Here is a 120,715-nt window from a genome sequence, read left to right on the forward strand (position 1 = left end):
GCTCCGGTGGGTCCCACCTTGGATATGCGAGGGTAATATTGGGCACAGCGCGGGCATGCCCAACTTGGGCTGCCCATGTAATACCCGCGTGGGTCCCACCTCGGCTACGCGAGGGTACGCCCAATTTGGGCTGCCGACGCAATACCGACGTAGATTGCACTTAGGCTATGCGGGGGCACTGTTAGCCCAGATGTGGGCTTCAAGGTGGCAAAGCAGGGGCATGCCCAACTTAAGCCGCCCATGCAATAGCTCCGTGGGTCCCACATCGGCAATGCGGGGGCCGAGTTAGCGAAGATAGGGGCAAAGCGTGGCACGTTCAAGTTGGGCTGCCCATGTAAAACACCCGTGGGTCCCACCTCGGCACTGCGGGGGCCAAGTTTACTGCGATGGGGGCTCCATGGCGGGAAAGCGGGGGCATAAATAACTTGGGAAGCTTACATAGAGTCCCCGTGGGACCCCGCTCTGCTCTACGGGGGCCAACAACAATGATGTGGGCTCCAGGGCGGCTAAGCGAGACGTGCCAGAGATTGGCTGCTCATTTAAAACCCCCGTCGGTCCCACGTCTACACTGCGAGGGCCAAGTTTAAGGGGTGGGGAGGCGGCAAAGCATGGGCATGCCCAACTTGGACAGCTTATTTAAAACCCCCGTTGGACCCACACCTCTGCTCCACGGGGGCCGAAGGCACTGGTGTGGGCTCCATGGCGGCAAAGCGCGGGAGTGCCCTAGTTAAGCTGCCCATGTAACACCCCCGTGGGTGCCACCTCGGTATTGTGGAGGCCAAGTTTGCGGAGATGGGGGCTCCATGGCGGCAAAGCGTGGGCATGCCCAACTTGGGCACCATATATAAAACTCCCGTGGGACCCACCTCTGCTCTACGGGGCAAAAAGCAGTGATGTGGGCTCAGGCCGGTTAAGCGCGGGAGTGCCCGAGTGGGGTCGCCCTATGTAAAGCCCCTGTGGGACCCACTTCTGCTCTACGGGGGTCAAAGACAATGATGTGGCCCGTTTGCTCGAAGCCGGTTAACTTTAACCGCGGTTAAGAATTCACTGCCCTTCCCTACTAGGTACCTACAAGTACCTAGCCAAGTTGACGAGGGCTGGATGAGCGATAGCTCCGTGTTTTATTATGGGATGGTAGCTGGTGTCACCTACTGGTTGTAGCGAATATAAGTGACTTCCGTGGAAAAAGTTCCCAAAAAGGGGGGACCCAAAAACGCGCGCTACCGGGTTTTCGCGAAGCAGAGCGGCATACATTTGAGCTTAAAGGGGCACTGACACCCCAAAGGTCGTATTTATTTTTATTGTCTAAAACGATGCAAGTTGCAGTCATAGACACGCAAAAAAAACCGCACCGCGAAAAAAAATTTTCCCGCGCGCGCGCGCGCCTTTTTATTTTTGGCGTTTGATTTTCCCGCCTCTCGCCTCCTCGCTTCTTTTGATCGGTGACGTCAAAAATCAGGAAATTTAGAAGCTTTGTAGGCGACATCTCTATAACATTTAATTACGGCAATCCTAAAACATGTTTTTTAACGCAATTGCGAACGCACTACGGCCCTTCTTTTTGAAATACCAAAAATCGGGAGGTCGTTGTGGTGCCGTCTCCTGGATTTGTGTCCTCCAACGGAAAACAGGCGACACCGCTCAAAACCGGTCCGCCGCAACGCCGCCGCTATCTCCTTTCCTCCTCGCTTTGGGTCGCCATGGCAACAGCAGGGAGTGGTGAAAGGAAGTCCACTCTCAGGTCTCCGCAATTTTTGACGTCAAGGCACCGGCGCCGATCGCGCGGGAACTTCGAATTCGGCATTTGGAAATTGTTTTTTTACTTCACAAATACTGAATTCCCAAATTTCAAATTTTGAGGGTAATGTCCCGGCATCGTTTTCAATCGTTTCGGATAATAAAAAAAAATATGATTTTGATGTGTCAGTGCCCCTTTAAGAAACATTTTTTGTTGCTTGTGGTACAGATATTGGGTAAGGTAAAACTAAATTAACTCTTGTTCGGAACATTTCTAAATACTTGGATGTCCGAATTAAAGACAAGACTCATTAAAATTTCCTTCCTATAGTTTGAAGGAGGACGACGAAGTTCAGTCCTAGAAATGATAAGGAAGAAGTGAGCAGTGAAAGGCGGGCGGTACACCGACAGCATGGTTGGTTGGCCAGCATGTAAGAACTGTATATAACACCATCATAAATTGAAAAACCTTTTTTTTTTCGGCTCCAGTGAAAATATACCTATTGGTAAATTACCCAAGCATCGAGGAGAACGCTGGAAGTATAATTCTACAATCCGCGCGCGCTGGCCTTCCCATTATAAAAGATTCGAAGTAAAAATCATAATAAGGTTTGACGAACGCGCGTGCAAGGCAAAATTTGTTTTAGGCTTTTTGCTTTAGAATGATGTGGGCTCCAGGGCGGCTAAGCGCGGCAGTGCCTGAGTTGGGCAGCCCTTGTAAAACCCCCGTGGGACCCACCTCTGCTCTACGGGGGCCAAAGGCAATGATGTGGTATCCAGGGCGGCTAAGCGCGGGAGTGCCCGAGTGCGGCTACCCACGTAAAACCCCCGTGGGACCCACCTCTGCTCTACGGGGGCCAAAGGCATTGATGGCTCCAGGGCGGCTAAGCGCCGGAGTGCCTGAGTTGGGCTGCCGATGTAAAACCCCCGTGGGACCCACCTCTTCTCTACGGGGGCCAAAGGCAATGATGTGATCTCCAGGGCGGCTAAGCGCGGCAGTGCCTGAGTTGGGCAGCCCTTGTAAAACCCCCGTGGGACCCACCTCTGCTCTACGGGGGCCAAAGGCAATGATGTGGTATCCAGGGCGGCTAAGCGCGGGAGTGCCCGAGTGCGGCTACCCACGTAAAACCCCCGTGGGACCCACCTCTGCTCTACGGGGGCCAAAGGCATTGATGGCTCCAGGGCGGCTAAGCGCCGGAGTGCCTGAGTTGGGCTGCCGATGTAAAACCCCCGTGGGACCCACCTCTTCTCTACGGGGGCCAAAGGCAATGATGTGATCTCCAGGGCGGCTAAGCGCGGCAGTGCCTGAGTTGGGCAGCCCTTGTAAAACCCCCGTGGGACCCACCTCTGCTCTACGGGGGCCAAAGGCAATGATGTGGTATCCAGGGCGGCTAAGCGCGGGAGTGCCCGAGTGCGGCTTCCCACGTAAAACCCCCGTGGGACCCACCTCTGCTCTACGGGGGCCAAAGGCATTGATGGCTCCAGGGCGGCTAAGCGCCGGAGTGCCTGAGTTGGGCTGCCGATGTAAAACCCCCGTGGAACCCACCTCTTCTCTACGGGGGCCAAAGGCAATGATGTGATCTCCAGGGCGGCTAAGCGCGGCAGTGCCTGAGTTGGGCAGCCCTTGTAAAACCCCCGTGGGACCCACCTCTGCTCTACGGGGGCCAAAGGCAATGATGTGGTATCCAGGGCGGCTAAGCGCGGGAGTGCCCGAGTGCGGCTACCCACGTAAAACCCCCGTGGGACCCACCTCTGCTCTACGGGGGCCAAAGGCATTGATGGCTCCAGGGCGGCTAAGCGCCGGAGTGCCTGAGTTGGGCTGCCGATGTAAAACCCCCGTGGGACCCACCTCTTCTCTACGGGGGCCAAAGGCAATGATGTGATCTCCAGGGCGGCTAAGCGCGGCAGTGCCTGAGTTGGGCAGCCCTTGTAAAACCCCCGTGGGACCCACCTCTGCTCTACGGGGGCCAAAGGCAATGATGTGGTATCCAGGGCGGCTAAGCGCGGGAGTGCCCGAGTGCGGCTACCCACGTAAAACCCCCGTGGGACCCACCTCTGCTCTACGGGGGCCAAAGGCATTGATGGCTCCAGGGCGGCTAAGCGCCGGAGTGCCTGAGTTGGGCTGCCGATGTAAAACCCCCGTGGAACCCACCTCTTCTCTACGGGGGCCAAAGGCAATGATGTGATCTCCAGGGCGGCTAAGCGTGGCAGTGCCTGAGTTGGGCAGCCCTTGTAAAACCCCCGTGGGACCCACCTCTGCTCTACGGGGGCCAAAGGCAATGATGTGGTATCCTGGGCGGCTAAGCGCGGGAGTGCCCGAGTGCGGCTACCCACGTAAAACCCCCGTGGGACCCACCTCTGCTCTACGGGGGCCAAAGGCATTGATGGCTCCAGGGCGGCTAAGCGCCGGAGTGCCTGAGTTGGGCTGCCGATGTAAAACCCCCGTGGGACCCACCTCTTCTCTACGGGGGCCAAAGGCAATGATGTGATCTCCAGGGCGGCTAAGCGCGGCAGTGCCTGAGTTGGGCAGCCCTTGTAAAACCCCCGTGGGACCCACCTCTGCTCTACGGGGGCCAAAGGCAATGATGTGGTATCCAGGGCGGCTAAGCGCGGGAGTGCCCGAGTGCGGCTACCCACGTAAAACCCCCGTGGGACCCACCTCTGCTCTACGGGGGCCAAAGGCATTGATGGCTCCAGGGCGGCTAAGCGCCGGAGTGCCTGAGTTGGGCTGCCGATGTAAAACCCCCGTGGGACCCACCTCTTCTCTACGGGGGCCAAAGGCAATGATGTGATCTCCAGGGCGGCTAAGCGCGGCAGTGCCTGAGTTGGGCAGCCCTTGTAAAACCCCCGTGGGACCCACCTCTGCTCTACGGGGGCCAAAGGCAATGATGTGGTATCCAGGGCGGCTAAGCGCGGGAGTGCCCGAGTGCGGCTTCCCACGTAAAACCCCCGTGGGACCCACCTCTGCTCTACGGGGGCCAAAGGCATTGATGGCTCCAGGGCGGCTAAGCGCCGGAGTGCCTGAGTTGGGCTGCCGATGTAAAACCCCCGTGGAACCCACCTCTTCTCTACGGGGGCCAAAGGCAATGATGTGATCTCCAGGGCGGCTAAGCGCGGCAGTGCCTGAGTTGGGCAGCCCTTGTAAAACCCCCGTGGGACCCACCTCTGCTCTACGGGGGCCAAAGGCAATGATGTGGTATCCAGGGCGGCTAAGCGCGGGAGTGCCCGAGTGCGGCTACCCACGTAAAACCCCCGTGGGACCCACCTCTGCTCTACGGGGGCCAAAGGCATTGATGGCTCCAGGGCGGCTAAGCGCCGGAGTGCCTGAGTTGGGCTGCCGATGTAAAACCCCCGTGGGACCCACCTCTTCTCTACGGGGGCCAAAGGCAATGATGTGATCTCCAGGGCGGCTAAGCGCGGCAGTGCCTGAGTTGGGCAGCCCTTGTAAAACCCCCGTGGGACCCACCTCTGCTCTACGGGGGCCAAAGGCAATGATGTGGTATCCAGGGCGGCTAAGCGCGGGAGTGCCCGAGTACGGCTTCCCACGTAAAACCCCCGTGGGACCCACCTCTGCTCTACGGGGGCCAAAGGCATTGATGGCTCCAGGGCGGCTAAGCGCCGGAGTGCCTGAGTTGGGCTGCCGATGTAAAACCCCCGTGGAACCCACCTCTTCTCTACGGGGGCCAAAGGCAATGATGTGATCTCCAGGGCGGCTAAGCGCGGCAGTGCCTGAGTTGGGCAGCCCTTGTAAAACCCCCGTGGGACCCACCTCTGCTCTACGGGGGCCAAAGGCAATGATGTGGTATCCAGGGCGGCTAAGCGCGGGAGTGCCCGAGTGCGGCTACCCACGTAAAACCCCCGTGGGACCCACCTCTGCTCTACGGGGGCCAAAGGCAATGATGTGGTATCCAGGGCGGCTAAGCGCGGGAGTGCCCGAGTGCGGCTTCCCACGTAAAACCCCCGTGGGACCCACCTCCGCTCTACGGGGGCCAAAGGCATTGATGGCTCCAGGGCGGCTAAGCGCCGGAGTGCCTGAGTTGGGCTGCCGATGTAAAACCCCCGTGGGACCCACCTCTTCTCTACGGGGGCCAAAGGCAATGATGTGATCTCCAGGGCGGCTAAGCGCGGCAGTGCCTGAGTTGGGCAGCCCTTGTAAAACCCCCGTGGGACCCACCTCTGCTCTACGGGGGCCAAAGGCAATGATGTGGTATCCAGGGCGGCTAAGCGCGGGAGTGCCCGAGTGCGGCTACCCACGTAAAACCCCCGTGGGACCCACCTCTGCTCTACGGGGGCCAAAGGCATTGATGGCTCCAGGGCGGCTAAGCGCCGGAGTGCCTGAGTTGGGCTGCCGATGTAAAACCCCCGTGGGACCCACCTCTTCTCTACGGGGGCCAAAGGCAATGATGTGATCTCCAGGGCGGCTAAGCGCGGCAGTGCCTGAGTTGGGCAGCCCTTGTAAAACCCCCGTGGGACCCACCTCTGCTCTACGGGGGCCAAAGGCAATGATGTGGTATCCAGGGCGGCTAAGCGCGGGAGTGCCCGAGTGCGGCTACCCACGTAAAACCCCCGTGGGACCCACCTCTGCTCTACGGGGGCCAAAGGCATTGATGGCTCCAGGGCGGCTAAGCGCCGGAGTGCCTGAGTTGGGCTGCCGATGTAAAACCCCCGTGGGACCCACCTCTTCTCTACGGGGGCCAAAGGCAATGATGTGATCTCCAGGGCGGCTAAGCGCGGCAGTGCCTGAGTTGGGCAGCCCTTGTAAAACCCCCGTGGGACCCACCTCTGCTCTACGGGGGCCAAAGGCAATGATGTGGTATCCAGGGCGGCTAAGCGCGGGAGTGCCCGAGTGCGGCTACCCACGTAAAACCCCCGTGGGACCCACCTCTGCTCTACGGGGGCCAAAGGCATTGATGGCTCCAGGGCGGCTAAGCGCCGGAGTGCCTGAGTTGGGCTGCCGATGTAAAACCCCCGTGGGACCCACCTCTTCTCTACGGGGGCCAAAGGCAATGATGTGATCTCCAGGGCGGCTAAGCGCGGCAGTGCCTGAGTTGGGCAGCCCTTGTAAAACCCCCGTGGGACCCACCTCTGCTCTACGGGGGCCAAAGGCAATGATGTGGTATCCAGGGCGGCTAAGCGCGGGAGTGCCCGAGTGCGGCTTCCCACGTAAAACCCCCGTGGGACCCACCTCTGCTCTACGGGGGCCAAAGGCATTGATGGCTCCAGGGCGGCTAAGCGCCGGAGTGCCTGAGTTGGGCTGCCGATGTAAAACCCCCGTGGAACCCACCTCTTCTCTACGGGGGCCAAAGGCAATGATGTGATCTCCAGGGCGGCTAAGCGCGGCAGTGCCTGAGTTGGGCAGCCCTTGTAAAACCCCCGTGGGACCCACCTCTGCTCTACGGGGGCCAAAGGCAATGATGTGGTATCCAGGGCGGCTAAGCGCGGGAGTGCCCGAGTGCGGCTACCCACGTAAAACCCCCGTGGGACCCACCTCTGCTCTACGGGGGCCAAAGGCATTGATGGCTCCAGGGCGGCTAAGCGCCGGAGTGCCTGAGTTGGGCTGCCGATGTAAAACCCCCGTGGGACCCACCTCTTCTCTACGGGGGCCAAAGGCAATGATGTGATCTCCAGGGCGGCTAAGCGCGGCAGTGCCTGAGTTGGGCAGCCCTTGTAAAACCCCCGTGGGACCCACCTCTGCTCTACGGGGGCCAAAGGCAATGATGTGGTATCCAGGGCGGCTAAGCGCGGGAGTGCCCGAGTGCGGCTTCCCACGTAAAACCCCCGTGGGACCCACCTCTGCTCTACGGGGGCCAAAGGCATTGATGGCTCCAGGGCGGCTAAGCGCCGGAGTGCCTGAGTTGGGCTGCCGATGTAAAACCCCCGTGGAACCCACCTCTTCTCTACGGGGGCCAAAGGCAATGATGTGATCTCCAGGGCGGCTAAGCGCGGCAGTGCCTGAGTTGGGCAGCCCTTGTAAAACCCCCGTGGGACCCACCTCTGCTCTACGGGGGCCAAAGGCAATGATGTGGTATCCAGGGCGGCTAAGCGCGGGAGTGCCCGAGTGCGGCTACCCACGTAAAACCCCCGTGGGACCCACCTCTGCTCTACGGGGGCCAAAGGCATTGATGGCTCCAGGGCGGCTAAGCGCCGGAGTGCCTGAGTTGGGCTGCCGATGTAAAACCCCCGTGGGACCCACCTCTGCTCTACGGGGGCCAAAGGCAATGATGTGGTCTCCAGGGCGGCCAAGCGCGGGAGTGCCCGAGTGCGGCTACCCACGTAAAACCCCCGTGGAACCCACCTCTGGTCTACGGGGGCCAAAGGCATTGATGGCTCCAGGGCGGCTAAGCGCCGGAGTGCCTGAGTTGGGCTGCCGATGTAAAACTCCCGTGGAACCCACCTCTGCTCTACGGGGGCCAAAGGCAATGATGTGGCCTCCAGGGCGGCTAAGCGCGGGAGTGCCCGAGTGCGGCTACCCACGTAAAACCCCCGTGGAACCCACCTCTGCTCTACGGGGGCCAAAGGCATTGATGGCTCCAGGGCGGCTAAGCGCCGGAGTGCCTGAGTTGGGCTGCCGATGTAAAACCCCCGTGGAACCCACCTCTGCTCTACGGGGGCCAAAGGCAATGATGTGGTCTCCAGGGCGGCTAAGCGCGGGAGTGCCCGAGTGCGGCTACCCACGTAAAACCCCCGTGGGACCCACCTCTTCTCTACGGGGGCCAAAGGCAATGATGTGGTCTCTAGGGCGGCTAAGCGCGGGAGTGCCCGAGTGCGGCTACCCACGTAAAACCCCCATGGAACCCACCTCTGCTCTACGGGGGCCAAAGGCATTGATGGCTCCAGGGCGGCTAAGCGCCGGAGTGCCTGAGTTGGGCTGCCGATGTAAAACCCCCGTGGGACCCACCTCTTCTCTACGGGGGCCAAAGGCAATGATGTGGTATCCAGGGCGGCTAAGCGCGGGAGTGCCCGAGTGCGGCTACCCACGTAAAACCCCCGTGGAACCCACCTCTGCTCTACGGGGGCCAAAGGCATTGATGGCTCCAGGGCGGCTAAGCGCCGGAGTGCCTGAGTTGGGCTGCCGATGTAAAACCCCCGTGGGACCCACCTCTTCTCTACGGGGGCCAAAGGCAATGATGTGGTCTCCAGGGCGGCTAAGCGCGGGAGTGCCCGAGTGCGGCTACCCACGTAAAACCCCCGTGGGACCCACCTCTGCTCTACGGGGGCCAAATGCATTGATGGCTCCAGGGCGGCTAAGCGCCGGAGTGCCTGAGTTGGGCTGCCGATGTAAAACCCCCGTGGGACCCACCTCTTCTCTACGGGGGCCAAAGGCAATGATGTGGTATCCAGGGCGGCTAAGCGCGGGAGCGCCCGAGTGCGGCTACCCACGTAAAACCCCCGTGGAACCCACCTCTGCTCTACGGGGGCCAAAGGCATTGATGGCTCCAGGGCGGCTAAGCGCCGGAGTGCCTGAGTTGGGCTGCCGATGTAAAACCCCCGTGGGACCCACCTCTTCTCTACGGGGGCCAAAGGCAATGATGTGGTATCCAGGGCGGCTAAGCGCGGGAGTGCCCGAGTGCGGCTACCCACGTAAAACCCCCGTGGAACCCACCTCTGCTCTACGGGGGCCAAAGGCATTGATGGCTCCAGGGCGGCTAAGCGCCGGAGTGCCTGAGTTGGGCTGCCGATGTAAAACCCCCGTGGGACCCACCTCTTCTCTACGGGGGCCAAAGGCAATGATGTGGTCTCCAGGGCGGCTAAGCGCGGGAGTGCCCGAGTGCGGCTACCCACGTAAAACCCCCGTGGGACCCACCTCTGCTCTACGGGGGCCAAAGGCATTGATGGCTCCAGGGCGGCTAAGCGCCGGAGTGCCTGAGTTGGGCTGCCGATGTAAAACCCCCGTGGGACCCACCTCTTCTCTACGGGGGCCAAAGGCAATGATGTGGTCTCCAGGGCGGCTAAGCGCGGGAGTGCCCGAGTGCGGCTACCCACGTAAAACCCCCGTGGGACCCACCTCTGCTCTACGGGGGCCAAATGCATTGATGGCTCCAGGGCGGCTAAGCGCCGGAGTGCCTGAGTTGGGCTGCCGATGTAAAACCCCCGTGGGACCCACCTCTTCTCTACGGGGGCCAAAGGCAATGATGTGGTATCCAGGGCGGCTAAGCGCGGGAGCGCCCGAGTGCGGCTACCCACGTAAAACCCCCGTGGGACCCACCTCTGCTCTACGGGGGCCAAAGGCATTGATGGCTCCAGGGCGGCTAAGTGCCGGAGTGCCTGAGTTGGGCTGCCGATGTAAAACCCCCGTGGGACCCACCTCTTCTCTACGGGGGCCAAAGGCAATGATGTGGTCTCCAGGGCGGCTAAGCGCGGGAGTGCCCGAGTGCGGCTACCCACGTAAAACCCCCGTGGGACCCACCTCTGCTCTACGGGGGCCAAAGGCATTGATGGCTCCAGGGCGGCTAAGCGCCGGAGTGCCTGAGTTGGGCTGCCGATGTAAAACCCCCGTGGGACCCACCTCTTCTCTACGGGGGCCAAAGGCAATGATGTGGGCTCCAGGGCGGCTAGGCGCGGGAGTGCCCGAGTGGGGCTGCCCATGTAAAACCCCCGTGGGACCCACCTCTGTTCTACGCGGGCCAAGGGCAATTATGTGAGCTCCAGGGCGGTTAAAGCACGGGAGTGCCCTAGTGGGGCTGCCCATGTAAAACCCTCGTGGGACCCACTTCTGCTCTACGCGGGCCAAATGCAATGATTTGGGCTCCAGGGCGGCTAAGCACGGAAGTGCCCGAGTGGAACTGCCCATGTAAAGCCCCAGTGGGACCCACCTCTACTCTACGGGGGCCAAAGGCAATGATTTGGGCTCCAGGGCGGCTAAGCACGGGAGTGCCCGAGTGGGGCTGCCCATGTAAAACCCCTGTGGGACCCACCTCTGTTCTACGCGGGCCAAAGGCAATTATGTGAGCTCCAGGGCGGTTAAAGCACGGGAGTGCCCTAGTGGGGCTGCCCATGTAAAACCCCCGTGGGACCCACCTCTGTTCTACGCGGGCCAAATGCAATGATTTGGGCTCCAGGGCGGCTAAGCACGGAAGTGCCCGAGTGGAACTGCCCATGTAAAGCCCCAGTGGGACCCACCTCTACTCTACGGGGGCCAAAGGCAATGATTTGGGCTCCAGGGCGGCTAAGCACGGGAGTGCCCGAGTGGGGCTGCCCATGTAAAACCCCTGTGGGACCCACCTCTGTTCTACGCGGGCCAAAGGCAATTATGTGAGCTCCAGGGCGGTTAAAGCACGGGAGTGCCCTAGTGGGGCTGCCCATGTAAAACCCTCGTGGGACCCACTTCTGCTCTACGCGGGCCAAATGCAATGATTTGGGCTCCAGGGCGGCTAAGCACGGAAGTGCCCGAGTGGAACTGCCCATGTAAAGCCCCAGTGGGACCCACCTCTACTCTACGGGGGCCAAAGGCAATGATTTGGGCTCCAGGGCGGCTAAGCACGGGAGTGCCCGAGTGGGGCTGCCCATGTAAAACCCCCGTGGGACCCACCTCTGTTCTACGCGGGCCAAAGGCAATTATGTGAGCTCCAGGGCGGTTAAAGCACGGGAGTGCCCTAGTGGGGCTGCCCATGTAAAACCCCCGTGGGACCCACTTCTGCTCTACGCGGGCCAAATGCAATGATTTGGGCTCCAGGGCGGCTAAGCACGGAAGTGCCCGAGTGGAACTGCCCATGTAAAGCCCCAGTGGGACCCACCTCTACTCTACGGGGGCCAAAGGCAATGATTTGGGCTCCAGGGCGGCTAAGCACGGGAGTGCCCGAGTGGGGCTGCCCATGTAAAACCCCTGTGGGACCCACCTCTGTTCTACGCGGGCCAAAGGCAATTATGTGAGCTCCAGGGCGGTTAAAGCACGGGAGTGCCCTAGTGGGGCTGCCCATGTAAAACCCCCGTGGGACCCACTTCTGCTCTACGCGGGCCAAATGCAATGATTTGGGCTCCAGGGCGGCTAAGCACGGAAGTGCCCGAGTGGAACTGCCCATGTAAAGCCCCAGTGGGACCCACCTCTACTCTACGGGGGCCAAAGGCAATGATTTGGGCTCCAGGGCGGCTAAGCACGGGAGTGCCCGAGTGGGGCTGCCCATGTAAAACCCCTGTGGGACCCACCTCTGTTCTACGCGGGCCAAAGGCAATTATGTGAGCTCCAGGGCGGTTAAAGCACGGGAGTGCCCTAGTGGGGCTGCCCATGTAAAACCCTCGTGGGACCCACTTCTGCTCTACGCGGGCCAAATGCAATGATTTGGGCTCCAGGGCGGCTAAGCACGGAAGTGCCCGAGTGGAACTGCCCATGTAAAGCCCCAGTGGGACCCACCTCTACTCTACGGGGGCCAAAGGCAATGATTTGGGCTCCAGGGCGGCTAAGCACGGGAGTGCCCGAGTGGGGCTGCCCATGTAAAACCCCCGTGGGACCCACCTCTGTTCTACGCGGGCCAAAGGCAATTATGTGAGCTCCAGGGCGGTTAAAGCACGGGAGTGCCCTAGTGGGGCTGCCCATGTAAAACCCTCGTGGGACCCACTTCTGCTCTACGCGGGCCAAATGCAATGATTTGGGCTCCAGGGCGGCTAAGCATGGAAGTGCCCGAGTGGAACTGCCCATGTAAAGCCCCAGTGGGACCCACCTCTACTCTACGGGGGCCAAAGGCAATGATTTGGGCTCCAGGGCGGCTAAGCACGGAAGTGCCCGAGTGGAACTGCCCATGTAAAGCCCCAGTGGGACCCACCTCTACTCTACGGGGGCCAAAGGCAATGATTTGGGCTCCAGGGCGGCTAAGCACGGGAGTGCCCGAGTGGGGCTGCCCATGTAAAACCCCTGTGGGACCCACCTCTGTTCTACGCGGGCCAAAGGCAATTATGTGAGCTCCAGGGCGGTTAAAGCACGGGAGTGCCCTAGTGGGGCTGCCCATGTAAAACCCTCGTGGGACCCACTTCTGCTCTACGCGGGCCAAATGCAATGATTTGGGCTCCAGGGCGGCTAAGCATGGAAGTGCCCGAGTGGAACTGCCGATGTAAAGCCCCAGTGGGACCCACCTCTACTCTACGGGGGCCAAAGGCAATGATTTGGGCTCCAGGGCGGCTAAGCACGGAAGTGCCCGACTGGAACTGCCCATGTAAAGCCCCAGTGGGACCCACCTCTACTCTACGGGGGCCAAAGGCAATGATTTGGGCTCCAGGGCGGCTAAGCACGGAAGTGCCCGAGTGGAACTGCCCATGTAAAGCCCCAGTGGGACCCACCTCTACTCTACGGGGGCCAAAGGCAATGATTTGGGCTCCAGGGCGGCTAAGCACGGGAGTGCCCGAGTGGGGCTGCCCATGTAAAACCCTCGTGGGACCCACTTCTGCTCTACGCGGGCCAAATGCAATGATTTGGGCTCCAGGGCGGCTAAGCATGGAAGTGCCCGAGTGGAACTGCCGATGTAAAGCCCCAGTGGGACCCACCTCTACTCTACGGGGGCCAAAGGCAATGATTTGGGCTCCAGGGCGGCTAAGCACGGAAGTGCCCTAGTGGGGCTGCCCATGTAAAACCCTCGTGGGACCCACTTCTGCTCTACGCGGGCCAAATGCAATGATTTGGGCTCCAGGGCGGCTAAGCATGGAAGTGCCCGAGTGGAACTGCCCATGTAAAGCCCCAGTGGGACCCACCTCTACTCTACGGGGGCCAAAGGCAATGATTTGGGCTCCAGGGCGGCTAAGCACGGGAGTGCCCTAGTGGGGCTGCCCATGTAAAACCCTCGTGGGACCCACTTCTGCTCTACGCGGGCCAAATGCAATGATTTGGGCTCCAGGGCGGCTAAGCATGGAAGTGCCCGAGTGGAACTGCCGATGTAAAGCCCCAGTGGGACCCACCTCTACTCTACGGGGGCCAAAGGCAATGATTTGGGCTCCAGGGCGGCTAAGCACGGAAGTGCCCGACTGGAACTGCCCATGTAAAGCCCCAGTGGGACCCACCTCTACTCTACGGGGGCCAAAGGCAATGATTTGGGCTCCAGGGCGGCTAAGCACGGAAGTGCCCGAGTGGAACTGCCCATGTAAAGCCCCAGTGGGACCCACCTCTACTCTACGGGGGCCAAAGGCAATGATTTGGGCTCCAGGGCGGCTAAGCACGGGAGTGCCCGAGTGGGGCTGCCCATGTAAAACCCCCGTGGGTCCCACCTCCGCTCTGCGGGGGCCAAAGGCAATCATGCGGGCTCCAGGCCGCTGGAGTATCCGAGTTGGCCTGCAAATGTAAAACCTCCTTGGGTCCCACCTCCGCTCTGCGGGGGCCAAAGGCAATCATGTGGGCTCCTCAGCTGCTAAGCGTGACGTGCGAGAGATGGGCTGCTCATGTCGAACCCCCATGGGTCCCACCTCCGCATTGCGGGGGCCAAGTTTATGGAGATGGGGGCTCCATGGCGGCAAAGCGTGAGCATGCCCAACTGGGGCAGCTTATTTAAAACCCCGTGGGACCCACCTTTGCTCTACGTGGGCCAAAGGCACTGATGTGGGCTCTACGGCGGCTAAGCGCGACGTGCGCGAGTTGGGCTGCCCATGTGAAACCCCCGTGGGTCTCACCTCGGCTCTACCCGGCCCAACTTTTCAAAAATTTGGGCTCTATGGCGGAAAAGCGTGGATATGCCCGACTTAGGCTGCGCATGTAGAACTCCCATGGGTCCCAGGTCGGTTCTGCTGTGCAAAACTAGCAACGGTGTGGGTTTTCCGTCGGCAAAACGTGGGCATGCCCAACTCGGCCTGGATAAGTAAAACCCCCGTGCGTCCCCCCTCAGCCTTGCGTGAGCCACGTTAGCGACGGTTCGGCCTCCACATTGGCAAAGCGTGAGCATGCCCGACTGGGGCTGACTATGCAAAACCCCCTTTCGTCCCAGGTCGGTTCCGCGGGGGCCAGGTTAACAGCGGCTTGGGCTTCACGGTAGCAAAGCGGGGGCAGGCCCGATATGGGCTGCCTAACTAAAACCTTCGTAAGCATGGATCCTGGAACCGGGGCAACGGGGGCTCGAGCACCTGCTAACATTTTCCAGGGGGTGCTGGGCAATAGGCTGAGCCCCCGTGCGATTGACTCAAGGCCTACTGAGCAATGCCTGCACCCCTCCTCCCCCCCCCCCCCGCCCCCTCCCCTCCATGTTTCCATGAAATTCATGAAAAAAATTATAAAGTAAATCGAAGTGTCAGTAAACCGCGGACGAGGCAGATGCTCCAAAATTTGGGGAGAAGAAAAAACGGCGTTTGGGGCTTGCAAAGCACGGTCAGGGAGATCTCTTCCCCTGCTTGGTCGTTCTGATCATGTGGGGGAACACGCAGCGCACTGTTTCTGCCCACCCAGCCAGCCGGCTTCTTCGTTATGCTTCTATTTTGAGCAGTGACGTTTCCCCAAAACACACACACACACACACAAAAAGTTCTTCCAGCTGTTTTTATTTTTTTTTTATTGCAGCTGCGCTTTTCTTTCTTTTTTTTTTTGTTTGTTCTTGTTGTTGTTTTGGGGGCCTGAGCAACCACGAAAGTTGCGTAATTGCTTCGGTAGGCATGTTAACTTCTGGTCTTCGTTCAGATCAGAAGGTAGAAAAAGGATACTCGCATTGGTAGAAAGAAGATAAAAGTAACGTCTTAATACTTAAGCGGTTGGAGTGGCCACACAGGCTGTGGTTTCGTTCACGATCGCCGCACAGGAATTCCAGTCTCACACGTGCTCGTGCACACACAGTGCTCCGGCTCACGAGGTCTCGTCGCCGTCTTTTTTTTCTTTAAGGGGTCGCTTACTTGTGGGAAGTCTACACTCGGCCGTCCTGGAGCCTTAACGTCCTCGTTAAGTTTGAAGACACACGTAAATATTAAAGTAATAGATGAGCACACACGGAAGGAAAATTTAGTGAACGACTTCACATTAAACAGTCTCGCAGTCTAGCAGGCAGCGTGCGTTTTCTTGAAGGTCTTCTAGCTGCTGGGAGCCTCTCTTGCTCGTCTCCCGAATCTTGGGAGGCGACATCGTCGTCGAGGTAGGACGCTGCCGACGTCGTTGACCATCCTTTTAACTGGAAGACGTGTGCCGTCGTTGCGAACCGGCTCCCAGAACTTTGATCGAGCTCTGCCACTCGATAGGTATCTGCGGGCAGCACCCGGGTGACAACCAGGGGTCCTCGGTACTTGGGTTGTGTCTTCGTTGGGTTTCCGGTGTGTTGTGTTGCTCTTCTGACAAATACAACTTCTCCCACATCGTACAGCTTTGCTGGGTAGTGCCGACGATCATACGTCTGCTTCCTTCTTTCCTGTTCTTCCAGCAACCGTTGTCTTACACGTACTCGCAGCTCGCTAGGATTTTTCCATGTGGCCTTATCATCCAATGCTAGCTCCTGTAGCGCATTTCCGTAGAAGCTTGGCTTGTATCCATGAAGGAGTTCGAATGGTGTCTTCCCTGTGGTATTGTTCACAGCATTGTTCAGGCTGCACTTTGCGTGTTTGAGTTTAACGTCCCAGTCTCGGTGGTCGGGATCTTTCATGGCTGTTGTGATGACAGGCAGCACTGTTCGGTTTACTCGTTCGACTTGACCGTTGGCCTGGGGGTGACGCGAGGAGTTGAACACGTGTTGCATGGTGCGTGTTGTGCAAAACTCTTCGAACGCTCTCGATGTAAAACAGCTTCCTCTGTCTGTGATGCTGGTTTTAGGCAGACCTCTCTCAAGTATGAATTCCTCCATCGCACACAGCACATGTTTGGCTGACGTGTCTCCGGTAGCAAAAAGTCGCACAAACTTTGTTAAGTTGTCGACCATAACCAGGAGGTGCTGGTTGCGCTTCTTGCTTTGAACAAACGGTCCCATATGGTCAAGGTGCACTGTCTCGAAGGGACGCTTGCCAGGAGTGATTTGAGGAGTCCTTCCTTTCTTCCACCAGGGACCTTGTTGAAAATGCATTCAAAGCATTGCGAGATTAGCTTGTGCACATATTTGCGCATCCGAGGAAACCAAAAAGTTTCCTGAAGCTTTGCGACCGTTCTGTCCACCGAAAAATGCCCTAAAAGATCGTGGCACTGTACCACTACCGCTTTACGCATTGCCTTGGGCAGCACAAACTTCATTGATCGCTGTTTGTCCTGATCAATGGTGTGCACGAGCTTGCCATCCCTGAGGGCATAGTCCTTAGCTTTACTCTTGTCCTCCTTAGTACGGAGGTCTTCCGGTTTTTCCAGTATCTCAAACAGCTGGCGAAACTCCTCGTCTCCTCTTTGCATGGCTAGTATCTGATCCTCCAGACTGCAAGTCAGGCACACTTCGAAGCGCCCTTCCAGAAGATCATCCATGGTGTCGCTCGAGCCTTCCACGGGCTGCCGACTCAGTGAGTCAACATGCAACATCTGGGTACCAGGTCGGTGCCTTATCGTGAAGTCAAATTCCTGTATGAGGTCATACCAACGCGCGATTTGAGGCTTCTGAGTTCGCTGGGCATTCAAGTAGACGAGCGCTTGACAGTCCGTAACTACCGTGAAGTGAATGCCCAAGAGGAGGGATCTCAGTCGATCCACTGACCAAACAATGCCCATGAGTTCAAGTCTTGTTGAATGATACTTGCTCTCAGCCTCAGTTGTCTTTTTGCTCACACAGTAGACAAGATGCCACTTATTGTCCTTTCGTTGGAGCAACATTCCTGCCAGCCCCTTTGAACTAGCGTCTGTATGCAATTCACTCTCTGCCTTAGGGTCAAAAAGCTGCAGCACAGGCTTCGACGTGAGGCGTCCTTTCAGGGCTTAGAAGGTGTTTTCTTGTTCTGTTTCCCACTCGAAAACAGCATCTTTCTTTGTGAGTTTGTCAATGGTTCGGAGGTCAGAGCATATTTAGGGACGAATTTCCGAAAAAACCAACTCAGTCCCAAGAATCCCCTTACGTCATGCACATCCCGAGGGATCGGAAACTGGGCGATTGCATTCATCTTGGCCTCTCCTGGCTGCATCTGCCCTCCACTCAAGCGGGACCCCAGAAAGTCCACGCTATCTTTGGCGAACGCGCACTTGCTGAGGCGCAGGGTCAGATTTGCATCCTTAATAGCTTGCAAAACTTGTAGCCGGTGGATCATATCGTTCCAGTCTCGCGCTGGTATGAGAACATCATCTAAGTAGCACATAACCACTCGTCCTTTTAGCGGCCCAAAGACACGGTTCATAAGGCGTTGGAAGACAGCTGGTGCATTCGTGAGGCCAAACATCATTCTTTCGAACTGGCCTGTTTCATCTGGCATGATGAATGCAGTCTTACGCTTAGCCTCTTCCGTTAGAGGCACTTGCAGGTATCCATGTGCAAGATCCAAGACCGTGTAGAGCGTCGCTAAAGCAAGCCCTTCGAACTGGTCATCGATGTTGGGTAAAGGGTAGTTCTCCTTCACTGTCTGGGAGTTCAGTCTCCTGTAGTCGACCACCATCCGCTTTTCTCCATTTTTCTTGTCAACTACTAGCACAGGGCAAGCATAATCGGATGTTATTTCGGTAGCCACACCGAGATCTTTCCACTCCTTAACAATCTTCCGTATTGTTTCCCGTCCTTCGGCGTTTGTACGATATGGCCGCACAGCAAAAGGGGTGCTACCCGGAGTCTCCACAATGTCCATTTCCACGACTGATGTGCAACCCAATTCGCTTGGCGTCATTGCAAAGCACTCTCTGAATTCGTTCAACAGTTCTACTAGTTCAGACTGTTGCACCTTGGTTATTGCAGGTCCAATGTTAGCTTCTCTCCCCTGGATGGGTCGTCGCTCGATCTCGCTAGCCTTGTCTTGCTCGCCACCGGTGTGGACTTCAGAAGTGTCCTTGATGTCAACCTGCAAGATTTCAACTTGCTTGGCTCGCCCAAGTGGTTGTCTTTTCCTGATGACGATATCACCATTACTTGCAGGATACATAGGTATCGTCACCTCACCGAGAGTCATGTCAATTAGAACGTCCTTCCCGCAGTGTCTGAAAATGGCAGGGCCTGTGCCCCTTTCGTCTGCCGTCAGAGTTATCCAGTTGACCGAGTCTTCCTGGAGAATGACCTCCTCCCTTGCTTTCAGTTGTAGTTTTTGGTGGTGCTCCAGTGATTCTAAGTGCGCAAACGGGCAGTCGCTAAGGTGCCAGAATCGAAAACAGCCTCCTACTCTTGCATATGTCAAGTAGGGCAGTTCAGTAAACGTTCGTCCAACCAATAGGTCCGCCGCCTGGGCTTCATCCGGGACAACAAGAATTGGAACATCCTTCGCTAGGATACCATCGATCTTTATGTCAGCCTTTCATCCTCCAATGCTCCTGGACACAGGCACGATGCTGTTTCCAAAACCATACACGGGTGTTGACTCCTGAACAAGCTCTGTGCCACATCGAGCTGCCGCTGACGCACGAAGTAAACAGCCGGAGCTGCATGTGTCAATGAGTCCAATGAGGGAGAACTTGTCATTTAGTATGACTTGCTTCAGCAAAACACCAACTCTCACTGTTTCATTCGATGGTTCACTCACTGTGTTTGCCTCGTTACGCTCTGGTTGTGCCACCTCTCTGCAATGACGTTGGGTATGGTCAGTTCCGTTGCAGCGCAGGCACTTCAAGGGTCGCTTAGGCTGGGGGCAGTCCCGTGCCAAGTGGCCGTACTGGTTGCAGTTGTAACATTTCCGTTCTCCTCTTTCATTCGAGAGTGGCGGCCGTTTGTCAGTGGTGTTCCTTGCATCGCCAGTTTTTCTTGCGAATTTCGTACCTGGGTCTTAGACACTGGCCGCATCGGTCATGCTCTTCTTGTCACGGGGACCACCAAAACGTTCTTGCCTTTCGCGTTCGTTCCTCTCAAATTCTTGGATATCGTGCAGGAGGTCGTCATCGTCGTCATGGGTTTTTCCCAACAGCATCGTACTTAATTGTCTTGAACGCAGGCCCATGATAACTTGCTCCCACGTATCGCAAAAGTCAAGTCCCGCCTCCTTGCACAAACGAACTTTAGAGTGTAAGTAGGCCGTTGTACTTTCGCTCCGTTGCTGGACGCGATCCTGCATCCTTCTCCAGCGTTCCGCTGCACGCGTCTGTCTGACAAAGGTTCGGCGAAATTGGTCCTCGAACTCTTAACACGAGGTGATGTCAGCGCTGCGTGAGCGTAGCCAATCCTTGGCGGCTCCCGTGATGTGGGACTTGGCGCTCTCGAGCAGAAATGATGATCGCCGTTTATGAAGCGTCGCCGTTCGCCGCAGGTTCTCCACCCATTCACGAGCTGATGCCGCGTCCTCACTGCCGTCAAACTTTGAAATGCTCTTACTCAGATCGGGCACTACTTGGAATGTCGTCACGCCTTGCGATTCCACCGCCGCTGATGATGTCGTTGCTGTAGTCGAAATCAGGCGTTCCAATAAGTCCTTCAGCAGACGATCTTTTCCACGATCACGTTAAGGAGTTCACGCACGGAGACTCCTTCGCCTTGATCGGTGGCTTCGGCTGAGTTGGTCGTGTGTGGAAGCTTGTCCTTGTCTATCTTCGATTTAGTCAAGCAGCGTGAAGCTCGTGGTACTTCCGGGTAGCCATCGATCCATATCCCACTTCTGAGATGTTAACTTCTGGTCTTCGTTCAGATCAGAAGGTAGAAAAAGGGTACTCGCATTGGCAGAAAGAAGATAAAAGTAACGTCTTAATACTTAAGCGGTTGGAGTGGCCACACAAGCTGTGGTTTCGTTCACGATCGCCGCACAGGAATTCCAGTCTCACACGTGTTCGTGCACACACAGTGCTCCGGCTCACGAGGTCTCCTCGCCGTCTTTTTTTTTTTTTAAGGGGTCGCTTACTTGTGGGAAGTCTACAGGGAGAGCCGAAGCTCGAGGGGGGATCGGTGGCCGAGTGGTCTAGCGCACACCAGCTCGGAGCACGTGGAGCGAAAGCTCGCGCTGCAGAACCCAGGGATCCTGGGTTCAATCCCCACCCCTGCCCGTTTCGATCTGGATGAGCATCGTACCGGCGTGCGGTCGTGTATCACTACTGCGTGGTGCACGTTAAAGATACCAGGCTAGCGGTTGTACCGCACTGGCTAAATTGCTTATCTACAGTGGGTAACAATGTCGCCATGTTCTGGCAGACTAAACTCCTGCTGTATAAAGAACTAACGACTAATTTGTTTTTTGTTTAGCCGAAGCTCGAGGAGGGGAGATGGTCTGCGCGAGAAGAAAACCCTTCTTGAACGAGTGCCTACAGATGTAGCAAGTTGAGTGAATAAAGTATCCCAAATCTCAAGGCAAGAGGAGGACGTAGCAGACGACACAGGTTGTCAAGGGAAAGATCGCACTGCAGTCTGTGTTAAAGCACCGCTATCAGGGTGGCCGTCGGAGACATCAAAGAATCGCGGCATTCTCGTTTGTATTACTGTGTCTGGTTTTCGAAACACCTTTTGGTGCTTGGCGAGTCAGCGTGCTATGTTCAGGCGGGCACCCTATTATACACCCAGACTGTGTTACTTTCTTTTCAAAGACGATCATAAACATAGAAAACATGCTGAAATATAAAAGGGCATCGCCAATAAGTGGGCGCGTTAAGTCCGCGCTCCTTTACTTCTACTCCGAGCGCACCAACTAAACGGGGCATGGCGTACAAGAGCGGAATGAGCGAGCAATCAAAGTATCTTCATTCGCTGGACTAAGCACTATAAAAGGGGCAACGGTCTGAATGTCTCCTCATCACGACAACTCTTCTGTCGCCGTGCTGTCGGCACGCTACCGTTTGATATGTAGATTCGTTTTCAGGCGAGATGCACGAACCAACCTTTTCCAGAACGCTAATTGCTGTCTTGGCTTTCAAATCGTTTTTACCGGCTGGATTAGGCTATAATCAACTGAAAAGGGGCAGCGTTCCGGCTGCGCCTTTCGTCTTGATGATCTCGGCAACAGCGCAGCCATATTGTGTGTGGACGTGACGTCAGTGTGAGCTTTCTACCTGCAGACGGCCGATTTTCCAGTGCATTTTACATCAACACCGTAGATCGAAGCCACCGTATAGCTACTACTATTGGGTCAGAAATTTGTCAACAACTCATTGCTTCGTGACAGGAATTTCGGATGAATGTATAGACACAGGGTATAGGTAGTGATAATAAGCCCTCTATAAACCGTAAAATCCTTGTAATGTTTTTGTTTTGTTTCCACCCCTCCCCCTTTATTTCGACCGCTAGCCACCCCCCCCCCCCTCCCTCCCCCACGTTAAGTGCACTTCTGGGGTCGCTGCCCGTAGGTCCTACCTGGGCTGTGCGTGGGCCATGTTAGCAATGGTGCGGCCTCCACCGTCTCCAAGCCGTGGGCATGCCGGACTTGGTCTGCCCATATAAAACCTCCGTAAACCCACCTCGGCTCTCCAAGTTATCAACGGCGTGGGCTTCAAGGCGGCAAAGCGTGGGCATGCCCAACTTGGACTACCTGTGCCACTCACAAAACGGCTCTTTCTGCTAAAATTCAGAATATTTACTGCATGTTCTGGAAATTCCACTGAAGAGAGCGACTTAATTTGATACCGAATCAAGGAGGGCTGTAACCCTTTGTTGCATACTTCAAAAGCGTCCATGCAAATCATGAAATTTTGCGTTTTTGCAACTATTGCTATTGAGTTGAGACCCACGAAGTTTTCCACAGCTTTCAGGAATGTATTTTATTAATTACAGAACGTCCACTACAGTGAACAGCATGCACTGAGGGCACAAGATCCGTTTCGTCCCATGACCTGAACTTTGGCTTTTTTTTTGTTTTTGAACTCGACGTATTTTTTGGGGAGGTGGAGCCTGGTGTCTTGTGTCGCGATCCTCTTCATCACTATTATAACTTTGGCTGGCATCTTCCCAGCTATCATCACACCTGCCTTGATCATCCTCTATGGCACAATCGATGTCATCATCCTCACTCTCTAAAATATCATCATCACTTCCTGACGGCAGGCCCTCTTTAAGTAGGACACTGATTTCTGAGTCAGATAGTGGAATATCCAATAAAGCATCCACGTCTGCTTCTCTCAAAGGTGATTTGGTAGCGGATAATTTGTCGCTAAAACAAAAAAAGAACAAATTATAGTATTTTTTCTCAGAATATGTAGAATTATGGCGCATTATTCATTACAGCAGAAATTGGACCATTCCAGCATATTTACAGCACTGCTGACCAAATACAATTGTGCATAGCACATGCCCCCGTAATGCTGCTGTTCATGGTGTCCACCAGAGTGGACAAGCCGCAAATAGATCCCTTAGGGAACATTGAAGACTTATTGGACACTCATATTTATAAAGATTACACCTCAAGACCTACTCGAAGGCATGAAAATGTTTAACAGAGGAGTAATAAGTTTTTGCAACTGTTTACGACGCTTTTGCGAGGATGCTCGTGCTTTACCTGGGAATTGTGGAAGCTGCCATCTTGGAGGCTAAATATGTCAACACCAGTGGAATTGCGGCGCCATCTATGAGTGGCAATCGAAAACACATATGTCCACTGAAGTGGACGCGTACGGGTATTATGTCGCCTGGCAATTTATGTAAAAAATAATTAACTTTGTCTACTGTAGTGGCTACTATGCAACCAAGGGGTGATTCTAAGCGTGAGCGAGAAAATGTATGCTTGCTAAACTTCATTACTAACTTACTACTCAGCGTGTATGTGAGAAGGCCGTTTTACTTGGGGTGGAGTTTTTAACGCAGAGTATTGAATTTGAGAATGAATTCGAAACAGGCTTGTCAGATCAGCGACCGGCGAGTTTCTTGAAGTTTTCACGTGCGTCCCCGGGACCCCGTTTGTTGCGAAGTCCCCGGGGTTTCTTCTTGCAAGTCATGGCGACGCCTGCCGTGCCGACGAAGGTACAGTGTTTTTTTTTCTTCAACGCTCCAAGTGACACTGCAATCGACACGATAATGGGCGCGTTCCAAGTAGCCGCTGGCCCCGGAGGCTCAAAGTATCTCCAGCACCAGGTCGGGGTGAGCTTTAGGGCGGCCGTCAGCAGCATGGCTGCTGCCAACCGTTTAGTGGCTCAAGGACACTTGATGCTTGGCAACGTAGGGCACGTAGAGGAGTCGCGCGCCAACGGGCTCCAGAGGAACCCGTTGGCGCACGACTCCTCTACGTGTTTGTCTACAGTCTGCCCCCTTACGTGACTGAGGAAACTGTCGTCCAAGCCCTCAGCACGTTTGGAAAAGTGAAGGGCATTTTCTATGTGACCTTCCGTGACCGCCCAGACATCATGTCCAGGGCGGTGAAGGTGGAGATGACGAAACCAGAGTTATGAACCGAAATTTTTATCGATTCAATTCGGATTTATGGCGTTCGGTTCAGTTCCGGGAAGCAAAATTAACGGCTCGAATAGGTTCGAACCGCTAAATTGAGAACATATTTTCCATGTTGTTTTGGCAATCAGCACTATTGCAACCCTGAAACAAGAAGCTTTATAGCTTTCTTATCAGTTGTGCACTCCACTTTTCTTTTCAGGTACTAAAAATAAGAAATTGTGTTATTTAATTTCGACAGAACAGTAAACGAAAACCTAGATTATCATAAAACATGTCGTATTTATATGACTCAACATCTACTTGCTTACCTCAGTCCTATATATTTGTCCCGAATAAAAAGGTTATCAGCCTGCTAGGTAGCCAAAAATACTCGTGATTTTGCGTCGCAGTAATAAAAGTTGAATCCTAGTTGTGCTCTTGAACTTAGTATTTAATTACAGTGCTTAAAATCATGGAAGGGGCACCTCCTCGCCATATATATTGTGAAATTTAGTTCACAAAATACGTTTTATAATATATATGATGACGACGGCAACTAAGCTAAAAGCAATCATATTTTCAAAATGTCACGAAAGTTTTGGGACAAGCAGTTGCAGTCTACCTTTTATAGAATAACTGAGCGGCAATCACAACGTTTGTTTTCCTGAGCAACATTGTTTATATTCGGCACCGTGATGCAGGCAAATAATCATAAAAAAAAGAGTGATCAAAATTGTTCATTCTACTATGCGTGCACCTCCGTACGTCGAATCTGACCTAAAATAGCATGTACCCAAGTGAACATTTTCGGCATAATTTGGCGTTTCAGGTTCGTTCTTGACAAAATGCCGGTCAATTCAATTTCCAGATAAGCATCACCCTTGCTAATTGGTGATTTGGTGTTAAAATGAAGTAGTATTTTATACTCTACTCGACATTGCAACTATTAATTGGTCACTTTCTGACGGTCTACGTGCGCAATCATCATAGTTCCGCCACGCTCTCCCTGTGTACTTTGTTTTTGTCCTGATACATACACATAAAATTGTCGTTTATCACTTAAAAGATGAAATAACCGAGTTATATATGTTTGAGAAGTTGAATATGCGTCAGGGACAGATAGGTTTCTAAAGCAGCTTCAAAATACAAAAAATAAAAAAAATTATTTAAGGCTCTTTCAAATCTCTTAAGACGTGCCTATTGAGGATAAAAACATCGGAAAAGATTTGCAGACCATATTTCAGATAATTTGGGGATGCATTTAATTATTATGTATATCTGTAAGGTGGTCGGCCTTTTATTTATTTATGTTGTCAAATCTTCAGTCAGTAATAAAATATATTTTATTGTTGTCAATACATTTGACTGTATGAAGTTCACATAACCGCTTGAGACCGACACGGGAGGGCGATACTCGGAAACGCCAGCTGTTGAGTCTGCGGAAACATGCTTTTTTGTTCACTGATTGGCAGTGTGAAACACCGGGTCGTAGGGTATGCCAAAAATGACTGTGTGCTGTTATGATCGGTCACCCAGAGGGCAGGCTCGGCTTCCTGGCAGCGCCATCGACCACCCATCGAGTGACCAAAGACTCGGGCTCGGCATTCTGGCGCCGCCGAACATGCCGACCGACGCGGCGTGGGTGGGGTGCGGCTTCCGGGCGACACCGAGCGGGCCACCCGGCACAGCGGGAGCTGACCCCCCTGACACCCCGCTGAGAAACGGGGGCCCGCCTCCTCGGCCCTCGGACCGGGTGCTAATGAACGACGTAGACAAGTGGAGACGTTTGGGTCTCGGCGTGTGATCGGGAGAGCTGCCTGTTCCCGCGATCTTCTGGGAGACGGGACGAGAGGGATGCTTGGACCGGGGTGTGACCACGTGGGAGGTCCGCGTCCCGGGAGACCTGCAGAGACGTCCCGTGGTGACGAAAGTGCCCTTTCTCCTCGCGGGACCTTGGACAGGGACCCCCTCGCCACCTCAAGGAGGCCACATTAGCCGGTGCTCGGACTCGTCAAGAGTCTTCCCTTCTCAGACGCCAAAGCTGAAAGATGATGATGTAAATATTCCTGTATATAAACGTCTTCTCCTCTCAGTGAACGCTCCTCAGTATCTTCGAAGTCCACGACGCTTGGAAGTGGGAGCATGCTCGGCCCGGAATCGTAACAACTGGATGGCAGCGGTGGGATGGTCTGTGCAGAGTCCTGGTTGCTGTGTTGGTGAGTGTTCAACTTTCTCTTGGGATTTGCCAGGTTTGAGTAGATGGTGAAGTTTGCTTAAACTTGGTGATATAGCTGCCGGGGTAGTTGGCTTTATTTGGGCATTCCCCGGCAGAGAGTAAGGTGAAAGATTGTCACTCGAAACAACCATGGACTTGAACAAGTTGCGCAGACCAGATCTGATTCTTTTGAGTAAAGAATTGGGGCTCGATTTGGGGGGAGTCCAGAGAAAACCTCTCATAATCGAGGCGATTCGGGCGAGTGGTGCCGACGACGTGGAGCTTCGGGAGTGCTGGGAGCTAATCGAGGAAAGGATTAAGAAAGAGGAGGAAAGAGTTAAGAAAGAGGAGGAAAGACAAGAAAGGGAGATCGCAGAAAGAGAGAGAGAGCGTCTTTATTGCAGAGAATCGGAGGAAAGAGAGCTCATGGAAAAAGAGAAGGAGCGTCTCTATCGCAGGGAGTCAGAGGAAAGGGAGCTCATGGAAAAAGAGAAGGAGCGTCTTTATCGCAGGGAGTCAGAGGAGAGGGAGCTGGAACGGAAAAAGTTAGAGCTTCAGATAGCCCAGGTGGAGGCAGAGCGGGCAGGCCGAGAGACACCGAGTTCTAGGGTTGGTCAGGCTACACCGCGGTTAAAAATGAAAGACCTCCTACAGCCCTTTAAAATTAAGGAAGATATTGGCTTGTTTCTTGTAAATTTCGAAAGAACATGTGAGAAGATGGACTATTCGCGCGACACATGGCCGCAATGGCTTTTGACAGTTCTGCCGTGCGAGGCCGCCGACGTGGTGGCTCGGATGGAGAGAGCGGAGGCAGACGATTATGACAAGGTCAAATCGGCTCTCCTGAAGAAGTACCGCCTCTCCGCCGACGCCCTCCGTCGCCGATTTCGCACTGAGAGAAAGAAGTCGGATGAGTCCTTCTCCGAATTCGCTTACAACCTGAAATCCAATCTCGTAGAGTGGCTGAAAGGAGAGGAAGCCCTGGGAGACCACGACAAGGTGGTCGAGTGTATCGGTCTCGAACAGTTCTATAACTGCTTGACGGAGGAAACCCGCCTGTGGGTGCAGGACAGACCGGGGGTTAAAACGTTGGAGCGAGCCGCCGATCTGGCAGAAGAATTTGCTTTAAGGCGCGATGCTGAGAAAAGCCGGGTTCGTCTCGGGGCAAACGCAGGCGGGGAGCCTTCCAAGAAAGTTGGTGCGCACGGAAAAGAAAATGCCGGGTTGCAAGGACAAAAGAGTGAGAAAAGTGGGGAGATGTCCGATAAGAAAGAGAGCGAAGGGAGGACAGACTTTGGGAAAAAGAGGGCGTTCGAAGCAAGAAAACCTTTAGTCTGTTTTCGCTGTCAGGAGCCCGGACATATCAGTGCGGGTTGCCGAAAACCGAAGGTGGTTTTTTCCTTCGTTGATGACGATGACGAGAACGCGCGCCCTCTCGAGCCCTACCTCCATGACTTGCTTGTTAATGGAAAAGCATGCAGAGTTCTCAGAGATTCTGCGGCGACGATGGATATCATTAGACCTGAGTACGTCGGAGAGAATGATTTCACTGGAGAGTGCGCCTGGATTAGGCAGGTCGTGGAGGAGAGCAGTGTCTGCCTGCCTATCGCGCGTGTCAAGGTAGAGGGGCCGTTCGGGATGTTGTGCACAGAGGCAGCGGTGTCGCAAAACCTTTCCAAGAGGTATCCCTATTTGTTTTCCAACCGCTCAGATCGAATGCTGAGAGACAAGGGTTTGAAATTTTGCGAGGGAACCGTCCATGCACTTACCCGGTCCAAGGTTCGTGAACTCGCAGCGCAAAAGACGTGCACGGACGGAAGTGTTTGTAACGATTCAAAAGATACAGGCACAGTTGGGGCGCAGGACATGGGGGAGCCGGCTGCGCCGGAGCCGCAGTTAGATCTGTGTGCTGTTGGCGAGGCAGAAGAGACTATGCCTAATTGTCCAGATGAAGCGCTTGAATCAATGACATCTCTGGTTCCGCCGCACTCCTCTGGTCTTTCAGGCCTGCTGAACGTGGATGTAGAAACGCTGTTGGCGGAACAGGCAGGTGACCCATCGCTTAAGATTTTGAACAGTCATATTAAAGAGGGCATTTCTAAGAGAAATGTAACATTTCAGTGTCGCGCGGGAGTCCTGTATCGGCGGTACAGAGACTCATGGGGGGTGCACTTTGATCAGCTGGTAGTGCCGAGCAAGTACCGGGACGAACTGCTTTCTTTGACTCACGGAGGCGGGTGGTCGTGCCATCTGGGCATCAAGAAGACAAAGGACAGGCTTTTGCGCGAGTTTTACTGGCCCGGCTGTTTCAGGGATGTCGAGCGATTCGTGCGGACCTGCGACACGTGTCAGAGAGTTGGAAAGAATGGGGATCAAAGGAAGGCCCCTATGAGGCTGGTGCCGCTGATAAGTGAGCCCCTCCGCCGCCTGGCTGTGGACGCTGTGGGACCGCTCCCGGTGACCCAGTCTGGGTATCGGTATATCCTGACAATGATTTGTCCGGCGACAAAATTTCCTGAAGCGGTGCCATTGAAGGAATTGAACTCCGTTGGAATCGTGGACGGATTGTTGTCAGTGTTTTCCCGCGTTGGATTCCCTGCTGAGTTGCAGAGTGACCAGGGAAGTGTTTTTACCAGCGCCTTGACCACGACGTTCCTTCAGAAGTGCGGCATTCGTATCGTACACAGCTCCGTTCGTCACCCACAGAGCAACAGCGTCGAGGCGTGGCACTCAGTCCTAAAGCGAGTGCTGCGGGCCTTGTGCTACGAGCATAGCAGAGATTGGGAAGCTTGCCTGCCCGCAACTATGTTTGCTTTGCGCTCCGTGCCGCACGAAACCACTGGGTTCAGCCCTGCCGAGCTTGTGTACGGGAGGTCCCTGAGGTCCCCACTTCGAATGTTGCGAGAGGCTTGGGAAAGGCGCGGCGAGGATCCGACTGTTGTCGAGTACGTCTTGGGCTTGCTTGAACGGCTTCAGTGCTGTAGGGGACTTGTGGAGAGAAGTATGCAGGCAGCTCAGACCCGAGCTAAGTTGTACTATGACCGGACGGCCCGTCAGCGCACGTTTTCGGCAGGGGACAAGGTAATGCTGCTAGCAGCCTCGAAGAAAAACAAATTGGATGTTCAGTGGGAGGGGCCTGCAGAGGTTCTCGAGAAGTTGTCTGACACCAACTACGCTCTTAAAATGCAGGGGAAGCGCAAGGAGGTGCGAATTTATCATTCCAACTTAATGAAGCCGTATCACGAACGCCAGGCCGTGGTTCATCTCACGTTAAATGCACCCGAGGAAGCTGATGTCGAGTTCGTTTTTCCGACAAACAATCAGGGCAATGGTTCATTGGAGAACGCCCTTGTGCGAATCAGGGCTGACTCGGAACTAAGTCCACAACAAAGACAAGACCTCGAGGCGCCTCTGCAGGAGTTTCATGAGAGCTTCGCTGACCGACCGGGCCGAACCAGCCTAGTTGAGCACGATATTGAGTTGACTTCAGACGAACCGATCCGTTCCAGGCCGTATCGAGTGTCGCCAAGGCAGAAGGAGATCTTAACCTTCGAGATTAATCGCATGTTAGAGTTGGGTGTCATCGTGCCCACAGAAAGCGAGTACACTTCACCTTTGATTCTGGTTGAAGTTCCGGGCAAGGACCCGAGGCCTTGCATCGACTATCGGAGACTTAATGCAGTTACCCGTGATCAGGCCTACCCTATTCCTAATCTCGAGAAAAGGGTTGAGACAGTGAGTCGTGCGGAGTATGTGTCCACGCTTGACTTGACTCGCGGATATTGGCAAGTCCCACTGACAGAACAGGCGAGCCAATACTCCGCATTTATTTCTCCGCTGGGCACTTTTCGCCCGCTAGTTCTCAGTTTTGGCTTGAAGAACGCGCCCTTTTGTTTTCTCGCTTAATGGATCGCGTGTTGCGTGGAGTGGATCACTTCGCGTTACCCTACTTGGATGACATTGCCATTTTCTCGGACAGTTGGGAAGAGCATCTCAACCATATAAGAGAGGTGTTGACGCACTTGCGGCACGCGGGGCTGACGGTGAGAGCGGAAAAGTGCCAATTCGGGAAGGCAGAAATAGATCACCTCGGGCACACGCTCGGCCGAGGATGTAGGCGCCCATTGGAGGTAAAGCTCGCAGCGATATCGGAGTACCCTAGGCCGGTCACGAAGACGGACGTTCGCTCATTTCTCGGGCTCACGGGATACTACCAACACTACATTCGGAACTACTCTGAGATTGCTAGTGCGCTAACCGATAGCTTGCGAAAAGGTGAACCAGTTAAACTGGTTTGGGATGAACCGAAGGAAAGGTCGTTTCGCACTCTTAAGGCGGCCCTCACTTCTCAACCAGTTTTGCGTGCGCCTGATTACGCCCGGCCGTTCGTTGTCCAGTGCGACGCCAGCGACCGTGGCCTTGGTGCAGTGTTGAGCCAGGTGGACGAGGGTGGCAATGAGCACCCGGTAGTATTTATCAGCCGAAAGTTAACTACCCGGGAACAGGCCCACAGTGTATCCGAAAAGGAGTGCGCTTGCTTGGTCTGGGCAACCCAGAAGCTGCAGTGCTATTTGGCAGGGTCGCACTTTTTGATCGAGACCGATCACTGCCCCCTCACATGGCTTCGCAATATGTCTTCCAAGAATGGACGACTGCTACGTTGGAGCTTAGCACTCCAGCAGTACAATTTTGAAGTCAGATATAAGAAGGGACAGCTCCATGGGAATGCGGATGGTCTCAGCCGAGGGTTTTCAGCCTAAATGAGCCAAAGGGAGGTCTATTTTATTATTTGTATATTTCTTTTCGGCTTCAGCAGTTTCCGCTGTTTGTGCGTGGTCGCGCACACACTTTGGCCGTTTCGTTGGTTGTGAGAGATTTCCTGAACCAAAATTAGAAGCCGGGCGCTTCATAAGCAAAGGGTTATGTTTGTGTTCTGTAGAAATTCGATTTGTGTAAAATGTATTCATTAATTCAGGGTTCTCTTGAGTGACAATGTTTATATTTTTGTTGTCTACTTTAAAAGGACAAAGTTTGGGTCAGTTTTATAGCAATCTGGCAGATCCCAAGGTTGGCTGCGCACTTGCGGACCTGCGACCTTGGGCAATGTGCGGCCAGACCGTTGTTTGTTTCATCTGGTGCACTGACGAGCTCCCTTGAGAATGTGACTGCTGCAGTCCCCGAGAGACACTCGGCGAGCGACTACGGGTTCTTCGGGATGCAACGTGGGCTGCAACCCCTTCGACCCCTCTTCCCCGGCGGCGGAGGAGCTGTTATGATCGGTCACCCAGAGGGCAGGCTCGGCTTCCTGGCAGCGCCATCGACCACCCATCCAGTGACCAAAGACTCGGGCTCGGCATTCTGGCGCCGCCGAACATGCCGACCGACGCGGCGTGGGTGGGGTGCGGCTTCCGGGCGACACCGAGCGGGCCACCCGGCACAGCGGGAGCTGACCCCCCTGACACCCCGCTGAGAAACGGGGGCCCGCCTCCTCGGCCCTCGGACCGGGTGCTAATGAACGACGTAGACAAGTGGAGACGTTTGGGTCTCGGCGTGTGATCGGGAGAGCTGCCTGTTCCCGCGATCTTCTGGGAGACGGGACGAGAGGGATGCTTGGACCGGGGTGTGACCACGTGGGAGGTCCGCGTCCCGGGAGACCTGCAGAGACGTCCCGTGGTGACGAAAGTGCCCTTTCCCCTCGCGGGACCTTGGACAGGGACCCCCTCGCCACCTCAAGGAGGCCACATTAGCCGGTGCTCGGACTCGTCAAGAGTCTTCCCTTCTCAGACGCCAAAGCTGAAAGATGATGATGTAAATATTCCTGTATATAAACGTCTTCTCCTCTCAGTGAACGCTCCTCAGTATCTTCGAAGTCCACGACGCTTGGAAGTGGGAGCATGCTCGGCCCGGAATCGTAACAGTGCTCACATAATATATAGGAAGGCAAATACAAGAAATGTGCAGCAATATAAATAATAAATGGTCTTCTATATAATCCCCACAACGCCTTACTGCGTAAAGAAATACATAGATATTCATGCAATTATATTCCCGATTACACATAAATAGCGCGAAGAACAGACAATATATTTCTAATATAAATCACATTTCAATATCGACTTGCTCGAGCTCTAAACTTTACAAAATACTGTTTCGGCAGGTATAGTGATATATTCGGTTTTTACGTGTACTTGTTTTGGGCCCTCTCTTTACAACTCTTTGCTTTATCAGTCATGCGCGCTCTAACATTTTATTAGGCTGCCGCATACCATCACCGCTATCTATACTGCACAACGTCACAATTTGGATATCTACTTTTGCTAGTGTTGAGAACATCGTATTTCACCACTGTTTAACGTGGTTTGCACGCGACGTCATCTCACTGCATGCTGGTGGTCATTGGGATTTGTTCTTACTGAGAAAATCAAATCCAGTTGTGAAAAGTGCACGCTGCAAACGGTTCGCTCTTAGTGCAGGTGATGTATTCCAGAGATACAAATTATTCTTGCTTGGTGCAACGTCATGAGGAACGGCGCGGGCGTCTGGCACCACGAAAACGCGCTTTCTGGTAGCAGCGTTTTTGCAAACAAAGTGGTTTCCGGGACCACGCTTTTCTGGTTTGTGCCGAAGATGCAGAGCAGAGGAACCTTTACATCTGAGTATGTTTTTACCGCCCCCCCCCCCCCTTTTATTTTGTTTTTATTTCTTCGATGCTCCCCCACAGAATACCTATTATTCCTGAAGGACTCCCTCCTCTGTTTTGGGGTGCGATTTCGACAAATATATTTGTGTCATTTGTTAACAGTAATCCTCCATTTTTTTTTCACCCAAAACCTGTGAAGTTTAAGCAAAATACGGATCTGGTGAAAGTTTGGGAAAGAACTTGAGAACGACACTCCTGTGAGATTTAGAGCAACCGCCAACGTTCGGCTGTCCCTTTGAGGCTCTTTTTTTTTTTTTTTCAGGTATCCCTCCAGTACACACTTGTAGTTCTATTTATCGTCGGATTAATAAGTCAGATTTAGTAATTTCAATGCTTCTATTCTCGGGGAGAACTTTCCGACACAGTTCAGTAACAACGAAAACATGCTTGGGTGCCTCAATAATGTGTACATGTAAACTGGGTCGTGCAGCAATTTTTGTACTTTCAGTAAATACTGTTAAGAGCTAATCCCTGACATTGACAACTTCCAAAAACACACATTAGTTTTCCTCTCCGCTCAATGGCAAACGAAAAAAAATAAATAAAGGAAATAAGCAGCTTTCCCCTTCTCAACTCGATATTAGAACAAGCGGCCACACACACACCAGGAACCGAGGCTCTGTTAACGCATTTAATAGCCTGTGCTGTTGATAGACTTGCTAATTGTATTGCAGCAATTAAGCTCAGTTAATTTTCACTCCTAGTGATATATTTGTTTTTGCCAAATGTGTTATTAAATGTGTTGAAGTTGAAAACATAAAAATTGGCTGTAGCAGAATTCAATGCATCAAATAAAAATATGAAACAGTAAATCTTTTTCGGGTTATTGTTTTTTGTCAACGCTTGCTTTTATCAACATGGTCCTACACATACTTTTAATTTTAACATTATGTTCTTTTTCAACCGTTGCGAGTTGCAGGCTTTTTGTCTTGTGTGGCTGTCTTCACTAAAACAAAAATCTACAGCTACCTTTAGTATTGGCACAGCGATTTGAAGATAATTACAATCTTTTATATTGAAACTTTTGGCGAGCAATTTTTCTTAAAATATTTTGCCGCCAAGGGGAGAGGCACAACGGTGCATGCGCGTCGGTTCTTCTGCAAGAACGATGGTCGCTTCCCGCAATGCTTGGATAGAAAATGGTGTACCATTGCGATTCACACGATTGCCAGCGACCTCCGCGCTTCCCCGTGCCCTGTTGTTCGGCAGTGCCATGAGTTGCAGAGTGAATTGTACTATACAGTATGAAATGCGGGACATTTCGAAGATTTGGGAATTTCTTGCGGGACGTGGGACACGAGCTCTCAATGCGGGACAGTCCCGCGAGTCGCGGGACGGGTGGTCATCCTACTTGTCTTGGTCGAGGACGATGAAGTGACGCCCTGCCAAGGACACCCCCCGCCCTCACCCGTCTCCCCTCCTGTTTCGGCGGCTTCCGGCAGCAGGCATACCAGCCATCGCGGCCAAGGCCTCGTCTGCTGGTATGCCTGCTGGAGCGCCATCCGCCGTCGACGCGACGATGGAGTGCGACCGCCATGAGGCCCAAGCGCGGATTCCTACCAAGTACCAGCAGCTGCAGACGCGCCGAGCTCCGCGGCGGACAAGAAGCGCCTGGTGCCCGAAGACAACTCGGGGGACTCCGACATGTAGGACTCCGGTGACCTTGAATTCTAGGTGCCCCTATGCATCGTTTTTTTTCCTCACCCTGAATGTTTTTAAGTTTTTTACAACACGGACAAACAGCGTGAGATTGTGCATTTTGCGCGGTCGCTTTAGGGGAAACACTTTTTTTTTTCAATGCATGACGTTGCAGCTTTTCGAGATCGTTTCGACCTTGACTGTTTTGTTTTCCTTTGGCAATGCTCGCTGCCGAAGCGTAAGCGTGCTGATTCTTTGCCACTCGCTGTGTCGCGGGTGTTCTTGTATATTCGATTACGCATGGTCACGTGCTCGCGTTTGATTTGTTTGTTGGGCAGCAACGCTTGCGCAGTGTGAATGTGTACAGGGGCGCCCAGATGTCTTTGTCGAATAGATTTTACAGCGAAGCTGTTTATGACTAGGGTCCCGTGGATTTTTCGTGTGCGTGACCAAAAACTCTACGCTCGCACCGCCGCATAAAAGGTTGGAAGTAAATAACCGAAATAAAGCGTTGACGAACGCGCGTGCAAAACGGCATTTGTTTTATACTTTTGCTTTAGAACATTTACTGCTGGAGACGCTGGCACGTGGGGCGTGTGGAACACCATTCCCTGCATTCTCCTTGATGCTTGGGTAATTTGGCAATAGTTCTATTAAGTAGATTAGTTATCAATAGGCCCCATAAATTTCAAGATCAGTAGACTCTCAGGTAGATAATAAAGGTTTCTCAAAAATTTGCCGCTGTGCGACCCGCGTCGGCCATGTCTACACTCGCACTGCCCTTTCTTTGTCGTCGTTCCAAGCATTTGTGTGCCTAGTTTCCTTTCCTTCCGCTCTCCTGGGGTGGCGGTCCCGTCGCGCGTGTCTAGTTTCCTCCGGCTCCTCGGGGTGGGTCTGTGTCGTCTGCTAAAGAGCTTCGCTCGTCATCCACTCTCACAAAGTGGAATGGCTCATGATTTTGTTTTCGAGAGTTAGATGTTTTCCTGCTAGGATCCCACCCTTTTTTACTTTATGGGAATTTCAACTGTGTCCTGAACGCTTACCGCGATGTGCGCGGGCGGGGACAGGGCCGGGGAAACTGGAACACTCGCGAGCTCCAGCGCCTTGTAGGGCAGTATGATCTACGAGATGTGTGGCTTCACCTTTGCCCCTACGTGGTCTTGCGCTGGCTCGAGTAGTCGCTTGGATCGCGCATACTTCCCGGTCACCCTCGCGCCGTGTGTTTCGCGGTGCGAGGCACTCTCGTTTCCGTGGACAGCACGATAGGTTTCGGACCACCCCCTCTTGCTTTCGTTGGCCATCCCTGGCGCTGACAACGCTCGTTGCGTGCTCTGGCGCCTGGTAGTGCGGCTCCTTCGCGATCGGGACGCGGTACCGTCGCTCCGCCAGGCCCTTGTCGAGGCGCTCCAGGTCATGGGCCCATACCCTCTGCGCTGGGATAGCCTGAAAAAAACTTTGGCGCACCTTGTGTGTGCGCGAGGGTAGGTGGAGCAGGCGCCAGCTCTCTAACAGTCTTGCTGAGGTCTTCCGCCGTATACGCGCAGTTCAGCGAGGTGGCTCCACGACACCTCTCATGCGAGAAAATGTAGACGCGTTACGGACTCGGTACTCGCGCATCTTGCGCGAGCATTCAGGCGCCGTGGTGCTGAATCCCGTCGACTACCGCCCGGTGTCCGATTTGCAGGTTCTCCGTTACCTCCATATGTCTCGCTCGGACGGTGACATGCCGTGCCACATTCCGTCTGTCACTCTGGCCTATGCGTTGTCGTTGTCCGGAGATATCGACCGACGAGCGGTTCTTTTATGAGCATTTTTCGGCTTTGTCCGAGCCTGATAAGGACCCCGTCGACGGCTCGTTTTATTCCCGCGTCCTTTCTTTTTGCGGCGCGCTTCACCTTGAACCTGAACCTAAGCGAGACTCCCTTGCTCCTCCAATCACGCTACAGGAGGCATCCGAGGCCCTGAGGTGCATGAAGCCTGGCTCTTCACCGGGCACGGACGGCCTGCCCACGGAAGTTTATTGAGAGTTCTGGCCTCAAATAGGTACGGCGCTTGTCACTGCTTTCAACGTGTTTCTCCGCGGCCGCGGCAGCATCGTCCTGCTTTCCAAGGAGGGTGAGAGACGCCCAACGCTTGGCGCAATATCACGCTTCTTAATACGGATTACAAGATCTTGGCCGCCGTCCTCGCCCGGCGTCTCCGAGACATCAGGGCTCGTCAGTCCGTACCAGACTTTCTCCGTCCCTGGGCGGACTATCTTTTCGCCACTATCCCTCCTTCGCGACGTGCCCCAGTACGCCACATCGCGCGGCCTACTAGGAGCCTTCGTTTCACTCGACCAGGACAAGACGTTTGATCGCCTGGAATACCATTTTCTTGTTTCAGGGTTGAAATAGTGGCTATTGCCAAAACAACGCGGAAAATATGTTCTCAATTTAGCGGTTTAAACCGGTTCGAAATGTTATTTTTGCTCCCCCTAACTGAATCGGAACTAAATAGAAAGCATAAACCCGAACCCGAACCAAACCGATAAACATTGCGGGTCGGCACTCTGGTCGGAATGCTGCCCCACTTTCGTGGGAGTGTCCGGTGCATTAACCAAATCGAGTTCGGACATTTCCATGGCGTCGTGAAGGGCATTGTTTCTGGGTCTGCTCTGCGGTAGCCCCATGTGGGGTGTTGGGAGTTAAAATCACCCCCAATTATGATGTGGCGGGAACCCGCTCGTTGCTAGATGTCTCATACCCATGGAAAGGCATCCTGTCGTGCTCTCCCTGTGTTTGGCCTGTAGTAGACGCAAACAGCAACGAATGGTTGCTGCTCAGGGGGTCGGATTTTGGCGGCGATCACTGGGCGGTAGTCGTTGCTGATATTGGGAAGTGGGAGTTCAATCGAAGTACAGTCCCGTCTGACCCTGAGCTCTCGGTTGTTGTGTGACAGGATCTAAGTGTAAGATCGTATTGCGTTTGATCGTGCACTTTAAGAAATATGGGGTGTATGGGGGTACACCCTTTGTCCCATATGTAACACCCCCAAACAACAACTCGACGTTCAGTCCACAGACGCCGGATCGTCGATACTAACTTTCAAGAGCGGCTTGATAGTCGACCGATACACCTTATTAAAATAGCTAATGTATGCAGTAAAGGCTACAGTAAAGCCGGGAACACATTTGCGACAAAAAGGCGATTTTTGTGCCGAAACCGCACACAAAAAGAGCACGGCAGCTAGGCTCCTTCCCTTGCTCCTCCCCTTTTCCGAAAATCGGGAGCGGTTCGAAAGATCTGCAGCGCCAGATATTTTCGCACGGCGCCTCCAAATTCGGGGCGGAGGAGCTCGGTGAGGGAAAGCCCGGAGCAGGACGGAACGAAACGTTACGATCGGCTCGCAACATGGCGGCTCACGCAGCTTCGGAAGCGGCGCAGGCAACATCGTAGGCCATCCCTGCGTTCTCATCTCAACCTTCGTACAAAAACCCTTCTGTCTCTATGAAAGGGTGGTGGTACAAAGGCTCGCGTGGCATCCAACGAGGTTTTAATAGCTGAAGCTTTTAAGAGGCGCGAAATATGGGACGTCAGTTTGCCAGACTACCGAACAGCCTCCTGAAGTCGGAGCGCGAAAACCGCAGTGCATTGCGATTTCCGCGCCCCGCATTCCACCTCATGTGGCTCGTTTTCCGAAATTCGCAAGCTACGATTCTCGCAGCCTCCGATTTCTCTCCGATTTTCAGTTCGTTTTTTCGCAAATGTGTTCCCGGCTTAAGACAATCAAGGTTTTTTTGGCCCTGCTGCGAAACCTCAGTGTCTTTTTTTATATTCTAGTCGTTGATACGCACATTGGCTATTTAGTACGTCATATCCAACAGCCCTCAACCGCTCGTAGAAGTTGGCATCGCCAGCTCGACGTCAGTGGACTGAACGTTCAAATGTAGTTTTGGTTACATATGGGACAACTGGCGTACCCCTATACACCCCCTATTTCTAAGAGTGTGTTGGATCCTTGAATAGGGCATGGGCCTCGCGTTTCTTGTATAAAATCACAATCAGTTGTAGGTGGGCTACACGTTCCCCGAGTATTGTTCCGGTCTGGATGTAACTTCTGCATTTACACTGAAGGCAGGTAAGCGTCTTGCTCATTTCCCCTCAGTAGCTGGCTTGCGTCAATTCATGTCGTCCCTCTGCGTAATACGACGGAGTTCTGTCATTAGTGCTTCTAGATGTCCATGGAAGGTACTGGTTAATGTCGTGAGTTCCTCTCTGAAACTGCTCTCAAGTTTGCGCGCTTATGTGTGCCTCTCTTGCCGGAGAATGCCTAGAATATGTGCACATGAATTGGGCGGTACCTAGCGCCATCTAACCTAGCTACACTCTAAAAAAAAAGTCCGTGAGTCTGCTTTCCCGCACAACACCCGGAGAGCCAATCACCGCAACTTACGGAGGTGGCTCAGCGAATGACAATGCCGAAACATATGTTTAGACCAAAGAACGCAGTCTGAGTTGTGACATTAAGCAATGCAAGCGTGACGTTTTGCATTGCTTAATTAATGTCACAACTGAGACTGCGTTTTTCGGTCTAAACATATGTTTCGACATTGTCATTCGCTGAGCAGCCTCCGTAAGTTGCGGTGATTGGTTCTCCGAGTGTTGTGCGTGAAAGTAGACGCACAAATATTTTTTAGAGTGTACTTGCAATTACTCTGCTTGACCCTGCCATCTGGTGGCAACCGATTTAGCCTTCTTTCACGCTTCGCGAAAATTTCTGGTTACCGTGTAGCAATGAGCCAAGTAGGCTGCTTCGAATTTGCTGTTCTGAGAGCGGCTTTCGTTTTCGCGAATGGTGTACTACTCCTCCGTGATGTGCTGTGCAGACGAAGGAATTCTGGCGGGAGGAATAATAAAGGTAACACGTAAATTGTGTGAAGTAACTGGGTATCGGTTGTCTCCGTTTAACGTCGCAGTGGTGACGACGTGAAGACTGGGTGACTGCTTTCGAAACGCAAGTTTACTGGCCGGGGGAAGCTGGCTTCGGAAATAAATAGAGTTGGTGGAAAGCTCGTGTTACTACACTTTCATTTGCTGCTCCTCTCGTCCCGTACAAGAGACGTAGCGTCCTCGTTAAGCCTTATTGAGCTCGATTTACTCGATTCGGGGCCGGCATGATGCGATGCCGGCGACGGAGGAACTTTGCTCCCCTGCTTTCAGGGACGAAAGTTTCTCTCATTCTGAAGGAACGTAGGTTACAAGAGCGCTCCCTTCAAAGAGCACTATATAGACCCTTTTTTCTAAGAGTGTATGGGCGTGCCTCGCCAGTGGGAAGAGTGACGCTGCGTATGCGCGGCGAAACTTCAGCCGCGCAGCCCCATATATGGCGTTTCACCTAGTCTACCATGGCCTCCGAGATCCCGAAGTGCGCGCGCGAAGACTCTACGTGCAGAGTTCGGCAACGGCAATCTAGATGGCGCTTCAAACGACGGGAGGTGGACTGAAGTGAGTAAAAGAGGGGGGGGGGGGGGTACCACCTGCTGCAGGAGTTCCACAACTGACCTAATCTAGTAACGTTGATCATAACGCTCAAAAATATAGTGCAGCGGGCGTATGATGTCATGACTTAGCACAGCAGCCAATAGATAAACTGGTGCAATAAACCCCCACCCTTCGCGACTACTTCAGTTACCACAAGGGGCTCTTCGCAATCCAAGAACACTACAGCCCAAGGCGCTACACGCACCCTCGGGAAAAGCAGAACCCAACTACTGCTAGGAGAATGCATTCTGTTTCGCTCATTGGCATTAGACAGCGCGCCTTCAGCGCCAAATTCTCCCGTAGCGATTTGGAGACTCCCGTTTGCGATAACGCATGCGCATCCTGATGTCGACACTGTCGCGCTGCGCCGAGGGAGGGAGCTGCCGCCGACGGTCCGAGATTCCGCGGATTCTCCAAGAGAGCAGATGGCTGTCTTCGTTGTCTCGACGGGTTTAAGCGACGATGGTGGCCGGCAGCCGCCCCTCCCAATTCAAGGAGGACAACCGTGAGGCCGCGCGCGTCCAGCTGTTCCAATTACACATAAGCTGTCAACGCCAAGGCCATTGACTTTTCACGACTCCTTCGTAAAGTATTTGCAGGACCTGTAGAAACTCCTAATTAAAGCGTACTCCTCACATACTCCAGGCCAGAATAAATTTAAAGTTTTCTGATTCATCCTGATCAACCCGGTGAGCACAAGAGTGTGTTTTGTGTGCAAGGCATCCAAACCATCCAAAGCTCCACGTAACCAAGCATCAGGGCCGGCCCTACAGCATCAAGCGCCCTGGGCGAACTCCGGCCGTGCCCCCCCCCCCCCCCCTTTTTTTTTTATACGCTATTTACTAGGTACAAATTCACGTTGTTAGTAAACATGTGCGTAATGGCCCAACACCGGTATTTTGTCAGACGAGAACCGCATTCCAAAAACGAACGGCGATCGAACATATAGCGTCGTGTTAAGCGCCGTGTACAAAAAAAAAAAAAAAAGTAAACACATGTTTAATGGGGGGCGCGGTGGCGCCCCCTGTTGATGATGCCTTGGGCGACTGCCCAGGTCACCCACCCTTGGGGCCGGCCTTGTCAAGCATAACTGTCCACAACGCACGCATAATGCACACACGACGGATTTTGTGCTCCCTGGCTTTACCAGAACAATCAAGACAAGTTAAATTTTCGTGACTTTATAACTCTTGTTATAACGTCACAATATAACAGCGGTAGTATCTGCAGTATATACTCACCCATACAAGGGGAATACTACAGTAAGAACAGGGAACTTAAAATGAGTCACCACAAAAAGGCTTCTAATATTCTTTTATTTTCGTTCAAAGCGCCCGTCTATTCAGCAAAAGCCAGGAAATACAGTTGTAATCGAAAACGAACTAGAAAAAATCAAGGAGGCAAGTGTTTAAGAGTACTCTTTCTACGAGTGATGTGAGTAGAATATATAAAATCAGGGCACCTCAATCAAAGGTACACATGAATACTACAAAGTTAGGATACGCCAAGAACACGAAGCAACTGTTTGACTTCAGTACTGTTGAAGACAAAATGGGCTCTATCACAAATATCAGACGGATAGATTATGTTGACATAAATACATACACAGGTACGAGAATACATAAACACCCACAACTAGAGTAGCAAACAGCAAAGCGAATATTGCCCCGAAAAAACAAAAAAAAAACAAAAAAACAACAACAACTACGGAGGTTGCTTACAAGGCCCGCATCTCTCCACATGGGTGACATGAAGAGGTCACGGGATACATGCCTACCTACTTGCCGCCTCCTGTGTCACAGACTTCGTAAGCTTTGAACCCTGGAACGCTGTCTGTGTTTAGAGGACCAGGAAATAGGATCCTTGCTCCTCGGAGGCTCTGTCCTTTCGCCTGGGCGCTGAATCTCTGCATTATCGACTCTTGCCGCACATAATTCGCTTATCCAGCAAAACCTGGGGCCGCGTATCACGAAGAGTGATTGCGAAGAAATTAAGGTCATGATATCGCAGATTATCTTATCCACAACGCTCTTCTGTGCTTTCAAACGGCTCAATCCGAAATAGGCGAATTTGATATAGTACAGTAGAAACAACTGAATGCATCCGGGGCTCTGTATAGATAAGTTTCAATACATCAACTTGCTCATTTTACTTACTGGCCCCAGTTTCTCGCCCCCCGATGTGTTCGATGTATTCCTAATACCCCCTGAACGGTTGCGACAATACTCCAAACTGCTAGTTTATTTGGCGGCGCAGAAAGTGCCCGATTTATTTCGCTTCAACACTTGGCAGCTCCTAAATGTTTAACATAAAAAGTTCACGACGCAGGGGCAATCGTGTGAAATGTGACGCGTTAACGCGCTCATTTTGCCTGCACTCTAAAAGAAGCCCATGCGTCTACTTTCCCGCACAAGACCTCGGAGAGCCAATCACCGCAGCTTACGGAGGCAGCTCAGCGAATAACGATGTCGAAACCTATGTTTAGACCAAAAAACGCAGCCTGAGTTGTGACATTAAGCAATGCAAAATGTCACAATTACATTGCTTAATGTCACAACTCAGACTGCGTTTTTTGGTCAAAACATATGTTTCGGCGTCGCCATTCGCTGAGCTGCCTCACTCTAAAAATCCCGTGCGGCTACTTTCCCGCACAACACTCGGAGAGCCAGTCACCGCAACTTACGGAGGCAGCTCAGCGAATGACGATGCCGAAACCTATGTTTAGACAAAAAAAAAAAAAAAAAAAAAAAAAACGCGGTCTAAGTTGTGACATTAGGCAATGCAAGCGTGACGTTTTCCATTGCTCAATGTCACAACTCAGACTGCGTTTTTTGGTCTAAACATGTTTTGGCATCGCCATTCGCTGAGCTGCCTCCGTAAGTTGCGGTGACTGGCTCTCCGAGTGTTGTGCGATAAAGTCGATGCACGGGCTTTTTTTTTAGAGTGCTCCGTAAGTTGTGGCGATTGGCTCTCCAAGTGTTGAGCGGGAAAGTCGATGCACGGGCTTTTTCTAGAGTGTAGATGATATGTTTTGTGTCCAAGCTACGCATACCACTTGCAAACAAAAGCAGCGTTAAACTAGAAACAGCACATGCGTTAGTCATGTGCCTTTATCCTAATGCGTCTTTGTGGTTCCCATTGGCTTGGAAGAAATCCAATTGCTCAGCACAGCGTTCTGCAGATTCGTGACATTAATTGTGGCGAGAACGGTCTACTCGATCGGCCCTGCGAATTCCGGGGTGCAAGAACATTGTTCTTCTACTTGAGTGAACTTGGGTTCATTTATCGGGACTGTGGGCTGACGTATACCGACCTCGAGATAGGTCGTGTTTACGGCCAGTAGTTTTTAACATTCTTTTATTTATAACAGACAACTGCTGCGTCGCTTTTTTACGTGCAAGTGGAATGGAATAAGACATTCAACACGATTATTTGCAACTGCACATAACAATGTCATAGGAGTTTCAGAAACGGCTAAAAAAAAAAAAAAAAAAAAAAAAAACATCCCAAATGCAAAAAAAAAAAAAAAAAACGCATTGGAAGGTTGATTAGTTAAGAAAAAAAGCTGCGAGAAAATTTACCACATGGTCCTTAAAACGCTTTTTTTCTTCCCCCGGTCCCGTTTGGCCAATGAAGGTCCCTCCTGGTCTTGTCACTATACCACTCTGATCGGCACAAAGCTGAAGAGCCACGTGACTCTGAAAGCAGAAAAGCTCGGCTTTCCGCTCGCCTTCCTGCACAACTTTCCTCTCGCCGCGGTGTTCACTTGTCGCGATGTGCTGTAAGTGATTTTAATAGTACGATCTGCGGCGCCCGAACAAGCTCCCAACTTTCGGTGTCAGAAGTATGGACAGCGCTGTCCGGAGTCTCTGACACCCTGACGTATGACCTAGAACACAAGGCCTCTCGTACCCAAACGTTGTCACGATAGCGAAACCACGCAGCGCCCTCTCGATCTCTTCCAGGTGAAGGTCCTCATGTTCTACATCGTCAGCAACTGCCATTTTGACGACACACTATCCGCACTGGCCACATGCAGTACAGAGAATAAGCCTTCGCTCGGGCAAAAATTGACCGGTACACGCCCAGAGTCGGCGTCGATATCGGGCGTTCGCTATGCCCCCACTGCAGCGCAAGGGTTGCGAGGGAAACCAGACCACAACTCGGAATTCGACAGCGCCTCGCAAAGGACGAAACATGAAGGCGGCAGCGGTTGCAAGCGCCTCCGGACAACACACAGGGGTCAGAGACACGCCAAGATGTCCAGTGATATCTGCATCTACACTGAAAGTGAAGACAGCGAGGACTGACTAGTGTCACATAAAGCCTTTGAGTATACCACTGGCCGCACAACGTTACAGTTCAAGGAGCGCAAGCTGGGGACACTTGCGAGCGAGATAATAATGCGCACACAGAATTCACAACTGTGGCGTGGCACTGACTGAACATATTGAGGTTTGTGGAGATGTTGTATGTGGCTTGGTTAACTGTCAGATGGTACATTGTGGAGACACCTCCCCCCCGAATACGTGTCTCGTCTCATTTCTAATTTCCTGGCAGTTGAAGATTCCAACTCCGAGAATAAGAACGACACGTCATTCATATCCACAAAGTTCATATGAACGACACTATCTTATATCGACAACTAATGTAGAAAATTGTCTGCCCAAGCGCGGGAGTAGCAAATAGTAGGCCAGTAAATCTTAAAAGATGATAGACGGGTTCTGCTTTCGATACCATTTCGTTTTTAATACATTTATTATGTCTCAGCACCCCTCTGTAACAGCGGTGACATTTATCGAGAAAACAATACTGGGAGACAAGGATGGCACTTGGAGGCCAGAAAAAATAAAACGAGCGTGGTTTTACGTTGTAACGTTTCTTGTCAGAACTGCGACATATTGAATTGGTTTGGTAATCTATAATTGCAGTTATACAGCCAACTTGAAAACGAGTCGGTGGAATAATGAGTATGTCGCGCTCTCGTGAGTCTTACTCTTCAGCTCTGAAAGTCATGTAAAAAAGTGTATACATTCAATGCTCTGGACGCTCCATAACAATGAAAAACAGTATCCCTATCATTCTACGACACCGCATGAAAAGAAGCCCGTTTTGAGGTACTCGAACGAATGTTTTCCTAGCTGTAGTTTTACCATTTATATATTCAAACAGTTCATGACGGCACCCTTTTAAGACTTCCTCACAACGTTCTGGGAGACACCAATTCAAGCGCGTAATTTTTAAAATGATCTTTATTTGCGGGGGTATCTGTGTTAGCAAAACATTTCTGAGAGCTGGGCTCTGGCGCATGTATGTTTCATAGTGCTCTATTCCACCAGTGAGATGGTTAAGAGAAAGCATCTGGAGAGTTTGGGGACCCAGTGCTGTGGAACACCGTAGCTGGGAGCACGCTGGACGAAATTTTGTGCCGAGGATTCCGGGCCCACGGGTTCCGCCAGCTTCGTTTAAAACCGCCCAGTTTCTAGCTGGACGCGAAAAAGAAAGCCAAGTTTCGTGCGCAGTTGCATTCTGCGTGGTCGACGAACTCTTCCGAGGCGTCACACCCTATTTCTATGGCATGGAAAGGACGACTACACATGGACAAAACGAGCTAGAAATCATTAAAATCGTCCGTGCCAAGTTGGTGCAGAAATATTTAACTGCTGGCAAACTTGGAGATAAGTCACTGCTCACACTGTAGACATATTCGACATTTTGCATCCTGCATAACTCAATTGAAGTCAAAACCGCTCCAAATGCCTTCGTACAGGGAGGTACTGATACGTTTTTCAGGTATAAATTGAACATGATTTTGACTCGGGGAGAGACCCCATCGAACACTGACTTTTTGTACTAGTGTGAGCTCAGGGTTGTTACCCTAACATAGCATAGGCTGAAACTAGAATTTATAAAAAGTTTGAAAATTTCAGAATAGCAAAGCTTTTGAATAAATAATTCACTGCTAACTACGAAAATGGCACTACAATGCATTGTGCAGATTACAGCTGTAAAATATCTAATAAAAAGAGCGAAAAATTCAGGAAACTTAAAGCTGCATACGAAAATAAGTGGGCTATTCTAAAACATTCGAAACTCCAGTCACGGGAAATATTATACATTACTATCATTAATAATTTTAAACACATCATGCAATAGTACAAAATTACGTGAAAGGTTGAACGAAACTTGTACAAATCTCCCTTCCTCCAAAAGTAGTAAAACCAACTTGACTGAAAATTCAAGATTACCAGAAACCAGGGAAACGATAATCAAACTAGCGAAAATGTTTCCAAAAACGTTCCACCAACAGCAAGACCAAACTATTAGTTAAAAACTACCTGAAACTGTCTAAAACCTATCAATAAAAAGAAGCGTATTACATAGAAAATAAAAGATAGCAAAACCAAAGGAAACTATTGCAAACTATGGGAAACATTCTTGACAATTCTCTGAGCTCGACAATGCATAGTTTTGCCAAACTTCTACAACGACAAGAGAAGAACATGTTCATGCACTTACCATGCATATGAAGAGTTTTCATATGCATGCTGAGCACATGTGAGCCCATGTGAACTCATGTGATGTTTTGTAGGAACCGCTTCACACTCCCCATGAGCTTAACTAGTACCCTTATCCGTTGAATTAATTGGAGAGTCCCTGTGCTTGGCAAAGCTTCTTCATGAAATGTCTGTAACAACTGTCGTATCCTATGGCTTCTGTCGCTTTGTATAAAATTATATTGAATCAAAGACAGACATCTTATTTGAATTCCACTGAATGTCGGTATTCAAGCTTGTAATTTAAGAGTCACGTCTTTTAAAGCAAATTAATTAGTAAAATAAACATGTCCCGAACACCTTGTTTCCATATGTGAGATTTCTTTGTTGCGTGAGTAGTTTTACTATTGTTTTAATCTAACTTTTGGGCAAGTCGTCTGATTGTCTGTGTTCAAATGAGAATTTTTCGACTACGCAGCCTTAAATATCTCTATAGGGAATCTGGCGAGTGTGGGCTGTTCACCGGTTTGACAAAAAGTATCGATAGCAGAACCCTTACTTCTGCGCCACCCTCAAGTTTCTTGGGGGGCACAGGAGTGAATTTCGACCTCATGCTGGAGACACGCCTTGGGAACATTCAACCAAGCACCGTTCCAGAAGGCTCCTGAAAGCATCGCAAACTCGAGAAAAAAAGCCGGCAGTGTTGGCACTGACTAGACGCAAGCTTGCCATGAACGTGGCATGGATTGCGCGCGATACTGCCGAACCCACTAATCTCTAGGATGGAGCGCTCTGGGATGAGATAAATGGGCCAAGCGCAGCGCAGTGATGAATTCTTTTTGCCCCAGGTTCCCGTCGAAAATCCAACTGAGATGGCATACATGAACAGGCGCACGAATAAAATTGCCGTATGGCTCGCGGTGTTTGTATGTACAACCCCCCCCCCCCCCCTCCCACATTGTATAGTGAGACCTTTATACATTGGCAGGGCAGTTTGCCTCATGATATGGAACCTACTTCTTCGAGCAAATAAGGGACACATTTTTATGCCGATCAGCAAGACAACATGTGCTCTGCCAAAATAATTCACGGTGGATGGTATTTGGAAAACGAGCGTCCGGGATGAAGTATCCAAGTAAAAATGCCGAAATACCGATTCGAAAATATCTCTTGCATGTTATTTTCCTGGAAGCAGAGGAAACAAGTAACGATGCTGTGAAAACAAGTTAATTGTCCCTGAGCTTAAGACGAAGGTTTCAATATCCTCCATGAAGTGTCAATTTAAGAAAACAAGGCTCCATCTGCCCAAGACCCCCAGGCTAGTTGTCGGAGCATAAAAATCGCTTGAACCCCGACATCAGGCGGGCGCTGTGAACTGTGGAGTTTGGCGAGCAACGGCAAGAAGAACGAGTTGATTCGCTGCTCGGTCTGTTTGAGTGGCTCATTCAACCGTTTCTCAGAATGCCGGCATAGGATGGGGGCAACAAGCACGAATGCAGACAGACTCAATGGAATGATTGAATATGTGCCGGAAACGCAGGTGTACTGTCCCGACAAAAAAAAAAGCAAAAAAAAGGGTAATGCGACAAGGACCGCGTTGATGGGATAAAAGAGGCGGCGTTCAAAGCGGTACCATGATGCTATTAATAAGCTACGGCCTGTCATTCCAACATAAGGGTCACCCTCCCTCTCCTCTCTACAAGCACGCAAGAAATTAGAGTTCATTTGTGCATGTCACCAGATTGAAACAAGCTTGAGACGCTAGCCCTTTGGCTAGCGTATCAAGCTTGGTGCGATCCGTGTCAGCAGAGATGTCTAACAACATGCCACTGAGCATTGTCTATGCACATCAGCTCTACGGATAAACCAGTAAGTTCAGCCGAGTCAATCATAGAGGCAATAAACACAACGATGCCGAAAACAACCGGAGCTAACTCAACATCCGGCGTAGGTGTATGCTAATTTCTGAACACATCTAGGATTGAAGAAAACTTGATGAGAAATCTCAAAACACTAAAAGATTTTTTTTTTAACTTTTTTTATGCAGATTTTTAATAGACATTTGTGTACCAAGTGCTTTACTTTCTGCTGCAGCAAGCACTCAAATACACCAGGCATGGAGCACATTTTCGACTTCTTGGGGTCCGATACTGGGAGATATTACTGATTTGGATGATATACTTATGTATTCTAAGGGACGACGAAAACATTACTGAGGTAAAAAATATGACTATCTGTCTCGTAAAACTGCAGCCAAACATACGAGCTCTGAAGGCTGCGGAAAGAAAAGAAAAAAAGGTGATCAAGAACTGTTCTTGTTATTTGTCCCCATTTCTTCGGTAGACTTCTTTTCGCCCCTAAACGATTATCGGTCTCAATTTAGTCAATTAAGTTGTTTTATTCTAGAACGATTTGGTTTGTATGTAGCCCTTCATAAAAGACAGATGTCCAAAAGACAGAGCTCCTATTAGCTTACTATGAAAGTAAGGCAAATCTTCAAAGCTAAAAACAAACAGAATTGACTGTTTCCAGGGGGCTGTAAAGCTTAGAGGGCTAGATATAAGCGCGTGTTATCATGAACAGGCACGGCTGCCCTCACCTACAAGGTGGAACTGAAGCCTGATATCGATAGCGAACACAGAACACATCAAAGGCTATAAGGTGAGGGTTACCAGGGAGGTGGCGCTAGAGCCAAGTAACGAGGACAGGGAACAATTTGCTGGTTACTCCTGAAGTAAGGGCGCGAATCCTCTGCCACTGGTCGTCTTAATCGTCCGCAAAATTCACTATTAAGACTGACGCTTAAACAAACAGATCTTATGAAGAGTGTACCGCGAATCCTGATCAGTTGAATAACTTAAATTTTACAGTTGAAAAAAAAAAAAAAAATTACACCACACAAATCATTTAGTCTCATCAATGAGGGTAGAAAATAGTTATGAGTAAAATTAGATGGACACGGTTACTCAAAGGCGAGAAGCCGTGAGTTCGTAAAGGAGGCAATTTGTCCCATCTGCTTTGCTTTGACGATGAGCGCCCCTTAGACCGCGAACGTATCGGATTGATGACGAATGAAAATGAGAAAACCTGCCTGTAGGCTGTTGTGTATCATTATGGTGTTTCACGTTTCAACCAAAATTGGAGACCAAGCTAACAGACTCTCTTAAAATTATGTAAATTGGCACATCTGTGTCGCGCTTCCAACGTGCCCGGTTGGTGATGAGTGATTTGGAGGGCCAGTGAAGAACGCCTCAATTGAAACTTTTTTTTCTCAAAGTAGCCCGTGGCTCTTTGAATATCAATGAATAAAGTACACCTAAGAGCGCTCGGCAAGTAATAAGCTGGGTTCATCATACACTCCTGCAGGCAAATATCTAAAACTATGAATCCGCGGCACTAATTTTATTGTGGGAGACGCTATACCAGCGCACAAACTGCTTAACCAGGGAGCGTTATCTGGTGGGAGTTGAATTTGGACTGCGCTTTCTGAATATATGTGTTTATATAATAAAGCGAGGTAATATGCGTCTTTTCTACGCACTGCGAATATAGTCTGAAGGCTCGATAACAGAGGTATTAAGCACAAAACGAGGGCTGACGAAAGAAATAAGGCTACTAGATCGACGTCTACTTGTGGTGTGAGCTACCGGTCGAGCTATGTGCGCCCCGATCGCAAGGAAAGAGCAGGCAAAGCCTATTTCTGCACAGCAGTAAGGGATGTCCTTCTCGTCCGAGGGAGGTCGTACTCTTCCATCGACAGGGTGTGACGGCGACCCACGGCGCCCAGCATTTTGTGGTCGCCTCCGGAGAAGGTTCTCTGTCTTTCCACACCAGGCAAGGTGATAGAGGTCACTGTAAAAATAAAACAGTGCATTAGCCTTCTTTCCTCGCTAAATATCTACGATGCAATGCGAGCGCCGTTCAAATAACGCTACCGCAAAATCGGAGGCCTTCCCCGTAAAGATTGCCCACGTCCTATTTTCCGTTTCTACCTCTCCTCCCCCGTGGGTGGGCGTTCATTCGGGTTTCTGTGGTAGAGAGTCCGGGGACCGGGGTTCCGAACACTCGCCATCGCATTATCGTCGGTTCGCCATTGCGACCACGCGGTGCACCAGTGAGGGGACATATGGGAAGGCCCTGCATCTCTCCCTGCGGGTGGACATCTTCGGATCGATAAGACAAAACTTCACTCCTGATTGGCCACTTGGTCTTGGTTTCCAAATAAAACCAAAGGGAGCCGGGCAGGCGGAGGGTTGCAGGCTGGTTCACACATTGGGGACTGGTTACGACCGGGGCTTAAAAACCGGTTGTAGCGTAGTCGATCGTAGTCAAACGCAAGTGTGTGAACCAGCCTTTCGCCTTTGGCTCTGCCACTGGTGCACGACGAGCGCGCGACCCTGCGACTCGGTCGGTTTTGCGGCGAGTGTCACACAGTCGCTTTATGCCATTATGGCCGACCGTGCTAACGCCTGACGGCAGTCGTCAGCTTATAGAGCTGTTATTAGCTAATAAATGCTCTTTCTGTTACTAACATATGGCTGCGGCATCTGAATTGCGCTCTCAGAGAATAGCACGCTGCGCCATGACAAACCCGCTTCCGCGGTCAGAGCCGTTATACTAGGAGCTTTTGACATTCTTTTGAACATGCCGAACGTCTAGCAACCGGAAATTAAATCCGCCATCTTGTGCTACTGACGCATGACAAACTCCAAATGAGCCATGCCACAAGACTGCAAGTCACTCTTTATCGCTTGAGAAAGCACATTTTCGTTTGCAAGCAAACAAAAAAAAGAAAAAAAAACTTTTCCTTTGAAAGTTTTGTTATTGGAGATGAATAAAGAATGAGCGGTGGTTGAATATAATAATCAATTAGAGGTGTAACAAAGCGCCGAAGTACGAGAAATTGTTTTACAACGCTACTTGTAACCGCGAATTTAAGTTATCTCGCTCAGAGTGGAGGGGCCAAACGAGAATAAATTTTATGTCATCGCGAATTCGGCTTGTTATATCTAGCTAGATTTAGCGGGTCACAAGCTCCTCCCATTCGCCAAGCTCTCTCAGTAGAAGCGGCTCTGTCCGGGGTAGGAACGTCACGTCGCGGAGTGGGACCCGAGCAAACGGATGTTAACAGTTGCCAGCAGACTTCATCGTACACACCGCAAGGAGATATAGATTCCTGGAAATTGAATATCTCTAAAACGGCAAATAAAAAAAAAAAAAAGGCACCGGAAATAGATAACTGATTCCTTCGGGACAACGTTAACCACCGCGGCGAATGTCAGGTAGAGAAAGGAAAGTGATAATTAACAAATTAATTACTTAAAATGAGCTAACTTTCAAAAATTTGTTCCAGCTGGCATATTCCAATTAGAAATTTGTTGCCCGTTGTCAAAATATGCGCAGCGTTCGTGTCGTCCAGACTTTCTTCGTCCGTGTGAATAATCGCTCTGTTTCAAGATGAATACGCGCCCATCTCGCTCAATTCTTCATTCTGTTAATAGTATTTTAGCGCAATATCTACGACGCGAGAGACAGTTTGATTTAGGAGCGATTTCAAAACATGTTTCTTTTTTGAGACGTCGACCCCAAAATAGAAGCATCTTTCAAATGAGTGTCGGGGAAAAAAATGTAATATATTTTTTTTTTCTTTTTTTCGGGGAAAGTTTAGTTTTGGGACAGAGTGTCTTATTTAAGCACTTAAGAAATGTGTTCTTTTTACTTGAGTATTCCTTTAAGTCTAAGAAAAGTGACGTGAAGGCACAAGATGATAAAGTTTAGTAAACTCCTACAAGACATCAGAGGTGATATGAAATAATGTTGAGACTTAAAGCGAGAACATTCAAAACACGGAATAAAGAGCTGGCGTGAAAGCTTCAGCTAGTCCCAAAGGTTTGGCAAATCACACGAGAATATATACCAGAATCCCGTTCGACGTTCTGGCGTCGTACAAAGTACAGTGTCACTGCTTTTGCGTCGTCGCGCACGCTCAGATTACAGTGTGTATACGAAGGCTTGCAGCCACGTTGGCCCTCTTTTTAAAACACTCCGAAGGGTACCTTGTATGATGTAACATTCAACCCGCAGGGGTCCGCATAACAGATCATTATACAATACTCATAGAGCCACTTCACTATTTAGAAATGAAGTAATCGCTCAATAATTTCAAGTAATATGTACCTCTCTAAATAGATCTTTCGGCGAAAAACAATAATAACGGGTTATTTTTTTTTTTTTTTTCACATTTGCAGTTTTTACACGAATCTTTTAGCATGGGTCTCGTGAAACACGCTATATGATACGGTCTCATATTATGAGCTCACATGTGACATAATGTCTAATAATAATAATAATAATAATAATAATAATAATAATAATAATAATAATACCAGATATGATCTTGTTCACCGGAGCTACTCTAGGAGTATGCCTGTTGGCTTCCAAGGCAGGAAAGTTTTGCGAATAGCGCAAACTACGAAGATACCAACAAATCATAAGGATGCAACGGAGCGTGTGACAGTACCCGAGACTGGAAATGCTCAGGGGACCACGCAAAGGCAAGTGTTTGCCTTTGCGTGGTCCCCTGAATCCTAAATAACTCTAGACACGGGTGCCTTACAATATGTATACAAACGTTAATTGGCACGAGGCCAAAAAACAAAACAAAAAACAAACAACAACACCAACAAAAGGGCCCACTTACGGAATCCCAATCCTTTGACACACAACAACAAGCTTTGGGCGAGCTTTTCAGGCTGTAAGTAAAGACAAACGAGAGCGAAATAAGCGTAACATAGGTGAAATAACTACGAGAAAGCAAGTAGCGGTACCTCTACACCAGGCTTTTTTCACGGGTATATTTTTTTTTTCTCACGAGACGCACAGCGTACTTCTGTGAAAAATATGTTATTGCTTAGGACACAAACATCCAGTTGACGGAGCCAACAAAAAGTAGAAAAAACTATTTCGCCGATGATGCAAGAAAAAAAAAAGACTTAAGAAACGCGCAAATTAATGCTGTAGATCATTAAGAAATTCCAAAAAAAAAAAACCGAAACGTGTCAACATTCAATACAGCTAACAATGGACATTAAAATGAACTAACCACAGATGACCTGCACGGCGATACAATGCTTAAGAACAATACTGTGTAACATGATACTCCCCACTTTACGGAATACCATTCAAGCACAGCATGTAGACTCTAAAAAAAGCCCGTGCTTCTGTTTTCCCGCACAACACTCGGAGAGCCAGTCACCGCAACTTTACGGAGGCAGCTCAGCGATAGACGATGCCGAAACCTATTTTTAGACCAAAAAACGCAGTCTGAGTTGAGACATTAGGCAATGCAAGCGTGACGTTTTCCACTGTTTAATGTCACAACTCAGACTGTGTTTTTTTTGTCTAAAAATAGGTTTCGGCATCGTCTATCGCTGAGCTGCCTCCGTAAAGTTGCGGTGATTGGCTCTCCGAGTGTTGTGTGGGAAAGTAGACGCACGGGCTTTTTTGGAGTGATATATAAGTACATATAGACCATTTGCTATATCCCCCAAGTGCCCGGCCCGCGCTAAAAGAATCATGGGAACGCTGTTCCTTCAGCCCCTTAGTGATCGATAATTTTGACCCTATTCCTGGTTACACAGCTTTTGAGCGTAATTTGGAGTCACCTTGAACGAGCGCCTGATATAGCCCAATGACCTGTCATATCGCTTTTCAAATTTCTCCTCAATGTCAGCGTTTTTGATACTGTGCATGCTGTCCACCCTTCATCCATGGATGGGCTGCAGAAATCTCCTACATTATTACCATGCTGATATTAAGTTAGAAACGCTAAAAAGGTTATAAACAGCCCCGCGGACTGGTTTTTGTTGTTGTGAATTATCGGCTTTTTAAGCAATTCCTGCTCAAACAACAATCACGAGAATGATAATATTGTAAGAGATTTCTGCAGCTCAGGGGGCCAGTTTGCCCATACAAAAATGGTCTATGGACGTCTATGGAAAATCCTATGGTGAGCTATCACCTTCTATGGCCCTCTATGGTCAGCCATAAGAAACCATAAAACACGCTATAGCCACCTATAAAAAAATGTATGTCTTCAAAGCTTTAGAATCTCGACCATTCCGATTTCTATACCTGGCTATAGAATAATTTATGACTACGCAGCTATAGACTCGCAGCTATTGAATATTCTTTAGCAAGCTATAGACATATGTATGTCCTTGATGCTATAGATTCGCGACTATTGAATGTGCTTTAGCCGGCTATAGAGTGGTGTATGTCCCTAAATCTATAGAATCGCGACCATTGAATTTTCTTTAGCCGACTCTATAGCATTTTATGTCACCGAAGCTATAGGCCTCTGACCTTTCAATGCTCTTTAGCCGGCTATAGAGTGGTGTATGTCCCTAAATCTATAGAATCGCGACCATTGAATTTTCTTTAGCCGACTCAATAGTGTTCTATGTCACCAAAGCTATAGCCTCCGACCTTACAATGTGCTTTAGCCTGCTATAGAGGGGTGTATGTCTCCCGAGCTATAGACTCGCGACCATCCAATTTTTTTAGTCGGCTCAATGGTTTGCTTAGGCTATAGGCCCGCGACCCTTTTTTTTTTTTTTTTTTTTTTTTTTTTTTTACTGCAGATGTACGAAAGTGGAAGAGAATCATTCATGTGCTCGATCGGGGCGAGAATTTTCTTCAGCCAGGTTAACGGGGCGTACGTCGCCGCGGCTATACGCCCGCGATCACAAAAGCGTCCTTAGCTGCCTATAGGACTATTGCAGTTTTGCCGTCTGCTTTCCCTGCGCATTGCCTTATTTCGGCGTTGACGTCATCTCAATCTTCCGTTTTTAGCTCTAATTATCCGTCGTTTCCAGTGTATTTTGTAAGTATATGTATTTCGTAGCGCGCCTTCTACTTTGTCCGTGTCCCTGCCATGTTTTTATTTCTTTCTGCCTGCTGTGTTAAATATATTTAATGTTTTTTGTGTATATTTCGTCGTTCTTGATGCGGCGTCAAGAACGCTGCTTACGCCACTACAGAGGTGAGCTTTACTCTTGTCACGACGGTTTATCGCGCTATAAAGTCGTCTATTGGACACGTACAAAGTCTCGAGAGGGCGGTTTCGAATGCCGGTGCACATGTCATCGGTGTAGGTAGAGCAACGACGTAGCAATCGCGACGCGAGTGCTGACTGCGCCTCGATCTGGCCGGCCGCGCTCGCTTTGTGGAAATGTAAGCTTGGGACTCTCGAGCCCTGTTAGCTTACTGAAGATGCAAGACACTACTTGGTCGTCGCGAATCCTTTGCCCATCGAATGGCTTCGAAGCCGTTCCAGCGCCCGGCGTATACCCTACGCAGTCTCCTCCAACAACCGTTCGCACAGCATCGGAACCCTCCGTCTGCGAGCCCCGGCGGTTCGCCGTCGCGGGGATTATGTTCGAGGAAGTTCGTGTTCGCGGTGTTTCATGTTCGCCGCAGGAGTTCATAAAATGCTCCCATTGAAGTCGCGACGATAAATCGTCGGCGCTCGCAGACTGCCAGTAGGCTCCGGGCGGTCGCTGACAGGCGCTGCTGCCTAGGGTACGCCGAGCACTGGAACGTTTTCGCCGGCGTTCGCAGGACAAAGATTCTCAACGACAAAGCAGCGCCCTGCATCATCAGCAAGTTAATGCTGCTCGAGAATCCCACGCTCACATTTTATCAGAGTGAGGCGCAGTCGTCTCTCACTTCGCGATTGCTGCGTCGTTGCTCTGACTAAACAATTGACAGTTCTCTCGAGACTTCATGAGCGTTAAATCGACGCGTCTATAGCGCGATAGAGTGTCGTGACAACAAAAAAAGCTTACCCCGGCAGGGGCGTGAGCAGCGGTGCAATGTCCGTCAACGCCCATGTCGAGAACGGCGAAATATACACATATAACAGCCGAAACAAAAATTAATATCATTAGGCACGCCCTACCCTAGGTGCGTCCTATTATCTCTCTGTTCTGCGAATTCAACAAATCAGCAAGCGCTGTGGCTAATTTCTCTTCTTTTTCTTTAAATTATGAGACATTAAAGTCATTAGAGCTTCTTGGAGCACACATCCCCACCATGTGTCATCATGGTGCTCAGAGATTGTAATTGATGGCAGTGATATAGACTGAACTCACGGATGAAAAACGTATTACGGCACAAATTTCTTCAACCACGCAATCATAGATGCCACAACGATGCAAAGATTCCCAAAATTTAAGTGTAAAAATGCAAACCTAACAGTGTACACATAACACAAAAGTGCTTGGTAAAAAAAAAAATTATATATATATATATAAATATATATATATATATTTATTTATTTATTTATTTGTTTGTGGACATCCTGCGCAAAGAAAAAGTATTCGCCATTAATTATTCACTTTAAATTATAATGTGGGCTACAAGGCGTAAAATATGATATCTTCAAACTGCCTCGTTTTGGGTCACTTCTGGGAAGTGCAGCTTTAGAAAAAAGTCCAAAAGCTGGGGGGCCTTCATGGAGCTGTCCTGCTCACTCGGTAGTGACAGCAGAGTAGACGCTATGCGTGTTTGAGGCCAATCATGTCTCCGGTTAGGGTCCCGTGACAACTGTCTCGAAGCTGGTGATAACGCTAAACACGGCACCTGCCTTAAGCCCAAGGCCACACATAGCATCCACTGCACTATCAACCTTGGCTCGAACTGTCAACAGGATATAAGTGACACATTCTCTCGCTGTGTTCATTGTTGGTATGCCCCTGAAGATTAGTCTTTGTGATCGCACCCCCGTTCTGGCCTTGAAGGAGCTCTGCTTTTCAATTTTTCTGTTTTCTCTCTTTCCCTAAGCTAAAAGCATTGTAGAAGGTGCAGACTCGGCGGACCAATCAACCGTAGACTTTTTATCGCTTCACTCCGCTCTCTGTGCGCATGTAACGGAAGGAGCGTGATCACGTGGTTTGAGGGATGACGCATTAGCCACTGCCAATCCCGGAATGAGGCTGCTTGCGGACCTAGTTTCGCGTGTCGTGCGGCCCGCGGGGCTGCTGTGGATTTCGCTTCTATGGTAAAAGGTATCCCGATCGAAAAGTCCTACCCGTATGTCGGCAACAAGCGATTTCTTCAAAGAAGCCCAAGACATTCTTGTGATGCGTTCAGTGTTCGGTTCGGCAAATGACAGCTTGTGCTACATCGTGGTGAATCTTCACGGATCCCTTCCTTTTCGGTTTTGTGTTTGAGTGGTTGGTCTGCAGTGCCCGTGTCGACGTATATTTCGGATTACATCTTTCAAGTCCGGTATTTTGAACGTAAGTGCGCTGCAACCTACTCGGCGACAATTGACCGTTCTGTAGTGTCTATCTCCTGGCAGTGCCTATCTTCTGACAGCTGGGAGAATAATTTCCCCGTAATTCTAACGCAGTCGCCTGCCATTAGCGATCTGAAATCATGTGAAAGTTGTAGTTAGAATACTGACATTCTTATTCTCCCAGCGTTTTGTGAAAAGACGTTTCATGGACACCTTTACGTGGAAAGACGTTTCATGGACACACGTTTAGTCGGCACTCGTTACGCGAATTGCACGCTGCAGGGACATTTCGTCGCGCCTGTATTCCTGAAGCGCGTGCTCACCGACTCAGCCCACCCGTTCACGCCACTTCTTGGCAAATTATTACAAAAAAAATATATATATTTTGAGTTGTTAATAAACGTCACGTGTTGATGAAACGATCTCGATGAAACGTCTTTTGATAAACTGATTGCAGCGCCAATGAGTGGCGACTGGCATTAAAATTTCGGGGGGAAGGGGGGGGGGAGAATTCGGCCGGCTGCCGGGGGACTAGACACTACCCAGGAATTGCCTTTGGTTCTTGTTTGCTTTGCAATATTCTCAGTTGTATAACAGCTCAGTAGAACCTCTTCACATAGTAGAGATTGCTTAGTTTGTGCTTGTCTACAGAATGGGCTGTGTGTAATAAACTTCTCGGAGATTTGAAAACAATACATTGTGTCTGTTTACCTGTGCTTTTGCAAACACCTGAGTGAGTGCATTTGTTTTTTGTTGTTGTTTTGTTGAAATGTTAGCTCTTTGTTTTAAATGGGGCTATGAAGTTCGGCACGTCTCATAAGGTTTTTTTTTTAAAGATGTCCAGGGACAACAAATAATTTGTTTCACATTTCATACGATTGCGGTAAAAAGAAAAACTACAGGCAGCTATGGCACGATGGTAAAGAGACTCATAAGACGAGCTATAGAATGAGCTATAGCGGACCATGCAAAGAGCCATAGGCGGCTAAAGAAACTATAGGAAAAGCCATAAGCAGCTACAGCACGGTGTCTAAAAAGATCCATAAAGTAAGCCATAGAGATCTCTATAGCAGACCATACAAGAAGCTATAGGCGGCCGTAGCACGATGGGTAGAAAGAATCATAGGAGGAACTATAGAATGAGCTATAGCGAACCATACAAAGAGCAATAGGCGGCTAAAGAAACCACAGGAAAAGCCATAGGCAGCTATAGCACGGTGTCTAAAGCGAACCATAAAGTAAGCTATAGAGATCTCTATAGAAGACCTTACAAGAAGCTATAGACGGCCAAAGGAACCAAAAGAAAAGCCATAGGCAGCTATAGCACGGTGTCTAAAGCGAACCATAAAGTAAGCCATAGAGATCTCTATAGAAGACCTTACAAGAAGCTATAGACGGCCAAAGGAACCAAAAGAAAATCCATAGGCAGCTATAGCACGGTGTCTAAAGCAAACCATAAAGTAAGCCATAGAGATTTCTATAGAAGACCTTACAAGAAGCTATAGACGGCCAAAGGAACCAAAAGAAAAGCCATAGGCGGCTATAGCATCTTTTCTAAAGAGACCCATAGAGTAAATTATACAAAATTCGATAGCCAAATTTCTATTGAAAAAGCTATAGACAACCATAGGGTAGACCATAGGAAAAGCTATAGACAGCCATAGAAGCGGCTATAGCTAATTGGGCCAATTTTCTATAGCCGGCCATACAAAGGATTTTCTATAGCCGACCATAGACCATTTTTGTATGGGTGAAAGGTGGATCGCATGCGCAGTGTCAAAATTGCTGCCATTGACGAGCAATTTTAAACTTGATATGACAGGTCCTTGGGGTATATCAGGCGCTTGTTCAGGGCGACTCCGAATTACGCTCAAAAACTGTGTAACCATGGAGTTGGTCGAAAATTAGCGATCAATCGGCAGCTGAAGGAACACCGTTCCCATGATTCCTTGAGTGCGGACCGGGGCGCTTGGGAATACTGCAAATGGTCTATTCATCAGGTCGGAGTTAAGTGAGTTGCTTGTAACAGCAAATAACCAAAGAGTCTTATGTTTATACAGAGCACGATAAAGGCTTGCTAATGAGAAAATTCCAACTGTTTTTCGACTAGAGTACCTTAAAAAACAAGGTCCTCCTGAAAAAAAAAAGAAAAACGAAAAACAACTGCGGTTTGCGTTTTATTTTTTAATTAATGTGCGTGCATTTTTGAACATGTGTGTCTGATTCGGCGTCGCCTTCCCTTTGGTATCTTTAATGCCCAGTCTCTGCAGATCTATCCGTGAGAAAAAAACGAGGTCTAATTTGCGTGGTACACTCATTGCACTGCACCTGAACAGCCCGTTTTTGTGATTCCCTGCTTTCCTTCTCTCTTTTCATACCCCGTCCTGAAACACCGCGGGGCATGACGGCAAACACGATAAGCTGCGGATCTTAAAAATAATATATGATCAACTTCAAGTCAATATAAAATTGTGATTTTATGCTGTTATGGGACATTTTTAGCAGCTTCCGTTATCAACCTGATTAAGTCGGCGGAAACCGCCTTTCGCCTATCTGATACGAGAGCATTGTAACTGGTGCTGTAGTGGCAATGTTAGAAATGACTCCTGTAAGCATAGAATTGAAATAGCATGCATTTCGATCTGCTCCGCTTTAATATCAAACGAAAAAAGCAGAACATCAATTCTCCAACTTAAAAAGTTTTTGCTATACTACCACGTTCAACTGGTTATAGCATTGCACGCTTTGCTTACAAACAATTGCAGTTCTCTGACGCCAGGGGAGCTACCCACAAGTGACGGCAGAATGGCCGACCCGTTGATCTGCCAAGTGGGGCAGATCAACCGATCGGCCGGGGGATCAAACTCAAATCGCTAGTTTGTCTCGGAGATGTACGCTCGTCCTCCGATGGTACGAATACGTGCACATATTGATTGTGCTTGGTGAGTAGTGAAGCTCAAGTTTTTGTTTTAGAGGATACTTCGGTTGTTACCAAAAACACAACGGTTGAAGTCCAATTTATCGTTGTCAGAGTATTGTGGCGTACGGAAGGGAATAAGAGCGTGTTTAAAGGGGTATTCACACGAGGGACAAATCCCGAGGATTTCTCCCCGGCACGCGCGTATCACGAGACGAAAACGCGAGGCTTTTGCACATCGCAAAGCCTGACGTTTTCGTCGCGGTATGCGCGTGCCGTGGAGAAATCCCTGGGATTTCTCCCTTGTGTGAATACCCCTTTAGAAGTGAAGTTCAAAGGGGGAGAATAATTTAAAAAAACTGCCCCTTCTGTGTTTTCGTCCCTTCGCTTTGAAACGTTACGAATAAAATCAGACTTGACAGTACTCGGTTAATTTGTTAAGAAAAGGCAGGAAAACTGAATAATGATCGCGGCTCAAAGCTCCCCTTACCTTTTATTCTTTGCGGCTAGGACTGGCACAAGCAGAATATCTTCTCTCACATGAATGGAAACTTTAATGTCAAAATCTAAACTGCACGCATTTGAAAGTATTCCTTTCAAACTGTTTTCTCACTGTGAACAACGCTCCAATGAGCCCGTCACTCGGAGGCTGCAGTGGGCTGGCCGTCCACACCTTCCTATCTTCGCACTGTCCCGAAGTCAGTGGATCTTTTAGTAGTGTTTGACGTTGCTTTAATATCACGAAGTTGGCACGGCATACGACGCATGCACTAGCAGCGCTTCACTTTTGTCATGCGTGTTGTTTGGTCGCACATTGTGATCGTAAAATACACAATTCTTTTACTAGTAATTGTATATAGGTTTGTGCAAACATGCGCTGCTTATGAGAGCGGCAATAGAAATTATCTAACGACGGATGAAAAACAGCGCAACGGCGCCGGGGCCATGCGACAGCGGGTGACAGCGTAGAGCACTGCACGGGCCCGGGCCAGCCCCAAGGCCCGAGCCCGGCTCGGCCCGCGAGCCGGACTCGGGCCGGGCAGCACGCATTTTTTTCTCGGGCCCGGGCCGGGCTCGGGCTTGAACAAAACATTTTTCGGGGCGTGGCTGGGCAGTCGTGTGCCGCAAATTATAAATTCTTGATAACAAAAAGCGTGCTCATTGATCTTTTAGGTTCAATGAAAACACTACAGCGCCGTTAAAAAAAAGTTTTACATTTGGAATGCGTTTACGTCGATAAAGAGAAACGTGTGGATTGTACCAGCACATGCAACCTGCAATGCGGTTTGGTTTGGCGCTATCTTGCGACTGAAGTAAGAAATATTGGGTATGCCTGGGAGTGGCAGCCGCATTCTTCTAACGTGAGCTTTTACTATGGTGGCGCCGCTTAGCCTAGTGTCTGAAGCAAGAAATACTGGGTATCCCAGGAAGCCATGATCGTGTAACATGCCAGTACGGCGGAAGCTACGCGCCCTGACGGGTCAATTGGAACGTGACTATGTATCACCGGAGTGCGCTTTTGCTGCGAAGAAGTATCAGGCTTTTCGCTGCGTCATGCTCCAATATGTGTGCGTTGCGCTCGTATACGTCGCGCATTTCGAAGCCTTCGGCACGCAATGTGGGGCTTATCGTTCACCCTTTGCCAAGTTACAGCGAGACACGGTATAACCTTGTGCTCTCACTCTGCTGGCGCCGCGGTGAAGAAAACGAGGGCACTCCAGTCGCAGGGTACAACATGAGTGTCTTTTTCCTCTGCCTTGCGAACTAAAAAGAGGAAAACACGTGAGCTTGACTTTGTAATTTATGCGGGGGGCCTTACTATGCCACCAAAGATAAGCTAACTACCCTAGATAATTTTATGCTTATACAGCCTTTTGAAGATGCACTAGCGTGATTCTGATTGTTTCTTCACAAAAACGTATAGAGAGGAAAGTTCTATGTGAAATGAATTAAACAACGAAAAGTCCAATATCTCTTCAAGAAATGCATAAATAAAATATTGCCCACTCTTTTTTTTCCTTCAAAATCACTTATGAAGTGCATATTTCGCCCATATTTTCGAAAATACTTCGTCCAAGTGGGAATATTTATCGCGTCAAAAAGACTCGGTCCAAGTTTAAAAGAAATTTAAATCAAATATGCTCGCTTTATGCTTAGACAGTTTTTAGGTTAAAGCCTGCAAACGTTTTCGGGATCATGTATATAAACTGTCGGGCTCGGCCCCCCCCCCCCCCCCCCCCCCCCTCCCCGAGCTCAGTCTTATATATAAAAAAAACATTTTGTCGGGCTCGGGCCGGACTCAAGCTTCTGCCTAAAAATTCTGCCAGGCCCAAGCCGGGTTCGGGCAGCGTCTCTTCCGGGCCGGGTCGGGCCCAGCCTAGAAATTAAATATTCTATCGGGCTCGGGCCGGGCCCGGGCCGGGCCTCTACCGGGCCGGGCCTAGAAATTAAATATTCTATCGGGCTCGGGCCGGGCCCGGGCCGTGCCTCTACCGGGCCGGGTCGGGCCTAAAAATTCCGACCCGCGCAGTGCTCTATGACAGCGAGCTTTTCGACGAGTAACTCTCAATGAATAAGAAAAACCTCCACGCTCCATTTAAGATCCCGTTCCTATTGTTACACACTCTGCGTCCTGTGTGTGTGTATACATCGCCTTGACTTCCCGTTCACCTTTGAAATTCACCTGCGAAAAGTGGAATCCAGGTTGATTGAACGGAATGAGGCCGTGCGATCAGCGTAGGGAGTAAAGTGTTACGAATCCAGGGGTGCACGATGCTGCAAGGAAGATGGTGAGTGGTACGGCTACATGTGCGAATGGAGAGAAAGAATGTTGGCTTGCAAATCGGCGATATAGAGACGTGGTCTTCGCGTCTCCGTCGCTGATTTGTGGGCCAAGCGGTTTGGGTCGAGGCAACGTTCGCCTTTGCCCGCATCCGGCGTACCCCGTGCTCGTAGCAAACTCAACTGCGTGTCTACTGCTCGACATGCATTTTGAATGCTTCGACAAGGAAGACGTGCCTGAAGATCTCTAAAATGTTGAAAGTAAGAAATCGTGCGAGTCGCAGTGAACGAATTTAACCTACCGCTTCCTGAAGGACATCACCTACAGCATCCACTTTGAGAATAGAGGTCTTCTGTTTGTCCATGCGAGCATACATATTCTGCACCGCCTGCGCATGGGCCGCCTTGCTGCCAGTCACCAGCAGTACGTCCATGCTCCTGCAAAAAAAAAAAAGACATTTGGATTCCTTATACGAAGACTCGGCAAACGCCCAACTGCGTTTGACCAACCTTAAAGGGTAACTGCAAAGAAAAAAAAAGTATATTTTTAAACAGCCTAATGGGAACAAGCATGTCACAAAACAATTTTTCTGCCAAGAACAAAATTTTTTACAGCAATATTTATTGCGCGAGACTGATTTTAGTCTGCAGCTATTTCGTCCGTTTTAAATCGCGCGCCACAAAGTTGGTATTATACGTCACGGAGCGGCTGCTATACGTCACGGAGTGACGTATACCAGCCACTCCGCGCGCGTCGAAAGAGCGGGAGTTTCAAATGTGGAGAAGTTGTGACCCCGACTAAATTACGTCCTGTGGCGTAAATATTGCTAGAAAAAGTTTGTTTTTTCGGGGAATATTTGTTTTGTGATATGCTTGTCCCAATTAGGCTGTTTAAAAAAAAACTTTTTTTTTTTTTTGCAGTTAACCTTAAACACATCCTCTTTGCCCCTACGGATCTGCGGGAACCCGCACATCGCTCTAGAAATAGTTCTGATGAAAGGGTGTACCATTCTAGCGAGGAGGAATGAAGGTATTTTGAAGTTGGAAAGTATGGCGCGTTAAGGTAATAACACTTTTACATGTTAATCACCAGATTACCGAGACATCCCTCGACACCTTGGACACCTCCGAAATATTCCCCGAAAAGAGACTTTGACAGCCCTCGCGTATTTGGTCGTATTCCAGTACGCCTGCTTTTCTGTCAAGTTTCTGCCGCACACCAAAGAAGTTACTGAAATGAACCGCAAGATATGGGATTGCAAATGAATTTAGTTTATTATTTACCACCGTGGGCTGCACTGTTGCAGTCCATGGGGATAAACCAAAATATTCTTGTGGGCGTACTATCTATTAACTTTTATGAATCAAAAGTTACCTTTTTAGTAATTAAAAAAAAGTTTTTTTTTTTTTTTTCAGTTCCGATAGATTTGCTACCCTTGGTAGGAGCAACACTATTTCCGTTCTCTTATTTTTTTTTTCCTTTCCTTCTTGCCCCAAACTTTTTTTTTCTTCTAAAAACGATTGTATGATTTTCGCCGATAACTCCGACGAGAAAGGTGTTAGTTACAAGAGCGGATGCTCTCAATATCTTAAATACCAAAGTACGGTGGTTTTAAGAGCTGGAAAGAGGTATAAAAAGTAAAGTAATTTAGAAATTATAGAGAAGATACAAGCGAGCTGGTGAACTCGTGAAGGGTGGGTGAGAGAGTGTTTGACAGTGTGACGTCATGCGCCGAGGGATGGTGGTCCTTATAAGCGAGGCTGGGGGAATAAATGTTCAGCTGAGTTTGAGACCTGTGTCTGCGTTGTCCTCTTTTTTCTTCTCCTTTTGTCCTACGTCTCGGGTTTTACAATGTATAAAAAGTAATACGCTCAAATCAGCATATTAAGATATTTCTTACGAGACATGTTAAAGATTAAAACTTTTACTCGGGTAGTATGCGACAATATTTCTAGAACAAGATAATCAAGATAAAGGTTGTTCCGGCATCTATCAATTGCACCTGGTTGTAGTTCTCACACCAAATAAAATATTCTCGGTGTAGTGCGCGTGCAGTTTTGCTGTACGAGGTACCCTGGGCATCTTTGATCATTGTGTACTTAATAATGGAATACCATTAGTTCCCGCGAGCAGTTACTTTTTGAGTATACCACCGAGCTTGCAGACCCTTGAAGTAACAGTTGGAATTAAGATTGCCATGTCACTCCACAAGTGTCCCTAAAATAGAGTTACCATTAAGGCTGAATTCCATGGAGCGAATTATGCGACGAATAACTGACGAACGCCGCCCGACGGCACGCTCGCTTTGGGCGCGACGTATTCGCGTCTCCAGCTCGACGCTCGCCCTCCCGCGGAGGAAACGGGAAGCGCTCTAGTGAGGGTCCCCCGATTCTCCTGCTCAGCGGGCACGGCGGAACTGCTCGCGGTCATGGCTAGCGAAATGTCGTTTCTGAATGCAAACAACACTCTTCACTGTCCCAACGTAGTGCTGCAGCCGGTATTGGATTGTACCTTACTGGAGAGTTTTAGTATTACGCATAGAAGCAAACACAAGCGGTGTGCGTTTGCGTTAGAGTTGCGTGCCCCACGTTGTGTGTGCGCCTCATCGCCATACGCCATCCAAGACCGCGATTTCGGGCTCCGCGCACGCGCAGTGTGGAACGCGCAAAGCTAACGCAAACACACAGGGCTTGAGTTTGCTCGTATACGCAATATTAAAACTCACTACTGTTTCACCGGCTTCCAACGCCAACGAAACGTGCTGCAGTGAGCAGACGCGCTAGCAGGTAGGCGTTCCTTCGAACTGGAAAGGCTGAGATTGGCAAAACGACGGCGAGCAAATACAAAAGTAAATAAATGTTATGAAAAAACTAGTAATTAAAAAAAAGCTTTTTTTTTTAAACTTTGGGGCATTTGGTCTGGAAGTATATTGACGGTGACTTTGGACGTTTCGCCGATTGTCAAAAGTCGCGACTTTGATAGCACAATATACTTTACCCACAATTAATGTAATTTTACACTGATTTCTCACATTAGCTCGAATGTTTTAATTGATTTTTGACTATTTTTATTTTATTTGTAATTAAAATGCAGCAATTGGAACCAGTGACGATAATTAGCACAGTTTTCATAGTCATATATATTCGCACTAATTAAAATTATTTCATAAGCAACAAATTATATTAGAGCTTGAAGAATTACTTATTCAAATATGTGAATTTTAATATTATTATTATTAATACAAATCGCGGCAATCTATGCCTTTAATTAACTCCAAGATCACGAGAATACTCTTTTTAACCATAATAGTCTTTCCAGAAAGGTATAATTTTCTTTTCTTTTTAGAATATGAAAAACTCTGACATAGTTATCAAGATAGACAAACAGTTAAACGCTGGATGTAATATGAAGTCCTACGCGTCACGCGGTGTTATAAAAACACACACACACACTACAGCTGTCTGACTCGGATTCCGTCTTGGGTTGTTGCAGTGAGAGCAGCGTTTATTTGTTTATGCGTTTCGTAGACATATTGTAAAAATTGAAATTATTCACTTATTTTTGTGCTGCGATAATTGTCATTATTTCCCATGACAATTATCTGAGCGAGAAAAAGGCAGCGAGAACGCACAGCTATCAGCACTGATTTTTTCGACAACTACGAGTATCAGCCTGGATCGAACAGTATGTCACAAAATAAAGTTTCCGCGAACAACTTTTATAAGTAAATAATTACGATATGAGACACGTACATCTTGAGTCATGAAAGAATCCGAAATTAAGACCTATGTCGAAAAATTAAATCCAAAATAGAGGTAAGTTTCGGTTTCGCTCCAGAATTAAAACGCGGATCCTTCCGTAATTAATACGCTAAACACCGTCCTTGTTTTCAGGTTAAAGAGGTGACCTGCACTCATAAAACATTAGCTTCATCGTATTACCAGAAATAATTTATGTCGCTCAGTGAAGCGAGCACACTAGACGGGCTCAACAGCGGCACGCATCTCTGACCCTCACTAAACCCGCCATCTTGGAAAATGAGTGGTGCCCCCTATAGTTAGCTGGAGTCGCGAATAGCAGCCATTGTTCTGATGCCAGAGCAAAAGCCGCCAGACGAAATTCGTCGATTTTTCGCAACATAATCGTCCCATGGAGTTCAGCCTTTACTCGTGCGAAAATGTATCTGAGGTACTTATCTCGTTATTTAAAAATTTACTTATATGCACCTGAGGTTACTTCCAGGGAACGTTTTCACTCCACGCATTTTAATTTCAGAAACAACGAATAAGAAACTATTTGATAAACATCAGTGTGATTTCGCTCCTAACGTAGAATATTTTTCACGGCATAAACACTGCCCTAAAAGCTCCTTTTCAGTTGTCTAGATAGGAGACGTATGAAAAAAAAAAAAAAAAAAGAAAGAACAAAAAAACAAATTCTAAAAAGAAGAAGGAAAAAAGATTATATTTAGCGCAAGTTATGCCCTGAGACCAGACATGCGCCCGTTACTTGAACAATGTAATGGATTACCGTTACAAATTACTTTCACTGAAAAGTAACGGATGACTTTACTCGTTACGTTACTAAGTTACTTTCACGTTACTTTTCCCAGACACTTGTCAAGAGAACAATAGAAACCATTTTGATGTTTTCAAAAATATTCTGCAACACTACTTTCCGTTTCTCACACGCCCGCCATTATGGTAGTCTTGGTAAAAATAAAATAATGTATTTAAAGGTGCCCTAATAAGGAGGTTTCTGAGCTCGCCTCGATGTAGCGCTAACTCTCACTCTGCGAGTTCTAAGCATCCTAGAAATCCAGAAATCATAACGACGCGCGTCCGATTTCCCCATTACAAAAGCAAAACAGCGCACTATGTTTTTCTTTTGTGTTTGTTTGTTTGTTTGGTCTTCCGCGGGAGTGATGTGCCCGGTCGTCAGCCCCGAGCGCGCGCTCGCTGGATTGAATCGGAGTCCCGGCTCTATGGGCAGCGAGCCGCGCGCATTCGAGATATCACTCCGCGGTTTCACCGGTCTACAGTTGTTCTAGAAGGGGGAGCAGTGGCAAAAGCGAGGCCAACGTCAATGGGAGGCGTTGCGCCGAAAAAGCGGACGGCCGCCTGTGGCGCTGCAGTCATCAACTGGAGGAGCAAACGGCTGCATCGGTTACTTCCTGTCGCGTTAGCAGCCATCGGGTGCTCTTGGCGGGCGCCCCCTGTCCATAAGATTGGATTTGGTGATCACTCCAAAGCACCAACTGCTGACGTGATGACATTTGATGTTCCCACTAGGCTGCATTTCTTTGTTAAGTCACTCAATCGTGCCAGAGTACAGAAGAATGAAGCGCAAAACAACTAAAGCTCCATCAGTCGATCCGCATAGCTTTATCACCCAGTTTTGTCACCAGAAGTATCTGTTACTTTCAGTACCTTCAGCAAATTCTACTTTTGTAATTGCGCCATGTTCTGTGCTGCGCCACTAATTGTATTATTTCCGTAAATGCTTCCATGTGAACCTTTTTATTGCGTGCGTTTGTATGTGTGTGTTGTCATGGTGTTCGCCTGACGTGACGTTTCTTTCTGACTTCGTTCGGTTTTAGGATGCATAAAGTCGGATGTAGCCCTGAGTGTACATGTTTACATGTTTCGAACTATTTTTTTTTTCTTTTTTTTTTTTCTTGATGTGTGCGAGGCCGAGCATCCTGGCTCGATATAATCTTCATGTAGAATTGAGCCCCTGGAAAAGAAAATTTTCCCAACTCCCCCCCAGACACACACACATCTATTTGGTCGTGTTCTTAGCAGCATTCATTCCTAAGTTGAAATAAAGGTTCTTTCTGGTCAGGGTGGAAGAAATCAGGATATTTTTTAATTAAATAAATCAGATTGTCTCATTTTAATCCAACTTACGCGAATTAAATCTCTTCAGCTGGAAATTAGTGACTTGTTTTATTACTAGATGTGTTTTTTATTGGCTTCCTGATATAAATATTTTATGCTTAATGATTTTTTTTACGTCAGATGCAAAATAAATACCCCTGGGAATGACACTGATAAGAAAACGGTAAATAAAAAAGGTTAGTTTTGGGGAAACGTGTCTGATTTAATGTATTATAACCAAACCAGTGGTACTTAAATCCTGATAGCGAGATTGGTGCGAATAAAATAATGATTTAAATCAAGATTTAGATTATCTTGGTTTTAATCATCCACCTAGCTGTTGTGGCACAATTATATCAAAGCATGTAATGAAATTCGTTTTTTTCTTGCTACGGCAAAACAAAAATAAAGTGTTTCCATTTCGGAGTTACGACTACAGACCAGTGGAATAGCAATAATTTAAGAAAACAAACGGTAAGCAACTTCGGCATGCATGAACAGTGAGCAGCTAAGAAAACCAGGCATAGCTTGAATTACTCTCCCTAACTTGCAAGTCAATTCACCAGAAAAAAAATAAAAAAAAAACATGACACAAAACTCATTTTGGTGGATCACTAGGTTTTATTCAACGGGCAGAATTAAACTAAAAAGAAATATACAAGCGTGTTTTTTTTTTTCGCTTTAATAATTATCTACTTCTCAACGAACCCTTAATCTACGTCGAAATGGAAAGCTATAGCCGTTGGGATCTGATTTCTTCAGTACGCGTATAAGCTCATCCCATCATCGGAGATGTCAAAATGTGTTGAGATCTTAGTAGGCAAATCGGCAGCGTATCGTCATGATTTAGGGATTTCTAGGATGCTTAGATCCAGCAGCGTTAATTATCGGCGTATTTCGGCGATCTCAGAAACATCCTCAGGGTACCTTAAGGAATGTAGGTGCACTCCCTTCATCTGTAAGCTGACAAGGCAGCGAAAGCTGCAACCACAGCCGCCATCCCGCTAGCTTACGGCCTCCGGAAATTATCCCTGGAATTTTGCAGACAAAGCTAGCGGTGCGCATGCTCAGTAGCAGCGTCTACCTCCGCTACGAGATCAAGAAGACAATGCTTACTCGGCGTTGTCTTGTTGATCTGTTTTTCGCACATTTGTATACGTCTTGTACGTTTTTCTAGTGGCTCTACTGGCCGGTCGTACAAAAAATTGTTTCTTTTCGGTTACTCTCCTCTTCACGATGTTTTCTATTTTGTCGAACTTGCTATCTTTATTCTGATGATATGCCTGCTCATATTGCTCCAGTTTCTATATTATGATCATATTTTTTTTAAAAGTAACGAGTAATTAAAGTAACCCGTTACCAATATTTTGTAACGAAATTACATTCAAATTACTGCCGCAAAAAAGTAGCGTGGCCATTACTAAATTGCTTTAAAAAAAGTAACGGATTACTTTTCAAGTCTGCGTGAGACACATCTTCAGTTAGGAGCGAAACTGAAACGAATTTCTATTTAGAATCGTCGAACTCGTCCTAGCGGTTTCGGTTTCACAAAATATGTCTCACGGCGTAAATAGGACGCTAACAAAAATGTGTTTATCTAGGAAAAAAAAATAATTTGTTTTCTTTTCAGAGCCCTTTTAATACCGCTACTTTCTGATTTTAGTTAGTTTGGCGCAGTATGGCCACAGTGCACCTCTTGCGCCACAAAACTCGCAAACCGCTACTGCCTCAAGTTGAAACACGTTTTTGAAAGTGTATATAAACGCAGGTACGGCCACGACGTATGTCGTCGAGTCCGTCCCCCGGTTAATGTTTTCAGTAACGTATAATATCCCGGTGACGTATTAACGTACCAAGGTTGAAACTATTTTATGGACGCACACACTGGAAGCTTTTTACCAAGCGGAGCTACGCGTTTGATGCGTCTCAATGAGCCCAACAGGCCGCGATTTTAATTTTTGTTTTTTTTTCTCCGCGCGCGATGCTGCGTTTGCGGTTTTGAGAAGCCGCCTCGTGCCCGATATGTCCAAGGCCGGGGGGAAAGAAACGAGACAATAAGGCGCCGTCGGCTTCCCTTGTTGACTCCGACGCGCGCGACGATAGCTCTCCGAGGTCACGGCCTGGGAAGCCTGCGTTGATTCCGTTCGTCGTTGGGATCGGGCGACAGTCGAAAGCGTCCAGCTCGTCACGAGGATGAATCGAAGAGGGACTCATTTCGAACGGAAGGGGCACACAGCCGCGCTAGTAGTGAGATCGTCATGCATTTTTTCGAGAGATCACCCGTTGGTCGATCCACCCACGAATAAATCATCGTATTTCAGACACGGAAAGGACGAGCGCCTGACTGAATTGTCCTGCTAGAGATCTCGCATACTCGCGAAGCAATCCCGGAAGAATGCGTGATTTTGCAGAACCCGCACTCAGAATCCTTTCATCCTCACACTCCTGCCCGACGCGGCAACGATCAAAGTGCTCGCATTTGGACGAACAGCCTCTCTCGCGATGCGGGAGTTCCCACTAAGTGAGAAGTGATCATGCCCCGAGATACATGGACGCAGCTAAGTGGGGTCTGCAGGGAGATCGCCCGTATTTTGATGGCGCATTGCAAACTCGACCCAGGTTGCTTTAAACGTGCTTTAAAACCCTTTTTTTTTAACTAATGGAGGCATTTATGTACTTGGGCCGGATTAGAGTTCGTTCAAATCCCTAACTTTAAAAAAGGGACGATTTTTTTTTTTTTTTTTGTGTGCAGGCGATACGAACGATGACGAAAGAAAATTGAAATATAGACTTCCCGGGAGGAGTAGTACCAGGGTAAAGCGAGTTTTACGTAAACGCTATTCTACAGCACTTTAGAATAGCTGTACGTGACAACACCCTCCGATCGCACTGGGCCCCATTCAAAGTCGCCGGCGTTGGGCTTCTTGCTCGGATCACAACACTGGGTTGGGCCAAAGGCGAGCTTGGCTGCCCTTGGAAACAAAGGGCGCTTTGCACGCGCACGAGACAAAAGGAACCGATCGACGTAACTACTATTAGGAAGCGTGCACTTACTTGAGGTTGGTCTCAATCAGACCACTTATATCCTTTCGGCTGCAAGAGATGAAAGCAATGTCAGCACTTCATTATTCTACTTCAAGAGGGCTTCGGGGGCGAGTGACGGAGGGCACACACTTACTTCATGTAGGACTCCACGTATCGCTTTAAGTTCCGTGGGTTTATCCTTTTCTTCAGCTTCTCAGTGTAGTCTGAGATAAGGCGCTCCTTATTGTCAACCATCTCCAGTTGCTGCAATGTAAACACCAAAAAGCGTAAGAACGAAAGTAAATGAATCGCAATAAGGTACGTAAGGTAACTGAATGTCTATCATGTTTTAGAAGTTTGATTGACATTAAACAATAAAAAAAAAGAAGAAACTACGTTGGCGTCCACCGTTTTTAGCAAAACAAAAAAAGTATAGACCCATAATAAAACGCGTGCCCGAAATAGCTTACAGCGCAGAAAAAGCAACGTCTAAACGAATATTTAACCTCACGAGATCGCTTTGCGGCAATGCAAGACCTTGTATTGGAAAGTTAGCTGTTGGAGCAATAAAGACACGTTGCAACGGAGCCCCATACACAATCATATTCATCAGACGCGCACTGTGGGAACGTCAGCTGCCAAGACATTCCACGAAGAAGCCATTGCTTTAAACTTAACCGCACACGTGTGAATTCAATCCTGATCATTTTTAGACTAAGGTACCATCACACGCACGCTTCATTTCGTTTTCATTTATATCGGGTCGTACCCTCGAAGGACGCACGGTTTCATCTCCGAAAAATTAAATCGGTGCAATGCAACCTGGCCTAAGCTTATCGCCGAAGTTCGTCTTTCTGCCAACGTTGCTTCTCTCGTGACACACTGAGAGGTTTCCGGCTCCTAATGCTTGTGACCGCAGACTTTTAAACGTTTTTAAGCACGTCGTTTCGGGTTGAAATATGCTCACACGTATAATTGTATCCGGTCAGTTTATCAGGATATCATCAGCGTCTACACCTGTCATTTCACACTGGTCCGGGATGCACGAACAGTGTTTCTGATGCGGACTTTAATGTGGTTTCCTCGCATGGATTCACGTGGAAATATACTCTGTTTCACATTACCCATCGCTTAGCACCCGGTTGAAAAATGCCGAGTCACTGAGCTGTGGACCCATGCGGAGCGTCCGATACACTGTACAACGAAGCAACAGCGCCTGCTGAGAAGGCGTTCCACAGCCCAGCAGACAAAGACGGCAGCGCGCTGCAGGCGGTTTTTGCAAAGGCCTTTATAGACGTTTGCAAGAATTGCCTTCTGCGCGCTTTGTCTGCTGGGCTGTGGAACACCTTCTCAGCAGGCGCCGTTGCTCCGTTGTGCGGTATATCAGACGCTGCGCATGGGTCCACAGCTCAGTGACTCAGCATTTTTCGACCGGGTGATAGGCGATGCAAAGGTCTATAGAATTAATCGCTAGAGCTTCCGTCTGTATGTGTCGGGGCTTATACTGGTATACTTCGTTTGCTGAAAGCGCAATGTCACGGCGTTCGCCGTGTCTTTCTGCGCGTGCTCGATCGAGTGCACCGTGACGCTGTGTGTATGCGCCTGTTAATTTGACTTCTCGGCTTTGACCGCGCTCGGACTTCGGGTGGAAGAAAGTAGTGACGATCAATTAAATCAATTTCTGTTTTCTGTGATAACATAGAACTTTGTCATCACGACCCAAGGAAGTCGTTTTTCGCAATTGAAGCCATTCAGGTTAACTATACCGCTAACAATGCTCCGCTCTCAACTTTCAGAACTCGTATATCTGAATTTACACGCACGACGCATTTAACTGAACGTCAGCCAAAACTCACGTACAAACAACGCATCGCGCAGATACGATTGGCACTGGATTGGCCGATGTCAATGGGCCTATTTATTTAGGTACGTAGCATTTTAGGATTCTACCGCTCTCAATCAGATTTTCATAACTTTATTTTTAGTTATTGAAAATAAATATATGCTTTTAATGAGAAACTTGATGGGCATCATCGAAAACCATTAAATCGGTAGATTATAAAAAAAATGTTGCATTTCTGGGCTCCGAAAACGCAGGAAACCCCGACAGGGCCTCGCGGAGTATCAGTTCCTTATCACTGCATTTTCACTCTGCCAGCTGTGCAACTGTAGAAAAATCGGTCACTTTTGCGCATCACCACGCTCCTCACGTGCTTCAAGTCTTTCTAAGATTTACGTTACAACCATAGGTTGCAATGTGAATCTTATGTGGAGCGGAAGTTCGTCAGCTTCTTGCACGGGGGTTGCAATGATGCCAGAACGCCGAGCTCTTATTGGCTGAGTGGAAAAAAATAGCGGGTAGACATCAAGGAATCTAGGATTGAGGTCTGCCCATTATTCTTTCAATCAAAGTCGATCAGAGCTCCGCGTCGTTGTGACGTCACCACAACTCCTGCGCAAGAAGCAGACGACTTGCTCTCCGCACTGAATTGCAGCCATAGGATTATTTTTACTAACTATAAAGTTAATTATGCAAAACTAATTAAAGCCTTGTCCTGTTTTGGGCTCTTCTCGTCCTTGTATTTTCTTTTGGCGCCTTTCCCAGTAAGGATGAACCAGCTGCCCGGGCCACCACGTTGCTGCTAATTAAGGACTTGATTTTCCGAAACGCAACATACCTCACTAAATTAGGCCCCTCGGCAGACTACTACGGCACCAGCTGCGACACGCAGTTCTCGCAGAACAAGTTTAGCCGATGTTGGGTGAAATACTCAGTATAAATACAGACGAGATGATTCTGACAAGCAAGCAATTCCTTTCGTATTCGGAGGATGGGACTGTTGACCCTCAATTATTTGTGCTTTAGATTTCTGGAACGTCAGAACACAATGTTGCTGCCTCAAACGTTCCGGAGGGTAAGGATAATGATGTCATTGTAAGTAGTTTTGGTCGGTACTGCCAGGTTTTTGATATTGCTGGGCTTCTTTGGCACGTTTTTGTACTGCACGGGACTACACGCCAACGCAACGACCCTCAAGGCATTCATGAACGCCCTCGCCATATTTGTTCGCCTTCAGTTGGGTCAACTTTTGCAGCCCTTTAATAAGATCGTGTGTCACTAACGAGACCGCAGATGAGTCCTGTAAAAAGTAAGCTGCTAGCTGCAACGATCATACTTTAAAAACTTCAAACGAGAGAGAGAAAGGAAATATGTAAATGTTGTGGAAATATTGACGGTCTTAAAATTATTTAAAATAAATTAATTAGTTATTTTTTTCTGAATTGTAGTTGGAGAGTATCGCTTTATGCCGCTAGCTTCTCCACATGATTATATAATAACCCAGAATAGAAACTTTTTCCTGCTTTTCCAAGTACGTAATTTAAATGATCGTTTCAGTACAGAGTGTACCATGTTTTCGGCTTTTTCGCCGACGGCTGCAAGCTGTTGTTGGTTTTGCGTTATTTGCTGTTTAGTAAAAATAGGATCTTGTGGACAACATATTTTGGATGTAGGGTCAGCAACACTTCTGCAGTGAATGCTTCTATATACGCGGGCTGGCTCTGCCCGAATTCACTGGCTTTCTAACGGATTCTCAAATCCCAGAACTCCTTATGCAATATGGCACTAAAACACATTTATTACTTTCTGGAGATGAGTCGAGCCAAGTCCAGAATATGTTGACCCCTTCTGGGCGCTGAAACGCTGTTTCATCCTAAAGGCCAGCAAATTCAAGGAATCTCCGCCATTCTTTTCTACAGGAAGACAATCCACATGATCAGAGCTTGTCGGTTGCTTGGATTCTCTCCAAATGTTGCGGCAAATAGGAGAATACGCAAAGGATAGTGTCGTAGTTGACTTTTGATTTTAGACAGAAAAAGATCAGCAGCGGCGGATCAGAAGTAATGCAACACACACACATACACCGATATGACTGGTATATCATACGACCGTTTATGGCATGGACTGTCGACTGGGAGATGGGAGATAATTAATACATCAGTTCCAATGACGTCACCTTGAACATTGGCAACAATTAGGACATCTAAATGCACGCCGGCATCCAAAATGCACGGTCTCTGATATTTCATCGCACAAGTAGCGACGATAGTTTTCTTGGCTGCTCATGGAGGTTTGATGAATTACTACTCCTCATGGTCGTGTGATCTTTTAGGGGTGGTTCTAAACCCTGCACTCACGTCAAATAATACGCCAAAATTTAGTATGACAGTCAGTACTGGGCGACCCTGGTGAACTGGACTCCTTCAGTACTTGGCCCGGGTCTTTTCTCGAACAGGGCAAGAATGCTGGCATTGGCAATCATGGGTATCAAACGTGCCACGATACCGGCAAACAGTATTCTCCAGAAATCACACTGCAACTGCCGCTAGAGAAATCCCGGCGAGGCGACTGGGTGAGACGTCGGCTCCCAAAGGTACATATGTGCCATGATGGGCATTGAACCGTCAGAAATGTCGCAGCCTATCATAGATAAGCCAGGGGTACAATGACTCGGTTGGGAAGGCATACGTCGGCCCTGTGTAATCGATGGTCGCGACGCCATGTGAATTCACCTCTTTCTTCAAACTTCGCTCGTGCTCAGTGGTTCAACCAGGTAAGCAATTAGCGTGAAGCGAAACCAGTCTCACGGTGTGCGTAGACGAGGCGCATTTTGTTCCCAGGTGTTCCTCCGGAGGCACTCGTGTCGCACCTTGACGTCGCATCGGTCGTCCTGAGTAGATCCTGTGGTGCCTAATAAGGGCATCGTATAGTACTGCTGCGAAGTGTGGACGTTGGGTGTGACGCAATTCGGCGGGTCGCCTCGGTGAAAATTAAAGAGCACTTGGTGATCGTTGATACGTAGCCTACACGTGAGAACCAAACTCCTTCCGTCAGTGAAGTAACGTTTTGTTCCGGAAACATGTTTCAAGTAGTCCCCTCTACCTCGTACCCGCGTAGGTATATCCGTATATATTGTACGTTTCATCAGTGGAACGATGAGCTGACTCGATGAAATGTCCGTGGTCTGTGAGGAGTTCTCGCATCAGACCAGGGATCGCTGAGGTGAAGCGCGTTTTCGCAACGCCAGCCGTGTTGCGGGCAGTGCTTCCAAAAATTGATAACGTCGCAGCGCAGTCCAGGTTTGCTTCTTCTGCGCACTGACGACAGAACACTACAGAACAGACAATCGAGCAGATGCTGTTTTGTACACCGCGGCTACGCTGTCTCAAATGTCCAAGGCGTCCCTGACTGAAAACGAGACACTACACATCCAGCCTAAGCAAGCATAAAAAAGAAGAAGAAAAAAAAAGTCTCTTTCAAACCTTAGGCTGATATCATAACGCCATGCTCATCTCGAGAAAAAGGAAAAGAAACATTGATCTTTTTCACTCTCTAAGGAAACGGCGACAGGGTTACTCTTTCCCATAACAAAAAAAGTATAAAGTTTCAATAAACACTAACGACCTTTAAAATGAGAAGACATCCATTCCGTTTATTTCCCTTGTTTCCTGACATTCATATCTGTCGACTTAGTTCAGTGGTAGTACGCGTATATTTCTTGTGGAGGCATAATGTCAAGTTCGCAAAAAATATGACAGACAAGTCAAGGTTCCAGCCATGCGTTGGAACCGCGCGTTCAAACGTACGGTTGGACCCGAAGAAAACGTTTCCAAAACTAACGCTTTGAGCCGCAGATTTCCATCGTCCTCCGTCTACACTGTCTCTGGTTCTAAAAGCTTCGTTCAATTGTATCGTGTCTAGATTTTAATTGAAAAAGTCCTAGCAGTCCGTCAGTACCATTAAATAAGTTGCGTAGAAACACGACCACGGTAAAAACGCGCGCGACAGCGAATCCAATGATCCTCTTCACCAGCTTCATTTCTATCCATTTTGGCATGGAACATCGACCACCAACTCCCCAAAATCGTTGCTCGAGAAATGCTGATAGGGAGAGCGCGCGGCTTTACAGGTCATTAGGGACGTGGCAAACCTGCCGAGCTTGCAGCACCTGGTGAAGGGGGGGTGCGGCATTTGAACCAACTACTAACTAAATTATTCGAAGCATATATATTTGATATTATATTGTGTATGCAATGGTAATTGTTATCTATGAGTTAAGACAACTCTTTTATAACCATGCGAACACCAAGAAAGTCCAATTACGCCAAAAAGTCGAAGGTTCAGGGAACAGGTCGGACCTCAGGTTGAACAAAATTTCGCAACAACCCTACAGATAACAAGTATATATATATATATATATATATATATATATATATATATATATATATACTTTATTTGTCGGTGCGTTCCACCTGTGCACATAAAGAACGGACCACGAAAAATCGCCGAGCCAACAGGCTGAACCTTGGAAAAGGAGGGAAGCAAAGTGACAAAGTGTAAATGCATCGCCGCGGTTTCCCCGAGTTCTTTCCTTCTCATGTCACTTCACAGGTGCCGTTAGCCAACGTCCTCCGGCCGCAAGAGAAAGGCCGACTCGGTCAGGACCGCGCACATGACTGCCACAATTATGAGTCGAGTAATGGAACAAGGCTGTGTTCCACAACCCCGATTCTCGTGGATCATCTTATTGCACAATGTAGTAGAGAGAAAATCATCAGGTAGCTTCTATGGAAGCGGGTCACGCGTGCTAATAGTTCACACGTTGGATTACCTCGGGCAAGGTAGCGTTCGAGAAAGAAGACGAAAAACGTACTTTTTAATGCACTTTTGATCGGTTTGCTGAATTGCGAACAGAACGCAACACAGTTAGCACGAACAGGCACTCTCCGTTTCATTTTTTTATTTATTATTTTCTCGCGACTGCTATCCAAACTAATTGCATAATGGAATGTGCTCATCACGGGCAACACGGTACTTGGTGGAAGTTGGTGCCCTTCGATACAATGGAAAAGGCGAAATAAGCGCCGATGTCGTGATCGTGCTGACTGGGTCTGGTTGTGTGCAGTTCGCATCGAGCGTAGTTATGAAAGTAGACATTTTCAAAGCACATGCTACCCTGCACCCTGTTCTGCTCAGAGTTCCATGACAGTTATCATACACAACGAGACCATATTAACGCTTGAACGTGAGCGTATGCATTGCATTCAATCAACAAGGCGGCCTAAGGGTTGGAGGCTACACTAAATGTTTCTGGAATTTACCTCCTGCAGGTCCAGTCCCAGTAGCACATGGCCACAGGGGAGCAAGGTTAAAGAGACAACAAAAGCGAAAAAAAGAGATGAGGAGACAGCCGGCAGTACACAGTGGGCGCCATTGAGTAGAGCAATACACGGCCTTTGTTCAGAGTCACGGGAATGTACAGGCGTTTCCCTCATCTGCTTTGCACACGGGCTCAGGCATCGACGATGCTTGCCTTGACAAACTTGAACGTTGTGGCTGCCAGCATGACAACTAACATCTCAAGAAGATACTGTCTGCTAGCAGTTTTCTGGTAGTTAGCTAACTGTCAATGTTGAAGACATAATTGATTTGCATGCGCCTCAGCTCGTAGTTTTACCATTTCTTAACTGCTAATCGAAGAACAATTTACGAAGATGCCACGCAGGGTATCAATTATTGTATAAACCAGAAATAAACTACGAAAAACGAAATGGCCGAAGAATTCGGCATAAATTGTATGCTTTCGAAAGTATTCAAGTTATGTTACTTTCATTAGTATTGTTCCCTAGCGCGGTCGATTCAGACCGGACATCGTCGTCAAGGCCTCCTGCGTCGCTGTTACTGTGGCTCTGAAGCGACGTACAGGTCCAAAAAGCCCAAGATGTAGGTTTCAAATCGAAATTCTTACGGAGATTCTTGTAGAGCAGGCGCAGTGGAAATTAGACTTCGGCTATAAGTTAAATATACCCAGGTGGCCTAGATTAACTCTTAGATCTTCGCTGAAGCGTACCAGGACGCTGAAGCGTACCGAAACTTCGTCTGATACATAAAACTAAGAACCTCCAATTTTGTAACTTCTTATGTTTGTCCGAAACCAGACCGGACAATTCTTTCTGCCAGTATGATATTTATGGTTGTAGCTGGACTCTGAAATCCAGGTCGTACAGTGCTCTACCATCAGTACCGATCGCCAGAGGAAGTGAAAAGGAACAGTATGCACCACTAACTACGCTCTACAAAGAAAGTATTATAAGAATGTCCGTGCTGCTTGCGTCGCAGCAAAAACTACGAGCCTTCTTCCGCTGCTCTCTGGCCAGTCAGGCAAAGATCGCCCAGTGGCAGATAGAGCTTCAATTACAAAGAGACCTAATCATACAAGACTAAAATATTTACGAAAGCTTCGGCACTCACAGCGCCTTTCAATTACAATTTGAAGTACTTCATTACTGGTGTCCATACATCAAAACGTGCTAATTCTTCTAGATGACGCTTCCTTCAGCTAACATTTGAAGGCACTGCAGTTTCTACTGCGGCGCAAGCGATGCGGCAAATACACTTCAAAAACTTCATCCCAAAGGGCGGCGACTAAGCCTCATTGGCACGAGGTTTCGAAGATGCGTGAGCAAACGACAGCCGTACCTCTGTAAGGTTACTGTTCGGTACTTTCTTCCAGCTTCGGAAATATGAGAAATGCAAACCTTTCGGGAAGAATGAATGTGCAATAAGACTGCACTGTTTCGCATATAGTTTTTTTTTTTTTAATGAGCGAGGGGAAATAATAGGTACAGATATAATTATCTTAAGGAAATATGAAAGCTCCTGGGGAATTAAAACCCGCAGCAGTTCTGAGTAGGTTAAAAAATTGTCGGTCGTTAAATACGCCAATAACATTACTCAGGTGGGCAAGTAATTTGTGCCAGGAATCATTCTGGTCGTTCGGTGATTGATTTGAGTTTTGTTTAAGATCGGAATCAATGAATGCAACCAGGTACCTTCCTGACAATAATAGCGAATAAAGCCTAGGAAACAGACGCCTTGTGGAAAAAGAGGCTATAAAGAAACAATCGATAAAAGGACCTCCACACGTGCGGTTCAAATGTGCCAAAACCTAAAAAAGGAAAAAGAAAAAGCTGACGCATGCTACGCTTTTTTTTTATCTAACGCATTATTGTTCACAGTCGTACGGAACAACTAATCTTTCGTGATCTAATAACTGGCAAATTAATGCTAATTAACTAGCTAACGATTTCAACACCGCAAACCCCTAATACTAAAGTTGTAGAGAGTGTTGGCAAACATACAATTGTGTCGCTTCCATCGAGGTAGCTTTTGAGTGCTTAATTTGTACGAGCTTTTAAAATTTGCGCGAGATTAAAGAAAAAAAAAAGAAAGAAACAAAACAAAACAATTTTACCCATACTACCCGCTAGAAGATTGCGATGTTAGTGGCTTTAGTAACGTGGAATTTTTTAAATTTATTTTTAATCTTCCACTTTTTTATATTTAGAAATAATTAGAAAATTCAAATTCGGGGGTTTTACGTGCCCAACCAACGACGGGCATCTGGCACGTGCCAGCGGAGGACAGGGGATTAACTTCGACCACCTGGGGATCATATGACGTGCAACCGAAAGCCCGGTTACACGCTGTCTTCTCAGCAATAAACCTCCGTCAGATTGCGGGTAGCTAGGCCGGGATTCGAACCCGCCACCCGATCCGCAGGCCGGCGCTTGGCCTCGGAGCCATCGAATAGTCGTGAAATAATTAGTCAGACGAAGGAAGGATACCGGGATGAAAACGACACAACGGGATGTTTCTCAACTCGCTCCGCAACATTGTTATAGGAAGGTTTGCGCACAAATAGATACTTTAAAAGTTCGCTAATTAATATCTGCTAATTAGCCCGTTTGGCACATTGCAAAAATATATTTGACTTGCTCAATAGGACTGAGAGCAATACTGCGTCAGTTCGACATACGTAGCTTTTTTTTTTTTTAAGATATTATTTTAGCACACGTTAGTTGGAACATCCTGTTGAATAATAAAAAGAAAATACTTTCTTAACCACGTAGGGTTTTTTTTTTTTATTTCAAAAGTGAGCTTATTATAGCGTAATTGCGTAGGAAATGTAATAACTGCCTAAATTATTAACTCGCTGCGCCAAATCCTGAGGACCAGTATTTTTAATCCGGTCTCGAATCGCTGCTGTGGCTATTTTCCTACAAAAAATGGTAGTAAAGAAAGAGTAGGATTATTCGTGTTCAAACCAAAAAATAAATATACAAAAAAAAAGTTGATTTCAAGTTTTGCGTGGAAAACGGCTACTTTTGTTGTTAGTTATTGACCTGCATTATATCTAACGTTGGAGCTTCAGAAACATATGTCCACGAGCGGTGGACAACTACAATTTTAAAAATCACGAAGCTAAGTTATATGGTCGACTAAGTTAAAATAAATTACATTGAACCAGGATGCCCAAGCCGGTGTGATGCCAGGCTATAGATCTTTCGCCTCATGTAACCGTGTTTACTCGTATTTGAACAAACCAAAGCTTCCTCTGCCGGCTTTAGACATTTGGGATTCACACCGAATTACAATGGATGGATAGATAGACCGGTACGGCTGAACCATTTAAATCGGGAGGCGGCTTTCCCCACCTAGCGAGCGTTTTAAGCATTTGCAGCTAATATGCTCTAGTACCCTGACACGCCTTGGAGTATCACAAAGGAACCCACTACGGCTCTCCAAGGCGAGAATGAGCAAAATGTTTAGCCTTGCCTGGACTTATTTCACGAGTTGTAAAATTTGTGTTTAGTTCTCTCATTTTTCAGACTGCCCGCTTTCCTTGGCTGTCCTTAAACCCCAATAACGCCTTTGCTAAATCCGTCTCGCCTTCGGCACCTGCAGGGTAAAGCCCTTTGCAATAAAGCAGGGGTGGCCAAACCTAGGCTCGCACCCCCTTAAAGCCCCTACAAACACACACACACACACTCACACACACTCAAAAATGATTGCTGACTTGTTCCTACCAAACTCTGGGCCAAACCTGTGTCCTTCTGTACAAGATATGTTTATTAGTTTCTGCCGATGTTACTAGAACAACTCACTTGGAGGACTACTCATAGACGCTGCCTCCACGCACGAACTCCCTCTTAAGTTTGACATCTAACGTTCGAAGCGTCTCCCTTTTTACAGGCTATGGCTGTGTTCTGAACTGCTATAACGGAGATGCGCCGCAGCGTGCTAAGAGGATGGCGCTTTGAACGATAGGCGTAGAGCTGTGAGAGGAGAGGAAAGAGAGACTCGCCTTTTCAAAAGAGTTCTCCAACCAAGCTGATCTAGTAATGCTCGTTCCGGCGGACTGTGAAACATCATAATGGCCGATACGAAGATGCACCGCGGAGATGAACATTAAGATATTATATTTTCTTTCGTGACATTGCAGTGCAGGGGGTGTTAAAAATCAACTGGCAGGGAAGTTCTACATAAAGAAGCAAAGCACTAATAGCGGAAAGCAGGAGGGAAACGCAGCAGGGACAATAGCCGAACGATTTGTCCATTCCCGTGTGAATGGAACACTTGCGCCCGGAAAATGTTCAATGAGTAGATGACGTTCATCTTTCACAGTCGATTCTCTGCGTATACGCGACTCCAAGGGGCGACGTCTTTTCATTGGATGCTTTTAAAGTACCTCTAGCGTTTTCCTGAAGCAACACGATGCTTTGAAGCATCGGAGTGCCATTATGATCGCTAGCACGAACTTTAGCTGGGGTTTCGGCTATCTGCAGAGGGTGGCTTCTATGAAGGGCATACGAAGAACATGATTTTTTTTAATACCCAGATATACATGCGTGATAAAAGAACCCTGAAGCTCAATCACAAGTTACGTATTCTTTGCCCGGCGCAAAGACACATAGTAGTGGTGAGACTTCATCGTAGATGCAATTTCAAGCGCTTTTAGAAATAGAAAAATATACACCAAAACGCGCTCTGGTGTCGTAGCCTGGGTCAATAACGGTGAGCGCCAAACTTAAGCTATCTCATTACTTGTCATTCAGACCAATGAACGCTAATCATATGGTTGACAGTTTGTATACTGGTGATATTCGAGTGACTTCTTAGTGGATAATAAGCTTTCAGTTAACAACAGAAAGCCTCAACTGTCAGTTAAACAGAATACAGACATTAGAGAAGGACTCTACTGTAGGGTACTTATCATCACGTCGGTTGTGATCACATTTCGTTCTACTGAGAATTCTTAAGTATGCATTTCCAGGAGCAAACTTCCACTTACTGCTACGTCGACTACAGAGAATTCTCCAGCCTTTTAAGATGACAATTGTTTGAGAGACGCCACGACTGCGTGAACTGAGGCTTGGTAACGGGGACTGCTGTTTTTTCCTGGGACGAAATACAAACTTGTAGAACGCCTTTGATGCGCGCTCTCATGCTGAACGTTTTTCATGTGTGAATACATTGCGTTTCGTGCTGCAATGTGTATCCAAGTCTAAGATTCGGTTGCAGTAATACTCCAGTTGCAATCACGTCTTCCCCCAGTGCATGGGCATGGCGACTGTTATCGGATTTCATTGTATCGATGAATTCCCTCGGGTAGTCGCATTCGCAGTAGGCTCTCAATGCTTCGAGTGGGAACGACGAAAACTAATTAGCATACAGCAAGTGAATAGGTTTTAGGCCGTCAAAATTGTACCGAAAGGATTCGGCGAACGTATGAATTGGCACAAAGCTAATATGCAGGCCGTTGAGCGGAAGCTCGGCGTGTGTTTTGGAGGAGAAATATGAACTGAGCAGACAGAAACCTGCTCCCCTTAAGTGTGATGATAGGTGGCACGTTAATCTGCAATAATATCCGACGAAATCCAGCACATGCGTATGCAAGTAGGTCGAAGGGCGGCGGGATAGGATGCCTGTGACGGCTTCCTCAAATCCTCTAACTTGCTGCGAGAGGACACACAAAGGCACTCAGTGCGGAAGTTTGAACAGCCGTCTGCTGTCGCGAAAATTATCTACCAAATAATCTGCCACATTCTATAGGAAACGCAATATAATCTGGCAGCTGTTCAAATACGTACGTCGCTTCTGAAATTGGCGTTCGGTCGGTTCCAAGGTACGAGTAAGGTGCTCACGGACGGGCAGTAGTTAAAAACCTAAGCACGCTAAGACACCAGAGAGCGCGTTCATACCGGGACCGGCCTTGACATATAGGAGGTGTCGGCTACGCGTGCTCTTTACTTGTAGGGGAAGGAATCAAGCGGTTAGGAAAGGGGAGGAAAAGCAGATGAAGGAGAGGGAGAAGCACGCAACTATGCGGTTGCATTAAAATAGCCTTGGCGTGGTGTGCTGATCGAAACATCGTAACTAAAAAGAAAAAAAAAAATAAGAAGAAAGTAACGACATTTTATAGCTATGAGCTGTTTTTTCCGCAGAACCTTTTTGTATTCTTCCTATTTGTATTCATCGTTGCAAGGGGTCAATGGTTCGATTACAACACTTTACCTGTTACAGATAGTGTTTCTCGGTGCAGTTCAAAATACGCGCGTGATATTTAGGTATTATTGGCCAACCTCATAAACATAGATTGATGATTCAAACAAAATGCAATTGGCTCCACTCTCAGACTAGTTAACAGTGCCGAAAAAAGCTACACCATAAGAAAAAAAAAAGAAAAAAAGAAGTCGGTGTCCCGATTGCGGTAATTTTGCGTGGAGTGTTTGTTGTTTTCTGGTCTTCACGCCACCATCTCCAATTCTGATCATGCTTTCTACAGCGTGCATACATCTTTTGTTGACGTGCTAATCACTAAATTGAAACCGTGTTACCAAAATATTTGTAATAACATATGCAACTATCGTTTAATATTACGAAGCTCACCGCCCCGAATTTGTGAAGAACCAGGTACTGCTCGGCAGAGGGGTTCATGCCAACATTCTGGAGTTTCCAGTTCATGATCTGAAACAATAAAAACGGTATTGCAGGCCCAAGCAGTGTGTAGAAAAAGCTATGTAAGTTAAAAACAAAATAACCTTTAGAACATTTTTACTACAAAGGAAAAGTGGGTTATACTTTATCTTTGAAGTACTCCATCATTCCAACTCCTGTTGACACCAGATGCATCAAGATGAGGCCCAACACCCTCGAAGAATGGGCCAGCTGTAAGACAGCAGGCATGCATGTTCGACACCAAGATGACTCTCTGCACGTTTGTGTCAATTTTTCTTTAACATCGAGGCAGAGAAAGACTCACGCACCGCGAACCGTACAAGAATGTTGGCTCCGGCTCCCTCTCCAAATCCCACCACCAAGTTTATCCTAGAAAAAAGGAAGAAGAAATGGTGCAAAATAAGTATATGGAAGATGATTCTAACTAAATTCAAACAAATAGGTATGGCGATCCGAAGTATCAACCCAAGAATCAAAGCTCTTGCAATGTCATTCGAACAACACAGCGTTTCATTTTGCCTGGCTTGTACCACATTTCCTTCTTTCTTAAGAGAAATAAGAAGCGGTAGGTTTCCACTGTGGCCACGGGTAGCGGGACAGTTTATGCAGAGATGCGCTCCGCCAGGAAACCGAAACCAAAAAAACGGATCCAAACTGAGCTTCTTTTTTTTTTTTTTTTTTTTCAGGACGCCGTTAAGTTTAGTAAGGTACGTTGTTGGGCTAGTTGGTTCATCTTAGTAAAACATATAAAATAGCGCAACAGAAACAAGGACAAGAAGTAAACAGGACAGCGCCTGTCCTGTTTACTTCTTGTCCTTGTTTCTGTTGCGCTATTTTATATGTTTTACGCCGTTAAGTGTTGCGCGTGCCTTACAATTTTGCAAGGTGCGCTCATTTAGTAGTTTTCGCTAACGCCCAGAATGTTTTAAGTAAAAAAATACATTTAATTTTAATAATTAAAAAAAAGTGAACTACTCGAAATAATGAGACCGAGCGTTATTTACTTTTCGCCGAAGCGATTTGGTCCGCGTTCTGAGAAACAAAGTTTGGTTTGACAAGTGGCGCCATCTTACGGGAATTTTCGCAACTCTGAGACGATGATTGACCCGACCTGGAGCTCGAATCTCCGAGAGCCATTCCGAACTGTGACGAACTGAGCGCCATTCCGAACTGTCCAGTTGTTCGGAGTCATGGCCTTTCCAAAGTTTCCCTTTTTTGCCACTAGCCACGCTGATTAGCAGCCGATCGAGGCGTCTTCTTCGCTGCCCTGGGGCTATAAAGACGCTTTCAGCGTGCGCCAAATTGAGCCGCCATAGCGTCCTTTTCTTGTCTTACCGAGATGCCGAGCCAGTGAAGCGGGGGTTTCGAGTCTCTACAAGGGCTTATGTTGGGGAGAAGGACACGGTAGAATCTAAAATTGCAATGACCTGCCCTGCTGTGGTAACTGCTGTGGTAATGATGAAGTGGAGCGAACGGAATAAGAGAGAACAAAAACTGAAGGTTGGTTATGGAGGCGCCCATGCACAGCTGCCTGAAAGCGTCTATATACAGGCGGTTTCACTAACTTGTGCTAAAACATAAAAAAATATTGGTGCGCAGGGAAAAAAATGAAAGCCGTTTACAACTCCCTGTAAAGCCGAATTAGAGCGCAGCTCTTGAGGAGGAGGATGGAAGGGTATTGAGGAGAGGGTATACTCCTCCTCCCTCCTCCTCACCTCGTCATCCTGCCTGCTACTCCGCCCAACACCTCCTAGAGAAGAAGGCCAGAGCGCTCTGAGAGGTTACGTCACAATGGCGGAGGAAGGAAGTCCATGGCGCAACTACGTGAGAATACGCTATCGACGTGAAAACAATGTCCCTCGACAAGCGGCGCGGTGGTGTTCGTTCATGCGCGTTTATCCGACATTAATATACGTTTTAAAGGCGCAGTATTGTACAATTTATTATATATATAATATAAATGTATTACATAACGCGCTACCAAGGTTGAGAGTACCAAAATTATATTTATGAGTATTCCCGTAACCGCGGGACTACGTGCAGTTCCGCAGCACCCCACACTTTTCGAAAGGACCGGCTGCGATGCTGCTGATGCCACATGGCTCCGATTCTGGTAAATTTACGTTGTGTGTGAGCTGCTGACTATCTGAAAAGGAACGCTGAGACATCTCAGAAGGGAAGCAAACCGAAAAGAAATCCAGTCGTGGTCGCAGGGAGCGCACACCAGCAAGAGATGCGTCGACAACGTTAAGCCTTTCGTCGCCGCTGCTCTCGTGTGTGGTATTTTTGAGACTTGTTTCCCGTCGTATTTCTGTCATCACCGTAGTCTCGGGTAGTTTTTTTTTTTTTTTTTTTTTTTTGTCGCTTGATACTACGGCATTTACGTGCATTCGTGAAACAAGTCCTGCTACGGTTTGAGTGACATGTGACAACTAGCCAACGAAGGCTCTGGTCGACTAATCGATAGACCTCTCTCTCGACAAAGAGAGGCTTCTTGGAGTTCGTGTTCAAATGTGTTCGTCACGGATATTGTGGGACGTATGGATACGATCGACAGGTGAGAAACAACTTATTTACGGGCTTTCTTGTTCATGTAGGACGCAAGTAAGATGCTGCAATCGTTTTTTTGTAATCGCATGATAAATTGCAATTTTGTTCCTTGTCATTATTCGTATGCAGTTGCGTCGACATTTGTAAATATGCGCGCTAATCTAGTTTTCACTGGAAGATGAAAATCAAATTTGTGTGATTATTGAAAGTGAGTTGTTTGTGGTTCTGTGTTTATTTATACTAAAGTTATTTTATTGCCTTTTCCGCGTTTATACTAGAATCTTAACTGTATTAAGGTGATAGTATTATTATATACAAAATAAGTTATGTTTTGTTCTAAGGCAGCTCGAGCCCATAGGGAGAAGTAAATGAGTAGACTGAGTAGTAAGTTTAGTACCCCTGCCACAGGGAAACGTTAATATATTTTCATTCAGTGATATAGGATTTAATCAGCTCGCGGTCTTGAGTGATTATACGAGCGCCGCAAGCGGATTTGTCGACCCTATAATGTCATTCGATCGAAATTACATTAATTTTGCCATGTGGCCGGGGTATGATGCAAGAATTCAGTGACTGCACGCGATAACGTCGCTTACATGATCGTGAGAAACGCTTGTCTTGCCTTGTCCGCGTTGACTATGTCTACCTGATTTTTAACTGTTCTGTTTTGCTGTTTCAAAATCACTGCGTGTCTCGCCATTTTGTCAAAGTATTTCTGTATAAAATATGCATTCCTACAACAATAATTGCATGACTCAATGTTTTCGACTTAGAAAACAATCACATTTTTCGATAGACGTCTTGTACGCATACCTCGTGCCATTTCGTACCGATTATTTAGCGGTGTAATATTTTGCTCGTGTAATAAAATGTTTTCTAGACCCGTTGCTATGTGCAGCTTTCATTCTAGCTAATATGACACGCGTATGTGACTAAAAACGCGCTACGACGGTCGATCTACACGCGTTGCATTCGCTTCGACGCGCGCCCCCGATGGCCTTCCTTTGCGACGTCACGAGAAGAGCACTACGGCCTTGTCTTCTAGGAGGTGTTGCTCCGCCACGGGGGCCACGTGGTCTCACGGGGGCCCCCGTGAGGTCACGTGACCCCCCCCTTAGGCCACGTGACCTCGGGGCGGGGGGGAGGGGGGTCAAGTGACCTCAGGGGGGTCACGTGATCTCAGGGGAGGGGGGGGGGGGGGGGGTCACGTAACCTCACGGTTACGCAGACGCCGACGGCGACGCCGCTCAAGCCGGAAACGGGCGTGCGCTCTAAAAAAAAAAAACAAGGACGATTAAGTCAACGTTGTATATGTGTCTCGTCCTTTCCGTGTTTTTGAGCTTTCGAGCCCTTCAGATCATAATGAAGCAACTAGCCCAGAGCAAAGTTTTAATTCTAAATATTAGTTTTTGCGCAAACCCTTCAGTACAAAAGTTGTAGCGCGTGTTGAAACATATTCTATCGTGTCGTTTCCATCAAGATCAAGCAGCGTCAAAAGCGCAAATTACTAGGCTTTTTCTGTTGATTGCTTCAGTGATGATAGAACGCGTGCAGAAACATAAGAACCACCTTGATGGTGCGTTTTTGACGCTGTATGAATGGTCCCATCAGCTCGTAGCATCGGCTGCGCCTGGACTTGAGCTAAAACTAAATATAATGGTTTCATGCTTATAATAAAACCGCGTAACAAAGGAAGAAAGAAAAAGAAAAGAGAGCAACACAACGACGTCCCAAATGATTTGAGACGTCGTTGGTTGTCATTTTTGTTTTTTAGTCTTTTTACTTGTGTCGGGGTTCGATAAGTATGAAGATTCACCAGCTAGACTGCGCCATTACCCTTATATCAAAATAATTGTTTTATGCTTTAAAAAAAAGAAAAAGCAGCTCGCGAGATTAGAAAGAAAAAAAAAAGTGACTACCCGCTAGTGAACTGCGATGTAAGTGACTTCAATGACGTGGATTTTTTTTTCTAATTTCGCGCGCTTTTTTTGAAGTCTAAAAAAAAACTTCGGCACACGAAGGCTACATTGATGGGAACGACACGATACAATGTTTCTCAGCCGGCCCTACGACTTTTGCATTAGAGGGTTGGCGCACAAACTAACCTTGGCATGCTTCTGAGAAAGCTCAGCTCCAGGCGGTCACAAATAATCTTGGCAGTCTGGCACATCACATGCAAGAAATATCTTGACTTGTTCGCTAAGACCAGGGGTCTCCAAACGCCGGCCCGCGGGCCAGATCCGGCCCGCGGAAGTCTTCCGACCGGCCCGTGGCTGGCCGCGGTCATTCCAATGAAGCCCTACCCGCGGCCGGCTTCCAGCAGACCCGCTGCTAGCGGTGCAAAAACAAGTGTGCGTAAAGCAACGGCGCCGCGACGTGATCCAAATACACAACATTAATTGAACATTTTCATGACCAGCATTACCATTCTTAGTCACCTGCTTGACGTCTTCGTAACTATGGGAAAATTTCATTACGTTCTCATATACAATGCGCTCAGTGACCTTGTCCTTGTCAGCATTTGTTTTACCCTTCTCATTAGTGTTTTGAACTGCGCGAATGTGCCAAAGTTTTTATACTTCTTGCTTTATAACTGGTGACTTTTCTTGGTCAAAAAGTGTTGTGTAATATCATGATTAGCTACATATAATATTTTGATTTGAAGCCTACACATTAATCGACCTTCGGAGTTGTTTTTAATACTTACTATAACGTTCATTCATGCGTTTAAATGGTTATCTAGGTTTATGTATTTTGGTCTTCTTCGTTCATGATTACTCTTTTCTTTCCGGCCCTCGAGACTGCGAGAAATCGCTAATCCGACCTCTTAGCCAAAAAGTTTGGAGACTTCTGGCTAAGACTGTGAGCGTTGATTCGACGCGTGCACCACCTTTTTCTATGTCTTGGCACAAGTTAGCTGAAACACCCTGGACATGACTTTAAACTTTCTGTAAGGCTCGAAAGTGTCACTGGAAGTTTTAGACCGATTACTTCTTTTAAATGGCTCCCGTTTTACTGTTTTGCTTTCTTACTAATATTGTTGATTTTATTTCGTGGAAAACTAACATGGTATACTTCGAATTTGGATTTACGCGCCACTCCTTGTGAATGGCACAATTATTTTTTCAGCATTATGTTTTTAGCGTTGTTAATTAGATAAATGGCGAATATCGTCATTTTAGGCCATTTTCAATGTCGCGGCCTTGGCAGAAACGCTTTGGAAAGTCAAGACGGAAACTAGAAAGCTATTTGGACACATACTTTCATTTATTACGGTGTCTTTCTTAGTCCACGAGGCCGTTTTCCGCGAAAAGCAAGATGTCGCCGAAGAAATTAAAATATGTTTGTAGCAAAAATATACCGGGGCGAAAGGTACTTTTACAACACCAATAACGCACACAATGCTTTTAAAGTGAATTATCGATGTTAGATTTTTGGCCTGTAACCTTTGGCGTGATACTTAAGTAATTATTTCAATTGAAAGCAAGACAAAAAAACTCTCCTGCTGAGTTATGAGTGTTAAAGTCTGGCTTGCCAAGGACTAATACTGAACGCGACGTAAGGGAACCGAAGTGCTTCATTTCAGCTCTCGGTGATATTTTAGGGTTATTCCCGTAATGGTGAGAAAGACGGAGCTGGGAAAGCGTCAACGTGAGGCTCCTAGCTGGAGACACCGACGACTAGAACATTGTTCTGCGCGAGGCTTTTGGTCGCACGAGTGCACTTGCAGTCGGAGCACACATTTTCTCTCGGACCGCATATTTGGAAACTCGGCACACGTGCACGCACTTGACAAGTATAGAGATTGTGCTAGCGAAGCGGAAGTATCAAGACAGATATAGAAACCTAATCGGAACGATCGTTATATAATACGATTATATAACGAGCGTATATCAGGACGCTCGTTGTATAATAGAATTATAGAACGCGCGTTCGGCATATTTACACAGGGAAGAATAAACACGTAGGACGGAGTACAGAGCACGACATCTTGGAAAGACGGTCGTGCTCTGTGCTTCTTCCTGTGTGTTCATTCTTTCGTATGTATATGACCCTTACCAACACGCTCGGTTTTTAATAGTTCTGAATATGTTTCTAATTTCTCTTTGTACATATGTGTTTTCGCGGATGAGGGTACAGGACACTCCCGAGTATACTTAAAAATCCATGACCTTATTTTGAATCTTGAGAGTGGTCATGAATCTGAGTGACGTGCCCGATACTCGCACCGCATTTTTGGCCCGTTTATTAGCATCGCATTAAGCTCATAGAAATCTACCGATGCTTCAGATGCTTTCTCTCGGTTAGTAGGCCCCGTTTGGTGAACGAGGTCCCACGGCGCACTGCGGAACCTTCAGGAGGCAGCTCAGTGCTGTTCCTGGCATCTGCTTCATCTTCCTGATTCGGGTGTATATCTCTCCTGTCTCTCGAAACGTCGCCTTTCCTTTCCGGATTTCGCGAGTCTCTCACTTGTCTGCTTTTAAGTCCCTCTGCTGTCCTCTGCGCAACGCCTTGTGGCTTCTGAAAAGTTAAGTTGACTTCCGCAAATAGCCTTCGTTGTAAATGCTTGCCGCGCACGCCGCGCACAAACTCATCCCTGAACCTTATTTCTATAGAAAGCAATGACGGAAAAAGTGGCGCTGTCCTGCAAGGGTCGCTGTCCCCCCGGCGGAATCGGTGGTGCTGGCCGTGGCCGCTGCCCGCGGAGCGCCGGTAGCGGCCACGGAAGTAGACAATTGCAGAGTTCTGGCGGGAGCCGCCAGAACTCTAAAATTGCAGGCGGCGGCCAGTCTCTTTAAAGATGCGACATAACTCGATATCGACTGTCGCATTGTCTACTGATATCTTCGCTGACATTTCGTCCTTCTCAAGAGCTCTAACGGCCGCGAGTCAAATGTCTTTTCAGTGTCACCATGGGTACGTCAAAACTGCCCAGTTCTTAATGCCAACACGTCTGCACAAATAATAAATCTGTGCTGCGCAGTAAAGTAATTTTCTTTAAAGGCACCACTACTTGATTCGCTTGACGTTAGATACCGAGTCGCTCTGCGCATGGTATACTGGCTGTTTTGTCAAATTATTCCAGCTTGCCTCGGGCAGCCATCCTTTTGACGACCGGTATCGTCGCTTGAACGACCTCGCGCGCCACCAAAAGTCGCGGGCAAAGTCTCCGGTTACATACTGCTGAGTGTCCAGATCGTTATTGTAAAGGGGCCGTGCAATCATATTGCCTTGGTATATTTCTCACTTTAGACAAAGCTCACTGGCACTACGGCGACACAAGTATGCTCGCACCCAACGCCACCAAGAAACTTTTTTTGGCGCGCTGTGATTTCCGAGGATAAAAGCGGACTTTTTCTTTCGATCTCTCCTTCGCAAAACTTGATGACGTAGTCACGGAGATTACCCCATGATGACGATAGCCACGTGCTGCTCGGATATTGGACATGAGCACTGCGTGAGTACTTAATTTGGTCTCGTGACAATCAATGTCTCGACGAATATTCGAGTAGGGGCTCGTGTCCAATCGCCGCAAAGTCAAGAATGAGGAACTGTAAAAATCTCTAGAACTTAGCGCGTGCCCTGTACTTCACGAATCCAAGAGCGGGACTTTAGTCAACATTGACGGCATATAATCGGAACCATGTCTTGTGACCGCTTGTTTTGGCTGCGCGATGAGGAACTGGATGCTGCTCAATTTTTTTTTCTGCGACTGCCAATGCGTCAAGAGAAAATTTAATGCGTGCTTCGTAGCTACCAAAGATTAATTCTAAGTGATATTTACTTCTAACTACTAAAATGGTTGCGAATGACACTCCCCTGCTCCTCAATCGCATGCAGTCCCAACGTGGGTGCATACCCCTCCACCTGATAGTGTAAGCGGATACATCCAGACATGTACACGTTAATCCAAAAAAGTAACTAAATACCGTTACTCGTTACTCGCTCAAAAAATAACTAAATACGTCACTCATTACTGATTCTCAAAAGGAACGCGCTACTTTACCTCAAATGTAACGAGTTACTTTTCTCACTACTTAACGACCAAATATACAACGGCTTTTGATTCATGCTTTATTGTTTTCTTTTCAGTAGTCGTTGCGTTTAAGCAGTAGCTGCCTCTCGAAGCTTTCATCAGTTATGTTCCCTGCTTCATTGAGATTACATCTCCGGCGAAAGAGTCGTTCTACTGACGCGCTCGAAGGAACGGCAGTGTTGTGCTGCAGGAAGAGCTGGTGAATCTGGGATTCCCCTCTCCATTTTGTTCTCTCTGGTTTTAATGTTCCAAGCTGACAATGGGTTCTGTGCCTTCCCGTGTTGGCAACCTCCGGGTTTGCATTCGATTTGTACACGATTCTAGAAGGTGCAACAACGGGGTTTATTGTGTTCGTTGGGTGAAGGACATTCCCAGCTGTCAAGTTCGACTGACGTGTTGAACAATAAACGTTTCTATACTGTCCTACTGTTTAGTTGTTTTACCCATCTGCCGTTGTCGCAGCAAACACATACTCAGGTTAGCATTAAAACGAGGCTGTTTAAACGGTGTACGCGCTACTCCTCAAAAATAAAGAAATACCGTTCCTCGTTACTTGGCCTGAAAAGTAACTATAAGTACATCACTCGTTCCTTTTTTAAACTAGTAACTAAATACGTGACTCGTTACCCCAAAAAATAGCTAGATAGAAGTAACTCGTTACTAGTAACGCGTTACGTACATGTCTGCATACATCCCACTGACCATTTTAGCACTCCCCAAGTTACCTCCTCAACTTCAGATTTCTAACCTCCTCGGCCTGAAAGGCGCGCTGTTCCCTCTCACTGCGACAACCTTCGGTCCACCGAATAATATTGCTGTGACGATTCATAGCAGCTATTTTGTATAATAAGAACTGGTGGGAATCAGCATCCAAAGGCGTAGCGAATATGCATAAGAATTACATATCTTTGCGAAGTTCTTTTCCAGCTGCACCACATAAATCCTAAAAATGGGGCCCTAAACTCGCCAAACACAAAGTTGCAAGAGCAGAAAGTTCGCGGAGCGCGCCGATTGGACGCCGGCGACAAAAGCGCGAAGTCATCGTCGTGATAGTCCAATCGGTGCGCTCCGTCAACTTCGGCCCTAACTTTGTGTTCGACGAGTTCAGAGGCTCTCAACAATTGAGCGAATGACCTTCCGATTAGTCGATTAATGCTATATATATTTATTTACACTCAAGGTCATTCGACATTACAGAGGGGTGTCGTACAATAAAACGCAGGGGGAGGCGAAGACCCAGGAATCCTTCAAGATATCCTTAATCCCATTCTCTCCTCATCCCCTTAATCGCTGACGCCGTCTGGCAAGCGACGAGGTCGTATCACTTTGAACTTAATAAAGAAAAAAGCACGTTTCGTTTCACTGATTCGTGCTGTAAAACTGGTATACCTAACCACCCGTGTGGCAGTCTGTTAAAATGCCGCAGTGGAATATGTAGAAGATACGCCTCTATTACAGGGTGTGCATGGAGTGGGAACAACCTGCTCGTGCTCTGGGCAGCAGAGGAGCGAGCACTTCTGCGTTCCTCTTGGTCCCAGTTCGTAATTCGAACGACCCCACGTTGCACCGTGCGGCGCCGGGAATTGTAGATACTGGAAGCGGCTCGATCCCTTCTCTTCTACCACTGTGAGTTGAGAACGAGGCCCTCTTACGGGCGCCGTACATCGAATATTGCATCGATAAGACGGGAGGGAAGAAGGCGCTGCATATATCCGGAAGGGTTTATTTAAGTACGGTCTAAACTAGAAACATCGAGAGGTTTTCTGTTTGAAAATTCAAGGCCAGTGCTTCTTAAAGGGGTCATGAAACGCTTTTCCAACTTTTTCCTGTTTCGCTTTCCTCCTCAACTCATAAATCGCGCATTCCACCAAACAGTTAAAGAAGACGAAAAGGGGGAGTCCCCTCTTGCTCGCACTCTCGTTTGTATAATCCGGGCACATCCATTCTCCCCCTAGAAGATTAGCCCGTCGCTCAAAATTCAGACACAAGTTGCTTTCCCCACCCCGTTCATTCCGAAGCTAACAGTGCTGTTGAAGCTACGTGCTCGCTGGGCCAGCCACACTTGCCACGTGAGCGTAGCAAATGTGGCTGCAGAGAATGAAGTCAGGTGATGAAAGGGAGGCGGCTGATTGGTCCGGCAAGCGCGTAGGTTCCACCACAATGTCAGCTTAGGGGTGAAGGGAATAAGTGAGGTCCGGTTGCGTGTGACGTCAGTTTGGACCCGATGACGCGCTTTTGGGACCGCGGATGTATCACAGTGAAAAGGCAGAGAGGTTGCGAAGGGGAGGAGGTACGAAATAGTCCGCTCTGTTTTCAAATTTTCGCACTGAAAGTCAGGCTTTTGACTTTCTACCTTTTTTTCTTTTGGTCCGCTGAACGATGTGCTATTAGTAAAATCCCAATCTAAAATGATTTATCTCAACCCAAAAATCGTTTCATGGGCCCTTTAAGCAGTTACCGGTATTTGAGGTTTTCTGTGATTACCAATTAGGTTGGTAATGTAAACTAGTCAGCTTATAGAGCTTAATATATGTATTTTTATAAAGTGTAATATATGTATTTTTATAAAGTGTAATATATGTATTTTTATAAAGTTTAATATATTTTTACATTTCTCGAAAACGGCCAAGTCCATATGCCAAATTATCAATACGAGAAGCAGGTCCCGAGAGGAGAGAAATATTACTTCAAGTGGTCCACAACGGAGATCAAATCTTCTCCCATCATCTGGATTGTCGGGAAGTTGAAGCTGGAATTAAAAAAAAAAGAAAACAATTTAAGTTTTTCAAAGTAGAGTACATCACGAGAGCTCTCCAACACTAGTGACATTCAATGATGAACACAACTGTCGTAGAGAAATGTGCCGAACGAGAGTTGGAAGCATTGATTTTGTATACTGGCACCTGCAACAAATAGTTCAAATTTGACCATCAAAATTAGCTCGCAGGGATGTTTGTTTCTTGTGTCACCTGTGGTCTATGGTAGACCATTTCCTGGAGATCACACTGAATAACGCAAGAGTAATTGGCAGAGGAATTTTTCTTAAGCAACAAGCTTTAGGGGGCAACTTTTTTTTTTATTATTTGCGACAACAGAATATTTTTTTTCCCAGATTACTGTGCTTGATCTCCTTTTCAAAAATATGTTGTTAATTTTGATACACCTTGTATTTTTATAAACTGGATGCAATGCACGCGCAAAAAACACCATCTTCTTGCGTGTACGTGGGGCATGGAAACACACTTACAAGAGCCTAGTAAAAGAGCCTAATAACCCATTCCCGCGGTCATAAATGTCCCTTTAGCTAAGGGACCTTCATGGTCAGTGGCGAACCGGTTCGCGATCCTCCGTGCGTGGCATGTGCTAGCGACCTAAGAGCATGGGCTGATTCGCCCATTGCAAAGGGACGTACCTATGTTAAACGTTGCCTTATACTGGACGTGTGGATGGGGTATAATTCGCACTTTTTAACGCACTGAGTGCAATGAACAACAAAAAGAATGTGTTTTCAATGAAATTAAAATCGCAAAATCGTCATTTTCAGAAACCTATGTACAAAAGCTTTTTTCTAAGTTTTACACACACACACACAAACACACACACACACACACACACACACACATACAGGGTGTCACAAAAGAAAATTTACATTTTGTTTTTTACCGCAAAAATAAACTAGGCATCGCCGAACGCTCATTCTTCGCCCGAAGGTAGCTCAAGAGGTCACAACCAGATGCCAAAGTTTCAGCCCGATCCGATAACTTAATCAAAAGTTATAAGTGATTTTCTGAAAATTTCAATGGGAAAATGGAGCTCCTTTTTGCCCGTTTTCGGTTTCTGGTGCCATAGAGCCCCATGCATTCGAAAACTCTGTCGGCCGCCATTTTATCATTGAAATTTTCAGAAAATCACTTATAACTTTTGATTAAGTTATCAGATCGGGCTGAAACTTTGACATCTGGTTGTGACCTCCATCGCTACCTTTGGGCGGAGAATGAGCGTTCGGCGATGCCTAGTTTATTTTTGCGGAAGTAAAAACCCTGTAAAATTTATTTTGTGACACCCTGTATATATATATATAAAATACATTCTTGAGGATGCGTAATGTGCAACCTTAATTGATAGTTGCGCTTTACGTATCCTCAAGCTTATCTTGCCATATTTTGTTCTCATGGGAAAATGTTAAGCACAATTCTTGTGTGCAAATTGTGAAGACACTTGAAAATTACACGAAGAGAAAAACGCGTTGGAATATTACCATAGTTGTGAAAACAGCACGCCCTTGCGGTGTAACTTTTTTATTATTATTATTTTTTTATGAGAAATTGAAACTACAAGAGATTGCGACGGAGAGAAGATGGTTAGGCCTACTTCTCAAAATAATTGTGATGGCAGGCGACGCCACAATTTGAAGAACCGCGCACACGAACACGGCTCATACTTACGCCTTTCTTTGTCGCCGGGACGTCCTCAAATGAGAATTTGGCTAATTTCGTGACCATTTCTGTCCTTATTTCCTATACATAAAATATGAAGATTTAAGGGTAATAAAACAATAAAACCCGAATTTACCTTGTTTGCAAAATAGTGCTTTTTTTTTTACCTGCCTCTCCCCTGAAAATCGACATCAGAAACGTTTCATTCAGTATCTTATTTGGCTGCGGTAACGCCAGTTGGGAGGCCTATGGAGAAGATTAAAACCCCCAAATAAAAAGTGAAAGCCGTTTATAACTCCCTGTGACGCCTAGTTAAAGCGCAGCTCTTGAGGGGGAGGAGGGAAGGGTAGTGAACGTCACGTGCTCTCGGGAAAGGGGGGGGGGGGGCGAGGGGGGGTCACGTGACCTCGGGGGAGGGGGGCTCCATGTGGGGGGTCACGGGGAGAGGGTCACGTGACCCCGAGGTCACGTGACCCCCAGAGAAACTTTTGCGCTAGATTTAGCGGGGAAATTTTTCCTCTAAATCTAGCGGGGAAATTTTTCCGCTAGATTTAGCGGGGAAATGTTTCCGCTAGATTTAGCGGGGAAATTTTTCTGCTAGATTCAGCGGGGAAATTTTTCTGCTAGATTCAGCGGGGAAATTTTTCTGCTAGATTCAGCGGGAAAATTTTTCCGCTAGATTTAACGGGGAAATTTTTCCGCTAAATTTAGCGGGGAAATTTGTTCGGTAGATTTAGCGGGGAAACTTTTCCGCTAGATTTAGCGGGAAAAGTTTTCCGCTAAATTTAGCGGGGAAATTTACCCATAATGCACCGCGCGGTTACGCCGACGGCGGCGCCGCTCAAGCCGGAAACGGGCGCCTAAGAGCTGCGCTCTAAAAAGGCGCGAGAGCATCAGGAACGGAATATCGCTGTCAACTTTATCAGAAAAGAAAGCCATCGTTTGTGGTGTCATTTCTGAGACTCCTTTTGATACATTATACGCGTGCTGTCATTATCTCAATCATGTTTGCTGATTCCTTTTCTTTTCTCTTCTTGAGGGGGTGGGAGGAAAGGGGGGGGGGGGGTGGAGAGAGGACGAAATGAGATTTCAGCAAAACTAAGCGCCTAGCTGTTTCGTTCCACCTGTCTTGTCACGTTTCTTTTTTTTTTTTCTTTTTTTTTATATACTTGCTTTTTTACATGCTTAATCCTTACTAATCGCTCAGTTAATTTCCACTTGGAATTGAAAGTAATACAGTTCTTGATACCTTTAACCCGAAAATAGCTCACTATATTTATTAATTATGTTGCCATTATTTAATTTCCGTCTGTAGCCGAGAACGGAAATGACTGCCGCAATAAAACGAGGTGCACGATACCAAACAACCGTCCAAAAGCGAAAACCAATGTTACTAGAACAAATCAGTTGGGAAACTCACCACCCTTGAAAACCGGACCGCTCGTGTCCACCAAGACCGAACTAGATACGATTAGAGCACCACCCTTTAGCGGCGAGTCAAAATATGAAAGTTGCTTTATGTAGCTACTGCGAGATGCCGCTCTGGGATGGCGCCACCGGCCCTTGCGCTACTCGATGGGACCGGTACGTGCAGCCGAGCAGTGCCCGAAGTGGCCGCTGCGGGAGAAATGGTGGCGTTGCGATCGCGCCTAGCTTAAAGCTCCTTCATGTTTCAAAAGTAGCGCAAGGTGCGTCAATGCACGAGGCACTTGCAGCCCTTGGGAAGATCATGGCGGCACAGCGCAGCACTGAGCTAGATTTCAGACGCCATGTTCTTCCCAGAAGTGGCGCGCGGCACGTGTCTCGAGCATTTCCACAACAATGAATGTCGCCCCTTTTCCCAGGATAGAGGGGCTTTAGCCTAGCTCGGTTCTCGAGTATGGATCGGAGCCACTATTTTAAGCAGGCTTCTATGGCAGTATCCCAACTGAGTTCTTACAGTAACTTTGGCGAAAACACTTTTTGTGCTCAAAAGCTCGAAATCTGATTTACTTTTAAGCAGAAAAAAGTGAATAAAAATAATAATAAAAAAAGGTGATAAGCGTAGGTAATTACTCGTTCGGAAGCTCGGTTGCTGTGTCTTCTTGGCCGGGCACGTCCACGTGTATGAACACTGAGCGCTGCTTGATCTCCGACATGCACGGGTGGTCAACGAAATCTTGGAACGAGGTATCTGCAGAAGAAAAACAAGGTCACATATAAATCGTTCCATCCTTATAGTTGATGTTAGTATAACACAAAATGATAGTCCCATACTGACCTGTGCTCGCTAGCTTATAAATTACGTGAACCGGATGCCGTCCCAAACGCAAATTGATATCGTCAGCATATGAGCAGCATCATCGTCATAATATCATCGCCACAAATATGAGTATTAAAACACACACACACACACACACACACACACACACATACACACACACGCACGCACACACACGCACACACACACACACACAACTGCTCTAAGCATTCTTACAAAACAAGATATTAGGTCTTTTTTTCAAATCGCGTTTCCCAAATTCTTGTTGTAAGCGTTACAAAAAAAAAAAAAGAAAAACTGGAACAGTATGGCGTTTTCGCAATATTGACATTTTATCCGCTCCCATATATCTCCTCGCGCACTATCTACAGGGTGATTCAAGAAGACGCCAGGCTCTTTAAATCGACCGCAAAATTCGGTTTCTTAACCTATCGCGCTACGACTTTGTGCAGCGTTGCCCACAGATGGTGCATTCTTTTTTTGTAAAATTTGCAAAGAGCGAACATACCTGAGGAAAAAGTAAAGAAAGAAAAAGGCTTAGCTCCTATGGAAACGCAGCGACGCCACCAGTCTTCAAACAACACGGCACCGTTTCGCACGGGAGACAAGAGATGGCGCAAGCGGTCGCGACGCCAACTGCCGCCAACGAACGAGCATACGACGCCGAGAGCCGGCGTCTTTAGCAGACAAGGAACTGTAGTTCCTTGTTGTTACCGCGCCTGTTTTTGTTTCTGCGACTGTCGCCGCCTGCGGAATGCGCGCCGCTTTTGAGTCGAAAAGATTGTCTGCTAAAGGCGGCGGCTCTCGGCGCCGTATGCTCGTTCGTTGGCGGCGATCGTTGCGCCATCTCTTGTCTCCCGTGCGAAACGGCGCCGTGTTGTTTGTAGACCGGTGGCGTCGCTGCGTTTCCATAGGAGCTAAGCCTTTTTCTTTCTTTACTTTTTCCTCAGGTAAGTTCGCTCTTTGCAAATTTTACAAAAAAAAAAAAAAAAATGCACCATCTGTGGGCAAGGCTGCACACAGTCGTAGCGAGATAGGTTAAGAAACCGAATATTGCGGTCGATTTAAAGAGCCTGGCGTCTCCTTGAATCACCCGGTAATAATGTGAGTTTGCAACACGAGCTACCTTTAGGCTATGGTAATTTCTCAGGACGCTACAATACTTCTACTGACTTGTTTTACTTAGCGTATGTATCCTAGACGTAAAAACATAAAAACTAAGTATACGGGTACTAAAACAGAAAAAGGTCTGTAACTTCACCTTCCTGCATAGCACAGGCTCAGCCAATCGCGGCGAACAATCGAAGGATCCCATCGAATGACAACACTCAGAATAGGATTCGACAAAAATATGCGACGTGCACTGGAACAAAAGGCACGCACTTTCCCTCGCCCACTGTCCCTGCGCACATCACAGTTTTCAGATGTATGTGCCGAGGAACAGAGGAAGAGGAGGAGCTAACGGGGTCGTCAGAACGCCGGTTTCCGGTTGGAAGGATTAGTGGGGAGACCTCAAGCGAGCAGCCTTTGTCTCCACTGCACTCGAAGGATGCGTTCGAATGCGAGAGCCAAACGCCGGACGCCGGCGTTTTAACGCGTACAACGAGTGCAGTGGAGACAAAGGCTGCCTCCGTCTCGTCCACTGAGCTCGTCTATAGACCTTTGCAAAAATTGCCTTCTGCACGCTGCCATATTTATCTGCTGGGCTGTGGAACGCCTTCTGAGCATGCGCTGTTGGTCTGCTGTGCGGCATATCGGATGCTGCGCATGCGTCCACAGCTCAGTGACTCAGCATTTTTCGCCCGCGCGCTTCGTTCAAGACTGCCGCTAAAATGGTCTATAGACCCCTTTCAAAATACGGTACTCTGTTGGCAACTGTGAAATTCCTGCACAATGACGGACTAAAACCTCAACGTCAAGGCACACTGGAAAAAAACACACCCATTAAAAGATGTGATGATCGCAGTGACGCTGCAATTTCGACGCTGTTTGATTGGCTCGTCGGCTCGTAGTGTTGGCTGCGCTCCGACATTCGCTATCTTATGGAATGACTTGCACGTTCCTCGATGCAGTCGCTCCGCCATTGTGCAGTGGTTCCTAGTCTCTAATAATCGGCACGTGACTTTTGAAAGGGGTCTATTGTTCGCCATGATTGACTGTCTCGCTGTCTTACAGGAAAGTGAACTCAAATGCGTTGTTAGAGTAGAGAGATGACAGCGCAGAACGTTAGTATTTCACATGGTGTTTGAATAAAATTTATTAAAAAAAAAGAGAGGGTGTTGAAACCAGACTTGTGCCGGTTACTTTGAGAACGTAATGGATTACAATTACAAATTACCGAACCTCAAATGTAATGGATTACCATTACAAATTACTTCCGCTGAAAAGTAACATAAAACTTCACTCGTTACATTACGAATTACATTTACTATACTTTTCCCGTATACTTATCCAGAAAACAATAGAATTTATTTTGATATTTTTCCAACAATGTTCTGCAACACTACTAGATTTCATTTCTGATAAGCCCGTATTATGGTAGTCCTTGTCAAAATAAAATATTGTATTTAAGAGAAAGAGTGTAGGTGCCCTCCGTTCACCTGTAAGCTGACAAGGCAGCGAAAGCATGCAACCACATCCACCATCCCGCTAGCTTACGGCCTCCGGAAATTATCCCTGGAATTGTGCAGACAAAGCTAGCAATGCGCATGCTCAGTAGCAGCGTCTACCTCCGCTAAGAGAAGAAGAAGACAACGCCTACTCGGCGTTGTCACGTTGATCTTTGTTCTTTGCATATTTGTACTCGTCTCGCACGTTTTTCTAGTGGCTCTAGTGACCGGTTTTACAAAAATTCGTGTTTATTTTCGGTTATTCTCCTCTTCATGATGATATTATCTTCAACTTGCAATCTTTATGCTCCTGAATTGCCTGCTCAGAATGCCGCACTTTCTGTATTATGTTCATATTTTTAAAAAGTACCTAGTGAATAAAGTAATTGTTACCAATATTTTGTAAAGAAATTACATTACAAATCACTGGCGCAAAAAAAGTAACGTGGGAATTAAAAAAATTACTTGAAAAACCCACGGATTACAAGTAATCCGTTACTAGTAAAGGATTACTTTTTAAGTCTCGTTGAAACCCTAACGATACGAAAACGTCATGGCCTCCCTTCGAAACCGCATGACTCAACCCCGACCGAATCTGAGTGTCAGAGTAGCGCTGCGTTCTAGGTGTAATACCTCGGTCAGACGGGCACCTAAAAGGACCTTTACGCCAAAGGCCTTTAGGATTTTCAAATAACCTTGAAGTTATGCCTTGCCAGACAGCGCAAGTAAATGTCATTTAGACGATGTTTACAGCGATTGAAGTCTCGTAGCTCGTTCAAACGCATAAATCACGGTCACGCCTGAAAAATATTTTGGCGATATAAATACTTTTTAAAATTTTTCTTAAGCAAACTAAATATTAAAAAAGAAAAAAAAATACGAGTTCAGTCAAGTGATTACAACGAAGTCCACTTTAAACCCAAGCAGAGTGTTTTTTTTTTCTTGGCAATTAGCGGCAACCCTGAGCGTCTCCCGCTCACTGATTCCTAGCGTTGTTCAGTGCTCCCGCTCGTTTCCGTGCTTCTGCTACGCTTTTGGCTTGTTCGGTTCGGTATCGTGCTCGCCAACGTTACTAGAACACTCAGTTGGGAAACTCGCCGTCGAAACCTGGGCCGCTGGCGTCCACCGAGACCGCGCTAAATGCGACGACAGCGCCACTCTTTATCATTTGTCTGTACTGTGGTCACCTCGAGCTTTTAGAAAGCATGTTTTTGCGTAAAAACAAACGGAAAAGACTTTTTTGTATGAAATTTATTGGAGTTTAGTACAAAATGAAGGGCGCGTGATGTTTTTATAACCTTTAGTTTGCAAGGTTTTGCGGAACAATTAATATTGTTTTTATACAACTATGCCTTAGCGGTCCTTTTAGGTAGCACGTCCCGACCTAGGTGCATTTTAACTTTGGTAGAAATTCGCGGCGCGTCCGCTGGACAGAGGGGGGTGGCGCCCCTGTAACCTCTTCCACTGTATCTGTTTCGGCGCCAAAATGGCCGATTAAAGCCAAAATAGAAGTAACGTGCAGTTCCTCGAGTGGCCGCTGCGGGAGAAATGGCGCCGTTGTGTTCGCCATTAGCTCGGTTCTGGTGAACAGATTGGGGCCACTTTTTCAGAGCAGTCTCTATGGCAGTTTCCCAACTGAGTGGTTCTAGTAACGTTGGTGCTCGCGCTTCGCGTCAGAGGTCCTCCAGCCCATTCTTCCAAAGTCGTATCAGCGCCCAGGTCGCCTCAAGGCTCCAATGGAAGCGCAGCGACCCCTTCCTAGTCGTAAACGCTCCTCCGTCGTTCGACATATCGCACGACGCGAGAGTGAGATACAGAAATATATACAGTACAGTTAGTAATACACTATTAAAGGATGATAAAATATAAAGTAGAGAAATAAAAGCTAGATAACTATGGTTGTAAGGAAAATCGAGACGAGGAAAACCGAAGTGCCGAAAAGGACGATGCGAGCAGGCGAGCGGCGGGACGACGAGGCCTACTAGAAAGCTGTGAAACACGTACGCTCTTTATACAACAAAAAACATTGATTTTAGGTATCAGTACGATCTTTTATTTCAATTCGCGTCTCTAGTGTAGGCCGCTGCTGACGAGAGTACGCCTTTAGCAGCCGTGAAGGAGTTGCGGGAACTCAGGTTCACGAAAATAACCTTTTCGCTAGATGCTATTCGAGTTACCGTGTGGCACTACTTAAATGAGATTTACACTAAACGTCCTTTGGCGTAAAGCAGGGATGGGCAAAATACATGCAAATATGTATCGAAATACAAATACAAAATACTTTGTCAAAAATGTATTTAATTACAAATCTAATTACATTTCCAAAAAAAGAATTTAAGTACAAGATACAAATGCAACCAAATGTATTTGGTCTCCTCCAAATACTTTTCCAAATACATTCCTCAAAATTTCCGTCAGCGACTTCAGGGCACCTGCAACGGGTTTTTGGGTATCTTGTTTTAATTTTGCATCGCACACTCTGGAGTTAGTGTGCGAGGCTCTAGTAGCGTAATATAAATATAATCACAAAAAAATGTGCTTGGACGTAATAGGTGAAAAAAGTACAGAGCTTCAAGCAGCTTTTTTTGTCGATTACATTTTGGCAACCAAGAACCGAGACGACCAAGACGCACAGAACTACCTAGGAGGAGGAATAAACTTTATTATAACTTGAGCAGACGAAAGCTTGTGGGTTGTCCCCAGGTGGGTGGCTGCCTCAGTCCAGGATGCCATGGTCCCGCGCTGCCAGTCTGGCCCTGTTCACCAGTCGGGACTGGTCCTCAGGTTTTGAGCTGGTCAGCTGGTCCTCCCACTGCTCCGCGGTTCGTCGGGAAATGGGAGGTATGGAGGTGTTGTGCTTGCACTCCCATACCATATGGTAGAGAGTGTTAGGCACTCGACAGGTTTTACAGTCGTAGTCATATTGAGTTGGGTACATTGCGTGAACTAATGTGCCGTGCGGGAAAGTGTTAGTTTGTAGCTGTCAAAGTGTCACGGCGTCCTCTCTGGATATTGTGGGGTGTGGAAGAGGGTACGTTCTCCTCCCTAGTCTGTAATGCGCTAGAATGTCGGTGTATCTTTTTGGAACGCCCTCGTCTGTATCTACTGGAGCACGGTCGCCCAGCGAGGTAGCCCGGAGAGAGTGTTCTCGGGCAGCGGCATGCGCCGCTAGATTACCCGCTAGGGTTTCGTGTCCTGGGGTCCAGACTATGACTATTTCGGGGAGATCTTTGATTTTTTTTTTTAACGTTTCGAGAGCCAATCGTGATATTCGGCCTAGTTGGTAATTTCTGCAGGCGGCTTGTGAGTCTGTTATTCCCGTGAGGAGTTCCTTGCCTGTCGTCGCCGCAAGAGCGATTGCCGTCTCCTCTGCTGAGTCCGTGACTGGGGTCCTCACGGAGGACGCCGCGATTTCTTCTCCCTTGTTGTTTACCACGCTAATCGCGTGTGCTTTCTTTCCCTTGTATTTGGCTGCGTCTGTGTACCGCACGCGGTCATCGCCTCTCTCGTAGGTCTTTCTCAGTGCTCTCACTCTTGCCATTAGTCGTTCTTTGTTGTGTTCTGGATGCATGTTGCGAGGAATGGATGCAACTGTGATATTGTGTCTTAGTTGTAACGGAATCCTTTGTTTACTTCTTGACTCGTCTTCGATTGCGTAGCCCAGTCTTCTTAAGGTGTCCCTGCCCGTCCTGGTGAGCTTAAGTCTTTCAACCTGGCTCACCTTGTGCGCTTCTGCCAGCTCTTCCCATGTGTTATGTATACCCAATCGGAGTAGTTTCTCTGTGGAGGTTGTTGGGGAAAGCCTCAAGGCCAGTTTGTATGTCTTGCGAATGAGTGTGTTAATCTCCTCGCGCTCGCTGTTTTTGAGCCCCAGATACGGGGTCCCGTACGTTATTCTGCTGATGACGAGTGCTTGAATGATTCTCAAAGTGTCTTGCTCCTTGAGGCCGTGGTTTCTGTTTGTTACCCGTTTTACTAGGTGCGTAACTTGTGTCACTGTTTCTTGGAGTTTCTGCACTGTGGCGATCCCTGCACCATCTCTGAAATACTAGTCCCAGGACACGGAGCACGTCGACTTGTGGGATGTTATCTTCACGTAGAGTTAGTACGGGGTCTGGTGTTTCCGGTGGAGGACGACCTCTCGCCATCTTTCTTAGTACCAAAAGTTGCGATTTATCCGGGGCGCACGAGAGACCACAATTTTTCAGATGTCTCTCGGTCCTGTTCACCGCTTCTTGCAGAGCGTCTTGCTGGATTCCTGCCGATCCCGACGTCGTCCATATGGTAAGGTCGTCCGCGCAGATTGCATGGCTGAGACCTTTAATGTCTTTTAGAAGGAGCGGTAGACCCCTCATTGCAATAATGAAGAGCAACAGTGAGATCACCGATCCCTGAGGGGTTCCCTTTTGTGGAGCCTTGATCTGTTCGGTCCTTAAGTTTCCCAGGCCTATGGTCACTGTCCGGTCTGTGAGAAAGTCACGGACGAAATTATAGGTCTTTTGGCCGCAGTTTGTCCTTTGTAAGCTGTCTAGCACCGCTCTGTGGGAGATGTTGTCAAACGCCCCTTTGACGTCCAGTGCTAGAATTGCGCTCTTTTGCTGCGTGCTGAGGTTGTCTATTACATCCTCTTTGAGTTGAAGAAGGATGTCTTGGGTCGATAGAAGAGGTCTGAATCCAAACATCGTGTTAGGGAGGAATTCGTTCTCCTCGAGATACGGGGATAATCTGTTGTGTACCATGTGCTCGAATAGCTTCCCCACACACGATGTGAGGGATATTGGTCTCAGGTTCTGCACAGTGATCGGTTTGCCCGGTTTTGGGATCATTGTCACATCCGCGTGTTTCCAGCATGCCAGTATCTTCCCGGTCTCCCAGCTCCCATTGATGTGCTTAAGGAGACACTCCGTGGCACTTTCGTCCAGGTTACGGAGCCTCTTGTTGTTAACTCTGTCCCTTGCTGGGGTCGTGTTTCTCGTCAAGTTCCTGAGAGCCGCCACTATCTCTGCCCTGCTGAAGGGTTGATCCAACTCTGGGTTGGATTTTCCCTCGTACTCCAGGTGAGTGATCGTCGTCGTCTGTTGTTGTTGGTTGCCAATGTATTTTTCAGTGATGGCTTCGAGCACGTCTTCTTCTGAATCCTGATAGTTGTGGATGAGGCGTTGAATATGTTGGCACGTGACGTTCTTTGACTCCGTCTTTGCCAGCAGCGACCTAAGTATTGCCCATGTTTTGCGATTGCTCGGGGTACCCTGTAGCCAATCGCATAGCTGATTCCAGTTTTGTATTGAGTTTCTCTGCGTACTCCTCAGCTTCCCTGGTAAACAGGGCAATCCGGACCTTGAGCTTGCGGTTTCTCTTTTGTTCCTTCCATCTTTTTAGGAGTCCCTGTCGGGCCTCCCAGAGGTGGAGTAAGTGCGGGTCAACTTCGGGGTTGTCCGAAGTGAGTTGTATCGTCTTGGTGTGCTTGGTTACCTCTTTCATCACTTGCCTGGTCCATTCTTCAATATCGTCCATGTCCGCTGGGTGTTCCACCTTTCGGAACGCGGTCCAGTCCGTGATCTTCGCTTGTCCCGTTCTCAATGGAGTCTTGTTGTGTCGGAGTTCGGTTTGAATTATATAGTGATCGCTTCCCAGGGTTTCTTCCAGCCTCGTCCATTCGATTTGCCGTATGCCCTTCGAGAAAGTTAAGTCGGGGCTTGTGTCCCTGGAGATGCTGTTTCCAATCCTGGTTGGACACTGAGGGTCGTTCCATAGCGTCAGTTGGTGGTGCTGAGCCGCATTGTGCACATCCGTGCCCTTCTTGTTGGTTTTGTGGTATCCCCACGCTACATGTGGTGCGTTGAAGTCCCCAACTACGAGTATCTTCTGCCCTTTGGTAACTTTCTTTACCTCCCTCAGGAACTTGTCCAAGTCCCTTAGGTTGTCCGAGGGCGGGCTGTAAACATTCAGGATAAATAGACTGTACTGTCTTCTTTTGCGGTATCATCTCTATCAAAGTGTGCTCAATTCTGTGGCGGATTTGGTGTTGTTGTGTTTTGTGGTGTTTCTTGGTGAGGATGGCTGTCCGGTTTCTTCCTTCGGCTATGTGTGTCTCGTAGGCCCGTATCCTTATGGTGTCTGTTTCCGTTTCTTGTAGCGCGATGATATCCGGTTGATGAAGGTTGATAAATTGTAGTAGATTTTGTCTTTTCCGGTTAATCGATCGGCAATTCCACTGCCAGATTTTGAGGATTTGGGCCGCGTCTTTCTTTCCCGTCTCTTTACTCTCCATTGTGGGTTCTGATGGTTTCTTCTGTCAGCGCATCCCCTCCTGGCGACGTTTTCGGCTTCTTTCGGGCTTATTCCCTTTCCTTCTCAAGGTCGGAAATACGTTGGTTGAGCTCATCACCCATCTTGCCCATCTGGGCATTGAGGGTCTCCCCCATTCGATCAATCTTGGCGTTGAGGGTCGTACTCATTTGGATGATGGTTGGATTAACGTTTTCAAACACCTTATTCACGGTTTCCATCATTTTGTTCATTTTATGTTCAACTGCTTCTGTCATCTGGCTCATTGTCTGATCAATCTTCTGGTCGATCCTCTCATCTAATTTGTTCATGTGATATTCCATTTTGTGTTCGAGGTCCTCCGGCAGAGGTGTCGGAGCTCGCGGCGGTATTTGTGGCAGTTGTTGCTGCTGTTTCTGCATCTGCTCTATAAACTGTTGCAGTTTCTGCTCTAGGGCCTGTTCCCTAGCCTTCGCTTTTTTTTCTCGTTGTTTTCTAAGCGCCAGATTAGCTCCGCGTTCTGTTTCTTAAGTGTGTCTATGGTCTGCTCGAAATGTGCGTTACTTGAATCCTGCTGCGTGACCGGCAGCGGGGGAAAGGGGTCTGGAGCATAGGGAGAATGGGAGCCCAGCTGGAGCCAGCTCACCACTCTGTCCTGCGGCAATGACGTCCGTTGCTGCTGCTCGGAAGGGCGGTCGTTTGCAACTCCCGTCCAAGCGGCTTGTTTACTTTGCAATTTGCTTCTTTCCCTCACGTGTAACGGTGGGGGACTTGGTTTGAGTCGTTTCTGGCATTCCTTACTTGCCGTTTCGTGAGGTTGGTAGCACAGCTTGCACTTAGGCTGACACTCGTGATTGTCTTGAGGATTTTCCGCTCCGCATCGGTTGCACCTGCTTGTGTCCGGGTTGGGGCAGACGTCCTGTCTGTGGCCGACATTCCCACAGGCTCTGCAGTACTGCACGGATTTGCGGTGGGGCCGGCATCGGGTGAACACGCTACCCGCTTTCACGTAGAATGGCACGTGCGGTCCCTCAAACGTGAGTAGCGCCGAGCTAGATTTTCCGAGCATTCTTGCGTGCAGAATGCTGTAGCCGTTGACTGAGATAAGTTCTTTAAGTTCCTCTTCTGTTGTTCTTGCTTCTATTCCGTGCACCACTCCTCGTACGGTGCCCGGGAGCGGTTTTAGGTAAGGCATGAGTTCGTACAAGGCCGCGCCCAGCTGTATCTGGGTGATCATGCTCAGCTTCATGGCGTAGCTAGTCCTCGTCCGCGGTACTTGCGATGATCAAGTTCTGAGCCCATTGCGTCTGGATGGTCACATTCGAGTAGAAGTCTTTGAATGGAAAACCGCCTACTGTGGCGATGCCTTGCGTGAGGCTTTTATCAGACCACGTAGAAAGCTTGAGGCCCGTTCTTGGTCTGTATACCACCTTGCATTCATCCTCTGGTAATGGTGGCAACATGCGTTTTCTTGGTGGCGCGTTGTTGCCTCCGCGGGTTCTTCCGTCCCCGCGTCGCTGTTGCTGCAGTTGGTTGTTGGTCGGTTGCATCTTTGGGTTGGTCAGCCCACTCGTCTCTCTTAGATTCTGGGCGCTGTTCGGCCTTGCTGTTTCCTTTTATGCGGTTCTCATCCGCTGTTTTCTGGCTTTTTCTTTCTTTGAGAACTTCGTACCACGGGCCAGGCTGGCTCAGCGTCCTGCCGCTGTTTTCATCGAACTCCATGTGCGTGCCGCTCGTTCTGGTACTCGCGTTGTTCTCCATGTCTATCTCGTTGTTCATTCCCTGCTTTGTTACTTGCGTATGTGTCATGCTTGCGGGGCCCGAAGGCCCGCGCGCAAAGCGGATTTCGGCGTTGGGTCTCGCTTATTTCTTTCCCTCGGCGGGTGCCCCGTGTTCGAGTATAGCCAAGATGGCGACCGCTTGTATTCCTGGTGAGGCTTAGCTCTCCGCATACGAGGTAGATCTTTCCAAGGTGGAAATTTGGCCGAAAAATTCACTCACTTGTACAGCTGTGGTATCCCTCGGTGCCGCTTTTCTTGGTGAATTGAATGACAGTGAAGATTATAAGGATATTTTGGGTACTTTCGCTTTAACTGCCTAAAAAGGGCAGGAGCCCATGTGGAGCATTTCTGCTTCGCTCGGCCCCCTGGTGTCTTCTTTCAACTAGCTAGAAATTTTTTTATTGTTGCAACTCGCACCAGTTACGAAAATCTGGACGACCCGCGCATTTAGAATGTTGCAGGCAAAAATATGGATGGAAATCAGGCTGGAAAGCATCACAAGTTGTCACGGGCACTTATTTAGCCAGTCTGCCTGTGAACGTCGATTTCGTCACTATTCTTGCCCTGGACTAGCACCGTAATCCCGAAGTCACTAAACGCTTGTGCTTAAGAGACACTGCATTCGGTGGAGAACGTTGTTTTATTCCTGCTCTGGACAGTGACAATAAATTTGAGGGATGTATTTTCGCCCACAAAATTGTATTTAATTACAATTGTAGTTGAAATACCCACGTTCTAGTATTTAAATACACACGTGAAATACATGACCCAATTTGTAATTAAATACAGATGCAAAATATACAAAGTATTTGAAATACGTATTTCAAATACTTGTATTTGAAATACTGCCCATCCCTGGCGTAAAGGTTCTTTTAGATGCCCGTCTGACAGGGGTAGAAACAAGAGCTACGGAACCCGACTGTACACTCAGGTAGAAAGTGTACAGAGATGCTCAAAGAGTGGGATGTGGAATGGGCTTGCCGACTACTTTACAGCTCACAGTTTCGGCTTTGACAGCGGGACCTATACTTCGTCTCAACCAACGATGGACTAAAGGCAGAAGCTACAGACCGCCAGATCCAATCACGAGCCACTTACAATTTGCGTGGTATTTCGCTTCGATGCGCGTATCGGCACCCGCGTCTCGAATCACTAATGGGGAGGGGCGGACGGTAGTTTGGATTGAATAGCACTGAGTGACTCAACAATTTTACATTGCAAAGAAAGCTATGTCCTACAGGCTCTTTGCAGCGTCGAAGCTATAAAAATGATGCAGCGCTTTTGGACTGGGAGGATCATTCGTCCACCCCTAACCAATGCTAAGCGTGTCATATTTTAGCTTGCAACGTGATTGGACCTTGCGGCCCGTGGCTTTGGCCTTTAGTCCATCGTAGGATGAGACGAAGTATATACGGCGTGCAACTTGGTCTGGTCCTTGCGCACTGCGTGCCTTTGTTTACCCGCCAAATGTGTCCACGTGCTTTTGGTTGATCCATATCTTCAACTCGCTCGGTCAAAATGACTTCTTGATTGCTACTAAAACCTGAATTGAAATACGAGTATCAGCTGCTTAGTGGGGCGCCGGCGGGTTAACATGCTCCTTGGCTCAAGAAGAGCTTGCTTAATTTTCGTAATTTTCCTGCAGCCTGTGTTGTTGACCGAGCAGACGACTGAAGCTGTTTCTCAAACGCGGATACGCACAAAAGCCCGATTTCGCAGTCAGATAAGTCGCATGGTCGAGGCATGCGAGTTGGCTGAAAATTACTCTCGGTGGGAGAATTCTGCAGTCATTGCCGCTTTCCTTAGATAATCAAAACTGATTAGTATATTACCGTCTCTCCAGAGCCCATAGTTTCGGTTTTGAACGAAATCTCCTGAACAAAAGTTTGACATGAAAGGAACAAAAAACACAGTTGGAAAACAAAACTATGCTCTGCAAGTTTATGTGCACCGGCTACACTTAACCGTCTCAGTTCAAATACCTATAAAATCGGGCATTAAACAAAAGAAAATCTGTTAAATTGAACGCGCCATGTGTTCAGGCGGCCCGGCCGAGCCGACGCGACCTGGACTCAGCCGCCATGTTTGTTTGGTAGTGGCGCCCCCTATAGGTCGCTGGAGTCGCGAATAGAAATTCCCAAAGCGGGCAACCGATTAAGTGCGGAAAAATCGAGGAAAGCGAAAGTAACTAAGAAGAGAGGAAGGAGGAGAGAGGACGATAAGATAAAATGCAGTCAGGTCGACAGAGTCATCTCTGATTTAAGAAATTTAACTTCAGTCTTCGTCGGAAACAGAGGGACTAGAAACGTTGTTATTTGTGCTATTCATGGCCGAATGACTATATTCTCCCGGCCGTATCTGCTGTTATGCCCCCCCCCCCCTCTTCCCCCCCAAAAAAAGGGAAAAAAAAACGTTCAGCCTTTCCACTCTGGTGAAGAAGGAAGACCAGCGAAGCTGTACTATGGTGGGAATGAAGTATTCGTCGGCCGCAAGTCGGCAAGCCAGAGTGGAAAGGCTGGAAAGGTTGCCGCCATCTATGATCGGCGGCGGCAACCAGACACCCGGCAAGCCGCTTGTCTGGTTATCGCCGTCGTTTATAGATGGCGGTAGCTGTTCAGAGTTTTGTGTCATCATTTGTTTGCTGGCGCACACGATACTAGGGGAAACTAGCCCTTCACAGCCCAGCTGTAAAAAGAAAAAAAATATTATTATTTTTTTTTTAAAGCGGGGCCTGCAATTTGTGCAGTAAAGGGCGTGCGTGACTGTGGGATGATAGGAATCACGTGAGGCACAGGAAACTTCACTGTAATGTTATGGGTGTCGGTGGTTTGTGCACCTGTCCGTCTAACCTATATGTTGGCTCCCACAAAGCAATGGAGTATACCTTTTTCTCCTTGCATGGCATGAACGTTTTTCATGTTTAACGGTGCAGAAACTCGGAATCTGGTTATTGTTAAAATTTATTTCAAACTGCCGCCCCCCTTTCACTTTTTTCCGGACGTCAGACGCAAAAATAGATAATTATTCGTGCAATTCGCTTTGCATGAAAATTTTGGAGTTGGTCCTGCTTTATTCGCACTGTGGGGCAGGGTCAGAGCTTCAGCAGGATCGACGGCACTAGATATCTACCGAAACTTGCCCCCACGCCCCCTCCCCCCCCCCCAAATTCTGCCGCGCTTGGCAGCTGCTTCCTCTGAGCGTTGGCAAGTCAGTCCCTGGTGTTATGTCTAAATAAATTGGTTAGCTCGTTTTATGAAATAGAAGCCGATCATCATGCCGATCGATGCGTCCCCCGGCTCGTCATCATGGGCCCTTCCGCCAACGTTCGGCCCCAGCCATCACTGACTCAAAAAGCGGTTTTGCAGGTCTTCAAAAAAAAAAAAAAAAAATGTTGACCTGCTATTACGCCTTCATTGTCGCTACGAAAACTAAACAAAATTGCGCCTTGTTGCAATTAAAACGCCGGGTTGCGCCCGGCTCCACACGTTTTCTGCGTATACCCATGCCGTCCCAAGTTTTGGGCGCCTGGAATGCACATCACTTGCCCCTGTTTGATTTTTGTTTGGTTATTATCTCCCTGACAACACCAACGCTATTTTATTAATTTTTTTCGTCTTCTTCGGCATGGTGTTACTGATCAAATATGATGGGGAGTGCACGATGCAGGCTCCACGGCGGCCATAGCGAGGGTGTCAGAACATACGACTTTCGTGCTTATTTGATGGAATTGCAGTGAAGATCATTAGGAACCGAATGCGACATTGAACTAAAGAAACGCGATGAAAGTTACGCTGGAAACGAAGGCGTTATCGGGGGATCATCCATTTACGGTGAGGCTGGCCAGAAGACAAGCAGAAGGCGAGGGGATGCCGGAGGCCGATGTTCGGTTGACCAATGAAAGGGATTAAAACTTCAGACTTATTAACGTACCTGTAATTCACTGACTAAGCGTTCCTGCGTTCCTTCTTTAATGCCATTTCCATTTGTCGGCCCGCACCGTGGTGGCTCATGAGAGTTGTGCGCTGAGTAGCTATAACTGTCTTCATTTTTAAAAATTGCCAGACTGCGAACTTAAAAATTTTGCCCTTGTATGCCGCGTTTGAAGAAGACATTTTCAGCGGGATCAGACTGCCCTAAGAAAAAGGCTCTAGTTTTCTGTAGTATGTCGAGAGATTCTACGTGTACCCATTCGAGCGATTGTAGTTAATATCATGTAAATAAGAGACGCCATATTTACGCACAAGTTCATTATATGAAAGCACAAACGCCCGCCGAGAAGATTCTAGAACTCTTTGCTGAATAACTTGGAAGTAGAAAACGTTCCTAAGCTCGATTCTTCTCCCTTCTCTTCCCCGGTGCGAAAGTGTGACGAGAAAGCGCACGCTCACCCGCTAGATTTAGAGAGACTGCGAGATGCACCGGGTGTTACGCCAGGAATGCCTCCGCACACCAAGAATGAATTCTACGTACCACAGGATTTGTCGGTAGGACCAAGCTGCGGTGAGCTGTGGGTATTGGTCCCGAAATGTGCTACGCTCGCTGACCGTGACCGTTTTGTTGTTTATAAATCGTTTCAGAAAGAAACGGCCTAACCACTTGTGGGACCAGCATCCTAAAGATAATCGCAACCAAAGATCTGTATGCCGTTGAAATATCATAGAAAACTTAGATGATGTATCGAACAAAACTGGGATAAAACTACACAAATAAGAATAAGACGCCGAAATCGCTGCTTTAGCTTCGCTGATTCTCGACGAAATGCGTTATCATTTAGCGCAGGGGTTCAGACTCAGGGGTTCAGACTCCGCACATTGTTGTCTTTGAGGAGTCAGTCTGTTCTCCAGGGCGTCGGCGCTTTCGGATGCAGCCCAACCACAACCTCCTACCTCTCCCGCTACCACAGTGAGTCACGGAAAGCGTGCCAGAAGACTCTAATTCTTGTAAGTGGGAAAGTGAAAGTAACCAGCGAACGAAGGGAGCGAAAGGGCACGGCGGAAACCTCTACACGGCCTCACAAAGCCAGTCCAGTCCAAACCACGACCGTCCAAACGAAAGACGGCTGCATGCACCGAAGCAATCAAAGCTAACGCACTTAAAAGAAAAAAGAATCGGAGAACTGAACAGGTTCACGACCTGCAACACATTATCTGTCCGATAGTCCGAGTTCAAGCTCCGCTTCGAAAGAGGTGGAAGCCCCGAAATCGAGGCAACGGACTCGCAGCACGAGAAGCAAATGCAACGTACTCGAATGGCTGACCAGGTGGCCAAAGGCCTTTCCTTCTCATTGTTCGTTTCTGTGACGTCACGTAAATTAGAAGACAAAAAAGTGCGCGTCTTTTTCGATATGAGGTAATGTGAGGCTTCCTCCATGTGGTTGTTATCGATTAAAAAAATTGAGAAAAAGAAGACGGGAACAGTTTGGGGCCACTTCTAGGGTCGGGGACCTGCCGGCAGCCCGTTAAAAGAAGGAAGAGGAAGAGCTATTCATTAAAAAATGAAACCAAAGAGGAGCAGACACGAACGTCACGCGAGCGAACGTGCAGAGTCCTTGGACGGGCGTTTCCCATCCCACGACCGAAACCCATGTTTACGGTTCGATATTGACGGTCCGCGCCCTCCGGCATCATACCAGGCACAATGTTACCTACCGCCCCTTTCTTCTCTTTATATTTTTCTCAAAGAGTGCTGCTCTGTTATACATTAACGATACAGATGTAAATTCAACATGCGTATGTCCTGTTTTTTGTTGTTGTTGTTGTTGTTTTTTGTCGTAGTATCGTTTTATATATAACATATTGGCCTACTTTTGTGAATACAATGCGAAAGCAACGTGCAGCAGTTTTGAAATGAGCGTGCGCAGAAAGCCGAGTGAGGAGAAGGGCCTGCGCAGGCCCCGTGCCGATAGCAGCGTCACCACTGGAGCGTGACGTGAGATGTGCTCGTTGGTCTATAAATCATGGATCTAAGCAACCTTCTGGACCCATGTAGAGTTGCTCCCTGGGCGCATACGTTCGACTAGATCAGGGGTGGCCAAACCGCGGCTCGCGAGCCGCATGCGGCTCTTTGCTGGTCCAAGTGCGGCTCGCAAATCCCTTGTAAGGCCCCCCCCCCCCCCCCCTCCCGCCCCTTTCTGCGTTTCCCCAGGAAAAAAAGAAGGGATTTCAGGCCGAAGAAAGTACGGCTCGCGGTTTGGCAGCCTTGTACCTCCATACGTATACATTTGTACAGCCTTGTGCACTCATACGTACAGTCAGACGCTAAACAAAATTTAAATTCGACCCCCCCCCCCCCCCCCCCCCCCCCCGCGGCTCTTAGAAGTATCGTGGTTCCGTTTGCGGCTCTTAGGCCGGGTCAGCCTGGCTACCCCTGGACTAGATTATTGTGAAGTCGGCGAATTCAGTCTCAGGCTGACCCGCTGACCTCAGTCGAGCAGTCTAACACTTACGATTATTTCCGATGTCGTGCACTGTCAGGAACACCGCTTTTTTTTCGAGGTTGTCCATGTCACCCTGAAAAAACGAGAGAAGATGGGCCGATTAGTTTCGAGGAATGCTCCAAGTCGGATCGCGAATCGTATATTGGCTGCACCATTCTTAAGCATCCAATTAAATTTCAGAAAAAAAAACAAAAAACAAAAAAACGTACAAGTAACGAAATCTCAAATTTGAATTCAACGCTATTTTGGGCACCATTTCATTACTGACTTCAATTTCGCCCCCAAATACAGTTTTTGAGTCGCGGAGAGTAACAATATTCACTGGCGCGTATGAAGGGGGCGGCACTCAGTCATCATCCCCAGATATTTGTGCGATTGTATGCTTGCGCCATTTCTTGGCAGGTTACGGCAGCGCTCCCATAGAAGTTCATGTATTTTATGAACAAATACGGCCACGACGGCGAAACGTTACGCTTTGAACAATTTGCCATATGCTAGTACTCTATTCTATCATATACCGCTTTTTTGTGCCAAAATCTCAAGATGATGACGTGTAAACTGCAGGTTCCTCAGTCGAATAAACTTGTTGATATATTGCCACTACGGATAGTATCCAAGTTAATAGAAGTGTATAGTTTATTCTTGGGTAAAAACAAATTGTTTTATATATAAATTAACTAGGATCCTTCCCAAATATTACGGTAAAATCTGAAGTACCTAAGATCTGTATTATATCTGTAAAAAAATATATTTCGAAGGCAGCTCACACCAAGTTTTGAGAAACAAAGAAGTTTGAACAAGCGAAATTTAAAAACGAAGAAAAATAGAAGATTTGCCATTAAACTACAGTAAATCGCAATAATCGATAATGTGCTGGATACATTTTTTTTCTCAAATTGATTTTCTTGGGTTTCTGATACGAATTTGCCAAATAAGGCGATCTCATTCTAGAAGTTAGACCTTTACGATCATTTCCAGTGTTCTGTTACTGACATAAATTCGCTAGAAACAAAAACACAACTGTGTGTATTAGGAAAATATAAAATTATAAAAAAAGGTTTCAAAAAATATTTTTAATTAGTATTGCTATGTCATTATAACAGTGACTTTTTTATGGTAAGGAATGCAAGCACTGTTGTGAATAAACGATTTATGAGAGGATGATCATTCTTGTGAAATTAACGTTCTGATGTCGAAAATAGTATTTAGGAACGTACTAAATATTTATATTAAATTAATTATCTCAATTGCGCTAAACACACACAAAGAAAGAAAATATTTTTGTAAAGAGCGTATGGAAATATCCGACTTGATATCACATTATTCCAAGAGGGCTGAAGCCCAAGATTTTGCAATAGCAGATGCTTATATTCGGCGGCCTTCAAGTTTGTGTTTCGTCATCATAAAAAATTCGGCCGATCTCAAAACGTTCCTGGATGAGGCGCGGGCGCCCGAATAGGAAATGATGAACGAATGACTAAAAACAGTCGAACTATGTTCACTTCGAGACAACCTTTCTCAGACATGGCTCATTTAAGAGGATTTCTGATAGCAGCAGCATGTAGTCAAGAGCTCTAAATTGTGTATTTCGTCAACAGTTAAGAACTCGGCCGATCTAAAAAAAATTCCTGGATGAGCCGCGGGTGCCCGAACTTTGTAATAATGAACGAATGCCTGAAAATAGTCAAATCATGTCCACTTCGAGACAAGTTTACACAAATATGGCTCATTATAAAACAATTGTGATGGTAGCAGCTTATTGCCGAGGGACTTAAATTTTGTATTTCATCACCAGCTAACGTCTTGGCCGACCTTAAAAAAGTTCCTGGATAGGCGCGTGTGCCCAAATTTCAAAAGATGAACGAATGTTTAAAATCAGCCTAACCATCCCCCCTTTGGGATCGGTTTCCTCAAAAAGATTTCACTTTGGAGTAGTTGCCATAGGATAGTAACGCGATGAGCCCGAGGGCTCTGAATTTCATAGTCTGTCTTTAACTGGGAGCTGGGTTGTCCTC

General features: G+C 47.9%; 1 protein-coding gene across 1 annotated transcript; it reads right to left on the minus strand.

The window, feature by feature from the left end:
- Window positions 1–41,359: 41,359 nt before the first annotated feature.
- LOC8024077 (uncharacterized protein ZK1073.1) lies at window positions 41,360–118,770 on the minus strand. Its single transcript, XM_029990238.4, has 11 exons — window positions 118,710–118,770; window positions 101,403–101,520; window positions 97,598–97,660; window positions 86,633–86,693; window positions 86,448–86,534; window positions 86,256–86,333; window positions 72,618–72,727; window positions 72,494–72,532; window positions 63,862–63,997; window positions 53,260–53,311; window positions 41,360–50,411 (listed from the first exon to the last, which is right to left on the minus strand). The coding sequence occupies exons 1-11, from the start codon at window positions 118,765–118,767 to the stop codon at window positions 50,254–50,256; spliced, it is 960 nt and encodes a 319-aa protein (XP_029846098.2). The 5' UTR covers window positions 118,768–118,770; the 3' UTR covers window positions 41,360–50,253.
- Window positions 118,771–120,715: the final 1,945 nt, after the last annotated feature.

This window comes from Ixodes scapularis, unplaced genomic scaffold, assembly GCF_016920785.2.
Source record: "Ixodes scapularis isolate PalLabHiFi unplaced genomic scaffold, ASM1692078v2 PGA_scaffold9__187_contigs__length_104089568, whole genome shotgun sequence".
NCBI lineage: Eukaryota > Metazoa > Arthropoda > Arachnida > Ixodida > Ixodidae > Ixodes > Ixodes scapularis.

Excerpts from the sequence above, each read along its gene's own strand:
- LOC8024077 (XM_029990238.4), bottom strand. The coding sequence starts at position 118,767 with ATGGACAACCTCGAAAAAAAAGCGGTGTTCCTGACAGTGCACGACATC. Across the intron at positions 97,661-101,402 it reads GCAACCGAGCTTCCGAACGA|CTTCAACTTCCCGACAATCC; the intron begins GTAATTACCTAC and ends TTTTAATTCCAG. Across the intron at positions 50,412-53,259 it reads TGTCAAAGGATTGGGATTCC|TGACCTCTATCACCTTGCCT; the intron begins GTAAGTGGGCCC and ends TTATTTTTACAG.